Source organism: Gymnodraco acuticeps, unplaced genomic scaffold (assembly GCF_902827175.1).
Source record: "Gymnodraco acuticeps unplaced genomic scaffold, fGymAcu1.1, whole genome shotgun sequence".
NCBI lineage: Eukaryota > Metazoa > Chordata > Actinopteri > Perciformes > Bathydraconidae > Gymnodraco > Gymnodraco acuticeps.
In genome coordinates this window covers 186,019-330,197 of record NW_022991667.1, presented here as the reverse complement: position 1 = coordinate 330,197, position 144,179 = coordinate 186,019, and the positions used below count along the sequence as shown (strand labels likewise).

Sequence of the window (144,179 nt, the reverse complement as noted above, 5' to 3'; positions counted from 1 at the left end):
TAATCAAATACATATCGAAATAAGTAGGTAAATGCATAATTAACTACAGGAATAACAACAAATTACATTATTAAGTAGGGACGTAAACAAATAATACCTGAATTAATAAATAAGATAACGTTGATAATCAAACAGAACATACAGGAATATATCTTTATAACTTATTTATGCAAACATTTTCTTTCAAGCTTAATTTAGTTCTGTGTTGGAGGTCCTAACCTTCTCTGGTATCACTCGGACATTTTTGTCCAAATTGGTAATTTTTCACATCAGATTTGGCTATAATGATTTTGTGTTTTTTCTAGATACTTTTTGGAATTTCAATTTTTCTAATCGGTCTCGAATACACTGTACAAATTACCCTAATTGTCCATTTAAAAAATGTTCCCACACTTCCCAAAAAGTGTGGGGGAAAAATATTTAAATATAATATTTGTATCATATCATTTTATCATTCAAGTTTTTGAAAGTGGACATTTTTATCCTGAGTGGCCAAATAGGGTAGTACATTTGAGTGATACCAGAGGGTTAGTCTAAAACTGTTTTGATCAATTAGGAGAGCCACATAAGTAAATCTGCTTCTATAAAATGTAGTAATTCAGGTTTTAGTTAACACATATGTTGTATGTTTGTGTCTTTGTTCAGGCCTCTGCCTCTGAAGATGCCAAGAGGGACATGGCAAACACAGTCATGGGCATATACACACTTCAAAGAGATGTGGATGGGCAGCCAGAGGACGTGGGAATTGTCATCGAAGGCAATATAGTCATGGACAACTTGGGCAGCGTGATTGTGGGGTTTGTCATGCTATTGGGACTTATTTATGCCCTGGATTTGAGCTTTCCGGACAACCTCAAACACACCTTCGAGTTCATGCAGAAGGTAGTGATGAATCTGGATGGGCACAAGCTGAATGGTAAAATCGAAAGTCTGAAGATCAAGTTGTTCGATTGAAATGTGAAAAAGAAGTGACTCATGAGTTCATTGTTGTCATTTTATTCACGAGTTTCCTAATCAGAGCAGATTGAGCCGTTATATCAATCATTTGTTCTGTGCTTTTCTGTATTTGTTTCAACACACTGTAACACTATTTCCATATGTTGGTGTTTGCAGTGCACTCTTTATGTTATGTGTTATTGTCCTGTTAGAAGAGCAGTGCATACCCCTGTTATATTGTATTCATTGTATTTGGCAAAGGGAGATTTGTAAGTTAATTATAGGAGTTTCCATTTCTCTGCCATTTTAAAATGGTATTATCTTTCAGAAATGTTTTTTCATCTTTCAGTGTGAATTCATTCATTTTAAAAAGACTGTATTGAATGGAGGATTGTTTTGAATAATGTGAATTTAAAAATAAAAAAAAATAAACCATGTTTTCTATCATGTGTAACACATTTTTATTAAATTATATTTAACCTCATTATTTCATTTTCAATTAATTAAATAGGATTTAGGTGGACTAGCATTATTTAAATTCATAAAGGTAATGTTATCATTTTACTTAAACTCTATTTGAAAAATTTGAGTTGGACTAACTCATTTACATTATACTGCATGGATGCCATTAGTTTGAGTTTGTGCCACATATATTTATTGGATGGAAAACCTGCCAACAATAAAATTGAGTTAATCCAATGAGTTATTTCTTTGAGTGTTGTCTGGTGTTATTAAATGTACAAACACACACCTCTGAATATAATCTGGAGCCTCCTATTATCAGGGAGTAAATAGGGTGCATCCGCTACACAAATCAATGGTGAGTTTACTGCATCCTTTGTTATTTTATTGTGTCAAGAGATGCAGGACGTGTACCTATCATCATCCCGGGGAGTTTATATTATAAAAATAGAAAAACAAGCCCTCGAAAATTGGAGAGCAAACAGGTTCATGATCAAAACCAAAAAGGTAGTTAGGAAATAAACAGAGCAGGAGCCACAGAGGAAATACAGTGCAACAAATTAGATAACAGAAGAAGAGCCGGACGAGATATTTCCAGATGATTCTAACCTTCACAGGAGCCAAACACTATGACAGGTGCGGGAGTTTAACCAGCAACCTTCAGATTAGCCCGCTCCGATGACTGATTGAGGAAGTTTAACCGACATGCTCTTCTCGCTTCATTCATCTCTCTTTAGCTGATGGAGCAGAGCTGTGACGCCGCCTGTTCGCCTGTCATACATCCTTCCTCTCCCTTTCACTGCCCTTCTCATATTTCCTGACGGATGTCTTCCCTCCACTATTTCATTGTCATTCCACCTGAGTGTATTTTCCTCCAGCGCCACAGTGTGAAAAACGTCAAAAAGTTAAAAGCGAGCCGGACAGGGGAAAGTGTAGCACTTTGCTCCACTAATATCGTGCTAATGGTGAGAACGCTTAAAACTGCAGTCAGCTGTAATCCATTAGAAACATTTCAGTGTGACGCTCTGGATTTAGATAGACAGGGTTGATCAGGCAATTTCATTCCAGCACACTACACTGTATATGCAGTCATCTTTTTGTTGCTGGAGGTTTCACATTTGTCAGGTGCTGGATAACTCATTTTGGAACGAAACTGATCGCATCAAGCTCTGACAGTTCTGTAGTCCTTCAAATTATTCTCTATGGGGAGCCTGTTTAATGAGGGACTTGATGCCCATCTCCCCCGCTTGCTTTGGCCAATCAGACTGAAAGATGGCCCATGCCTGCCTGTAAAAGGCCCAGTCGAAGGCACGTGTGCTGCAACAGCGTGTGATCCAACAAAACAGCCCGTTGACGGATGATCTCTTGGACATGTCACTGTGCTGACATCGCTCACTTCACTTGTCATTCTGGAGATTTGGATTTGTAACACTTCATCTTGTTCGCCTTCTGCCTCCTTCCTGCTCTCTTTTCTCCGAGAGCCTCAAAAACAAATAGTGTGGAAACAAGGTGTGGGAGCGCAGACAGTCATCGCCGTGAAAAGCAGTGTTTGTAATTCTTTCACACACAGTGACGTCACGAGCTACCCACAATGCAACGCGCGCCATATATATATATATATAAATACGCCATTTTCCTGGAGGTGCTAATATCCTGGAGGTGCTAATATAAACAGCTAGCTAACGTAGCCAGGCAGAGCGCACTAGGTTTTTTTTCTGAATTAACGACCGAAGAAATCGCTGCATGTCTTCGGATTACATCTCTGGACTTGAGGGGTGTGCTCTAGGTCGTTACCAGCGTAAACTAGAGCTGTGTGGGTTGTCCGATTGCCCTTACTGACTGCCTGCAGATGTATGGAAAAACGACTCTCGAAAGTGGCCTTCGGTCGATTTTGGCAGCATCTACGTCTATCTTCTGGAAACACCAGGTGAATACCCCACTTGTCACAATAATATTATCATGCCAATGCATATAGGTGGTATTTTAGAGTTGACTATATTGATTAAGGCAATAGACTATGATATTCTGGTTGCACCTCGTGTGAAATGGCGGATACCGGAAGTACGGTGTCGCCCTCGGCCCAAAACCCGTATGTGTGTGTGAAAGAATAGAGACAGATGGGAAACTAAACGAACAACAGGGAGGAGAGCGGGGGAGGGTGACAAAGGGTGATTCATACCTGCAGTGTAGAGGAGAGAGCAGGGAATGATGTAGTCACAATAACAGGAACATATATTTTCCTCATGCTGGGGAAATTGGCCTAACAGCTATTAAGAGAAGAGCCCACTCGGACCCCATGCTGCACTTCTCATTGGCCGGTTGGACAGGCTCATTTCTCCTCGCTCTCCACTAAGGGCTTCTGCCAAAAAACGTTCCAGATCCAGTCATCGCAAGACACAGGGGGGCAACCAGCACCTCGACTACATCTGCTGTGGAGAGAGTGTGAGTGCACGCTCATTCACACACTCCACAGATGTTAAAACTGACACTCATACACACCATCTCGGCAGACACAGATGCCTCCTGCCAGATCAGGGTCAGTCAGCTGTAACATCCCTGTGAATTAGCTCCAATGGGGGTGTGTGTGTGTGTGTGTGTGGTGTGTGTGTGTGTGTGTGTGTGTGTGTGTGTGTGTGTGTGTGTGTGTGTGTGTGTGTGTGTGCGTGTGTGTGTGTGTGTGTGTACTTGCAGGACCACATTTCAGCACACACACACACACACACACACACACACACACACACACGTTACTGTCAACTGCAAAAGGTAGTTGGTAGACTAAAGAAAAACAACACACTGCACGTTGCATCTGCATTTATGCTTGAAAACTTGTGTGTTATTGTTTGGAATAGTGTACTTTTTCATCATTTTCAGAGTGCTCATTGTTATCCACGAAATACTTACACACATGTGTTCCCCTACCAAGCAGCACTGAAGTCTTTGTGGAAATGCAGGTCATTATATGGCAGCAAATAGGATCAATCTCCATAGACCCCTATGTTAAAATGCCTAACTTTACGAATGAACAACAAATGTTATAGCTCATTTAAATTACCTTAGCAGTTAAAGTGAAGCACTCTCAGGGGTTTAGCCCCTTTGAGTCACAGGAGGGTGCTGTCTTGGGTCGATGTAACGGTGTTACTGCTAAAATGGCCGAGGCTCCACACTTTGAGCTTCACAATGACTTCTCAGAAACCTATAGGTGACGTCAAAGAAACAACTTTCAGATTTTAGAGATTGTTATGTTACCACGTACCCAAAGTATTCGGTAAGTAGTGTTTATTGTTTTATGAGGACTATAATCACATTATTTATTTTACAAAAAACAAGGTTCACTTTTAATGAGTAGCTCAAGACTCAGATAATATGCCAAGGAATACAAAGTGAGAGAAAAGTGGCACAAATTAGCATTTAATCATCATCAACCTCTTAGTATTTCAGAAATAAGCAGTTAAATGCAGTTCTCGTATTCTTAGACCAAATATTTGCCCCTTCATTTTCGTAATAAACAGTTTTTGAGTTATTTCATGATCAAAATAATGTGTACATTCTGTTTCTGTGCCAAGCAAGGATTGTGTGGGTCTCAGCTTCCTGTGTCCTGGTGTGCCTGAGTGCATTAGGGTTTCATGTCTGAGGAGGAGGTGCCGCACCTCCTCATTGAAGTCAGAACATCGCCCCTGTTTCCCATTGACACATGTCACCCTGTCGGCCTGTGTTTGTCAGCGTGGTTTCAGTGAAGCAGGACGAAACAGAGTGCAGCAGGCAGCACAACTGTACTCTCGCTCACATCTTTCCTCCGCTAATAGGCAGGAGTTAAATAGGGAAAGCTGTGACCTGCATCATCTGATTATTCATGTGCAGAGTGTGTGTATATGGGAGGGAGGGGTGGGCAAAGTTTTTCTGAGTATAATTAGTGCTTGATTAGTGTTGAGATAAGCTCAGCCTTTCAAATGACCCAATTACTGCATGCAAAGAGGGTAGAGGTTATTTTTGCATTTTCTCTCTTGGTCGCTCAACAGTGTGTGCATCTGCCTCCGCCCTTAACATTTATTTTTACTGGGCCAGTATGTTGAGTGCTGAACAGATGTCGGAAAGCTGGACTGCAAAAGAGAACAAGACCAGGCGGCAATAATAGACTAAACAGGGCTGGTGCTAATTGTGCGATTCCTAGATACCTTTAAAAAAAAAAAAAAACAGCTTTTTAAACAAGTCCGCTCAGATTTGGGTGCACTGGGACCACTTAGGGTGCTTCGTGATAATGAACATCGACTTTTCTTTCAACTTTTACCACTTTGCTTCACTGCTGCTTAAAAGCTGACACCGCTGTGATGGGGATACTGAGGTTAAAGAGTCTGCAGTGTCCTATTATTATACACAGAAAAAAAGACTATAGGTGCATGTGCACTAATGACAAGATTACATTTAAAAGACTATTAATGAATTGGGATGAATATATTCTTATTGGGGCTTTCGTATTCTGTCTTGATTGCATCTTTACCCCAACTTTAAAGATGTTACCCATACTCGGCCTGGGAGTTTTCTGTCAGCTTGATTTGATTTGTTCTAGTTTTTGGGTCGTAAAAGTAGGGCTTTAAATAAAAGAAACTTACAAGGCTACAAAATAGTAATTCCTTGGCCACAGAGGATCAATGGTGCGGAGCCGGCAATATTGACCTGATTTGTCTGCAATATGAAGATGGATGTAATGGTTATGTACTATATTACATGAGAGGGAAGGATTATATAGTGCACAGATATTTCAGCTGTGTCTTTCAGGCAATGACGCCGTTTAAATCTCTCATTAACTCAGCCAGAGATTTATCACCATTTCAATGAGCAACGCTAAATGATCTTTGGGATTATGCTAAGCTAAATCAACCACCAACAAGAGAGCAGCCGCATCTATATGGGGTGTCTGAGCTAGCCGTCGTCCCTCTCAAACCCCTTCTCTCTTCCTCCTCATTTTTGTAAAATTCCACTTTTGTGTTTTCTCCTGTCTTACTCAGTTTTTCACCAGCTTTTTTGTGGTTTAATCCTTCCACTGCTGTTTAATTTGTTTTGATTATCTGTCTCTGTATGTGGGTGTGTGCGCCTGCGGCCTGCGTGCATGTGTGTGCGCACCTGGGTGCACAAGAGAGTGTTTCAGTGTGACTGTGAGTTTTTCTGCAAGTTGAGTATTCATTTGTGTCAATCAGTTTGCGATTGTTTATCTGACTCGCGTCACAGAAGGTCATAGAATTAGTTAGCGATTCGTTAGAAGTCACAGTTGTGTTCTGTGCAGACAGACATTTCCACAGCAAACTATATAATGGTCTACGCTTCGTAGTAGATCCCTGTCACCCCCATCTTCCTCTTTTAGCTCAGTCTCACTCGCTGCGCTCACTTCCTCCCACAACGCCATGCTGTGCCTCTCTTGCCTAGTCTTGGCTTTCATGTTTTAGGAGCTCCTCATTCCCTTTAAGTAAGATATTGCCCATTCCTCCCCTCTCTGGATCCCATCCTCTCCTTTTCCCTCCCCCTCTCACATTCCCTGCTCTGTTACCTTCTCCCTGTGTTTGCCAGAATGAGTGGCAGGTGTCTCCCCCAGATGCCAAGTTGCAGTTGAGGCAATTCGGTGATGATGGCATGACAAGCAGAATGTGTGTGTGCTTAAGTGGGGTTTATTTTTATTTTCTCCGTGTATGTGTGCGTTTGTGTTCACTTTACGACTGGTGTGGAGTGATAAGAGAAAGACAGAGGAGGGAGATGGCTATTGTAATTGAACCCTGGCTGTGCTTGATGAAGCTTTCGACAAATATCTAACCAAGAGGCTAAGATTATAATTCAGACAAACAACCAGCAGGGAACAAATGCAGAGGCAGAGAGAGAAGGAGAAAATGAGAGGGAGAGTTGTGATTAAAAAGGCATCACTTGCTGAAATGGACAATTACTGGTATAAGGTAGAAGCTGCGTTTGTATACCAGCCCCGGAGGACAAAAGGACATCGACAGCAGAATAATTATGATCCAATCAAGCTGGAATACGACCTGCGAACCACCTTCGTCTGTGTGGCGTAAAAGACAGTATCACTTTCTAAATTAAATATTACGTAACATGCCATGAAGTGGGTTGGATACATTTAGGTGACACCCCTACAGTCTCCATACAGGAAATATTTTTCACGCTTTTGTATAAGGTATTATAAACTAAAAGTATTCTGCTGATGTGTTTTTCATATAGGATAACATTTGGGAGGACCAATATTGCTATTAAATTTGTATTTCGCTCAAAAAGTCAAAGCTTTAACCCAGCTTTCTAACATTAGCACCGATTCCCAGCAGACTTTTCACTTGTAACAGCAAAATGTAACAGCTAACAGGTTTGAATCTTAATATCACATGTAGTGATATTATGTAACTGCAACATGACTGAGTTTACTGTGAATGTCTGGGGTTATTGTTCAGGTATCTCATATAAATATGAGCTTAGACAGTATTTATTTGTGTTTGATCGCTGCCTTTTTCGCTCTTCCCCTGTTTGAGTAATCACATTTGCAAATGATTTAGCACCTTAGACAATTCAGCTGCAGCCCACATACTTCTCTTAATCTTTGTTCTGAGAGCCATGCCTGACAAAATCCTGTAAAATATTTCAATCTTAAGAAGGTATTAGGTATCCAATGAGCTTTGAAATATTACTCCCCTTCACCAGAGATTCACGGCAGGCACAAATCACTTTTATAGCAACTCCTGATTCATTTCCCTATTTACCGGAGTACTCGGGGAAATGCGTTATGAAGAACTACGGGTGATTTTTATGTAACCTACAGGTCTACATTTTGGCTTAACGCCAGCTTAACGCCTCAAGCTAATTGCTGATCTGCAATTAGTTGTCTATTCAAGTATTGCAGACTGCGCCAGTGCAGCAGGGCTGAAATCAGATTTCAGCACAGAATCGGAGATGGTTCCTAACTGTTATAGAGAGAAATACAATATATACACTTCCTTTTTGCTACTTATAATATTCACACCATGAACTTTAAACCTAATTTCTCGTTTTCCGCCTTGCTATCAAAAGCAGACCTCCATGTCAATCCAGATGATTTCCTTTTAACCAGGCAATAGATGAATACAATGTTTGAGTGACTGGATGATGGTGGGAGATTTGCTGCCCCCATGTCATCCATATGGCAGTCAGTACAATTCTGTCATCACTTCCATCTAAACACCCACATCTGTGCATACTCTGAATAGTTGTGCGTGTTTACATTTCAACCCTTTTGATGGAAATGTAAACACGCACAACTATTCAGAGTACCCACTATAATGCACTATGGAAAGCAAAACAAAAAAATTGAGGATATAATTGCAGAAAATCAAATAGGCAATGCGGAGGGAGAAGAAAGTCAGATAAAAAGCAATGATGATGAAAATAATAATAAAGAAAAGAATGAGAGACTGCAGGGGTAAACAAAAGGCAACGGCAAAGCAATTGGAAATGCAAACTAACGCTGGAAGCACTATTAGATGTATGTGTCAGCCAGACTGAAGACAATTTGAATGTACAAAAAGATAATGGGGCCAGTGGGGACACCCCCTTGGTGCGTTTACTAAATGTAAACTTACACTAACAGCTGAGAAAATCTAAATTGTACTTTGTAAAGCAGTTGAGGCTTAAGCAAAGAAAATTGCATAAGTCTAATCTATGAAACCCTAGTGTAAGTCAAGCTTATATTCTATGTACAATATATGCACGAGTGGTGAATGTCACAATTTTGACCATAAAATCTAAAAGCTCAATATAATAAAAATGGAGACAAAAGGTTAATACAAGATACTTTAAGAAATAGACTTCAGTCGAGAGCCAAAAAGTGATTCTCAGTTAGGAACAAACATGTCAACACACTCACATGCAGAGAAGCAAACAGCAGCCTTTTAGCTAATTAACGGATACATTAGGCGGGGCTGAGCAGCACAGGAAGATAGAGATGTGGAGGAAGGAGGCAGAGGAGCATGAAGCAAAAGGGCAACAAAGATGGCTCAGATAAAGCAGAGGAGTAGAGAAGGGGCAGGAAAGAAATGGAGATACAAATTATTTGGATTACCCGAGGCACTGATTACATGTTGTACAGTATGTTACAGCTTATAACCATTAGACCAATCAAAGCTGGGAGAAGAATCAGTGTGAAACAGATAACAGTTAAAGAGGAGGGAGTGAGACACGAGCGCATATACAATAATACACGTAAAAGAGCCCTTCAGCATAAGCATCAATAATAAATGTGAATGTATCGGGGTTTAATGTTTATTATTCAACCTTCCTCCAACCACACAGTAGATAAGAGGTGTTTCTGAATCAGATATCACACAAAAGATTAACAAAAATGATATTATCGCAATAGTAAAAAAGTTAAATTCATCTTTAACTTTGTTTATTGTAGGTTTGTGTATTATTTGATCAATGTATGCAAGTGTAGAAGGTGGACAGAAAGTCTGCAACCATAGCTGTACAAAAGGAACACATACTTTAATAGATATTTAAAAAGGCAAACGGATAAACACAAATCCACCTTACAGTACATCTACCGATTACCAAGTCTAATATAATTAAAGGTTGCAATCAAGATTTCAATAAGTGATAAGAAAATGATGTATTGTTTTAGTCACACGTCATAAAAAAAGTTGTTTCATAAAATGATAAGTGATAATGATTAAATAGTAAAAACATGCTAAAATCCACAAATAATTAAGTACTTGCTGCTAAACCATCCATATTTATAAATGTTAAATATTCATCCATTCATGAAGTATTTACGAAGAGTGCACTATTGATTTGCTGTTGGTACAACAGGACAGAAGATGGTTAATCACGACGGCAGCTGTGTTTTTGATGAAAAGGTCAGCCTTGACAAACAACAGACACTGCTCTCATAATATGTTCCAGATAAATGCCACACACACAAGGAGACAAACACATACGCACCGGTGTGTACGTGGCTGCACAAATGTACAGAGCCATACAGACACAAGTGGACTACACCGGTAATACTGCTCCGTCCTCTGCTGACATTTCAGAACATGTTGTTCTTTACAGAGCGGAGCAGCGGTTTCCTACACAAACTGACATCTGTCCATCACATCTGTCCCTGCCACTTACACAACCACACGAGGCTGTACACAGCACATGATGTTCATATTGAATCGTCACTCTCTCCGTCTGGAAGTTGCTCCCTGGATCAGCATGCCTCCACCCTCTATTGTTTTTTTTACCCCTCTGGCCATATAATACATCAAACACTGGAGTGATCCAACGCGGGGGGAAAACAATCTAATAAAAGATACAAGTGAGACGAGAGGGATCAAAAAACTAAAAGTAATATCCACTTCACAGGCATGCTGCAGATGATTCCCGCCTCATCCTGCACCTCCCTCTCTCACTTCCCCTTATTGTGGGAATGTATTACAGGTGAGATGCGTGTTCACTCGTAAGCAGGAGAAACATCGATTTTCTGTCGCCTTTAGAGGATAACCAAAGGATATAACACTGTGTAGCGGTAGCTAGGATGCTGTCGATGAGGGTGTGTGCGTGTGTGTGTTCATCAAGATTGGTCCAAGGAACTCATGAATACAAATGTGACAATCATACTCCCGCACAGTTGAAACAAAAACAAAGACCCACACACACTCTGCTCCTTTGTTGTTTTGAGTGATTCTACAAATCTGTGTGTGGTGTTGAAGGTATTTGGGATTTCCAAGGTTTTTGTAAAACATCATGGTGGTCTTTATTTGAGTTGAGATGAAGATAAAGCCAAGGATAGGCAAGGTTAAGGTACAGAGTAAACAGTAAGAAAAATTGAGTCATAAAACAATACCTGAATGTGTGTGTGTGTCTGTGTGAGATTTTTGTCATCGTTGTAATTTGTCTTCACTGAACCATGCCTATTGTTGTCCTTGTAAACTGAGAGCAATGAGTGTTTCATTTAAGATGTGTCTGATAACAGGAGCTCTGCTGTATGAATTCAATTAACTCTGCTTGTCCTTCTCTCATGCTCTCTTCCCCTTCATCTCTTTGCTTCTCTCAGGTTATGGCGGGGTGGAGTTACTGTTGGTGCTGTGTGGCCTGGATCTCTCTCTGCCTTGCCCTCGTCACTGCATCTGCTACACCTCACCTAGCACAGTCTCCTGCCAGGCCCACAACTTCTATGCTGTGCCTGAGGGCATCCCGGCCCAGAGCGAGCGAGTCTTCCTGCAAAATAACAAGATCCAGCGGCTGCTTCGCGGCCACTTCTCGCCCACCACCACCATGTTGTGGCTTTACTCCAACAACATCTCCTACATACAACCCTCCACCTTCCACGGCTTCGACCGCCTGGAGGAGGTGGACCTGGGGGACAACCGGCACCTGCAGGCTGTGGCCTCGGACACCTTCCTGGGCCTGGGCCGGCTCCACGCCCTGCACCTGTACCACTGCGGCCTGATCACGCTGCCTCCAGGGATCTTTGCAGGCCTCACTAATCTCCAATATCTCTACCTACAGGTACACGGATAACAGCCTCATTTTATCTCTACTGTACATTGCATCTGCCACCGCAAGCGCATTATGGTTTAATCCGTCCATCAGCCTGGCACTTAATGCCTTTTCTGATTACATTTATTTTAATTGGACACAGAACGCAGCCCTCGTACTAAAGTAACCCCACAGGATAGCTTTTGTGATCAACCACTGTTAGAAAACAATACATAAATTAAAATAGACATTTTGAAATGATTTTCTTTACATGGTGTTGAGGATAAAAGTTTGCATTATACAGATATACTTAAGGATCTCATATCCATATAGCTAATGGTTATATAAATTGACACTGACGCTCAGTGGGGTTAAGGTTAAGGTTACGGCTTAAACGGCATCATCCCTACAGTATATCATCTACTGTATTACCACTTGTCAGATTTACAGAAAACCATAGATAGTGGTGATGGAAACATCAACCATGATTATTGGCAACTGACCCAATTCCTCAGAATCCTTGACAGGAACCCTTCCTGACCCCTCATACACAGTTTTATTTAGCTACAAGCCTACTGTATAAAACACATACAGATCATCAACTATGCGACCGTTCTGCATACAATTAAAATAAAAGGTTTTTAATCCTATGCCTAGTCCAGCTGTTTCCAGCGCACACTGTACAAGGGCATTCTACTGCGGAAATGAGTGAAAGTGATCATAACGTTTTTTAAATAACACATCACAAGACAGCAAATTAATGTAAACATGAAATAATCAAAGTGATGTTCACTGCACTGCGCCCCTTTTAAGCCTTTGTTTTTAACTTGTATTCTTCCCCTACATCCTTGCAGGACAACCAGCTGGAGTTCCTGGAGGACGATCTGTTCATCGACCTCCTGAACCTCAGCCATCTCTTCCTGCATGGCAATAAACTGTGGAGCCTTCGTCAGAACACTTTCCGTGGTCTGGGGGTTTTAGACCGCCTGCTTCTCCACCAGAACCGAATCCAGTGGGTCGACCGCCAGGCTTTCCATGACCTGCGGCACCTCACCACCCTCTACCTGTTCAACAACTCTCTGACCGAGCTCTCCGGATCCAGCCTGACTCTCCTGCCGGAGCTGGAGTACCTTCGACTCAACGACAACCCCTGGGAGTGTGACTGCAAGGCGCTGTCACTCTGGGATTGGCTGCGGAGGTTCAGAGGCTCCACCTCCTCTCTGATGTGCGTTTCACCACCAGAGCTGGTGGACAAGGACCTGAAAACGCTGAAGAAAGAGGAGCTGCCCAGTTGCCCGTCCACCGAGGGTCATGCACAGGGTGGGCCGGGCAGAGATATGGAGAACGGAGACTCTTTGAACCACCTGAATCGCCACAGAAACCATCACAACCCCCACCAGCGGCCGTACCTGCCCCATGGGGATCAGTACAGCTTACCAACCCCCTCTCCACTGCCGCGCCCACCTAAGGGAAGCCGCAGAAACTGTACCCCGCCGGGGCCGCAAGGCAAAAGGGGGGCTCAATGAGGTGCAGGTACTACGGGAGGCGGGTGAGAAAGACTATACTCCAGACGATGGTAAATATGACCTGTCTGGAAATGGAAGGAGGAAGAACAAGTGCATCCCCAGAACTTCCATCGGCCCACCAAGTGGGGTCATGAGAGCCAATAATAAAGCAGGGTCACACTTTGCAGATTACATTTTCTGTTTACCATCAGCTCTGTTGCTGTCACTCATCCCCGTCATCCTACGCTGAGACAGGAAATGGACACTTTAGTGCTGGTGATGCAGAGTTGTGATTCATTCTCCTGAACCACCCTGCCCTGGCTCTTTAACTGAGGCATGTGTGCATTACTGTGTGTGTACATAACATAATCAAATATCTACTGTCGAAGTATCCCTGTGGTATTTAGGCAGTCATCTTTACAAGTCATAATCAAAACATGGAAGTCAGGGAAAGCAATTCAGCCCATTTCTTTGATGATGTCACCAAGAGAAACATCAGGAAAACTTTACATTTGTCTCTGTGGCATTAATGGCTTTACTGAATTCATAAACTTATGAAAACTGTACAGATGCATTAGATAACAAGCCAATGATTAATTCAAGTAACAGCGAGAAGAACGCACAATAAGGATCAGAACAGTTCACGGCTCAGTCTCTGTTTAGCCCTCTTGACACAAAATGCACCCTCCGTCTCTCACTCAGACAAAGACAGTCATTAATAACTGTCACACTGCTCACTCAACAGCACCTTCAGATCCAGAAACGAAATGCTACAGATACAAGTGGCATTGCATTAATAAATACATTCACGAAATATCTCATAAAAAGGGTTTTATTTGCATGTCTCACAGAAAGGTGAACCTGAAACATATTGACGCACAAATGTATCCTTGCCTATTTGTCTGAACTAACACTGGAGCTGTGAACAGTCTATTTAACTGATATTTCTTCAATCTAGTCCTATTTGTTGATCATCCAACCCATGAACTTAAAAGCCATTCAGAACCAACATTTCATTATAAGAGCCAAGCCATCAAAGTCAGTGTAAATGAGTGAATGAGTCTGTGTCACTGTTTGTACGAGTGTGTCTACTAAGAAAAAAGACAATTCTAAAGCCATGCGGGTAGAACGACACTAGATAAGAGTGCCTAATTAGAGCCAGTGGCCAACGTGGACCAACCATGGAGGTAGAGGATGGCTTTGTTCACTCTTCGACCTAACGGCAATGAAACATGATGCTTCAACGAGCCATGGAGGCCAAGGAAAATCTGAAGACAGGGCCTGGCTCACAACAAATGATGTAATTTCCTCTGTAATTCTGTGGAGAGTTATTGGTAAACAATATATATATTTGAAGCAGTGATGATTCAATCCAAATGAACACAGGAGGATTTTGATTGCTAGAGAAAAAGCCATCAGGAAGGAGTTACTGATGATCAACACAATATCTCCTGCAATGGTCTAAACAACTGCTTTTACTGGAAAACAAAAGCAGTTGATAATCTGTGAAGTTCCCACAGTGCAAAGGGACAGACACACCTCTACTGCATTCCCTGGTCTTGTCCTTGTGATGTGTTCAGGGTGCTCCAAAACAGACGGACTTGAGGATCTGTAAACCCTGATTGGAGAGTTGGATATTTATGCTGCTACGTCCGGCAAAGTGGGAACTTTCTGTGTCTTGGGATTCTTCTTCAGGAAATAACAAAATAACAAGGACAGAGAGGACTATGGGACATGGAGCGGTTCAAGCACACAAACAAACCTAACAAAGCCCGGTCACCTTCACGGCCTGCCTGTCACACACATCTAACCCTTATCAGTCCGGGGCTTTCAAATCCCACAGCAGAGCACCACAGGTTTGACTTTAGACCTCTAGAACTACTTCAGAGTCACTCACCCAAAGTCTCAAATGCACAACTCCATTGAGGTCAACCTGTACAGAAACACACGGGCCTCCGGGTATACTTAACTAGCCAGTCATGCTAAAAGTCTCTATTTCCTTTAGCATTGAAATGTTCTATTTTAAGAAGGATGCCTGTATGCAAAGATTGACCTAGCTATAAAAAGCTAAAATCATGACATGCTGACAAAAAGCACAAGAAATGAATAGTGTGGTTTTGTGGGCAACGTTAAAGTGTTTGGATAGGGATCAGAGAGCAGGGGCCACATCATCATGCTTGTGTGTTTCCTGCTGAGCCCTGCCTTTTCATGTCTATCTATCTAGATGTTGGGGACAGACAGAGGCCTGTCAGTGTCACTGGTGTCATTCCCCTGACATGTAGGATTAGAGACCCCCTTCTGGTAAACTTGTTTGTGCTGCTGTGAACCCAGAGGTGATGTAAATTGTGTCTGTTTATTCCTGTGAGGATTTTCTTTGTAAAAAAAAAAGAAAGAAAGTACAACAAAAAAAAGAAAAAAGAAAGAGAGAAATTCTCTGTTTTGTCTCAGTACTTCCCTAAAAAATAAACAGGGAGCCAGGGGGCTGGGACTTTTTTTATTTAATACGATTATTATCATATATGTTTTTCAGTTCTGTTTTATTCTGCTGACTCATTCAAGATAAACGGTAAGCTGCACTGTCCCTTTCCTGCGCCTCCTCTTTCTTTTCTCCTGTTCACCCCTCTCTTTTCTCCCTTGCTCATCCTCTCCTCCTACCTCTCTCCCATATGCTTTTTTCTTCCACCCTCATTGCTCCCTCCTTCCCCCACTCCTCCTTATTCTTCCTCTCCTTTCTTCCTTTGTGCAACCCAAATGTTTTGTATGTGGTTATCAAACAATGCCAGACTCAAAAGCCGTTTATAAATAACATTAAACAGAAAGTGTCCTCAAATGGCTGATGTGGTGTTTTTTGTTCACCTTCTTTTGTAAGTGCATATGCACATCTGTGTGCGCATGCGTGCGTGAATGTGTCTAATAGACACACCTTCAAAACGAGCCCTGAGGCTGAATGATAAGGCAATGAAAAGGAAAGAGAAATAGACATACTTTATTGTCATTTCAACAAGACACAGAGTGTACTATTAAAATGAAATTTCGTTTTACTGGCTTACAGGAACAGGACAATATAAAAACTTGCTAAAATTGCACATATAAATAAATAATAGTGACGTGGTGCTGATAAAATTAAAGATAAAGTGTGAAATGGTTAGAAAGTTAAAAAAAAAAGGTAATGGAATAAGTATGCACATTCATCTACTGCAGGGAGAGAAACACAGCCACATTTAACCATCATGCCCTAGTTTCACTCATACATTCAGCAGCCTCGCATAAAATATGCATCAGAATGACTGTAAGCACAAGCACACACACAACCTCACAAATACACACATCTGTCGAGCAGCATTAGCACAGGGTGAGGATTTGAGGGAGGTGTCTTCTGTCAGGTCAAGGTGAGGTCAAATGGAGCGCTGGCACATCTACCTTTTGCTCACATTTTGGGTTTGCCCGCGGCACTGTATAGTTCTACGTCTGTGTGTGTTTGTGTATTATATGTGCGTGTCCACCGAGGATGCCCACTGTCACGGCAGATCCAACCTGACAGCCGGCCAGGGCATGGGAGGTGTGCCTCTGAGAGACAGTATCACTGCTCCGTTTGTAAAACAAAGCTGACAATTGGGAGAGAGAGGGAGATAAAAGCACAAGGATTTAAAGGCAGAGGGGTGGAGATATCTGCGGAAGAAATCCATGAAGTAGTTATCAGCACCAAACAGACCAGCAGCCAGGGGAGAGGAAACAGGAATAATATGGGTCGCTGCAGCATCAGCGCTGACTTGTGTTCAGTCAATAACTACATATGTCCCAAACTAAGCCTGGATCACACGTGTGTTCACCCATGCAGAAACTCTACATGTGATGAGGAGCAGCGGCTGTAACGGAGTACCGAGTCCATTTCATAGAGTTCAGGGAGAATATGAAATATGGATCCGTTTCTAAAATAGAAGCAACATGGGTAAAGGAACATTAATTATGGAGGAACTACTAAATATATCATGTGTATGTAAGAACAATAAAGAATGGCCGGTGAGGTTTTCAAGTAATGGAAAGAGGGTCGAAACTAATATTGATAAAAAGGAGGATGAAAGAAATAATAAAACGTTTAAATAGAAAGCAACAATAAAGATACAAAAATAAAAGGTAAAGATGGAGGAAAGGAAGAAGAGGGGCAAAGTGATAAAATAACAAATATTGCAGAAAGTATAGTAGAAGAGTGAAAGCTATGAAGAAAGACAAAGAGGATATGATAATAAGTGAGAATGGGTGAAAGTATGAGGGAAGAAACAAGGAAGAAAACAATTATGGAAAGCAAGAAACTCTAGATGGGAAAGAGGTACAGTAGGAAGCTAAATAAAATAAAATCAATAGATATGCTCTTAAGGACGATAAGAGGAATGTGAGAAGTATTTTAGGATATAAAACAAAGTAGTAAGGAAGGAGAGAATGTATCCATAGACACATGTATACAGGCTCCATGATCAAACAGAAGAACAGCTCATCCACTAGTTCAGTCCCTAAGCTGAGGATCTGAAATAGCCGCATGTGAATATTTATATATGCCTATGTTCCCTTCCAAAGGCAAAGAGGCCAAGCAAAATTGATTTCTCTGTGTGAATCCCCGAAGAGTTGAGACTCAGCAATAGAAGAGCAGAAGAGAGCCAGGGAGAGTGAAAAGAAAGAAATAAAACAGTGCTAGAAAGGACAGTGGGAGACTTGAAATGAGAAACACCTTCAATGAATTGCAAATGTATGATGTTTCCACTAAACTGATGCATACAACATTTGTCCTGTACTCACTCGCTCTCAGAAGCCAATGTTCCCTCTACTTGATTTTCGTTACCGACGCCATCCAAGCGCATGGCATCCCATCATGCACCAGCTCACATGCCTTACAGTACCTTTCTGTAAGCACCATTTAACAGCAGCCGTCTTTTCAGTACCATAACTCCGTCTGGCTTCATTACACACATTACAGCCGGATATCTGATTCTAATTAGGAAGAAGGTCAAACTGTGGGGCTGTAATGGAGGAAAGCGGACTCACAGCCATGAACCCACAGGCCTAAATCCTGTTAGATAAGAAACATCTAACAGCCTTTCTGCTCAAATCAAAACTCATCACAATCAATCGCACTTTTACATTTAATTGCGTCTCATTTTACTATTTGTAGCCTGCACCTGCCATTCTGTGAAGTTCCATTATTCAATACATCTTCATCTTCTTAAAACGGGTATCAAAAGTTAATGTGCACTTGAACAGTCAGCCACAGTGAAATACATTTTCAACCTTTCAGCAGCATAATCTGACACAAGGAAGTCATAGAAATTACATTCAAGTACACGGCTTTATCGTCTGTTGTGTCGGCAATGCTGAATCAAAACGTGTCCGTGTGTTTTCATCAGTTTTAGAGTCTTGCTGCAGCTTTATTGAATGTTTCATCATCCTGGATGTGTTAAATAAGAGAAGTGTCTGCATCTTCACCGCAACACGGCCCCCTCGGCTGTGTCAGATACAATATTTGTGTTGCTAACTAAACTTCTGCTCTGTTCCCTTGTCAAAAAAAACAGATCGAACAAATCAATCGAGACACATAAATGACACTCGTTACCATGATGGTTCCCACCAGGATTACATATCATTTATTGTGTTTTTTTTTTATCATACTGTGAACGAAAGTATGCTACTTAGCTTATTGAGAACAATTTTTGGTGACCTGATGGTGGCAATATAGAAAAATTCAGTGGGAGGTCACCAAAGTCATTGAAACTCATCTCCTGGGGACCATGAATGCCTGTAAAAAAATTCATATTAATAAAATGTAGTAGTTTTGGAAAGTGGTGGAACAACCAACAGGCATGAAATCCCTCGAGCCACAGCGTTAGAACTGCTAAAATGTGTCATCGGTGGTCAATGGTTGTAAATTGTGTGAGGAAATGTTTGACTTGAACACCTTTGGCTGCACATGAATATGCCGTTATATCTCACAGCTCTGCCGGTCGTCCCCCGCAGGCTGCCTGCGGGGGACGACCTTCATGCGACTCTGCTGCCTCATCACCAGGGTGTTTTCAGTATTTTTCGTGGGAAACTCTACAGAAAATGCTCAACTGTCCTTCATTAAAAAGCACCAAGATCCTAAATCAGGTCAGACACAAGTCAAGCAGCAATGTCCACTGACCTGTGTAGACCGCTCACTTTGAGACCAAGGTGCAAACAGGAAAGCATCAGCACGCCAAGAATCACCACAGTCTGAGTGCTCTTCAGTCTGACGCCGGTTACTTTAAGCTCCTCCCACTCAAAACTGTCCCTGAGGGATATGAAAATACTTTATTTTTTCCTACTTTTTCTCAGAAAGAGAAAAAACAGTCTGGAACATCACCCAGAGCTTCTGCACTAATGGGATCCTATCTATTATTTCTCAGTGCTGTGCTGTGCTGGATTCCTCGAGGAGACAGCGTCTGACTTTCAGTCCTCTACCTGTCAAAGATGCTGTCATGACTTAATTCCTACACCATAAAACTTTCTATATGATTAATTATTTGCAGCTTTTTTTTTACTGTAGCAGTGAGTAATTTTCCTTTCAATTTTGAGATAGTTACGTTCAGTTTTGTGGGATTGTTAATTTTCCCCTGTTTGCTGAGGGTGATTTTCTTTCTTTCGTCTTGTTATTCAGTTTGATGGTAATTAAAAGGCTTGATTGGCTAAACAGCAAAACTATACAGCAACTCTAAAAAGTAGAAAGTGTAAATATAATATAAGCATTTACTGCATGAATTGAAATGTTTTCAACTTCCTCATTAAGGCTCCAATTGGATTTGCTCTGAAACTGCAACATCAGTCATGTCATGTCAAATAGAAGTTTTGTGTTTGTTTGTTTATTTACTTTGAGGTTAATTTTGTGGCAAGCTAGATAAATCATAATTTCATAATATGCATCAATATACTTGATTGAACTTTCCATTTTAAACTGGTTCTGAACACATAAAAGTATACAGACATAAACACATGGGTTTCGCAAACACAGCACACATATAGTCAGACAATTCACACAGACTTGATTGGTGTGAATATAGAAGATGAAGAGTAGATATTTGACGTCTTTACTGTGATCTCATATTTTCCACAAGCACACATCACGCTCAGCTCAGCAGAGATCACACAGTGATGATAAACTTCCTTGATAACCACATTAGATACAGAGCCAATATATTATTTAGATATATGGATGCCGTGTGGTTATTCCCCTACAGAGTAACTCCAACCAATGCAGGGAAAATACTAATTAGTGCACTGATATGGACTGATCTAAAACCAGAGGTCAACCTGATTTGCAGAAGCAAGTTAAAACACATCACCTGCACACACAGTAATTATTCACTAGCTGACACAAGCACATGAACATCTCAAACATACTTATGGCTCAGACAGTGATAAGCAGCAGGCCATCAACACATGGAAACAAGTGCATTAAACTGAAACCTTACAGTATGAAAGCATCAAAATGCACCAGCCAAAACAATGAAAAGAAATAAGACATAACAAGAAAGAAAATACATACAGATGCAGATAATGAACAGAAATAGACTGCAGCAGACAGTAAACAGACACAAAGATATCAACCACAACAGATCAACACTTTAAACCGCCCGACCAATACGGGATACAGAATTTCAAATATCCAATACCAAAATTCATTTTTAAGATAAATACATTCACAAAAACTCAGTCAAACTTCTTCGCAGCGGATGTATGAGCAAGAGTGTTAAAGTTTAAGGTGTAATTTCATGACAAAGTAGTATAGGCCAATCCCAGCTGTATGAATTAATAAATAATACCATTTCACTTGGAATCAAATCAACTCTAGGACACAAGCACACAAATCAAAGACATCCAATCATAGCATGCATGTTTTCATGGGAAAAGGCCACTTACCTTTGTGAAGTTGATCAGTGATGCTTCTTAGTCTCAGTGGTGCTTTTATCTTGGGGCAAAAAGTTGATATGTCAACCATCAAGGAGAGAGGGGTCCAAGCGCTGGGTCCAGTCATCAAGGACCAACGCTGATTTTACTCCACAAAACCAGCCTGAAGGGACATGCTTAGACTTGGTAGGTCAGTGTCTTTTTTAATTAGTGTTTGTAACAGAGCTAGCAGGCAAAGCAGTTGAAGAGAGAGGCATGGCACAGCTGGTTTGAACTGCAAATAGGTGCATCTGCCAGGCTGCTGTTTCAGCCTTGAGTTTGTCACATGTTGCAGGAAACTAAATACATACTTTAAAAAAAGAACGTGTCCAACCGGAAGTGCCTCAATTAGCCCATTTACGTGATTTCTTGACAAGCTTTTTTTTAAAGCTGAACGTTTTAATTGGCAACTGTAGTGCCGTGAAAAGAGAGTCGGAGGCGGTGTATTAAGAATGGAGTTCCAATCTTTATTATCCATTACTTTCAGAGAGGTTAACACATGCACTGCTCTGCCTGATGAGCTAGCAGGAATGGCAGCTAAAGCTACAGGTGTTCCCCACTAAAGGGTCCGTGTGGCAACACAATAAGCAAGGTGAATTATGTCCAATAACGTGTCACCACACAAGCCCCCCCAGAATTCACACATAAACAAAATCAGCATGGCGGGGAGGAACGACACGCCGACCCCCACGACTCCTGAGCACGGGAGTCGGAAAAGTGACTCCCGCCTGTGCGGCCCCCGGAAGGGGAGGGACCGGAACAACAGGTCTTAAATCCGTGACAGGGGACGAGGCCGGGGGGCGGCCCCGTCGCGGAGGTCGAGCCAGCACCACAGGCTGGTCCAAGTCCAGGTGAGCAGCCTTCACCCGGTCCACCGAGACGTGCTCGGCCTTGCCACCCAGGTCGACCACCAGGTGCTTGTCCCCGTGCTCCAAGACCCAGGAAAGGCCCATCATAAGGGGGCTGCAGGGGGCCTCTGTGCGCATCGTGCCGGATGAACACGTGCTCCGCCGAGCGGAGCTCTGCGGGAACCTGGGACACTTGAGTACCGTGCTGAGTAGTAGGGATCGGAGCAAAGGCCTCAGCGGCGTCACGCAGGAAAGCCCGCTGGGCCGACGCCGACCAGGGAGCCGATGCATTTGGAAGGAAATCCCCCGGAACTCTCAGCGGCTGACCGTAGACCATCTCCGCTGTAGAACACTGCAGATCTTCCTTAGGTGCGGTCCTCAGGCCCAGCATCACCCAGGGCAGCTTGTCGACCCAGTTACCGTCCGTAAGGCCGGCCTTGAGGGCCGCCTTCATGGAGCGATGAAAGCGCACGCAGAGGCCGTTAGCCTGAGGGTGGTAAGCGGTAGTCCTGTGCAGCTTAACCCCCAAACCGCCTGCCACAGCGTTCCAGAGCTCGGACGTGAACTGAGAGCCCCTGTCTGAGAAAATGTCTGACGGGGTGCCAAAACGACACACCCACGTTGCAATGAAGGCCCGGGCAACGTCTGCGGCTGATGTCGAAACGAGCGGAACCGCCTCCGGCCAACGGGTCGTTCTGTCCACCATGGTGAGGAGGTAGGAAAACCCCTGAGAGGAAGGCAACGGACCAACCAGGTCAATGTTGACGTGATCAAACCTCCTCTCAGGCACCAGGAAACGCTCCAACGGGGCCTTCGTGTGGCGGTGCACCTTAGCGCGTTGACAAGCCACGCACTCCCTGGCCCAAGTCCTCACGTCTCTTTTCAGTCCTTGCCAAACGAACTTCGCCGCTACCAAACGCACCGAAGGTTTAACGCCGGGGTGTGACAGGCCGTGCACAGCCTCGAACACAGGACGCCTCCAGCTGGCAGGGACGACAGGCCGCGCCAGGCCCGTAGAGACGTCACACAGGAGAGTAATGCCCGCGTCGCCGAACACCACGTCCTCCAAGCGCAGCCCCGCGCTCTCCACCTTCAGGGCCTGGACACCGGGATCTGTGACCTGGTCTGCCGCCATGCGAGTATAGTCCAGGCCCAACTGGACGGCACCGATGACGACCCTGGAGAGGCAATCAGCAACCAGGTTCGACTTGCCAGCCACGTGCTTAATGTCCGTAGTGAACTCCGATATGTAGGACAGCTGCCGCTGCTGACGTGCCGACCAAGGCTCCGCCACTTTTGACATGGCGAAGGTGAGCGGCTTGTGGTCGACAAACGCCGTAAATTCACGGCCTTCCAGCATGAAACGGAAGTGCCGCACGGCCAAATAAAGTCCGAGGAGCTCCCGGTCAAAGGCGCTGTATTTGCGTTCTCTAGGCGTCAGCTGGCGGCTGAAAAAGGCGAGCGGCTGCCAAGCGCCCTCCACCCACTGCTCGTGCACTGCGCCGACCGCGTAGTCTGACGCGTCCGTGGTGATGGAGATGGGAGCCGTAGATGATGGGTGTGCCAGCAAAGCCGCCTGAGCCAACGCGGTCTTGACCTCAGCAAAAGCGCTGTCCGCCTCTGCTGTCCAGTCGATCTCCTGGACGGGGGTCTTGCCTTTCAACGCTTCATACAGCGGCCGCATGATGTGTGCGGCCCGGGCGATGAAACGGTGGTAGAAAGTCACCATCCCCAGAAACTCACGGAGCGACCGGGCTGTGAGCGGGCGAGGAAACGCCGCAACAGCCTCCACCTTCGCTGGCAGAGGTGTCGCACCGCCCTTGGTGACGAGGTGCCCCAGGAAATCGATGTCCGACACCCCGAACTGGCACTTTGCAGGATTGATGATTAATCCGTGTTCGTTGAGCCGTGTGAAAAGGGCTCGGAGGTGGGACAGGTGCTCCTGCACTGAAGCGCTGGCGACGAGTATGTCGTCGAGGTAAACAAACACAAACGGCAGGTCCCGCAGCACCGAATCCATCAGGCGCTGGAACGTCTGAGCGGCATTCTTGAGTCCAAAAGGCATCCGCAGGAACTCAAAAAGTCCAAAAGGCGTTATCACTGCTGTCTTGGGAATGTCCAGAGGGTGCATGGGCACCTGGTGGTATCCACGCACCAGGTCCACCTTGGAAAACACCCCCGTACCGGCCAGATGCGCCGAAAAGTCCTGAATGTGTGGCACCGGATAGCGGTCAGGCGTAGTGGCGTCGTTGAGTCGGCGGTAATCCCCGCACGGGCGGAACCCGCCGTTCGATTTGGGAACGACGTGCAGGGGGGAAGCCCAAGGACTGTCGGAGCGGCGGACAATGCCCAGGCGCTCCATGGTTGCGAACTCCGCCCTCGCTACAGCCAGCTTAGAAGGGTTCAATCGCCGGGCCCTGGCGTAGACAGGAGGCCCCCCGGTAGTGACGTGGTGTTCCACGCCATATTTAGTGGTAAGCGCAGAGAAGGTGGGTAGCAACAGGTCTGGAAACTCGGCCAACAGTCTGAGAAACGTGTCTGCACCTGACAGCGAGCCTGACAGCCCGTCGTACGCTGCCAAGTGTGCACACGAGGGAAGAAAACGTTAAGGCATCAACCAAACGCCTATTCTTAACGTCCACTAAGAGTCCATGAGCACACAAAAAATCCGCTCCGAGGAGGGGAAAAGAAATGTCCGCTGTCACAAAATCCCAGCTGAAACGCTGTCCTCCGATGCACAAACACATAGGCCTCACGCCGTACGTGCGAATGGGACTGCCGTTAGCCGTCGTCAATCGCGGTCCGTGCCCCCCACGGGCGACGTCTTCACTCGACGCTGGAACTACGCTCCGTTGAGCGCCCGTGTCACACAGAAACAAGCTCCCCGAAACGCTGTCGCTGACAAAGAAGAGCCTGCACGTGCCGCCGACGCTCAGAGCCACTACTGAGCGCCGGCCCCTCCGTTTCCCGGGGGTTTGTAGCTGCACGGAGCGATGCATCTCTTCGCCCTTGTCCCGAAACGTGCGTGGTAAACGCACTCTCCGGCGTCTCTACGCCGGCTAGCCACAGCGTGTCCGGCCTCCGCCACGCTTTCTTGACTGCCGGTGGGCCGCTGAGCGTCGCGGCTAACGTCTCTGCCCCGGGCTGTTGCGTAGCCAGGAAAAAACGATCCGCTTCCTCAGCCAAAGCACGGGGCTCCGTGACAGGCGTGTTGGCCAGCGCCGTCTGTACCCGGGGAGGCAAGTGACGCAGGACAATCTCCGTGAATAAAATCCGGGGATCTTCCCCCCCTAGCAGATTTAGCATTTTCTCCATTAGCTGGGATGGCTTGCTGTCTCCTAGGCCTTGAATTTCAAGTATCTGGCGGGCCCTCTCCTTAGCAGATAAGCTAAATGTCTTAAGGAGAAGGGCCTTAATCGCCTCATATTTGCCATGATGTGGGGGGGCTGCGATGAATCCCACCAACCTGGACGACGTGGAGCTCCCCAGCGCTGCTACCACATGGTAGTATTTTAGGTCCCCGTCACGGACCTGTCGGCAGGCGAAATGTGCCTCCACGTGTGCGAACCATGCCTCCGCGGCGTGCTCCCAGAATTTCGGCAGCTTTATGAAAACATCGCGCTCAGCCATGTTCGTTAATTTTCCGGAAACTTTCTCGGAAAAGTCGGGGTCACCAGTGTAGTGCCGTGAAAAGAGAGTCGGAGGCGGTGTATTAAGAATGGAGTTCCAATCTTTATTATCCATTACTTTCAGAGAGGTTAACACATGCACTGCTCTGCCTGATGAGCTAGCAGGAATGGCAGCTAAAGCTACAGGTGTTCCCCACTAAAGGGTCCGTGTGGCAACACAATAAGCAAGGTGAATTATGTCCAATAACGTGTCACCACACAACTCAATTTCACTCGCAGAAATGATAACTTTGAAATGTGTCCAACTGTAGTGAACATATATTAGCCATACACTTCATGATAGTTCCTACTTCCACGCGTTGGCCAAACTACAACTTTTTGGTCAAAGATAGTTTAATGAAACACGACACTCCACTGTTTAAGTAATAAAGAGTGTCTTTTTACCATAGATTGTATTCAAAAACACGAACGAAGTGGCCACTCTTTCCTTATATAGACGATCTACGTGATAGTGTCAGTTCATTCGGGTTGTTAGAAGAAAATGTCAAATCAAACGATTCAAAAGTAAAAGTGCTCATTGTTCAGATAATTGCTTCTTTAATAGGCTACATTATCATAGTATTGGATGTTCTTTTGTGTCTACATGTAAGCAGCACTTATTGGTGTAGCTGGTCAAATGCAGCTAATTTAAACAATTATAAATACTGTTAAGTGCATTACCATTGTATTATAATTAATGGCCTCATTATAGTTTCCCAACATGCAAAGTAACTAGCGACAACAGCTTGTATGTAGTAAAAAAAAAAAAAATTCCCTCTGAAATTTCAAGCATATTGTAGCAGGGAATAACAGTAGCACCTCAACATTGTTCTTGTAAGGTACAATATTTGAGTAAATGAATGTACTTCTCTACCACTGTTATACAGAAATGATATGTGAATGTCAGACAGAAAACTTGCTTCATGTCCCAGAAGTTTTATCCAGATGACTTAAAGCATTGATCCACCTAAACATCATGCAACTAAATGTTTTTGCATTATTCATAGCTGTTGTATAAATTACTACGTAGATCATCAGGCGTTTGGTTCATTAAAAATAATTGCAATGTATCTCCATGCATGGCAGGTACATTATAATATGTTTCTCTCTGTGTTCAGTCCTGAATGGCAGACTTCTGTTGAAAGTAACTCTCTCTTTGCCGGAGGTCCAGCACATCGAGAACAGTACAGAAATGGGTAGTGATCATCTGGTTGCAGAAGGCAAATTAACCATCTGTTGACATCATCTACTGCTCTGAAATCTATGAAGGATTAAGAATCTGTATTCAGACAGCACAGTGTGATGTTCAGATGCAATCCTCTTAGCACAAGGATCAATACTGTACCAAACCACTGTGAACTCTCTCATGAACTTGGCAGACCTTACCAGTATTGCACGTCTGATGAATTGGCACATTTAACGTAAAATCTATAGATCATACAGAGAAAATTGACTGTATGAGAGAGGAATAAACAGCAAGACAATATAAGTATACATTCCCAGATGGGGAGCAGCAGGGTTGTGAGTCTCTCAAAGTGCAGTGTGCAAATGTACAATAGGGCGCTCAGGCCTCAGAACACACAATAGTGAGACTGTCCTTCTTAAAGTGAAGAATGACTTTCGTCTGTCCGCAGACGCTGGATAATGTTCAACTGTAATCCTCTTAGCCCCGAGTGCAGGTTTCAACTCTTCACCGCTCCATTTCGATCGGCTGTGTCAGAATCTGTCCGTAAGGTTACTTACATGGCTTCTGTTATTGTGTCCTACTTAACTGCTCGGGGTCACATCACACACATGTATTGTTTTTGTAAATGTTTTAATCATTTATCATGTTATTCTAAATGTCTAGTAGTGCATATGTAATATAAAGCGGGTATGAAATGTGTGATGCTGTAGCATTAGGAATGTTGAGAGGGAATAAATGGAGCCGTCCTCATGAGAAGTAGATGATATTCTCAGGAATGCTTTCAATGAATGGCTTCTCTCTTTCTCTTATTAATTAAAGCATTTGGCAAATTAAAACCACATGGAGGGAGAGAGAACAATGGCAGAGTGTAGGTGGCTTGTGCCTTGAGCTTTTTGTGTGTGCGAGTGCACATTTCTAGTGTTCACATAATGACAGACAACACTCAGGAGATGGGAGAAAGCAGAGTGGGAGAAGAAAAAAAAGGAGGAACAAAAGAGTTTCTCGTCGTTCTCGTTCTTATTTTCCTCTCCTCACATCCCCACTCTGTTTATGTGACTTGTGTTGCAGATTACCTGATCCATCATGGTTTAATCTGTTTTTTATGAGCCTGTCTGAGCTGTGTGTGTGTGTGTGTGTGTGTGTGTGTGTGTGTGTGTGTGTGTGTGTGTGTGTGTGTGTGTGTGTGTGTGTGTGTGTGTGTGTGTTGTGGTGTGTGTGTGTGTGTGTGTGTGTGTGTGTGTGTGTGTGTGTGTGTGTGTGTGTGTGTGTGTAGCAGGGGGCTGATTACAACAAAGAATGTGGCATTTATTTATTTAATTAATCAATTCTCAAGTCGCAAAACTGCTCCGTTTGTCCTCAGAGATCAGGGCTGATATGGCATTCATGTAAATTCTCAAGGCGAGAATTCAACATGTTCTACTGGTATTTCATTGAAAAATCCTGTGCAGGGACGGTTGCCACGGTATTTATCATATACAGATAATATTTATCTTCAGGGGACAGCTTACTTGTAGACCAGCAGAAAGTAGTTTAGAGTCTGGTGGACGGATCAAGCATGATACAATATAAGTAATCTGATATATCCTCACTGGCTCCAACACATAAACTCAATATATTACACATATATATTACCACAGTGTAAAACCAACGGCGTGTGCAACATCCGCAGTCATGTATCTAAGGATCAGAACAAAACAAATAACAACAAATGAGATGAATACAATATAATAAACAAGTCATGAGAAAATGCTCAACACTAAATACACCCTATTACAGCATAAAAAATACGTTGTACAGTTCAACTTTTAAAATGAATTTGAATTCTTACATGACCATCCAAATAAACTAGAGTATAAACCGTTGACTGGGGGAGTTTGGCTAAATCAGTTTTTAAAAACTGATTTAAATTCATGGATAGTAATCAGACAATTTCTAGTCGAGGGAGCCACATATTTAACCCCCCAAATTGCTGCCGGTGGGTCATTAGTTGCAAACCCACAGAAGTTTATTTTAAATTCCGGTAAAAATCCAATAGTTTCCAAAATATGTCAGGCTGAAATATTTGGGGAAATTAGCATAGCATGAATCTTTCTTTTGATGGAAATATTCCATCCATAATAACTTGGACGTTGAATATTTCACTAGACAGCAGCTTTAATGAGAAGTTCAGTAACATGCATGATGACTAGGGTTGGGTACCGAGAACCGGTTCCGGTTCGGAACCGGTTCCAACATTTCGATTCCAAAGGCATCATTTAGAAATGTGAATTTCGGTTCCGCTTTTCGATGCCTGAGGAAATGTTTCTCGCCGCTCTCCGTAGCCTACTGTATGACTGCGGCGGGGCGAGAAATTTAGTGTTGTACCTACACTTCCTACAGCGTAACCTGAGACCAGGGCCGGCCCGTCGCACTGGCGTTATAGATGTTCGCCTAGGGAGCCAGATCTGTGGAGGCGCCGCGCTGACAGCTCTGGGAGGGAAAAAAAATATTTTGACCGTTGGTGCTCATCCTAATTTTCGGCCTTGATGTAACAACATTCATAATTAAGTAAATATAACACCCTTTTCATCCCGGTTGCACTTTCCATTTCCCCTGTAAGTGATGAAAATGGGGGATGTTGGCTTATCTGGCACCCGCAGCTCACAGCCAAAGTGCGAGTGAGCGAGGGAGAAAGGGAGGGCGCTGTTGTTATTAGCATCTGGTGCTAGCTGCTCTAACGGAAGAAGAAGATGTTTCTACACTGATGTGGAGGGAGAGTCCTCTCCAGTCAGACTGAGTGGCTGATAACTACAGCTCAGTGAGGTAAAGGACTCTTGAGTGTTTAGATAGTTCACTTTAGTCTAAGTTATCTCAGTGGGTCTCAAACGTTTCGATCACAATTTATGTAAACACATATTTCCAAGGCACTCCTTTATAATTATTGGGATAAAACAGGTTTGAAATAATTCCAATGTATACTATAGGACAGTAAACCAGACATATGGTTTTAAACTGGAGAGATAAAACAATATGCATAAATAAAATAGTAAAATAAGATATGAATGAACAACAAAAATAAAATACGTTACATGTATTTGTTATTGGCTATGGTAGGTTACTGGTTATGTTCACATACTTATTTACAGTGGCGAGCCGTCAGGGCCCTCTAGGCCCTCTGTGAGGGCCTAATATATTCTAAAAAATAATATTTGAAAACATTAAAAAAACAACATTTTTTTTTAAATATTATTTTTAATATTTTGTTGTTGTTACATTTTTCATTAGTTTTACCGAAATAACTTGATTTAATTGTATATAAAATAACATTTCCAAAGAAAAAATCCTTCGAATCTGCCTGTTCAGTTTCTGTTGGAATGTGAAGGGTTAAATGCCGTCTCTGCGAGTTATGTGAAGACCGGAGGGCTTGTTGGTCCCTCTCTACATTCACAGAGGGCCCGCTATAGTAACTCAATGAGAGAGTAATATCAAATGACAGTTCAATTGACCAATCATATCTTCCCTCTAAATGGGCGGGCTTTATTTTCGCGGACTTTATGACAAGTCCCGCCCGCTGTGAGGTCTCTGCAAGTGGTGCAGTGACGCGTCCTAAAACCCGGAAGTAAGCTTCGCTCGGATTCCCTCGACAGAAAGCAACGGGATTTCTACATAGGGTTTTGGAAAATAGCTTGAAATAAGGTCTGTGGAAAACGAACCTGTTAGTTAAATGCACGTTTTGTTCAGCCGGATAATATCCACATGTCTACCCTACTTTTATTATTTTCGAATCATAAATCTAATCGATAGATTTATGATGGATAGATTTATGATTAGCATAAGTTCGTTCATGATTGCTCACTTCAGTGATAGTGATCGTTGCGAAATTATTAACCGAGTCATTTTCAAGATTGAGTTACAATGATAAACTGGAGTGGCAAAGGATCAGCTGAATGACCCGCAAGTGCTTCATCCAAAAGCACAGGAGGATGGACTTTGTGTTTTAAGTGATTTGATCATCAAAGGTAGGCCCAAGTCATTTTCAATGCGGGCCGCCGTGCCGACTGAATTCATTTTTAATTGTTACTTAGCTGTGGGTGCCCTGTCATGATAGGTGTTTATATAAATGGTGTTGTTTTGTGTGGTAGAGGGTCGCTGTCATTGATGCGTTTTGCACCCCGGGCTGCTGTTTTGATATTCCGCTGAAGTATACGCTGTGACGTAATTGTTAAGTGTAAGTATTAATATGTCTGCATGTAACTGCACTATAACTGTTCCACAGTAAGAGGGCGCTATAGGCGTAAGGAGGCGCAGCTATTGTAGCTGACGTCAGGTATCAGGTATAAGGGATTGTTCCCTCCCCTTCTATCTCTCTCTCTCTAGCTCTCATGGAGAGCAGGTCAAGTGGTGCAATGCTACGGTGGCCGGCAGGTGCAAACGCTAAACAACGGCCAAAAACACACACATAAGCAGGAAACACCTGCAAATAATTAAATGAAAAACCAACAAACCCTGAAAACACATACAACAGAAAAACGCTGCATTTACAGAAATGATGCAAGCTAAAACTACAACACACAAACCCCGAAAACAAACGCAACAGAAAAACGCTTCAAATACAAAAACGATATGCAAAGTCAAAGCACATACAACCGAAAAACACATTACAAAAAAAAAAGACATTACAAAAAAAAAACATTCCGGAAGTGCTTCAGGCCTCTAGGGGGCGCGCTACGTGGAACAGATCGATGTATGACCAGACATAGAGAGAACGAACAAGAGGAAAGAAAGTTCATTTAAGTGGAGAAAGATATAAGAAGGTAAGTTTTGTTTTGTTTTTATACATAGAGCGTCATATTTACGTAGATAGCGTTAGCGTGTTTGATCAAAGAGCTTGCAAGAGCCATTGTGCACCTAAATGTAACTCTTGACATAATATAGATATAGTATAGAACCGGGACGCCCTCCCTACACGTACACGCAGATCACACAGACTGGGTGGGGTCTCACGCCTGAGCCGCAAATGCGATGCGGTGATAAAAAGGAAATCAAATGTAAAAAGTTGAATTAAAATATTAAAACAGCAACACAACATTATTCCCACATTAAAAGACAGTCTGAAGAGGTGTGTTTTGAAGGTGGGGGGGTCGGTGCAGTCTCTGATGTTTAATGGGAGTGAGTTCCAGAGGGGGGGGCAGCGATGGAGAAAGCTCTGTCCCCCCAGGTTCGGTGCTTGGTTTGTGTGGGGATAGACAGGAGGTTGGCTTCTGATGAGTTAATTGAAAGACCGTTCTTTAATACTATTATAATATTTAGGTAGCCGAAAAATATCCACTCTTTTTGACTTAACCTTGCTGTCCTACATTTTATTTCTCCACAGATGTACTGTCCATTCTGTGGTTCCAGCGTGACATCTTCGCATGGCTTTTGTGGTGTCTGTGGCAGAGACATCACATTTCTAAAAGATGTGGCTAACAAAGTCCCTGAGGAGATGCCCACCACTAGTGCGCATCTAAGTGCACAGCCTAGCACCAGTGCAGGTAAATAGGTTGTTCGTTTTATTACCAAACAATAAGTATTTATAGAAAACTTGGTTTAAAAGTTCGAATTCTGTTATTATACAAATACATCTCTAAACTATGTGGCTTACCTACTGTTGAATGTGTTATAAGATGTTCCTCAGAAGGGATTGAGGATGAGACTCCTATTGAACATAATGAAGAGTAATGAATGTTTTATTCCTGTTTTTTTGTAGCAGGAAGCTCAGTCCTTTCAGAAATATAGGGAAATAAAAAAGAGGGAGAGACCTTTTTTACAAAGGGACGGCATAACTCCAAAAATAAACAGAAATTGGTGAAGGTATGCAACGTTTTCTATTATGAATACATCTGTCATTCAAATCTGCTCACCACACTCTCATATAATGTCCGAAAAAATGTTTTATTCATTTGCATATTATTGTCTTTTTGCAGATTTCTGTTGGAGTAATGAGGAGGATGGATGGCTGCCTTAAACCTGTGAGAGGGAGGTCACTTCCCCTTAATGTTGAACCTCAATGGGCATGTGAAGAACTGTTGGCTGCTGCCATAAAAAAGCAGAAAGCCTTTAACCAGGACTTGGAAGATGGTGCCCATGTCTTGTTGTACCCTGATGCGAGGGTGATAACAAATATCCCCGGAACGGACACCCCTTTCACAGTACAGATGTACAAAAAGGCCATTGGAAAGCCCTACCAACTAATTACGTTGTACATCTGTACTCTTGAAGCCGTTGAAAACAGTTGTAAGTGCTTCTGACATATATTCCCCCTTGTTTAAAGCACTAAAATGTATAATAGTTCAAATGTAAACATAACAGTTGTTCTGTCTATATTTCTTAACACAATTCATTCCACCCATCATTCCTTTCTCTTCGTGGTTGAACTTATGACGTCAAATGGTCTTTTATGAATAGTGGCAGAAGAAATGAAATTTAAGTATCAACAAAAGCTTCCAAACTTTCCTTCTGTTCAAACTAAATATAAATTCCCTCTTAAGGATTGTAATTCTAAATTAACCTTTTTTCTCACAACAATGTTGGTTTGTTGTGCCCTAAATCCTAATGTGAGAGTGAAAAGGACAGTCAACAATATAATGTACATTTCACAAACATTTTGTGTTTCGATTGAATCCTTTCTGATTGATGTCAATCCAATTATTCAGGATTCAAACCAACATTTGATGATAGGTACAGACGTAGGGGAACAATTATTTGTATAGTATTAATCATGACACTTTTATTTTCTTAGGTTACACTGGAACAACCTCTTCAAGTGACGAGGACAGTGTGGTTGTTGCAAAGTTGCCATCTGGAGACAGTCTTGCTGACACCGTGGTCAGTTTGGATCTATCGTGGCATTTATTCTTAATTAAAGTGAATTTATTTTATTTCAGTCAGTCATTTGTGTGTTGTATGCAGGTGTGGGACTTTCCAAATGAATAGATCACTCCCAGAATGGACAACAGTTTGCCAGGGTAAAATAAAACATTGTCAACATGTTATTTTGTGCCACAAGAAGCAGAATGTTTTAACAGTACAGTAGTTTGAATATATTTTTTGTTTACCTTTATCAGACCTCTCAGGCACCCACAACCAGCGTCTGATCGGGTAAGACTAATTACAAATGTAATTATACCATGTAGGTTTGAATTTGTGAACATGAAATCAATAAATACCTTTGTGTGCTAATGACACTGTCATTAGATCAACTGCATCATTATTATTTATTGGGTAAAAGTAGGATGGAGAACCAACCCCATTCCAGGAAGAGGTCCAGTCTGCCCCGGGTCAGAACACCTTCTATAGGTAAACGATGTTGACAGTTGCATCGTGACACAGTTGTTTGGTGTGTATTTTTATTTTACATTTGGTTGTTTGCATAGCCTCCAATCACAGTGGGTAATATTGCCAGGAAGCAGAACAATTATACTTTCATACATTTCCAAAGGACACCCACAACATCTTAGTGAAGACGATGCAAAAAACACCCACAAATATTTTTCAAAGATCAGATATTGTTTGTTGCATCCATTTCAAATGTTTACAAGGATTGTGCAGGAGTATGACAAAAGTGCTGTTGTCAGTTTAGAACCCAATGTATTAAAAAAAACAGGAAGAGGATCGACATCCTTTTGTAAATATGACTGTCATGCATATATTATGTATTTGAAAGTAATTATTCAACTGTCTTCTCACTGCAGCAACTACACAAATGTGTATGCACTTATCATTATTGACAGCCAGTCTGAGCCAGAAGAGGAAACGGAGCAAACTGCAGAGGAAATTTATTAATTGTTACTTTTATCACTTAATTTTTTTATTCTATACTGTAAATCTTATTACTAGCTTCATCATTTAATATTACAATACATCACTTTGTCTTTCCCAGCACAGAATACCTGACTGCGCCAGACATTGTTGCAGAACTCTCTGCAAAAATTAAAAATACCTCTTGCAGCAGGTTCAATATTAATAGAGCCAATGTATGGGATGGAGCAATCCGCGGCTTCAAAGGGGCCTCATTCGACCCCTCTCATCAGATGCAGGTTAAGTTTACTGATGATGAGGGACAAACTGAGGATGGAGTGGACACTGGTGGTCCCAAGCGTGAGTTCCTGACCCTCCTAATGGAATGTCTGAGAATGAGAAGAATATTTGATGGTCCACAGGACAGGAAATTCCTCACGTTCGACAATGCAGGTAATGATGTTCGCAAATCTGTCTTATGTTCAATACTGTACTGTAAATATAGGAGCTGCTTATGGATTTTGCAGCTGGATTTACGTGACAATTAAATTATCTTATACTGTATATCTTTATGATAACGTGGCAACTGTTGGTTAACGTGATAATAATTTAACAAAAAATATCAACAGCTGCAAAAGATGACGAATACTTTCATGCTGGGAGGATGATTGCAACTTCTATAGTTCAAAAACACAAGGAGAAAAAGAAGAAAACATCATGTCATGGCTCACTGTCTCAAAATCTGATTCTAAATGCATAATGTTCTTTATAAAGATATAACTAATACACAATTATGAATGTATAATATAAGCTGTTTTGTGTATTTAATCATGCGTTGGTCTACAATTTAATGATGGCTTCTACATATTTCACATAAACAGACAATGAAAAAATGTGTCCTTCATGCTGATAACTAGTGTATGCATCTGCCAATTCGTATTCTAAACAGAGTAGTGTGTTGAATCCTTATTTCTTGCATTTGAAACAGATACAATAAAAAAAGTGAACTTACTGTTGTGTTCAACTTCTGCCAAAAACTGTACATGTTTGCCACAGGAGCCACAGAACACTTGAACTGTCCCCAGATGTTGGCCACAGAAAGGACACAACATGGCGGCCTGAAAAGACATACATTGATGTAGTAAATCCATGTAATCAAGTCAATCAAAAACACATAGTCTAAATAGTGGTTAGCTAAATAAATAGAAAGATACATCATGTTCACCGTTGAATCTGTGTTCTCTCTCTCTCCTTGAATGTCTCTCTATTTGTTCTTGAGCATGTCTAATGCACACTACTATCCTGTCATTACTTTGTCCCTCTTCACATTTTGTCACTTTCTCTCTCTCTCTTTCTCTCTCAATTAAATTCAATAGCTTTATTAGCATGACCATAGTTACAGGCAATTGCTAAAGCTCTGTATAGTTGCAACATCTATACACAAATACATACATATAAACAAACTGCTAAGAATTCAAATGTCCTTTTTCCGCGGTACTCACTATGGCCCGTGTTATTTGCATGCACTTTATCTGTCATCTCTTTACAATGTTCTTCCCTCACTTTATCTTCTCTTCACATGAAGCTCTCCTCCCTCAGCTGGTGTAGTAGTTAGGCACGCTAACGCTAGCTATATAAATATGACGCTCTATATATAAAAAAACATCGATCTGTTCCACGTAGCGCGCCCCCTAGAGGCCTGAAGCACTTCCGGAATGGTTTTTTTTTTGTAATGTCTTTTTTTTTTGTAATGTCTTTTTTTTTTGTAATGTGTTTTTCGGTTGTATGTGCTTTTGACTTTGCATATCGTTTTTGTATTTGCAGCGTTTTTCTGTTGCGTTTGTTTTCGGGGTTTGTGTGTTGTAGTTTTAGCTTGCATCATTTCTGTAAATGCAGCGTTTTTCTGTTGTATGTGTTTTCAGGGTTTGTTGGTTTTTCATTTAATTATTTGCAGGTGTTTCCTGCTTATGTGTGTGTTTTTGGCCGTTGTTTAGCGTTTGCACCTGCCGGCCACCGTACAATGCACATATGAAAATAAACCACGCCAGTTAAGGCTAAAGAAGACCTCGTCGTCATAACCAGTTTATTGCTATACATGTGACTCTGTCAACAGTAATATCTCTTCTTTTCTTTCGAGGGAAGGGGGGGGGGGGGTCAGAGGGCCTAGGTATAAAAGTCAAAGTTTACAAATGTAAACCGATCTTTTTCATATGGGTGTTTAGAGTTGTACCCCCTAGATCTAGTCTCTAGTAATTCTGCTTAAAGTGCACCAGATTGAAGCATTTTACTTAAAAAAGTTCAAACATTTCTTCCCGGTATGCCTGACCTGAGAAGGCAGATATGCTTGTTTTTCTCAACAAGAACTGTTTTTAAATGATGGGGGGGGGGGTTTCCTTTAAATGTTAGACTGTTGCACTGTTGTAGCTTCAGTGGTTCTCAGGTTACAGTTACATAGCAGTGAATATAAACAGACTGATTAATGTGAATATTACTGTAAACTAACCTGTGTAAAAGTTTCTCGAATAAATGTAATTTTTTTTTGGTGGAAGAAGCATGTATAATTTTTTTACCCTGCCCCTCAAAGAATCGGAATTGAGAATCGGAATCGGAATCGGAATCAGAATCGTGGAAATTCAAACGATACCCAACCCTAATGATGACACTGTCAGACAGTGTGGAAAAAGGGGATTAAAAAAAAACAGATTTTAAACTGTGTGCGTAGGGTTAGGGTTAGATATGTCAGAACAAAACACAATGCGTCAAATAAATATCTGTGGTGAAAGAATATTTAAACCCTGCATTATCTTGGTGCTGTATTGACCGAAATTGTGAAACATCATGATTTAGAAACAACTCTAGAATATATTAATAACCAAAAAACCGAACCTCACCTTATAATAAGCAGAACCTGCAGAGAACCCTGTGTTTTTGTTCCGAAAACATAAACTACATTATCAGTTTAAATATGATTCAGCTGTAAGAGCTTGCCTTAAATGTCTTTATCGTCTGCAACAGAGTGAAAAGGCCGGGATATATCTGGATATGAATCTATCCATAACGGACTGGCTCATACATTAGTAAAAACTCCCCTGAGAAAAGCGATTTAAAACTCATTGTCAATCAGTGTTTCTCTCTAAAGGTTTTCTCAGCTCCCTGTGTGAGAGCCCATTAATATCTGAAAAAAAGTGATGGAATTGAAATCTTTTTTTCTTTTATTTTTTTTTCTAACTGGGCAGAAAAGCTGTCAGCAGATTATGTGGGAGGACAGCAAGTTGACAAGATTTATCAGTTTCCCTACCTCCCTCCTGCTCTCACACACACACACACACACACACACACGCACACACACACACACACACACACACACACACACACACACACACACACACACACACACACACACACCATGTATACATCACTTCAGGGGACATTACATTGACTTGCATGCATTTCCTGGAGACTTATCCTAACCTTAACCATAACCAACACATGCCTAACCCTAACCCTTACCCTTACCCTAAACCTAACCAAGTCTTCACCCTAAAATTAATGATTCCCCTCATGGGGACCTCCAGTTTGTCCCCATAAGGGAGGCGAGTCCCCACACGTGACTGTGTAAACAGATTTAGGTCCCCACAAGTATAGTAATGCTAGGCCACACACACACACAAACACTCTCAAACACACACATAAGAGCAGGGAAAGCCCATTGCCCTTACAAGTTCTGAACAAAAAAAGGCTGTCTAAAAAGTAGGAAACATGTATAACACTTTATTTGCCTCTTTGTCTCTACTCATAATATTTTACCTGATGCTTTTTGTTCCCTCTCTCTCCATCATTCTGTCTGCTTTTGTCTCGCTCACCTTCTCTCTAACTCTGTCGCCGCTCTTTATTTCTCTCATCTCAGTCTCCCCCTCCCTCTCCTTTCCTGCCAGATGCCTATGATTCACATGTGAAGTGTTTATACCTCCTGCTGCTCCTCTCTTTCCTCCCACTCTCACCTCGTCCTCACGCTTTCTCCCTTTCTCTTCCAGCTCCTCATTTCTTTCCTTTCTCCCACTGTTTTCCCTCCCTCCTCCTGTGCCTCTTAGATAACTGTCTTGGCTGCTGGTGCTTTCATCATTGTAAGACCAATGGCAGAGACGGAGGGTGCGACACCCATCCATGTCACGCTGTCACTTCCTCTTCATCCTTCTCTGAGGATTCCTCCTCTCTTTTCCTCCCCAGCACCTCTCTGAGATCCATCATGTCCTCCATCCTTGTTGGGTAAATCACCTCCTCTCCTCCTTGTCACTCTGTGAGACTTTCCTTATGTATGTGGTGACAAAGTTGCTTCGCACGACGGGCTCAATTGAAGGCTGCTATATATATATATATATATATATATATATATATATATATATATATGGTGCATATATAGTTCAGTGGTATGGAACATCAAACATCACTTTTATAAAGGTTAACTTTTCCAACACAGGGCTTAATAGAGCTAACGAAAATATCTGCGATATGATTCAGTCATGTGTTCAGTTATTTTGTTGCGTTGTCTGATTGGATTTTCAACCTGTTGTTATGTCTTTTAATTGTTACATTGAGGGCAGTGAGTGCTACAAATATAGATAAAGTTAAGGGTTATTTTGATAGAATACTCAAGTTCAAGCCGATGCGGATTTTCAAACAACGAATCAGCCTTTTTCTCAAAATGCAAAGCAAACATACTAATGGAATAACTTCTGTAAATGTGCATGAGTGTGAGCTCAGCATCTCATATTCTAACATCGGATTCTACTATGCATGCATTTGAGAAGGAGCCCTTTCAAATCGTCAAATATTATGATAGATTTGATATTTTCTTTGTCTGTCGTTAAAGCTGCTATAATAAATGCATTTATATCAACAATATTTCAGACAGAGAATTATTACTCTACAGTTCCCCTCAGCTAGCATTTCAGCTCATTGTGTTGTCTTTGCAGCCTCAGGACTTTCTGCCTTGGTTCACTTTCATTCTAAGAGTAGTTTACGGTCACAGTAGGAAGCTGTTTAGCACACAATAAGCTCTAAATCCCAGTGTTCTCCTGACAGTCAAAGTTACCAACTAGCTGGTGAACAGTGGAGCAATTTGGCAGACAAAAAGCCAGATATTTTCCTCAGGAGTTGGAAAAAACAGAGCCAGACAATATTGAAACCAAGAGATGCTTCATATTATGATAGATATTGGGTATGAGATGTAATATCTAAAGACTGAGATAGGAGATTTCAAGAAGTAAAGCTTACCAACTCATCCTCAAAAGTGATTGTATGTCAGCGGTTTTTACATGTTGCATCTAGCTGCCTCAAAGTGGCAAACATATTTAACAATAAGATGAACTTTAATATGTTTTATGTTTAATTTGTCTGATTTAGATGTTCCAAATCCATAATGCAACATGAACAGGAAATGCTGCAGCCTTGAGAGGTAAACAACAGGATGTTAAAGGGCTCTTTTATGAATCATGATACAACGTGTCTTGACTCCTGTGATTTATTGTCTCTGCAGGGACACATGAACAGATGTTGAGAATGCCGCTTGGCTTCATGTTTACTGGATTACACTGGCTAAAACACAGGTGGGAAACAATATTTTTTAATAATGTATTTTTATGATTTTTGTCTTTCTTGTTTTTGTTATTTTCATCCAGATGAAGACCCTGTGAAGTAGAAAACATTCGGTATCTGAACCATTGTTGTGCCACACTCAAAAGACTTCCATCCTTACTCTGCCCAGGATTGTACAGTATGAAGAATGTTTTAAACAAAATAGTTTTTCTCCATTCCAGTTGAAGCCATTCAAGCTGATTTAATATTCTCTCATAGTGCTGGCAACATATTACAGCATCCAGTAACCACATCCAACTTCTCCCATGTCACTTCATGCTTTGTAACTGCTGTGTGGCTGTTGTTCAACATTTAAAGAAGAGCCCAGAGAAATACAGTGCATTTCTTTCTTTTTTTATGCAATGTCCTACAATACACAAGGAGTTTGAGCTTAAGCCACACACGCAAAAACACAATTGGGTGACTCAGACAATGTGCTCTGGTGATACCAGATTGGGAGGGTTTACAGCAGACAAATACAGCTGGCCATGCTCGTGCAATCCACCATTTGTTCTGCAAACACGCAATGTCAATTCTCCAGACACAGAAACAAACATGCACATTCACATTTGCCCACATGCACAGAAAAAGATGTTCACAAAGCACAGAATTCTGTCAAAAAGATCCATTATGATTGCGTATGTAACGTTTCTCATAGAATTTCTACCCTTTTAAAAAATGATAGCCTTTTACTTCGGCTTCTACTACAACTACAGTATCATTTTACAAGCTGATATTTCAATAATGCTGATCTGATAACGCACTGTTCCCATATGTTGACTTCCAAACCATGTGCATGTTCTTCCACAACAGCATTTTCAACACAAATAAAGAATCCCCTTAAAGTAAACAGTTAGATTTCTGACCCAAGTTTTACTTTCACATAGCATCCATTATAAAGTGTGGCAGAGGCATGCTGCGTAAAGTGGCGCTCCACCTGGCTCCGTCACCAGTCCTCATTATTTCTGCCTGCCCAGCGGCCCGCTACTACACAGGCAGCGATTTACCAATGACAACTAAATAACTCCACTGGCCGGGAACTTTAGCTCAGTTTCTCTGAGGACCTTTTGGTGTAACACACACACACACACACACACACACACACACACACACACACACACACACACACACACACACACACACACACACACACACACACACACACACACACACACACACACACACACACACACACACACACACACACACACACACACACACACACACACACACACACACACACACACACACACACACACACACATTGAACCAGTCCTTGCAGGTATTACTCCTGAGGTCATACACACATGCACACACTTTTTCCCAGTAAAGTCCCAGACTAAACGTCCTACTTTCTCATGTGAGACCTTTATAAATCTCCCATATAAGGTAAACCAGGATGTACTGATTATGTGTGTAAGTTACAAAACTGTAAATAAGTATCACGGCTCAAATATTTAACAGGGTTGCACACTGAAAGGGAAACTAAACTGTGCCTCTGTCGGAGTCCACATTAAGACGAATACATGAAGCTTTTAACGACTTAGGAATAGGATTGAATAGTATATGAAGAATTAAAGAAGCTTTGCCTCAGCAGCAGGTTTTAGAAGGTTTCCGTCTCCACAGGTCTCTCTGAAAAGTCAATCAGACATCAGCAGCTGATTCAAAAATCAGAGGGTAGAGTCCTGACTAAAAGAGAGAAAGAGGAGAACATCACTGCAGTAGATTACTGACTCCCTATGTTCATTTTAAAATCAAAGATGTTCTATCTAGATTATTGTCTGACCTGCCACTACCTTTATTAAAAAGTCCAGTCTTTTAGATTGCCCAATTCAAAACTAAACATTAGGCATCATGTGGTTTCATAATCTAAAATAAAATCAATCAAAGATATTTCGGCCACATTTAATAAAATAACTTTTGGGACTTTTTAAATCAGATCTCACAATCTACTGGGGATACATTTGTGCAATTTCAGCATCCAAAACCATGTGAATTTCCTTTTTGATACTAAAGTGGCACAAAGGTTCCTGCAAGAAGTTATTTTTATCTAAAGTAAAACAAAGTAAAGGATGTGAGATCATTGATAAAAGTATTTGTGTAGTTTTGAGCTATTAAAGGTGCCTACGGAGAAGAAGATAATGCAGGGTGGATATCAGCTGAAGCAGGGGGAGAGCTGTGACCTGTGAGTCAGAGAAACTATCTGAACCAATGACCCTACACTCTCAGATAGACCTTTTTCCCAGCAGACATTTTGTCTTGTCACAGCAGGAAAGGCACATGTTTAATTGAGAACATTCAAAACCTCTACAGGCCTTTTAGGTGAGGATGTTGGCATTGTGCAAGTTGGATCACTGTCATGGCTTACTGGAACACATGATAGATGCAATCCATCATCGAAGACATTAGTTTCACCGGTGCAAAGGAAACATCTCTGCAGTGAAAAAGGTATGTTGTTTTCTGGGAGGCTTGACAGTGACTGCTCTCTGGATATAGAGAGATGTAACACATCACTTCTGAAGAACAATCACCATCTTCACATTATACAAAAGTCCAAGACTATAATATACAGCAGTAAGAAAATAAGACTGTCTCACATTTCGTCGATTGATACTTGTTGCCTTTTTCAAATGATACGATTACACAAACAACCATATGAACATATTTGCAAAAAAACTCAAACCATAAGAGCTTTAAGATATGATTCTCGTCCACAGGAATCGTTTTTATAATTATGTAACTTTAATGACTCGACAAAACCCTTAAGTATTCTGGTGTACAACAAATGAGCCAAAATCGGAATGGCAGTTTAAGTTGAATATTTTCCCTAATGTTGCCTAAACAAAAACCATAATTCATCCAATCATATGTTAATCATGAGTTCTATAGACAAAATCTCTTTTGACAACTGTTGGGAAAATACTGAATGTAGCACATGATAACAAAGGCCCTACATAGCTGTGTACGTAACAGGATGTATGATTACCTAGAAGAGCATCAGGACTGTTTTAGGCATATGATAGCTATGTGACAACGATTAACATGATGATTCAGCCTCTATGGAGATAGACATATGACTGTCATGTGTATTGCTTACGCAGGCCTTAGCCAATCTGAACTAAGGCCAGAATACTGCTTTGAACCGGTATTCTCCATCTTGTGACTGTAACACCCTTTCTTGTATATAATTAAGCCCCACGGACCCGAGCTCGGGTCCGAAAATGCTATATATGTAGCAACAGTGCTATATCTGAAGTGTCATTCATGAAACTATTAATATTCCATACCCATCTGACCGGAGGAAACTTGGCGATACGAAAATAAAAATGTTTTTCGAAAAAGAAGTCTCACAAGAAGCCTCTAAATGAGCCCATGGCAAAAACGGGCAATTGCTATTTCTGCTCATAACTCACAAAAACGATCATTTATAATTCATACTTTCTGCACAAACAACACATATTCTGAAAGCTGAGATTCCACAGATTCCATGGGTATACACCCCATCACTACAGGCACAACATTAACCGAGCTAGCAGCCAGAACATAGCAAGTAAACAATATCAGTTTTCAAATCCATGACAATAATTAGGTCTTACCTTGGCTGTTTTGTGATCAAAAGTTGTGTTCAAAGGAATAAAAACGCTGCACAAGGTTAATCCAATGTCTCTTGTCACTTTAAAATGATTACTGATAATGATAATCAATCCTTTCATTCACGGTAGAAGAGTAGGTCCAACGATTAACAGTCCGTGGCTTCAGCTGCGGGAGATGCAGTTTACGCATAGCTCCCCCTCCACAGGCGTAACGTATTTACGTATTTTGAAACTGCCACTCGATTCGATTGGCTCTAACGATTCAAAAAAGGTGTCAATCACCCAAATCGACCAATGGGTTCCAGAGATAGGATCTTGCGTAAGTATAAGTAAAGGCAGTATAGCTGGTTTACGCACATGCCTGCCCACTCTTTTTACGCAGCATAGTATAGCATAGCATGTCCCGCGGCGACAGGAGAGCAGAGAACGGCAGATCGATCAGCAGGATTTGTTTTCTTTGTCTTCATTGTAATAATGGCAGCCAGAAAGAAGACTTTTTTGTCCGTCGAGGAGGCATTGGACATCGTATTTCAGGACTCTCCGTCGGAAGATAGTGATCTCGTCACGCATAAAAGGGACAGTAATGACTCTGATTATGAACCTCCGTCACCGGAAAGGTATGTAATCTCTCTGTTTGTATCTAACTTATTTATTTGGTGTAAGAGTATTCATCTGTTTTTATCTTTTTGTTATTTATTTGGTGTAAGAGTGTATTAATCTATAGTAATTTCACATACGTGACAATAACACGACGGCATCCATCTTGTGATGTTCTTTCACACACTCAACAACAAACAAAGAAGATGGATGCCGTTTCTTGTTCTTGTTGTTGAAATAAACAAGACATGTTGAATTTTTAACACGGTATTACATTACATTTCTTTTAGCTGACGCTTTTATCCAAAGCGACTTACAATTATTACATATATACACACATGCATATATATATACAATATAAATATATGACAGACGGAATATTATTAAATATTGAAAAGATTATATGAACCCTGTCTCACATAATTTACACAGTATACATTTTGAATGATATAATGTTATTTCACACACTCAAAATTGATGTTCTGCTGTTGTTGTAGAGAAATTATTTCTGATTTGAGTTACATTTTTGAAAGTACAAGCCAGAGAATTAATCTATTTGTTTTTTCCACATTTGTTTCACAGTGAGGAAGGCGATGATGATATGGCTTCTGGATGCCCGAGTATTATGGGGAAGATGCCACCAAGGTCAGGAGGTACTGCAGGAGGTGCTCTGATGCTGGCAACAGAAGGGTGAAGACACCTGTGTGCTGCAGGAAGTGTCAGGTCCCTCTGTGCTTCACTACCAAAAATAACTGTTACAGGGTATGGCATGACTTACTGGAGTAATACTGTAGCATTCAGGGTTTGTATAAAGTTTATTTTTTTTACCCAAAAAATGCTTGTTGTATAGTGTCAGGGTTCGTACGGGTGCTTGAAATCCTTGAAAATGCTTGAAATTTGACGTGGTGTTTTCAAAGTTGGGAATGGTGCTTGAAATTGAGATAAAGTGCTTGAAAATGTAAATGCTTTACTTTTACAATAAATTGCTGTCTGACTGAATAGTTCGCTTTTTAGATTAAAAGAAAAGAATGGCTTTGCTTCTACATAAAACAGCTCCGCTGCGGCCTTCCCGCGCTATGCGCGCGACCTGCAAGTGTTTGTGTTACGTGTGACCTGGGCATTCTGATGAGAGTGATAGATGACTGTGTGCCAGGAGGTTGCAGTTTCAACGAGCGTTGGCTAGCAGAAGACCAATACAAGCCATGGCTAAGACGAGGGTCAAGCCCACGAGTAGCCTCCTGCAAAGTTTGCAAAAATAACGATGGGAGAGCCACATGAAAGGTACGCCGTAGTAGAGCATTTTAGATTAGGCTAACGTTGCATGTTATGTTTGTTTAAGCTAACGTTAGCGAGCTGAATAGCGAACTCGATTGAGGGATAATAATAATTGCAGGGGACAATCATTTCAGAGGAGCGTACCTATGTTAATATGTGCGTTACAGTCACCATCCTGTGGTGTTCAGAGGATGAAGCACTCACGGCATTTCGTGTTATAGTCACGAAATATAATCTATTGATTCGACACAGAGCGATTTTGAAAGCAATGTATTTCTACTGGTAGTATGTTTCGTGCCTAAATCAAATGTGACTTGATCTATCGAAATCAGTCACATTGACCCGAAGACACATTTTCGTTTGTATTACTGGTCTGGGGGAAGCTCGCGAGTGTGTGTGTGTGTGTGTATTTTTGCATTGGTGTACCGGGGAAACACTCACAAGAAACACCAGCTGTTGTTATGCTTGCTGTGATGTTACATTAGTCCGTTCTCTGCTTGTAATTATGCCGTTACAAGCTTCAAAGTTGTAGTTATCATCTGAATTTGCCGAAACAAGTTTAATATTCTGAAAGCCAATACTTTGTTTATTTGAAAACAGATGAAAACAAACTGTCTTTTATATAAAATTGAAGTATTATACAAGTAATCCCATGTACATGTAATTGTAGAATGAACACAGTCTTCCTTTGAAGATGTATAAGTCAGGTGTCTTGAGTAGCATTACCTACAAATCATTGTACACATTTGTAAATATTATTTTCCACTTGTTACCATTGTGTGTCTATTTTTATGCAGCTCTGTGTGATTTTGTGGCTATAATTCAGACTAATATGCTACCAGAGGTGGAATAAGTACTCAGATCTTGTACTTTAGTAAAAGTAGAAGTACTCAGATCTTGTACTTGAGTAAAAGGAGAAGTACCAGAGTGTAGGAATACTCTGTTCTGCAAAGTCCTGCATTCAAAATGTTCCTGAAGTAAAAGTAGAAAAGTATTCTCATCAAAATATAGTTAGAGTAGCGACAGTAAAAGTAGTCATTGTGCAGATTGGTCCATTTCAGAATAATATATATGATATGTTTTATAATGATTGATCATGAAAGTGTTCTCAAAGCTGGTAAAGGTGCAGCTAGTTTGAATGACTTTGTATACTGCAGGGTAGCTTGTGAATTTACTCCAGGTGGAACTAAAGTCTGATTTAACACTTGATTATATTTCACATCATTCATCCAGATCTGTAAAGTAACTAAAGGTATTAAATACATGTAGTGGAGTAAAAGTACACCATTTACCTCCGACTTATGTTCACTGCCAACCTAAAAGTACCTCAACAATAGTAATCAATAATGTATTGAAAAGTTATTTGGCTGATTGTTTTATATTGGCTCAGCCAGGTTATATGGGAGGCCCTATCTACGTACAGATCACTCATTTTGAAATATTAAACTTAGTTTTATTTTCTTTAATTTTTCATCCTCGTGTAGAATGCTATCACGAAACACACATTTGGTTGTTTATAGCATAAAGAACATCTGATTTAATGTGAGGTAGGGAAATAATCATTTGAGTATGTGTATATATGTAATTTACAACAGCTGTAAGATGCTTGAAAATGCACCTTGAAAGTGCTTGAATTTGACTTTGGAAAAGGTGTAAGAACCCTTGCTAATTTTTTTTTAATAAATCTGCTCCAGTTGGAGTCAAATGTTTCCTAATTTGTATTGTGCAAGTAACATGCATCTCATGCAAAGAGGGAACTTCCCACACACACACACCACACACACACACACTTGTTTATTTTTTACAATAATCTTTTTATTTTATTTTTATGGAATGAATACCTATAGTGATAATTAAATGTTATACAATGATTTTTACAGTCTGGTACCTGAAAAAGGTTAAATGGCACTGATGGAACCAAATGTGCCCAAAGCTTAGTCCGCCTGGACTTTTTTTGTGCTAAATCTCTCTAAAAAGGTAAATTCTCACTTGTTTTGCCTCAATCTTGATACAGGGCACTTATTATGTTATACTTTGGATTCCTAAAGCTTTGAGGCTACTAACCCATCATTCAAGGGTGGTTTTCACTATAAGCAATGGGTTTTATTTGGGCAGAGACAAGAATTTACACTTTTTGACTATGTTCCATCTGGATTGATTCTGACACTTCTACATCCAACTCACAGATGTGACCTTGCTTTGATAAAATAAATTATTCATATAACCCTTTTAGAAGTTAAGTTATAGTCCTTTGTTTTGGGCATGTCATTTTCGAGCCTGAAACCTGAAAAACAGGCTTGGGGCTTAAGAGGATAAAGCATGTCAAGGACACTGTTCTGGGAACTATTTGTGACATGCAGCCCTGTGTGTGATGACTACTTCCATTCTTGCAAGGATAATAAATACATGTATCCTGATATTGAAGACCAAGCCGGTGACGAGTGATATTTTTCTAACAACAACCCATTGCATGTTTCGACTTTTTACCGCGGCCCTTTACACTTATATTCTACCAGCATACTCAACCCTGAAAGATCAATTGTAAGCCGGTCACTGAATAACTCAGCGGCTCTGAGTATCACCTGATCAGTGCACTCCATAATCACTTGACTTGGAGAGGAGCATGAGCACTGAACTATCCAAAAATGGCAGAATGCTTTACAATTTTCTACAAAATGCATTCATTCATGTTAAAGGTGCCCTGTTATGCTTTTTGAGGGTGTATCCCTTTTTCGCAGTATGTTTTATACGTGTTTGTGCATGTAAATGGTCCGCAAAGGCTAAAATCCCAAAGTTTCCTCCAAAGAGAGTTTCTCTCCCACCAGCCACCCCCCAAATAGAAATTAACTAATTTCAATGTGCACATGGTAATAAATTGGGGGATTAAGAATTGTTCCGAGAAAAGTAGACGGTAACTCAATAGTTGATGATGGAGCAATATGAAATGTGAACCAATTTCATATTGCTGTAACGTATCAATGCAAATGAATTAGCTGCTGGGTGTTTCTCGCCCCTTTTTTTTTCTTTTTCTTTTTTAATAGAATCGGCGGGAAGAAACCCTCTTTAATGGTCGAACATACAGAGCACACACAGTGAAATGTGGCCTCTGCATTTAACCCATCCTATAGTACCAGGAGTCTAGTACTAGGAGCAGTGGGGCAGCTATTGTACAGCGCCCCCTACCTCTGCGTATCTTACAAACACTCAGCAGATGGAGGTGTGTCACCGATCACAACGGCCTACTTACAACATGTTGCCTTCTGAGTCAGTGCATTTGGAACCAGAGCAGGAACATATCAGTCCATAATTTAGCTGCTGCACTGATCATTTACCTTACACTGCAGGATCCTAAATGCAGCATATTACATAACACGTGCTTCCGTGTTTATTGTATGATCCTTGATGAATATACGTTCTGTTAAACTGTGTAAGATTGTAATATCTGAGAAACAATAAATAATCATTTAATTCAAGGTTTTAACATTTATTGTGACACAAATATGGATTTTAATTTGTCTAGGTGGGTCTTCAGAGAGCTGAGTAAGCTCACAAGCCACGAACCTACCCTACAGAACATTTGATGAACATGACACATATTAAAAGAAACATTCAACAATACGTTCAGCTAAATGCTTATACAGGAGGAGGCTGGGGAGGTGGAGGGAGGGACTTTTCTAAAAGCAAGCACGGTTTAACAGGGAGGAGAGCAGGGCTCAGACTGATTCAAAATGACGCTTTTCACACCAAGTACTTTTCCCAGGAATAGTTCCCGGAACATAATTCCCCGGAACTCTTTAGTTCCGGAACTATCTAGTATATCGCGTTCACACCGGAATAAGTCCCTGAGGGAGGATTACGCAAATGAAGCCGCTGACGTCACTTCTTCTTCTTCTGCTTTGGGTTTACTGGCAGGCCGCAAACCACTTCACGGTGGTTTGCCGACTTCGGGTGGTACTGCCACCCGAAGTCCCCCGAAGTCCCGGGTAAATCACCAGAAGCGCTGACACCTCCTCATCACTCCACCGCTCCCACGTTTTATTTTGTGTTGCCATAAGTTGGTCTCTCTCCGTTAGTGCGCTGGGCCAATGCTAATGCCAATAATGCTAATGCGAACAAATAAAATGGCGGCTTCACAAAACATTTTTTTTGTTTTACGGGAAGTGGTTTGCAATTCGCCCAGCCAATCAGAAATTGGAACCTTTTCCTCCCCAGGAAAGTACCACCTCTCTAGCAGGGACTGAAAAGGGGTGAAAAGGTTCCCGGTTAAAAGTTCTAGTTCCAAATCTTTTTGGTGTGAACGCAAAATCCCAGGAACTATCGGAACTATTCCTGGGAAAAGTACTCCGGTGTGAAAGCGCCTAATGAGTGACACATTTCGTGATTTGAGGATGTAAGGAACATGCCACTATATAAGGGATGATTCTTTTTAAAGCTCACAATTACAAAGTGTGTTTTCAAATGTAACTGAGAAGCTCTGGATGATCAGTCCTACAGGTTTTTTTTCTATCTACACGTGTTTCATGTTCATCGTAACCTCCGCCAAAGAGGTAATTTGTTCTGTTTGGTTTGTCTGTCTATTTGTATCTCAGCAGGATTACAGAGAAACTACTGGCCCGGATTTTAATGAAACTTGGCGGAGGGGTGTAGCATGGGTGAAGGTAGAAGACATTAAATGTTTGAGCAGATCCGAAGGACAGGGCAGATGCACAAATTGCTAATTATTTTTCACTTTTATCAGCATTGCAAGATAGGATGTTTGGCCTTGGCGGAAGTCTGCACGGTTCACACCTCGTAGTTTATGTGCTATAAATTGAACTACAAATACAGGAAAGGCTCACACAAGCGGTGATGTACTGTACATGATGTGAGCTGAAAAATACTTTTATGGGGATACAGCCTTTAAAATACTAGCCAACATGAGTGATTTAAATGGTCAATCATCAGAAATTGTAATCCATTATCAGCAACAACCAATTATATGTGTTAATGTTGAAAAGCACAAAGATAATCTTAGTGTGTCTTAGTGTTGTTGGTGTCATTTTGAAACAGAGTTTATATTTTAGTGCTCACTGCCTTCTAATCAGTTAGAAAGTCTGAAAGCCTGGAGCAAAAATATCCGGTAAAACAAACCTTTAAGTCTTTCTGATCGGTAATGTTAATTTTGCCACTAAGATCTAAACACCCCTAAAAACTAGATTTTTTAAAATAATATAAGTATCCTTAATGTCTTGAATATATTTCCAAAGAAATGTTTCAAAGGATTACATTTTGATATAATCCGCTTGCTGCTAAGGCTTTGTCAAAATGCATGTTTAGGGCATTGAGGTCACCAATTCTCAATTAGCATCACCTAATTTGCATTCTGCAGAACGATCAGTCATGCAGCAACGTGAGGACATCCTGTAGGTGTTTCCATATGCCGGTGAACTGCACACTGCTAAAGCAGCCTCCCTCTCCTCTGTCATCATCCTTCTGGACCTGTCTGCTGCATTCGACACGGTGAATCATCAGATCCTCCTTCGCACTCTCCAAGAACTTGGAGTTTCAGGCTCTGCACTTTCCCTCCTCACCTCATACCTCAAAGACCGTACCTACAGGGTAACTTGGAGAGGGTCCGAGTCCGACCCTTGTCAATTAACTACAGGGGTCCCTCAGGGCTCTGTTCTTGGTCCCCTCCTCTTCTCCCTGTACACAAACTTGCTCGGATCTGTCATTAGCCCGCATGGTGTTTCTTACCACTGCTACGCTGACGACACCCAATTAATTCTGTCCTTTCCCCGCTCAGAGACCCAGGTCGTCGCACGCATCTCTGCTTGTCTAGCTGACATCTCTCAGTGGATGTCTGCTCACCACCTCAAGCTCAACCTTGACAAGACTGAACTGCTTTCCCTTCCGGGAAAAGATTGTCCCACTCTTGACCTGACAATCAACATCGGCACCTCTGTTGTTTCCCCGACTCAGACTGTAAGAGATCTGGGTGTGACCCTAGATAACAAACTGTCCTTCACTGCAAACATCGCTGCTACAACCCGCTGCTGCAGATACACTCTTTACAACATCAGGAGGATACGTCCCCACCTGACCCAGAAAGCGACGCAGGTTCTGGCCTCGTCATCTCACGCCTAGACTACTGCAACTCCCTCCTGGCTGGTCTACCTGCATGTGCCATCCGACCTCTGCAGCTCATCCAGAATACAACGGCTCGTCTGGTCTTCAACCTTCCTAAATGTTCCCACACCACGCCGCTCCTCCGCTCCCTTCACTGGCTTCCGGTAACTGCTAGAATCCACTTCATGACAATGGTACTTGCGTACCATGCTGTGAATGGATCTGGCCTTTCCTACATCCAGGACATGGTTAAACTGTACACCCCAGCACGTGTACCGCAGCAAGCTCCCATCAGCAAAAACACGTCGGTTTGCTATCCTGGCTCCAAAATGGTGGAATGAGCTCCCCATTGAAATCAGGACAGCAGATAGCTTGCACATCTTCCGGCGCAGACTGAAAACTCATCTCTTTCGACTCCACTTCGAGCGATAGAATTACTAACAAAGCACTTATATACAGGGCTGCACATAACTGGTGCGCATGCGCACCTCCGCCAAAAAAAGAGCACCGGATCATTTGAAAAAAGGCGCATTTGCGTACCAACATTGAGAGAGAGAGAGAGAGAGAGGAGAGAGAGAAAGATATTTGCGAGTTGCATATGAACTCAGGGCCGGCCTGTAGCACTGGCGTTATAGATGTTCGCCTCGGGCGCCAGATCTGGGGAGGCGCTGCGCTGGCAGCTCTGGGAGGGAAAACAATTTTTTTGACCGTTGGGGCTCATCCTAATTTTCGGCCTTGATGTAACAATATTCATAATTAAGTAAATGTAACACCCTTTTCACCCCGGTTACACGTTTCATTTTCCCTGTACAATGGGCGCTGTAAGTGATGAAAATGGGGGATGTTGGCTTATCTGGCACCCGCAGCTCATAGCCAAAGTGCGAGTGAGCGTGGGAGCGAAGGAGGGTGCACCGGTTCCGGCGCTGTTGTTATTAGAATCTGGTGCTAGCTGCTCTATATATATCGGATATAAGAAGAAGATGTTTCTACACTGATGTGGAGGGAGAGTCCTCTCCAGTCAGACTGAGAGGCGGATGACTACAGCTCAGTGAGGTAAAGGACTCTGAGTGTTTAGATAGTTCACTTTAGTCTAAGTTATCTCAGTGGGTCTCAAACGTTTTGATCACAATTTTCAAGGCACTCCTTTATAATTATTGGGATAAACAGGTTTGAAATCATTCCAATGTATACTATAGGACAGTAAACTAAAAATATCCTTTAAAACTGGAAAGATAAAAAAAAAAAAGCATAAATAAATGTTAAGGTAAAATAAGATATGAACAACAAAAATAAAATAAGTTACATTCATTTGTTATTGGCTATAGGTTATTGGTTATGTTCACATACTTATTTGATTACATCCACTTGTCTAAGATGACAACAGAGACTTTCGACCCAAAACCAGCTGTTGACTTGTGGATGCAAGCAGCTAATCGCAGACTCAACCAGAGAGAAAGTAGTAGGCCTACATCATCAGCTACCATGTCTGACAGAGAGGAAGACAGTGAGGAGAACAGTCAGGAGGGTAGTGATGACAGCTTGTAGGATTACTGGTCGTGCTAATGTTGTCTTGTGTTCACCTCTGCATGTGTGTTCTGTGTTCACATCTGCATGTGTGTTCAGCGCGTGTGTCTGGCAAATAAAGTCAAGACCCCCTCAAAGGTTACGGTTTATTTCATTTTAAGGATGAGCACCAAGCAACATCTCCAGGTGCTCCTTTGAGAACCAGGGCAAAAAAGTGATGTGCACCCCTGCTTATATACTAATAAAGGACTGGCTTATCTAAAGCCAGTTGAGTAGCACTTGAAATGTTTTAGCTCTATGAAACCTGATGTACTGTTTTCGTCAAGTTTGTATCTTGTTGGTCGAACGCACTTATTGTAAGTCGCTTTGGATAAAAGCGTCAGCTAAATGCAATGTAATGTAATGTAATGTAATGTGACAACATGTGCGCACATAGAGTGCCTTAACACCGAGCCATGTGTGGCTATCAAAGTGTGCCAACAGCTTTTCTAACAAACACCAGGACAGTCTTCAGCAGTGGTGGCCGGCCCATAGGGACGCTAGGGGCGCCGCCCCCCCTTTTTCCCACATGTTTGATTGTCATTAAAAATTAAATTAAAAATATATGTAAATGTTTTTTTTATTTTTAATGAACAAGGTAAATATTATATAGTTCAGGGGTGCCCAACCAGTCGAAACATAATTTCAGTCAATCAGCGTCGTCAGATCTGATGCTCAAAGGGCGGCAATTTCAGCGCCCGATGCAGTCTGTGAGTTGGTTATGCAAACAGGTAACGCTGTCTTTTGTTTCCCATGCTTGCTCTTCCAACAGCCGGGGACAGATACTATGTGCCTGTGATAAATAAACACACACACACACACATATTATTGTATATAGTTGAGTTTTGACAGCATCCATCAAACTAGATTGTTTGCCTTAATGGTCTGTTTTCTAATGTTTCTGAACCACGTCTGTGTCTGTGTCTAATGTTCGTTTTTAAATGGGAATTAAATCATTTTAGTGTTCCCAAAGAACCGGTGTTCTGCAGTTTATGTGGGCCTACTGTACTTTTGCACAGTTTACTGTAGAAACTATGTCCAGGACAAGGTATTTGGAAGTTTTGGAAGATTCATAGCTTTCTGTTTTGAAAATGTAAGAAGTAGAAAGTACAGGTATTTGTGTTCAAAATGTAAGAAGTAAAAGTAAAAAGTCGTCAGAAAAATAAGTAGTGGAGTAAAGTACTGATACCAAAACATTTTACTTAAGTACAGTAACAAAGTATTTGTACTCCACTACTTCCCACCTCTTGGTAGAGAACAAAAAATAAATATTTTTACTGTGACAGGACACACCCCATCTGTCCTCTCTCTAATGTGCGACAAGTGCAATACCCTGGTGGAAACAGTTTTTTTATTATATATTAAGTTAAGTCTGTAAGTGCTAGACTCTAATTGTAAGGAAGCTTTGACGAAATGTTTTCCTAAAGGGACAATTGAACTGCTCTCCTCTCTTGATAAAGCACTTAAACATGTGCCAGTGCAGTTCAGCGCCCCGAAACACAAAGGACAGATGTTACAATTTCATGTGTAATGGCGATAGGTTTTTGATTGGGGCTATTACTGTTAGTCCAGTTTCCATTTATTTTATTTTTTTATCTAATTCTTTGTTCAACAGGCTAAAATGAGACTCGAGGATGATAAAATGATTGCAGCATTTTGAGAGTGTGAATCATTGGTATATAGAGCGTTGTGTGTGTGTATGAGATCTAACATGTGAGCTCAAATGCTGCATAACACCACAGCAGCTTGGAGCAGGTGGATATAATAACACAAGGAAGAAAAGATCATTTTTTACACATTAACTCCACCCTGACAGCCTCTACTCTCCAATCCCCCATTTAATATAAACCCTCTCTCCCTTCTTTCTTTTAAATCTAATTTAATAGAAGGTTGCAACATTCCAGCTATCACCTCCCGAGATTGTGGGTTTAGGAATGTGCTCTGTCGCTTTGTTGCTCGATACCTCGTGCAGAACAATATGTCTGAATAACATCTTCAGACATGTGCGTCTCAGATTAGCCACGTTTCTTCAGGAGAGACATTTATGAGCTTCATGCTGCATTGTTTAACTCTGAGTCATATACCTTGCATTGAAAGCTTAATAGCGAAACAATTATGTTCACCTTTTTTTAAACTATTTTTTTCTATTAATCCTTGAGTGATAACAATCAAAGGGTGTTTGAATGCTTAATTAAATATGAATCTACCCTGTGAGCTTCAAGAAGATCCCCGAATAACACTGATGTACCTGTGATCAATCCAAACAGATTAAAACCCACAAGAGCCTCTGCACCCCCCCCCCCCCTCCTCTCCTTCAGTACGTACTGCACACTCCACACGTTACTCTCCATAGGGGTGTAATTACGTTTGTGGTGTACACTGGGTAATTAGCCTTGTTTATGCTTAGCTCTCTGCTGGAAAAGTGGAGAGGAAGCAAGCAGAGCAACAACAGAAACATCACCACATCTGCTGCGGATAATTCCATAGCAGGATAATGCAATTCCTAAACAAATCATTGCAAAACAAATGTTAGCATAATGACAATTATCCATATGCTACAAAGACAATGACCGTTTTTGCATTTTATGTTCACCCCTCCCCTCCGGAAGCGAGAAAAACAGAAACACTGCAAAGATTTATACACACAGTGGGTGTGAAGAAAGGGAAATGTTGTTCTAAATTATCCTATATTAGATTATGTTAAGACAATAAGTCAATATTATTTAACATCTGAAAATACCATAACAATGACGCAAATTCCCTCGGCTGATGAAGAGTTCAGAAAGTGAGAGGCATTTAAAAAGCTCTGGAAAAGAAAAGCAAGCAGAACTTTAAAATATATTTGCAATAATGACCTTTCACCTTCAAAACATTTACTTTACTGATTGATAATGTATTTTTTTTTAAAACCCTACATACTAAAAACATGACATTATGTTGCATACTTTGAATGTAAACTACTGGTTTTAGGCACCTTTGAGTCGTACTTATTCATGAGGGTATGTATGGCTAGATCACAGCGATCGGTGCAGATCTCATTACTAAAGCTGTCACCTCTCCACCTCTCTCTACCTGTTAATGGAAAAGTAAAACCCAGCAGCTGTATCTAATCCTGCAGATAAGCAAAACAAACAAGGGGGAGTTATGACTGTCATCTCTCTGGGATCAGATTAGAGGTTGTGCAGATAGAGGTTTACGACCCTTATCTACTGGCTGATCCTGGAGACAGAGAGGGCTGAAATATGCTGAGTCACTGAGTTACTTATTACCATCAGAACACTGTAGCTGCGTTACATTTAGAAATATTTAACATATTGTACAGTTGTCATGCACCCACCCAAGTCTAAAACCATGGTAAAGACTGAGGTAAAATCGAAAAGAGAACCTGAAATACATGCTGAAACAGGATGTTGTTGGCAGGCGGCCGAAAAACAGACATGGCAGAGCTGAAAAAGTTAGCAGGCGTAATGTCAGCTAAAACAAAACGTAAACACGCACACACACACAGGGCCGTCCCTGGCCAACATGAGGCCCCACGCAAAGTTATATGATGATATATCTATTTCGCGAGCGTCGTCGGCGGGGGGGGGGGTGTGCTAGTGGAGCCTCGCAGCGGCGAAACCGTGCCGCATCACACTAATTGCGCTGCATTTTCGGCTAAGTTGAGGCACCCTCCGCAAGATGAGGCCCCACGCAGTCTGCATGATCGGCCTGTAGGGAGGGGTGGCCCTACACACGATGATATTAGCTGATGAGACAGGCAGCAGGTGGGAAAGAACGAGGGAGCCCGGTGGACAGGTGAGGAATGACGATTGCAAATATCGTTTTTTTTTCTCCACTTATGGCGCATTTCCACTGCAACGGGGTAGCCCCGTTTAAGCGTCCCTAAGCGGCCGTCCGAGGCCGTGGCGCATTTCCATTACAGTTTAGGACCTGGGGTAGCAACGCAGCGTAGGCGGGGCGATCGGCTTCACATTTCGAGTTGTTCTGTCGAGCTCCTGCTGGATTTTATCATCCCCAATGAGATGAAGGAACGTCGTCACCTCCTCGGTCGACCACGGTGTGCTTTTCTTATTAGACGTAGCCATTTTTGTAGCTCCTCCGTTTACAAAATGCTGTTTATAAAAATGCTGCAAGCTTGCTTCTAAATATATATGCGACGCTAGGGATGAACTCGCGCACGATCTTGTGACGATTCTCTCTGACCAATCAGCAGTCGAGAGTGTTGACATCACTAGTTCAGCCCTGGCCCTGGTCTGATAGAACCACGATTTTATGGGGCTGGAAAAAGAGGGAAAAAGTACCCGCTAGCCGGTACTTGGCAATATGGAAAGGCCACCAAAAACTGGCCTGGCCGCTTGAGGACGGTTAAGGACGCTTAAACGGGACTACCCGCTGCAGTGGAAATGCGCCATTAAAGGTAGGGTAGATAATTAACTTCAGAAACACTTTTTGTTATATTCCATGGAATGCTCTTAACATTCTGATAGCAATGAATACATTAAATGCTTTGACAATAAATATATACAAATATTGCATCTGTGGAAGCCGTGGCACTGTAAAAAGCACGACCAATTATCTGCCTGGGTCAGATAAATGGATGGCCTACCTGCCTGTCAGCCTTCCATCTCGTGCACACACTTTTCTCGTGCCCTCATTGGTCATGTGCGCGTTCGTGTGTGTTGGAGGAGGGGCTCTGTAAGGAAGTCTGAATGAAGGGGCAGATTTTTTTTCGGTTGTGTACACAGTAAAAAATTGCTGTGAAATCCACAGTTATTTACAGTGTTTGTGCACAGTAAATTACTGTATACCATTTTAGAGTATAATACAGTGTTTCCAACCAAAAATTACAGCAACTCTGGAGTTAGTGTAGAAATAGCAGTAGTAACGTCCCAACTGTATAAAATCACAGTAACCAACAATGTACTGTAGAAGATCACAGTAACCAACAATGTACTGTAGATAATCAGATAACCAACAATGTACTGTAGATATTCACAGTAACCAACAATGTACTGTAGATATTCACAGTAACCAACAATGTACTGTAAAAGATCACAGTAACAAACAATGTACTGTAGATTTTCACAGTAACCAACAATGTACTGTAAATATTCACAGTAGCCTACAATGTACTGTAGATATTTACAGTAACCAACAATGTACTGTAGATAATCACAGTAACCAACAATGTTCTGTAGAAGATCACAGTAACCAAAAAAGGAAGAACCAACCGAAAAACGCCATTTCTAGAATATCTAGAAATATCTCATATCTCTGAAGAACCAGCACCTTACCGTGGTAGAGAGGTTTGTGTGCCCTGATGAACCTGGGAGCTGTGTTGTCTGTAACCTTGTATTCCTGGTAGGGTCTCCCATGGCAAATTGGTCTCAGGCAAGGGGCCAGACTAAGATTGGTTCAAAAGACCTCATGACAGACGACACAGGAAGTGACGATACCCGGCCCGGAGGAAGCCCGGGGTCCCCTTCTGGAGCCAGGCCCAGAAGGAGGACTCGTCGGCGAGCGTCTGGTGGCCGGGCTTGCCACGGAGCCCGGCCGGGCACAGCCCGAAAAGGCAACGTGGGCAACACCTCCGCTTCTCCGTCCCGCGGGCCCACCACCTACGGGAAACAGCGATGGGGTTGGGTGCGCTGCCAGAAGGGTGGCAGTGAAAGCAGAGGGTCTCAACGGACCAGACCCGGGCAACAGAAGCTGGCTTTGGGGACGTGGAACGTCACCTCTCTGGGGGGGAAAGAGCCGGAGCTTGTGCGGGAGGTGGAGCGTTACCAGTTGGATCTGGTTGGGCTCACCTCTACGCACAGCGTCGGCTCTGGAACCTTACTTCTGGATAGGGGTATGACTCTATTCTTCTCCGGAGTTGCTCAAGGTGTGAGGCGCCGGGCGGGTGTGGGGATACTCACAAGTCCCCGGTTGGGTGCTTCGTTGTTGGAGTTTACCCCAGTGGACGAGAGGGTCGCCTCCCTATGCCTGCGGGTTATGGGGGGGGGGGGAAACTGACTGTTGTGTGTGCTTATGCACCAAACAGCAGTTCAGAGTATACGGCCTTCTTGGAGACCCTGGAAAGAGTCCTGTATGGGGCTCCTGAAGGGGACTCTTTAATCTTGCTGGGAGACTTCAACGCACATGTGAGCAATGATGGAGACACTTGGAGGGGCGTGATTGGGAGGAACGGCCCCCCTGATCTGAACCGGAGTGGTGGTTTGTTACTGGACTTCTGTGATAGTCATGGATTGGCCATAACAAACACCATGTTCGAACATAAGGATGCTCATAAGTGTATGTGGTACCAGAGCACCCTAGGCAGAAGGTCCATGATCGATTTCGTTATCGTATCATCGGACCTGAGGCCGTATGTTTTGGACACTCGGGTAAAGAGAGGGGCGGAGTTGTCAAATGATCACCATCTGGTGGTGAGTTGGGTCAAGTGGCGGGGGAAGCCTCTGGACAGACCTGGTAAGCCCAGACGTGTAGTTCGGGTGAACTGGGAACGTCTGGAGGAGGCCCAAGTTCAGGAGGCCTTCAACTCACACCTCCGGCGGAGCTTTTCGGGCATTCCTGTGGAGGTTGGGGACATTGAACCAGAGTGGGCGGTGTTCAAAGCCTCTATTGCCGAAGCGGGGAGCTGTGGTCTCAAGGTCTTAGGTGCCTCAAGGGGCGGTAACCCTCAAACCTCCTGGTGGACACCGGTGGTCAGGGAAGCCGTCCGACTGAAGAAGGAGGCCTTCAGGGATTTGTTATCCCGGGGGACTACCGAGGCAGTTGCAAGGTACCGACAGGCCCGAAGGGCAGCAGCCTCAGCCATGGCCGAGGCAAAGCAGCGGGTGTGGGAGAAGTTCGGAGAAGACATGGAAAAGGACTTTCGGACGGCACCAAAGTTGTTCTGGAAAACTGTCCGACACCTCAGGAGGGGGAAGCAGGGAACCATCCGAGCTGTGTACAGTAAGGATGGGACGTTGTTGACCTCAACTGATGGAGTGTTAGGGTGTTGGAAGGAACACTTTGAGGAGCTCCTGAACCCGACAACTCCGCCCTCTATGTTAGAGGCAGAGCTGGAGTATGACGGGGTTTCGTTTTCTCTGGAAGTTTTTCCTTGTACAATGTGTCTAAGGATATACGGTGTCGTTTTTTGCTGTAAAGTGTCTCTACTGTAGGCTATTTTTATTATATGTACAGCACTTTGGCTCGACCAAAAATCGTTTATAAATGTGCTATATAAATAAAACTTGATTTGATTTGATCAACACCAATCTCCCGGGGGGAGGTCACTGAGGTCGTCAAACAACTCCACAGTGGCAAAGCCCCGGGGGTGGATGAGATCCGCCCAGAAATGCTGAAGGCTCTGGGTGTTGAGGGACTGTCATGGTTGACACGTCTCATCAACGTTGCGTGGAAGTCAGAAACAGTACTGAAGGAGTGGCAGACCGGGGTGGTGGTTTCCCTTTTCAAAAAGGGGGATCAGAGGGTGTGTGCCAATTACAGAGGCATCACACTACTCAACCTCCCCGGGAAAGTTTACTCTAAGGTACTCGAAAGGAGGGTCAGGCCGATTGTCGAACCTCAGATTGAGGAGGAACAATGCGGATTCCGTCCTGGTCGTGGAACGACGGATCAGCTTTGTACTCACGCAAGGATCCTGGAGGGGGCCTGGGAGTATGCTTATCCGGTCTACATGTGTTTTGTAGACTTGGAGAATGCGTATGACCGAGTTCCCAGGGAGTTACTGTGGGAGGTGCTGCGGGAGTATGGGGTGAGGGGGTCTCTACTCAGGGCCATCCAATCTCTGTACTCCCAAAGCGAGAGCTGTGTCCGGGTCCTCTGCAGTAAGTCGGACCCATTTCCGGTGAGGGCTGGCCTCCGCCAGGGCTGCGCATTGTCATGAATCCTGTTTGTAATATACATGGATCGAATTTTGAGGCGTAGTCGTGGGGGAGGGGGTCTGCAGTTCGGTGGACTAAGGATTGCACCACTGCTTTCTGCTCATCCACCTACATTGGCTGCCGGTCAAGTCCCGGATTCAATACAAAACACTCATCCTCACGTACAAGTCCCTCCATACCCTCGCCCCCCAGTACTTATCGGACCTCCTCCATCCCTACACCCCTTCTCGGAGTCTGCGGTCCTCAGACACGGGCCTGCTCTCCATCCCCCGCTCTCGCCTCCGTACTGTTGGTGACAGGGCATTCAGTGTTGCGGCCCCCACCCTCTGGAATGCACTTCCTGCCGAGATCCGTAATGCTGCCTCCCTGGACATCTTCAAATTATCACTAAAAACACACCTGTTCACCCTGGCCTTCGGGCCCTAGCTCTTTTCTGGTCCCCTGGCTTCCTTTATTTATTTATTTGGTTTGCCCGTTGATTGTCTGTTTGTTTTGTTTGTCCACCATGTACAGCGACCTTGGGTCCCTTGAAAGGCGCTATATAAATATCATTTATTATTATTATTATTATTATTATTATTATTCTAATGGCTTCATCGGTCTGCGACCTTCAGCACTCACTGTATCGGTTCGCAACCAAGTATGAAGCGGCTGGGATGAGGATCAGCACCTCCAAATCAGCAGGAAACCGATGTACTGTCCACTCCAAGTATGAATCCTTACCCCAAGTGAAGGAGTTCAAGTATCTCGGGGTCTTGTTCTCGAGTGAGGGAATAATGGACCATGAGATGGGCCGGAGAATCGTGGGAGCGGTACTGCAGTCGCTTTACCGCACCGTTGTCACGAAAAGAGAGCTGAGCCAGAAGGCAAAGCTCTCTGTCTACAGGGCCATTTTCGTTCCTACCCTCACCTATGGTCATGAAGGATGGGTCATGACCGAAAGAACGAGATCGCGGATACAAGCGGCCGAGATGGGTTTTCTCCGCAGGGTGGCTGGTGTCTCCCTTAGGTATAAGGTGAGAAGTTCAGTCATCCGGGAGGGACTCGGAGTTGAACCGCTCCTCCTTCGCGTCGAAAGGAGCCAGTTGAGGTGGTTCGGGCACCTAGTAAGGATGCCACCTGGGCGCCTCCATAGGGATGTGTTCCAGGCACGTCCAGCTGGGAAGAGACCAAGGGGTAGACCTAGGACCAGGCGGAGGGATTATATCTCTTCGCTGGCCTGGGAGCGCCTTGGGATCCCCCAGTCAGAGCTGGTTGATGTGGCCAGGGAAAATAAAGTTTGGGGCTCTCTGCTGGAACTGCTACCCCCGCGACCCGACCACGGATAAGCGGGAGAAGATGGATGGATGGATCTCAAATATCTTAAATAAACCAACATCGTTTTCTTAATATACATAATCTTGATGCAGTGTAATTACTGGTTTGTCTATACTAGATATGTTATATACTTAGTAGATATATTTTTTTTTAAGACCCTATGTCTTCGCAAACCGGAATATAATATTCTAATTTATTGAGATGCACCTGTATATAGTGGCTTGGCCAAACCAAGTTGAAACCAAGGGATAATTAATAGTAACAGAATACACAAAGGACACTGACAAAAACCCAAAAACCCCCTTCAACATGGAAGCAGGTGGTTTGTCCCAATCTGTCCTAATTGGCTCCTTGCAGTATTTATGAGTCCTCACCCTTTGCTGAACCAGGAAGTAACCTCCCCCAATGGACATGGTAACTCAAGAGACAAAGAAAGTAATTAATACAAACAATTTTATCAGTTAATTTATGTAATCAAAATGTCTTACACATGTAAGGTTTGTATGTTCAGTACAGGGTCCATTCCTGCATGCATTTGGTTGTTTGTATTCAAAGTGTTTTAAAATATTATGTATTATCTAAGAATAGTGATAATGTATTTGCCAAACAGTGCCTTTTATTGTGTCTCGTTAAATGTGTTAGTTATGTTCATGTATTATGTCTGTCATTTCATGTTTAGTCAGGTTTTCATGTTTATTCACGTCAGGTCTGTCTATTTATGTCATTCATCTCTAGTTAAGTCCCCGTGTTTCATGTCGTGTCTCGTTTTCCATTTCCTGTTTCATTTTTGTACTTACCTCTTGTCTCTCATTTCAGGCCCTGTTACTTCCTCCCTTTGTGTGTTTTCCCGCCATTGTCAGCGTCTGCCCCTCCCCTGACTGTTTCCACCTGTTCCCACTCACCTCATGTTTAAATAGTCCTGTCTACTCCCTGTCCTGTGTCAGTTCGTGTTTTTTTTTCCGACGTGTGGTCGTGCCAGGCCTCGGCAAAGAGAGGATCGTTTTCACTCATGTCAGGTTTTGTTCTTTTGTTAGTTTAAGTTTATGTTAAGTTCTCTTTTTGTTATGCTTAGTTTTTTCCTCCTTGTGAGCGTTTTTTTTGTTATTCCAGTACTTACTTTGTTAAGAGGGATTTTCTGTTCAATGACATTAAAAAGAAAATTGTTGTTACATTCAAGACTGTTTCTCTGGGTCGTGCATTTGGGTTCTCCAGTTTGTGTCGAGGTTGTGACCTTTTCAACTACAGCGCGTCTCTAAAATGGCTTGGCAGAAGAAATGGCTTCATATTTTTTGTGTTGATTTGTTATCGCCACTGTTTTAAAAATGCAATCTCCATGTTTTTGGATATTAATATCGATTGTTTTATGGATGAAAATATTTATCATTTAGCACAAGAAAATACATGGTCTTGATACCGTTCAACAATTAATACATTGTTAAAATGTATTGTTTGCTGTCTCCCTGCAGTTATTGGTGAGCTTTAAAATTGTGGTAATCTGTAAATTACCAGCATGACATGAAGTATACTATAATAAATTGTTTTACAGTTACAATACTGATACTGTAACTTAAAATGATAGCATTAAAGTTTCTATTTTACAGTTTAAACACTATTACCGTGAACAAAAATACAGTACTTTTTAAATGGCAGTGTTTTATTTTACAGTTAAAATACTATTACCTTAAACAAAAATACAATGCTTGGAAATTATTGTGTTTTATTTTACAGCTATAACACTACTACTGTAACAAAAAATAAAGTAATTAAATATTACTGTGTTTCATTTTACAGCTATACTACTATTACCGTAAACACAAATACAGTACATGGAAGTTACTGTGTTTAATTTTACAGCTATAATACTACTACTGTAATACCAAATAAAGTAAATGATATTTACTGTGTTTCATTTTACAGTTAAAACACTATTACCGTAAACACAAATACAGTACTTGGAAGTTACTGTGTTTCATTTTACACTGTTACTGTAAATACAAACTTGTAAATACTGTGATTACCTTTACAGTATTTAACTGGCAGCAATTGACAAGTTACTTACTGTAATTCATTTTACAGTAAGTAACTTGTCAATTGCTGCCAGTTAAATACTGTGAATTTCACGGTACGTTTCTTACAGTGTACTTTCAAATTCTAGCGCACTCGAGCTGGTTTCTCCATTATTACCTACCCTACCTTTAAAGCTTATCGAAACTATGAAACAGAAACATATTCTTATGAATCCATATAGACTGTAAACCATTAGTTTGCTTTGAAAATGTGATATATCTATCTGTCCTTTGCTGTCATTATAAATGTTTAAGCAGTGTATTACTGAGCTGTACATCCATGCAAAGTATCTTCATTTAGATAAGCTTTAGCCTCAGTTTGTTTAACAACCATCGTTTTTCAGATACGTAAACTCTTCAAAAATCACCAGCGGGGTCACTGCTGATGTATTTAATGTCGTTGAACAAAACGTGATCCGTCTCTTCAATTTGTGTCAAACAAAGACCTTATTTGGAGCTATTTTCCAAAATCCTATGGAGAAATTGCATTGCTTTTTGTCGAAGGAACCAGACGTGGTAAAAATGCTAACTTACTTCCGGGTTTTAGGACACTGCGGTTCTCTATTTCACAGATTATTTATTTAAGGAGCTTAGTAAGATGATCCTGGCAAAAGCTTTATTTTTTCCTGTTCTTCAAGTCATTTATTTAGTAGATCATCTACTGAATAAATAGATGAATCATCTAAGATTAGATGATTAAAATGGATCACCAGATTATTTTCCCTCCTTTGCCTCTCAGTGCTTCCGTATTAAACAGTCTATGGTATTAACCTTGGTACTAAAATGATTTCTCTTTTGTCTTTAACAGCCGTGATTGTTGTTTTCTCCATTCCTCTGTTGTACAAAAAGAACAAGGTAAGTTCCTTTTTTTTAAAAATTCTAATCAATATCATTCACTAAACTGCAGTAGGCCTACTCCAGCAAAACATAATAATGGTGATAAACTAGTAACACAATTTATACATGTAAATTGTGTAGAGTTTTCCTGAATACCTTTATTGACCTCATGTGATGGACATCTGCAAACTAAATATATACCCAGCCAGCAATAGGCTGAATATTCGGGTCCAGGGTGAAAAAGACTCCTCTGATACCACATAAACAAAAGTTAAAGAAAAGTTTTAAACTCTTACCTGTGTATCATTTGGCTGACAGATGCGTTTAAGGAGGATGGTTAGAGCGGTCAAAGCTTTTGTAAAGAAAATGAAAGACCTGTAAGTTACCTTCTATTTGCAAAATGTTCTCATGGTAACAAATTATGACCATCTTTATGTTGATGCTGCTGTTTTGTTACAGTTTCCTCAGTCTGTATCACAAGGTGAGACCCTCTTCTGCTCCTGAACCTGCCACAAAACCTGCACCTGCCCCTGCAGCTGCACCGGCTCCAAAGCAGAAAGCCAAGGCAAAGTAACTGGTTGGTCAAGTGTTTGAAAGAATTTGGGATTCGGAAAATGTTGGAATGGTTATATCATCTGTGGGGCCACTTTGAGAGCCGGCTCATTTCCATTTCTCCACCATGATGTTCATTAATAGGAGCAAGATATAATTGATCCCGACAGCTTAAACAAAGCTGCCCTTCACTCACAAAGAAAGAGTGGAAGTGTATGAGGAGGAGAATTTAATTGACTGAGATGCTGTTTGTAGGCAATGTTTAATATAACCAGTTCACTCTCACATACTCTAAGCAGGGGCAGAATACCACCGTGTGTTTCCTCCTGTTAATATCTTTGGACGTCCTGCACTAAACTTTTTTATTGTAGAGATCACTACAGTATCTTCTTGATATTTTATATTCTATATCTCTACTTTCCCCCAATTTTGTATGTAGGCTACTCTTAATATTTCAATCAGGAGAGACTTAGTTGAAGTTGATAACATTTGTATTGCCGTGTGCGCAATATTGTTTTTGGAGATTAGACCCCATCATACTGTGATGAATTTAGGGGGGAGGGGAAGCCGACTAAAAAGAGAAACCCCCCCGGGGTCTAGACACTGGTGTAGGGCTGAACGATTATCGATTTTAAATCGAAATCGCAATTTGAAATGATGCGATTATCAAATCGCAAAGCCTGCGATTTTTTAAAACTTTTTTTCTTTTACAATTTTTTTTTTTTTTCTTCTTGTGTGTCACTCATCCACACCAATCAGAAGTGCTGTGCTCCACATGTATCAGCCATTGTTAATCAATCAGAAGTGGCCCATGATAGAAGGTGATACAGATTGATCCAATCACCTGCCAAGTGCTTTTGAAAGTGCCTGCCCTTTCCAAATGGCTTCCAATGGAGCTTTCCTAGATAGTTTGGTGAAACAAACCATCTGAGTCAGGTTAGTAATGCTCCATCACATGTTTCTATTACAGGGTGAATCTTAAACTGAAGCTTGACTTTAAAGCAACCCAACGGAAGTTTCATGTAAGTTTAGTTTTTTTCACTCGTAGCTCGGGCTGCGAGGGTTGCTAGAGACGGGAAGTACGTTTGATACGACCTTCCTAGCCGGAGTTATGGCCGCAATTTTACAATAAACTTAGGTTGGGTTCGCTTAAAAATAAATATCGCAAATCGCAATATTTGTCAGAAAAATAGCAATTCGATTTTTCCCCAAAATCGTGCAGCCCCTACACTGGTGGTGGTGAATACTAAGGGAAAATAAAATCCGGAGTGATGAGGGTTCTTCTGGGCTGACCTGCCTTGGATCTGAACAGCTGGAGGTGAAGGAGGGTTGCATCAATTCTCCTGAACGATGCTGACGGGAGAGAGAAGAGCGGATTTAAACGTTTTGCCTGGTGTGCTGATTGGCTGTGGGAAATGAGACGCAGCCGATTGGTTAGCTGGGGTGAGTTGTGCCTTTTGCTAATTGAGAAAGGGGGTGAGTGAGTGAGGGACAATTGTGAATGAGAGCGTGGGAACCAGTCTTCCTGAAAGAATTTACGCTGAGCTTCATTTAAATGTTTTCATCAAATAAAACGTATTCAACAACAAAATTCAATAACGTGCTTTAACCACTAGGCAGTGCGGGTTAAAAACCAGTGGTGTAGTTAATAAAACATAATGATATCAAACATAATATGACTCTTAACTTTATTGTGAAATTAAAACAGAAAATACAGTTTCAGTCTCTCGATTTGAAGCTTATGCATTGTACCGTGAACCTGTATAGACCTGTAACAGTCCTAGGTATCTGGCTTGATGATTGTCTTACTTTTAAACTTCATGTCAATAACCTGCTTAAAAAGCTGAGGGTTAGACTAGGTTTCTTTTTCAGAAACAAGTCCTGTTTCTCTTTTGAAGCCAGGAAAAGGCTAGTCACTGTGACCTTTTTACCTGTGCTGGACTATGGTGATTTGATCTATATGAATGCACCTGCCCATTGCCTGGAAAAGTTAGATGCCGCCTATCACAGTGCCCTGAGATTTGTTACTAACTGTAAAGCACTTACTCATCACTGTACCCTGTATGCCAAGGCAGGTCTGCCTTCACTAACTGTACGGAGGCTCAGTCATTGGTACATGTTCATTTACAAAGCCATGTTGGGTAAACTACCTTTTTATATCTGCTCTCTGATCTCTCGACGAATTGAAAGTACATATTGTCTGAGATCTCATGATGTTGTTTTATTAAATGTGCCAAGTGCTAGGACTGTCTTAGGGAAGAAAGCTTTTAGTTGTGCAGCTCCACTAAATTGGAACAGTCTGCAAACATGTTTAAAACTGAGCACTTTGGTTCCCCTGCATCATTTTAAAACTCAGCTGGGTGACATGCTGTTTGATACTCATGGTACCTGTCTCTGTAAATAGAGTTTGTAAACTGTACCCTGTACATTATGTTGTATGTCATCCTTATTGTTGTTCTGTTGTTTTTATGTTACATGTGTAACTAATGTCCTGCCAGGTCACCCTTGAAAAAGAGATCTTTTGATCTCAAGGGGCTTTCACCTGGTTAAATAAAGGCTGCATGAGGAGTTGGAAAGGTAATAAATAATATCTTTAAAAACTACAAAAAAATCCCTTTCTATCAGCTCTGCACCGTTATGGTGTAAATATAGCCTATCTACCAATTGAATCAAATATAAAAGTCAGCCGAATTAGTGTTGATACTGCAAGGAGACGTATTGTGTGAAAATAAATGGAAGATGTTGTTTAATTGCTAATATATTTATGATCCACGTCACGTATTCAGTTTTGGCGGCATTTCTTACAGTTTGTCAAAAGGTCTATAAATAAATATCTACGGCAGATTATGATATGTAATATTTAATGCAGCCGAACCGTGTATTACAATGCCGTTATATGATGACTTCCAAAGAGAAAAGCAAGAACTCTCGGAATAAAGTATTATTTTATTTAAAAAAAAAGTGTTTCCGATTTCATTTCATATAAACACCATATCCCGAAATGCATTGCGGCTAAAACAATCGATGTTTTAGCCTATCAAAACCTCTGAAAAAGGAAAGGTGTCTCTCTCAGAATCGAAAGAGAAAAACCTATGGGAAAAACACAAAAGCATTGTACACAATTTAAACCAATACATGTTGTATAATTAACAAGGATAAACTGATGTTTTTTAGTTGATGAGTACTGCAGATATCACTGTTAAATCATTTGATCATTGGTTTTATTATGAAAACGTCGAGACCGGAAATACTGTTTTCAACCCGTAACTTTACATGGAGGCTGCCGCATACCTCAAATCATCTTCGTAATATCTATCAAACTATAGATCCTACATATTGACTGGACGTGGCTTCTAAAAGTACAATATACAGTTCTCGCTAGAAATCTAATCAAAAAGCGTTTTAATGGCCAAACTATCCTACAATTTAGGATTTTACAGAGAGGGTTATTTGTGAATAAACGACCATCTGTAATGTTAGCATTCAACGGGAGCACTAGAGGGCGAACACTTTAAAACGTAATTATAGGACGTATTAAGCGCTTGAACAAACGACATATTAGGTCGTAATAAGGGCCTGAACAATCGGCCCATTTGGTCGTATGAGTTGGAGGACTTGTTGACATGAACATATGGTGGTTTTAAGAAAAACAACATACTGTGCATGTGTGCAGCCAGAAGGACAACTTTAAAGGTCCTTAGCATATTCTTTATTTTTTATTTGGATCACCACTTTCTTCCACAAAATGGTCAATAGTCTTCCTGGGGTCTAAAATATAAAAATAAATCAAACATTTAAAAGGAAAAGAAAAGAAGAAACAAGCCGCAGGCAAGTAGGCTACCCATTAAAAATTTAAAAAGCTCTGCATGTGAAACTGAAAACCATATTGGCCTACAATAGAAACAAAAACTGAAACGTCATTGGACATTTATTCTAGTAGCTTCATCTGTCAAAGTGCAACTTTAAACGTGGACTGTGATAACAATCATCCTGGCTGGTTTCTGTCCTCATCAGAAATAAAACATAACTTTTTGTTGCCATTAGTTTAGTTTGCCTATAAACCATCACACTGTGTCTTGCGTTGCGTAACGATGTCCCACAACATGCATTAATGTATTATCTAGGCTAATTTAATTAAAGGTGCCACACATTCACTTGCGGAAATTCTGCACCTCCCACACAAATACACAAGTTTTCTCTTGAGAGAAGCCACTTCCAACTGCTCTCCATCACAGCCTGAGCTCCATGAAGCAGAGAGAAGGAAAGTAAAAGAAACTCTAATTTGATTGATTGATGACTGGCGTGAGCCGCTGCCACGTTCTGGTAATATATTTCTCATAATCACACCGTTCCCAACTTCAATTGTGCCACATGCCTCCAGCAATGAAATATCCAAAAGTCAGCTGCCACAGCGTGAGCACTCTGCACCGTCGACTTTTCAGAGCCCAGACACCAATTTGTCCATCGAGACAGACACAACAGAACAAAAATGAACTGTAATAGAGTTTTATTCGACAACATTTATCTCATTCTGTTTCTTTTTATTGAATGACTCTCTTGGTCTCTTCACTGACATCCTCAGTGCAACAAGCTCCTATCACTGAGTGTTGCTGGGAGGCATTGTTAGGAGATCATTAACTTAAAAGGAAGTCTAATCTGTGTCCCAATACAATTAATTTACCAAAAAGTTGAATGTGTATTCAATTATTGCATTTTACCATGTGCTGAGTGATCCACCGTAATGGACTGCATGGGTGAAAAGTAAAACATGTCTTTCAAATAAAATAAGAAAACTATATTTTACTTGGAGATTAGGTTATTAATTGAAGCTGCATTTTTATTTTTTAAATGCAAAGGAAAACAGGACATTCACTGCTGCTCATTTCCTTCATGAAACACTTATTTAAAATGACATTACATTACATTGCATTTAGCTGACGCTTTTATCCAAAGCGACTTACAATAAGTACATTTGACCAGGAAGACACAACCTTGAAGAAAACAGAATCATATAAGTACATCAGGTTTCATAGAGCCAAACATTTCAAGTGCTACTCAACTGGCTTTAGGTAAGCCAGTCCTTTATTAGTATAAAAGTGCTTCGTTAATAGTTATAACGCTCGAAGTGGAGTCGAAAGAGATGAGTTTTCAGTTTGCGCCGGAAGATGTGCAAGCTATCTGCCGTCCTGATGTCAATGGGGAGCTCATTCCACCATCTTGGAGCCAGGACAGCAAACCCACGTGTTTTCGCCGATGGGAACTTGGGTCCCCCTCGCAGCGAGTCGTTTGGCTGATGCAGAGCGTAGTGCACGCGCTGGGGTGTACGGTTTAACCATGTCCTGGATGTAGGAAGGGCCAGATCCATTCGCAGCATGGTAAGCAAGTACCAGTGTCTTGAAGTGGATTCTAGCAGTTACCGGAAGCCAGTGAAGGGAGCGGAGGAGCGGAGTGGTGTGGGAGAAAATGTAACTTATATGCCTTAGTTACGCCAGTTCCATAATTCTGTTTAGCTTAATAATGAACTTTTCCTAAACCCAACCAAGTAGTTTTGTTACATAAACAGGTTCTGCATTGCACAGGCGCACAAAGCATTGTGTTGTTGGACATCACGTCTATTGAATGCACAAGTTATTCAGAATATACTGGGATAGACCAAGAATGTAAGTGCAGCCTTTACATGTTCATAATTTAACTGTAATGTGTATTTTCTAAGTGTACTAATTATTATTGTTGTAATGTTTCATGCGTGCAATATTTCGTCTTTTATTTCGAAGTCCAAGCTCACGTCTCGTTATGCTGTTCTCGCGTGAGTTAGAGAGCGAGATGAGAAGCACCCTCAGAGTAAGATGCACGGATACTTAAAGCTCCGTTAGTTTTGTATTCTTATACATATAAGTTGTGAAGAGAACTGAAGAATACTTCCCTCTGTTTACAGAGCATGCAGCCCAACGAGGTATGGTGTTGTGTTTGTATTACTTTTATGTTTATTATCTCACATGCTGTGCATGTTATTGTGTGTCTAACACGAAACTATGTTTGTCATTTATACTGTTTGTTTGTGTAGTTTTCATGGTGGATTCGGAGGAATAAACCCGTTATGAGAAAGCCACTTGTGTCTGCCTGTGCTTCGAGGGAATTACAAAGAATGTGAACATTATGTCATTACTTCACCATTAAAGATATGCTCCATCGTGTAGCTCCACTCGTGTTACAGCTTTATAAACTGGCAGTTGGAAATCTTTCCATCTGTGTGGTGTTATCATGCACAAGTACAGGCACATGGCGTGCACAGTGCATGCTGGCCTTGGTGTCGGCTTTGCCTCTGGCTCTCCAAGTGGAGCAGAAAAAAAAACATACACAAACGCCCTCAAGCCAATGTGCTTGTGGTGCAGAGAGAGCGCAATAGGGGAGGTTTATTTAACTGGTGGTGGGTAGCAGAGGAACTAAAGACGAGGAGAGGAGTAGGAAATCGATGAGCTGCGAGAAATGAGGATGATGCTGGTGGACACAGTGCGTGAAAAAAACAATAGATACTGTAGGTGGACAGGGAAAGACAGATGAAGAGAATAATGGAAGCAGGAGGGCGTTTAAGGGGGATTGAGTAATTTATGTAAAGAGTGGAAGGAGGTAAGAAGGGAGGGCTGCACAAAAGAACCGCTTCCTACAAGAGAGGAAAGTTTAGAGCGAGAAATCTGAACCTCCGGCCTCCTGCCATGCATGAAAGCTCCTGCAGAACACCTGCGCTGGCTCCAGAGCGCTTTCTAACTGCCATAATTTATATTTAACTTAGAAAAAAGAGCTTATAAATACCCTTAAGAGAGTGAAGTGTGTGTCCTTGATAACACTGTCAACTGTCTATCAAAAATATTCTGTAAGACCAGCAGAGAGGATGTTTGCACGCCTTCACAGAGCTTTGGGGAACACGCAGTGACTTTTTCTGACAGGGAATTCATTCTTATTTTAAGTAATGCAAATCAAAGCATAACATGTAGATAGTTTATGAGGTGCTGTGTACACTTATTTATTTTTCAAGAAATGAAACCCGACCCCTGAAGCCATTTTATGTTCACATATTTGTTTGAATATCCAAATAAAATATGAACGTTTATGTCGTTGCCATATATTGACAATAACTAAACGAAGGCGTCCAGAGTGATGCATGCAGTACATCAAAGGCTCCAATACTGGTGGTCCATGCAAAATCTCTCTCTCACACACACACACACACACACACACACACACACACACACACACACACACACACACACACACACACACACACACACACACACACACACACACACACACACACACACACACACACACACACACACACACACACACACACACCAAGGGCGCCGGAAGCGGGGGGCCATTGACCCCCCCACTTTACGGCCCTGCCCCACATTTTCGCAGCAGCGGATGCCGCGGAACCCTGTACACATCCCGTTTCAATAATTCCCCTCTACTTTAAAGTCGCATCTAAAAAGAACGCCATCTGATATAGCTGTGTATATTTTGTTATTGTTGATTGTTATATTCACTCTCATTAGCTACAGGCATTTTTGAAGCTTGTAAAGGGAAGAACACAGCTCGCCTCTCACTCGCCACTCTGCTCTTCTACAGTGCCGCTTCCCCTCCCTCCGCTGACATTATGAATGTAAGGCATAGTAATCATAGATAACACCACAGGGTCCGTTACAGTTTGTTTTCATCTGATTTCAAATAAACAAAGTCTTGGCTTTCAGAATATTAAACTTGTTTCGGCAAATTCAGATGATAAATACAGCTTTGAAGCTTTTAACGGCATAATTACAAGCGGAGAACGGAGTAATTTGACGTCACAGCACGCATAACAACAGCCGGTGTTTCTCCTGAAAGTTTTCCCCGGGAAACAAACGCAAAAATACACAAACACACACACACGTGGTATACACGCACACACTCGCGAGCTCCCCCCAGACCAGTAATCCAAACGAAAATATCTTCCCTCCGTACTACTTTGATCATTTGCTCCGCTAATAATCAATCAGATCGATCCAGAGAAGAGGAAACTTTAAGGCCTTTTTCTCAAAATGATGACTCGGTGACAGTCATTATATAATGTGACATATTTTGCTTAATATAGTACAAAAACAATCCTGATATCATTAGAAAGCTAGGAATCTCCTCTTTCCAACAGTGTATACAACTCAAAATGTGTCTTCGGATCAATGCGACTGATTTCGATGGAGCAGGTCACTTTGCATTAGGTAAAATACAGCAGGCAGACATAACAGGGAGAATATGTACATTTTAATCCAATCAAATAGGACATTGTCACACCATTCAAATGTATCCATGTACATTACAACCAATAACAAAGCTTAGATGTGTTTATTTGTTACGTTGTTTACGTTATGTGTTACGTTGTTCAGTGTGTGTCAGCCATTAACCTAGATAGATAAACTTGCAAACATGTCAGAAGAACCGGCGCATAAGAAAACAAAATACAGTCAAACTAAGCTGAAATTCAACAACTTGAATGTCACATCCCTGACATCCACAACTCCGGAGCCTGGACCTTCAACCATAGAACCAGCGCAGCCAGATGAACCCCAGCAGCAGCTCTGCGGCCGCAGAGGCTGTCAAAACCGCCGCCGCCGGCATCGTTGAACCGAAACAGGCTGGTTCCGACTGCATGGAGGTTTGTTGTCGGGACATTGTGACGGGCCAATAAAAGCTTATTTGGGCAAAGAGAAGGTACTTCAATGCAGAATGGTACAAAAACAGAGAGTGGTTAATTATTTGCAAAACCACTAAACGAGCCTTCTGTGAAATATGCAGATGTGATGCTGTCAAACGGCTTGTAACTTTCTCCAAATGTGGAGATGACAGCTTTGTAAATACCGAGTTAATAACTGGAACTTTTCACAGAGCTTACTTCAGTCAAACACCAGTCAACATTCAGCTTGTCAAACAAGAGCGTATAGCAGGAAAAAAGAAGAGATGGAATGAGCAACTGCGCTGTCATATGTGGGCTGGTCTGTATAGTTTAATGTACAGGAAAGGAGTGAGCAGAGGGTTGAGTTGTCCATTCTTGTTCTGTTTTCTCTGACTATCTTCCTCCTGAAGACCCTCTCAGACTTTCATTTGCTCGCGCTACTAAAGAGACACGTTACCATGGAAACCAAACAATGGTGTAGCTGTATTGAAGTCCGAGTGGAAACAGTAACATTTGGGTGCGTTATGTTAGAATGAAACAAATTAGATTTAGTCAGAAATCGGGAGAAATGCGGGATAAATATGACCACGGGAGGAAAACGGGAGTCTCCCGCGAAAATCGTGAGGGTTGGCAAGTAGGCTATGTCACATACACACGCACTTTTTGCCCCCCCCCCCCACTTCTGAAATGAATCCGGCGCCGCTGACACACACACACCCCACACACACACACACACACACACACACACACACACACCACACACCACACACACACACACACACACACACACAACACACAGCACACACACACACACACACACACACACACACACACACACACACACACACGGTAGTTTGGGGCTATACTGAACTACAGCATTTTAAGATAAGACTGCAGCCTTACAGACTGTGATCAGGGCTACGACCTCCGTGAGAACCGCAGCTCATTTCTATTCAGCGTCCTTGGAGCCGTCATTATGCAGATAGAGACACACTGCATATTCACCACTGAAGGCCCCACGTCCCCAGACAGGAGATATGACAACCTCACCCACAATTCAGTTCCCTTCTGCTCAGCACGTCAGTCAGATAAAGTTATCTGAGGGCAATGCAAAGTATTTTTCTTAATCTCTCCACTGTGTCCTCCTCCGTCCCACAATGCCTTGGGGCTGCAAGCTGATGTCAGTCCATCTTAAGTCTCAATCACCAGCGAGGCTTTAAGTTGGAAATGACTTTCTGATCTTACATTTCCCTTTTGATATTTGCTGAGCAGAACACCTGCTTATGCCAGAACATGTAAAAGAGAAGTCCGGCCGGGTTTCAGAGTAAAGCAAACCTCAAATGTCATCTGAAATGCTACCCTTTCAAATTGATTGACACCATCTCCATTTGTTTATCAGTGACCCATTAATCATTCCCTAAATTCAATATATATTTTTACCTAGGGTTTAAAATGCAGTTTGTTTATCACTCAGATAACCACACACTTTCAGATCAGCCTTTAAACAAATATCTCGGATTCTGAATTTGTCTGCAGATAAGAAACCAAAACATTTCTATTTAACTCCCCGCCCCCCCCCCCCCCCCCCCCTTTTAAAACCCTGGGCCTTGTTTAGGAATCACTTTGTGAGGCCACTGTGTTGGATTCTTTAGAACTGGTTGGGCTTTCCTTAAAAAAAATCATGATTAGAAGAAAAAGTTTAGGTAAAGGTCAAGCTGGGTAGGAAGGATCATTGTGTGTGTGTCAGAGTTCCCGTTAGCCGGTAATTACCGGAATACGACCGGTAAAATATGCTGAAGACCGGCAAATCTAAATCTCTCCGGTCAAAGTGTCCGTTCAAAAATAATCTTCGTTTAGCGCAATACCACATCAGTTGCGCAACTTGCGCCATTTATGTGACAGACAAGAATAGTCAATTCTAATGTCTAACCTGTGTCTAACACGTAATGTGGAGAAATAGATGTCCTGTATGGGTTGATTGTGCGTTGATCTGTTGGTAATGCCTCGGGGTTCCGGTGGGCATGTAAACAAATGCATAATGCTGCGCTATACTTTGTGGCCTCACCCAGTTGCATAGCGACACTTATTGTGTAGGTGTCTTTTGATAAGCAGGTAGTCATATCATTAGCTAGAACTAGCTAGATCTGATCGATATGGACATAAACGCGAGTGAAGTCTAATCTGACGGGAGAGAGAGATCAGCTGCTGCTGACGAGTCGACATGCAGCTTTGCATGATCACATGCAGCGGTGAGCGGAACAAAACACACACTTCAGGTTAGAATATCACACGTAGCTATTTTAATGACCTCTCAAACTACCGTAACTAGTTATAGATATGTTTAGTTTTACTGTCGGGTCACTCATTACTGATCCGCGAGCTGCATGATACTGACGGGCTGTCAGGAGAGGGGGAGAGCGCTCCGTTTATTATTCCCGTGTTATTGTAAATTACTGTACACTTTTGAATAATGTAGTTAATCTACTATAATTAGTTTGTTTAATATCGAATCATATCAATTTGTTTTAAAGCACAATAAATAACAAAGAAGACCTTTGACCGGCACTTTTCTCATTTTGTCCGGAAGATTTAAACTTTAACGGACATGTTGACCGGCGAAAAAATATTCTAACGGGAACTCTGGTGTGTGTGTGTGTTTAATCTCCCAAAGCCCCCCCCCCTACAGTGGGGTAGGAGATGGTTCTCATGGTGCATACACCAGTGCCCTTCAGCCACACCTGAGGAGAGGAAGCACCAAAAAGCACCAAACATTATTTTGATATTCGATATATTGTTATATTTAATTTTACAAACTGAGTATAGTTCAGTGTGAAACAGATATGTTTGCTGCATCCGATGGCAGTCACATCACATTCCTGATTGATGAGTGAAATGTAAAGACATTAAGACCTACAATTATTTATCATATCACATTTTCTAGTACTTCCTAGCAATATATAACATAAATCATAATGATACAATTAATTAAATCAATTAAAAAAATGGTAAAGCGGCAGGAAATTGAAGGAATATTAATTAAAAAATTAATTAATGTTGATTTCGCCAAAAATCTATCCTTAGGAAATTAGCGTTCGAGCTAATGTTGTACAGCTTGCTGCAGCTCTGTTCTGTAGTAATGTCTGGTTGAAAACAGCCTTATTTTTTTTTTTTTACACAGAAATTCAAAAGATAAAACATGTGGGTAAGGGAGATTTAAGGAAATCAAAACCTTTTAATAACAAGTGATGAGAGATTATTTTTGACATAATTTATCACTTTTTCTTTGACATATCTTGGATGTGCAGAACCATTCAAAACTCTTTTCTTAAACTTCTAAGGATAATTTTAACAATAATTACACGCTGTAAGTTGAAACAAATGCCAACACCCACACACTTTTGCCATGCCTTAAAATAAAATCTCACTCAACGAACACTGAGCCACAGATTGGAAACCAAAGAGATGAATCATTTGTATAAAAAAGAGAAAACTCTTCAAACTTACCATGTATGATACACATGAAACATGATACAAATGTAAGCAGGTCTAGAACACAGTTATGCATAATCAGAAAGTCAAAGCTCTTTGTTAAAATGTCATTAAATAAAGAAAAGGTAAAAGTCATTCCCATGCCATTTGCAGTGTTTCACAAATGGCTCGCTGAGGGAAGTGAGCAACTAAATATCAGTCTTTTGTTTGGCTGCCATTTAACGCGATGAATCACCGGCCCTCTGCTGTCTCAGATAGGCTGTTATCTGGCTGGAGGGAAGCGGCGGACACCAGTCAGAGACCAGTGGAAGAAGAGTTTAATCACCGGGGCAGCTTTCAGATGACTGGGACCGGGTTCAGCTGGACAATCTGCGGATGTTGCTGAGGAGTCTCCGGCTGAACTCCCTGTGGTCCACCGGCTGCACCTCCATCACCGTCACCTTCACTCTGCTCTCATCCTGAGGAGGGGAGGAAACATTTCAGACATCTAGAGACTCTGAGATCAGAAACATTCAAGAAATAAACATCATAGTGGACATTTTTGAACGACAGCTAAAGACACATCTTTTTAGATTAGCTTTTTATTAGCAAGCCCCCACTTTAAATGTTCTTTTAGTCTTTATTATTTACCTGCCTTTATAATGTTTTATTTATTTTATAGGTCTTAATCTTTTTATTTATGTTGTACCTATATGTTCACTTTGTTTTATGGGGTTTTATATGTTATATTGTTGTATCGACTCAGTTATCTTATCTGTCAGAGAGAAACCATTATTTATTTTATTTTGTTTTATTATCATACATTTTACCTCTTTGTATCTATTAACCTGATAACATTTTATATGTTGCCACATGTACCTTTTAAAGTTATTAACAACAAATCTGAGGGGAATTTCTTGTTTGATTTCAACTTGTGATGTGTCATTTTGTAAAGCACTTGGAGCTGCATGTGTTAAAGCTTAATTATTATTATTGTTAGGGAATAATTTGCCTAGGTATTCAACCTTTGACACAGTTCATCATTTTCTCCTCTCACTGTCTCCTTTCCCATGGCATATGTCTACGGCCTTGGGTATTGCTGCTATCTCTCTTAAGGAGGGGCAGCTTGGGTGCATTGTTATTGCCAGTCTATGACAGAGCACAAGCCGCCATGAGGTAATTTACTGTTCAGGGACGAAGGTTCCCTGGCGCGCATTCTTTTCTATGGACGAGAGCTCTAGTTAGATTCAGGGTCCATATTTGTTTAGTCTCACTGATGAAGAATGTTGATTATTACACTCCGGACTAGATAAAACCTCGAGCTAAGAAAGAGTTCTTCAGAATTGGTTTGGCAACCGCTGTGTCAACTCGTGACACACCACCTGTCTTGTCAACTCTCCGGCCGTAACTCCAAATAAACCATCAGTGTTTGACATCAAAGCTCCTGCTCATCCCGTGTCTCCTTCATGAGTCGGTGACTCCCACTGCATTGCTACACAGAAGTTTCCTCCACAATTATAGCATAATGTATTTCATGAAAACAACAGATCTCTTTAAGTAAGTGAGTTTAAATTATAAACAAATCCAAGCCTACATCTGTGTTTAAAGAGTGCTTCACATCCAAAAGTCCAGCTCTAGTATCTATTGATCATACCGTGGATAGTCTCTGTTTATACGACAGCACTTTTTTAAATAGTCATGGTTATAGGAAAATGCATGTGTGTGTGGGAAGTAGTGAGAATATAACTGGATAGATTAGACTACGTTGTGTCTCATTATCCAGTTGTGAATGGATGGCCCACATTTACTTAATTTCTATTATTTTATTCACAAATGAAAGGTGAATTGATGGAAATAATTGATATACAAGTAATAACTTGGGGGTTACGTTTACCTTTAAGTCATTAGCAACAAGGCTATAGCAGCTTCTGGTAGCGTACCGAATGGTTTATATGCTGCTGGCTGGTCATTGGTGCAAACTGAAATAACCATCCCAACTTATTAACACTATCCAACCTTTATAGGTATTTCATTATTTAACTAGAGTGAAACATGTTGGTCTGACTCCACTGGCAGGCAATAATTGCCTTTTTTGTATATAGAAAGCATGTACTGTACAGATGTATGAGCATTGCTTGAGTTTCTTTTTTACAGTGACACATTTTTCGATTGACGTTGTAATGGTCACAATTTCTTGACTGCACACATGGAAAACTCACAAGCGTGTTAGTGTTAATAAAACCATCGGCAAGCATTTGTCATGAAGTTAGCTCAGGGATAAATGCATATTTAACAATGTTTATACATTTATATGGATTGCTTTGTTCTTCTTGTTTATATGTTTGAGAATATGATGAGATTAAATGGAAGTGTTGTCTTACTTGCTTTCAAGCTTTGAAACTTTTTAGACTTGCAGAATAAACAAAAATGACATGACAAAATCTGTGTGATAGAGGGTTCATTTTCAACCTCTAAAAGTTAGCAAAAGCAGGATATTAAGTATTTGTATCTATAATTAAAAGAGAAAATTGTTAAATGTATGTTCTTATTAAATTATTACAGATAATTTTTAACTCAGCGTCAGTCAGTCTCAACAATGTGTAGCAACATCGACTATCAGCAGATATATTCCTTATCAAATAATGAAGTGGTTTGTCAGGACCTAATGTCCATATTAAAACAACTATACAAATGATTACACCTGACTGACAGTTCATTCTCCCATTAGCAATTCAGGCAGCATAACCAGCACCAATGTTTTCATATTATACCATTATCTCATACGTGGTTCAACACCTCTATGAGTTTTCAATTTACATCTATCTGAGTACGGCAGGAAAATTAAACTATACGGCGGCCGTCGAGACAAAAGGTACTACTTGACAAAAGGTGACAACTTATTTAAAAATAATGGTCTTCCTAAGACGCGGAACTGTGAAAAATAAGGCTCGTTAATTAAATGTGCGTGAAGCTATTCCAATCACATCTGGAGAAAACAATTACTCAGTGGCCACACATTCAACCCCTATTCTCGACTCTATTTCAGCAGGGGGGTGGGTGGTGTCTTTCTTTGAGAATTAAAAAGGCAGACATGAAGACCCACACCTTCACACACATGCATCTAATAACAGCCAATACACACCTCTTTATTCCCCTTGATGAGAATGAATAAGATACTTTACTGAACAGTCACATGCTAAAATAAGCTAAGCTGCTGAACATGGTAAACATGTTACATGTTCATCATCAGACATTTTTATTGTCTCTGAGAGTATGTGGTCATTGCTGATGTTGACTTAAATGTCTAGCCCCGCTGGATTTCAGCCTTAAAGGTTACCTATTGTGCAAAATCCACTTTTTCATGTCTTTTAAACATAAACATGTGCCCCCTCTGTTTAAAGAGATTCTGAAAGTCTCAGTAACAAAGACCCCTCTCTTTTTGTCCTGATCCATTTATATAAAAACTTGTCTGAAAACGAGCTGATCAGATTTTGGCCACTTTATGATGTCATAACGATTTTTTGGCTTGTGTAACCATTAGCCAATCACCAACCAAGGTAACCCCCCCCCCCCCCCCCCCCCCCCCTATGAAACAGAGGGGATTATGGGATACTGCAATGATCTGTTTGGTGTTTGGAGCCAAACACTTCAGAGACATATATCTGAGACCTATAATATATTGATGAAAAACAGTATAATAGGGGACCTTTAAATCGTAGCTATTAGCAGATGTTGAACCTGTATAGTGAATCTAATAATCCAATAAAAAGAAACCCTGTTATTCTCAAAGCAACCTAACTGCAAACAACGTCTCGGCACTCTTTTACTTTATGCATGCATTTTAAATTAGGCTATATGCAGACATTTGGCGCAGAGTATCTATCCAAAAGAAAGCAATTGCAAAAACATTATAATTAAGAAAGCAGCAAAAATAGACAAACAGTAAAAATACAAGTGTCTTCGGAGAGCAGGAGGAAGAGTAAGACCGCTCGAACGACTTTTTTTTGGGAAGCAGTGACAGGTTGCATTGTCAGCTGTTAAATGGAAAATAAGTGAATAAAGCAACCCTATTGAACATTTTTGAAAATGCATGCGAAAAAGAACAATGAGAACAATGTCATTACTGTAAATAAACAAAAATATTTCTGCTCTCCATCCTTTCAGAAATCCTGGGCTTAGCTTTTTTCCTCTTTTAAGTGGCATCATGAGCCCCCCCCCATAAGACCTCTGGCTCCAAATGACTCATACAAGCTTAATTGCTATTACGCTTAGACATTCCATGGGATGCAACAAAACTGTATGGTCGTGTACCCAATATATATCAATTAGGGGTGTAACGGTATCCGTATTCGTCCCGTACCGTCACGGTTCGGTGCATGCAGTCACACGACGAATACGCCTTTTTTTTTTACGAGTGGGAAAAAAGTCTGTCATTCAGGGCAGTATCCATTACACTATTTATAATCCAGGGGGCGGTATTGCGCCTAAAAGCTGGGCCAGCCGCCCTTAAGCAACAAATGAAGAACAAGAAGAAACACAACAACAAAACGAACAAAATACAAGAAGAAGAAAAGTTAGTATGGCGATTTCAGGTAACACACAGGAGCTAGAACCCACCGGAACATTTCGGGTTCCCAGTGGACTACAATAACGATGAATTGTGCGAGTGGTGGATCGGACGAGGACGGTGTGTCGGCGTTGTTCGAAAGCGTTGCGGTATGCTAATGAAAACACACGCCAAACTGGCATCAGCCAGATTTGCCAATCACCGGAGCCCGGCAAAAGACAACAGGGTTGCGTTCCGATAATCCAAAAATCAGCTCCTAAATTCTAACCCTATCTCCTATTCCTTGACCTCTGAGTGAAACGTCACGGGGTTAAGGGATAGTGGATAGGAGAATTCAAAAGGACTTAGGAGAAGAGACTGCGGTACTTTAGAGAATCCGAATGCACTTTCACTATCCGACGTGTTTATGATGCGCCAGCGGACGTCATGAATGTGTGTCTGCTGCTGTGGGGAAACTATGGAAACTACAGTTTTCTATACAGCGGACTACAACATGGATGTTCAATAAGAAAGAGGGACTACTGTAAACTCATCTAGAGACTCTGCACCGTGCTCTGATGCTGTTGTTTTATGCTTTATGAACGTGGACAACAGAGAAACATATTCTTCATGACCAAAGTTGGAATTGAAATAAAAAAGGAAAGTGAAACTTATGCTCGTCACCCTCTCCCTCCGGTCCACATTAATACAAATGATCCCAATACGTATGATTGTATGAAAATATCTTAAAATCAATACAGATGTATTTATTATAAACGTTAGTCCTTAACATCTATCACTGTGTATATCACCATTCAAACATCTTTTAAAAGTTGAACAAACCCCACACAGCTCAGTAAAGATTGTGAGATGTTGACTTTATTTGATCATTTCAGTAAAAACTAACGTTCATATTTCTCTTTTTGATTATAATACTGATGAACGTTCAGAAAAAAGCACTTTGGCAACTTACCACATATGTTTTAAAAAGTTTAATAAGCACCGTAACTTTCATGATATAATTTCTCGGTCATAATCGGTTGTTTCCGTGAACGGCCGACTGTTGTGATGGCAAATGCTGCGGCTGCAATGCATTGTGGGGCAGCATTTTCTCCTCTCCTTTCGGTTAGGGAGGTTAAAGGAGGTTATAAAGGAAGTTTGAAACCTCGGGCCCATTCCAATAGTCCATTTAGCTTAGGAACCTTCCTAACCAAGTGAAATGACCCGGAAGTACGTCACTGGCAGCCATGATAAGTGCCGTTCCAATTCTCCAAATGAAAGGAAAGGAGGTTTCAAACTTCCTTTATAACCTCCTTTAGCGTAGGAACCACTGGACCTCCCTAACCGAAAGGAGAGGAGAAAATGCTGCCCCACAATGCATTGCAGCCGCAGCATTTGCCGTCACTCAACAGTCGGCCGTTCACTGACACAAACGATAATGGGAGAAATGATATCATGAAAGTTACGGTGCTTATTACGCATTTTAAAACGTATGTGGTAAGTTGCCAAAGTGCTTTGTTTTGAACGTTCATCAGTATTATAATCAAAAAGAGAAACATGAACGTTAGTTTTTTACTGAAATGATCAAATAAAGTCAACATTTCACTGAGCTGTGTGGGGTTTGTTCAACTTTTAAAAGATGTTTGAATGGTGATGTACACAGTGATAGATGTTAAGGACTAACGTTTATAATAAATACATTTGTATTTATTTTAAGATCTTTTCATAGTTCATACAATCATACGTATTGGGATCATTTGTATTAATGTGGACCGGAGGGAGAGGGTGACGAGCATAAGTTTCACTTTCCTTTTTTATTTCAATTCCAACTTTGGTCATGAAGAATATGTTTCTCTGTTGTCCACGTTCATAAAGCATAAAGCATAAAGCAACAGCATCAGAGCACGGTGCAGAGTCTCTAGATGAGTTTACAGTAGTCCCTCGTTCTTATTGAACATCCATGTTGTAGTCCGCTGTATAGAAAACTGTAGTTTCCATAGTTTCCCCACAGCAGCAGACGCACATTCATGACGTCCACTGGCGCATCATAAACACGTCGGATAGTGAAAGTGCATTCAGATTCTCTAAACACTGCAGTCTCTTCTCCTAAATCCTTTTGAATTCTCCTATCCACTATCCCTTAACCCCGTGACGTTTCACTCAGAGGTCAAAGAATAGGAGATAGGGTTAGACGTTAGGAGCTGATTTTTGGATTATCGGAACGCAACCCTCCTTTCCTTTCATTTGGAGAATTGGAACGGCACTTATCATGGCTGCGAGTGACGTACTTCCGGGTCATTTCACTCCGTTAGGAAGGTTCCTAAGCTAAATGGACTATTGGAATGCAACCCAGCAGTTCAACAGCTGATCCCAGCTGTTTTTAAGAAGCCAATAGACATGAAAGCCATGAGACCAAAATAAATAACGGAAGCTTTTGACATATGTTTTTCAACGACTATGCGCTCTTAACACTTTCTTATTATTTATGATGTAATATTTTCAAGACATTCTTTTTAGTTACAGCTTGATGAAACCTTTTTGTTTGACATCAGCCATTATAGATAATATGGCCATCTGAGTGTGTGTGGTACTGTTTGTGGTTTGTTTTTAACTGTTTAATACAGTTCATTATTCAAAATGTCAGAGTTCCTTATTTTTAAACTGAAACTTGCACTACTGTTCAAAATAAATAACAACAAACCTGGAATTATGCATTTGGGACTTTTTTTTGCTTTTTCTTGTTGTACCGAACCGTGACCCCCAAACCGAGGTACGAACCGAACCGTGACTTCTGTGAACCGTTACACCCCTAATAACAATACATTCTGTGAATCGCACCTTAAGACATGGCAGCAAACCAATTATTTGTAGACTAGTCCCTTATAACCTATTTTAAGGCTTCATCATTTCCTGTTATCTTATGAAACTCAGAATGTGTTCACCTTCAGCCATTAAAGAATCTTCTGTACAAGGACAGGGAAAATATTTGAAAGTGATGTTGAAAGGATGCCAAGAGCATATTTTGTGGAGGATGTAAAGTGTGTGAAGAGTGTGTGTGGCTCTCAGTGGTCTGTCTGTTAACAGGAAATAACAGGTCCCCTCTGACACTAATTTATTCATATAGACTAAATCAATTCATTCACATCAGACAGACGGATGCACTCCTGCACAATCCGACATATGCACACACACGTCTGCTTACCTCTTGTCTCTACATACATTAATAATAAAGTATAGAATCACAGATTTGAGATGAACAACCATCCAGCCTCGGAAAGACTTGAACGCTCACCGAGACTCAATATATTGCACCAAGTAATTTGTTTGTAATCAGATACACTTTCCCAAATTCTAAGCGCATCAAATGCAAATTTGATGTGGAAAATGCACTCATCTGTGCTAAGTAAATTCAATCCTAGGGGCCAAATCTAATTTTCACCATCATCTGAAGTCCATTAATGCCACTATAAGATGAGATGGGTTCCTACTGCACTGAAATCTGAAGCACAAGGGGCCGATCGACTGCTCTCTCCTACCTCTCAGGGGCTCCGCTCTAATGAAACCTGTCAGACAGTTTAGTCTAATATTCGGTTAAGATTAGTACATTTGATCACTTTAAGGTTCAAACAGATGTTGCCTCCACAGGAGAAACTTCAGCAGCTGTCCTCTGCTGAAACGTAAACCAACAAACGTGGTAAATGTGACATTTTCTTCCGCTGGCAAACTTATTTGTAATCATTGCTCAATGCTGTAGAGAGCGGACTGTGTGGTCTCCCCTCCCATCACAGCTGTCTGACACCCTGGGGTGGCTCCTTGCTATAATTTCTGGTACTTTCTAAACCAGCAATATGACAATCATAATCGCTTCCTGCAGAGTTGTACAGGTGTGCAAAGATGAGAAAAAGATGTAAGGAAAATACAGCAGTCGGCTGAACTATACACAGTTTTGCCTTTCTATTACAGAAAGACAGATAGAATATTACATTACATGTCATTTGTTAGATGCTTTTATCCAAAGCGACTTACATATACTCAATACTGTGGACAATCCCCACAGGAGCAATTTGGGGTGAAGTGTCTTGCCCAGGGACACAACGACATGCTGACTGTAGCAGGGTTTGAACTTGCTACCCCCTGATTTGAAGTCCAGCACTCTACCCACTGAGCCACAGCCGCCCCGGAATATATTTTCAATATTGTTTATTACATTTATGACACTGTTGTGCATTTCAAATATTTTAAAATATATCTTCAGACATATTTGGACAGTGCATAAATCATGTATAAACAATTTATATACCTGTTACGGCTGCTGCCTTCCTGGTCCTCTTAACTCTGTTGTGTGTGTGTGTGTGTGTGTGTGTGTGTGTGTGTGTGTGTGTGTGTGTGTGTGTGTATGTATGTATGCAAATGAGCTGTACGGTTGCCCCGATGGCATTGGCTGTCCCGCCCTCGTACCATCCGAAGAGGCTAGAGGCGTCTGTCTCACAACACAAAGCCTCCAGCAATACAGTCTAGATTACGATTTAGTGAAGGTTGCCATCCTCAGAGTGTATAAGTTAGTTCCTGAAGCTTATCGACAGAAGTTTAGACACCATAGGAAGAGTCCTGATCAAACGCACGTAGAGTTCGCTAGGAAAAAGGGAATGTGTTTTGCTAAGTGGATTGCCTCAAGTAATGCTACAGATTATTCTTCTCTGAAGGAATTGATTATGTTGGAGGAGTTTAAGAAGTGTTTGCCCGATTGCATTGTTATGTACATGAATGAACAGAAGGTAAACTCTCTGCTGCTGCTGTGTTAGCCGATGAATATGTGTTGACGCATAAATCTGTGTTTTCCCCTGTCTCTACTGAGAGGTCACGCCGTGTGTCTGCCGCACCATCGCCTGAGCCGTTAAATGTGTATAATGTAACCAGAGAGGAGAGAGAGTGCTTTTACTGTCACCAACCTGGACATGTCATCGCCAACTGTGCAGCGCTGAAGCGTAAAGAACAGCGGCAGAATATGTCCCCGCCAAACGGTATTGGCCTGATCACCCATACGTGCACAGGCGAGTAAAAGTGTTTCTGATGTTCCATTGTCTGATCCTGTGATTGTGCCGGTGCTTCCAGATAAAGATGTGTCTGAGGAGAAGCCAGAAATTGTGGCTCCCCCTCGTGAGGATGTCGTGAGACCAGCGCAACACGCCGGCTCAGACAAGCCTCTCGACTTTGGCTCTCCCGGTAACCCGAGAGCGTCAGCTCGTTTATCGGATCCTAGTGTTGGTGTTAGCTCTGCAACACTTTAAGATTTATATTGGACCCAGCCTGTGGCCAATTGTGGTGTTTACATGTTACGATCCCTTCATATTCTGCCCCAGCGTCTCATGCAATGGGCTCTGATTGTGCGGGACTACAACGTTAGACACCCGTCATTAAAGGGCTCAGAGAATGTGTTGGCCGATGCTTTGTCCAGGTTGAGTTAGTGTAGGATGTGTGTGATATTAGGGAGCTTTGTTAGTGTGTTTAGTTTCACAAAACCTATGGGTTTGTGTCTTTAGGGGGGGGGGGGGGGGGGGGGGGAGTGTTACGGCTGCTGTCTTCCTGGTCCTCTTAACTCTGGTGTGTGTGTGTGTGTGTGTGTGTGCAAATGAGCGTGTGTGTGTGTGTGTGTGTGTGTGCAAATGAGCTGTACGGTTGCCCCGATGGCATTGGCTGTCCCGCCCTCGTACCATCCGAAGAGGTGATTGGACCGACGTCATCCAATCCCTGCCTGCTTCCGGCACATCTTCCGGGGGAGGAGTACAAAGGCCGGGGACGGAGATCATTCTGGAGGCTCTGTGTTGTGAGACAGACGCCTCTAGCCTCTTGATGTGCTTACTCGTTGTGCTCGTTAAATACTGTGAATCCTCTGCGTTTAGTTATACTGCTTAGCAGTGTGTTAAAGTAGTGTTCTGTCAGGGGCGGATCTACCGGGGTGGCATGGGGTGGCAACTGCCACCCTAAACAATAACCTTGCCACCCCAGCTGCCACCCCAGTTGGCATCTTTGTTTTGAAAGAAAAGTTGTGGCTCATCGGACATTTATGAGAGAAAGTCTCTAATGTCCGAGTGCAAGTGAATGCAGCACAAGATGCACGTCATGTAACCCCTCCCCCGGTCCTGGCGCGAGAGTGGAAATATGATTGGTGGCGAATTCACTTGAACGGGGGGACGGCGCAAAACGAGAAGCCTTTCGGACCCAAGCACTGAAGGAATGAGGTAGTTGCGGTCTACAATGACAGAGAAGAGAATGTCAAGTTTGGCTGTACTCAGCATTGAATCAAAACGCACTACAGCTGTTGATCTTAATAAGTTTGTGAGGCGTTTTGCTGAACAAAATAGTAATCGCCGCATTCAGCTGTAATAGACATGCCAACTTGATGCTCTGCTCACGGATGACTCGATGAGAATAACAAACTGTTAAGATGATGACCTTGTATGCGTGTATATATATATTTCTTTGAGGGGGTCTGCCCCCCAAAAAACAGTTTTAAGTCCTGAGAAAGTAAAATAAGACGGTATGTAAAACTACACTGCCCAGCCAACAGAAAGTAACCACTTTGATTGAACTAGGCCAGTAGGTAAGGACCTTCCACTGGATAATAACTGCAGCGATGTTTTAGCTGAATACACGTTTTTTAACCCTAACTGATGCAGTTAGTCACTTCTTTAATGTTTGTTCTTTCTGATGTAAAGTCAAGGTTGTAACTGTATATCAATAATGATATAATTACTTGTTTTTCAAATTTGAAGGAGGGTGAGCAAGCATCTTGATGAACATTCATCATTAACTCCTCCAAAAAATATAGTTTATTCAATAATAAATGAATATGTGAATCATAACAGTTCTTCACTATATCTGTAAAGCGTCTTTGAGCACCTGTAAAAACGCTAACAAATTAAATCTATTATTATTATTATTATTTATTAACAGTGATTGACAGCTTATAGGAATAATATGATTGTTAATAGTATCATATTCATTCAGACAAACATCGATGAGACAGTTAATTAATGTACTTATTGCAGCAGTCTGCATAGATTTGGAACCCCTGCTGGTCTAAGAGTGAGACAAACTCATTCAGTTATTGTTCAGTTAAAATTCATTAAATTACGTCTGCCACCTTATATGTAAGGCTTTACTGATGTGCCACAATAATATCACCTATGTGATTGAGTTAAAATATTAATATTGTGGCTTTCCAAGTTAACATTGATTGTAGGGGTGTAACGGTTCACAAACATTTCGGTTCGGTACGTACCTCGTTTTTAGGTCACGGTTCGGTTCGGTACGTTTTCGGTACATCAGAAAAAATTATCACAAAACATTAAAAAAAAAAATTAAATTATTATTAAACTGTGACTAATGTATTCAAATAAATACAAAATATAGTAAAATAAACATTATGGTGCAGCATTTCGATGAACTGAAATAATCTGTATTTGAACTGTACTAGTACCTAAGCAGCCAGCTTGACATGAGGACTCGCTTGTCATTGTATTTTCATGTTGTTTTAAAGAAAGATGAACTTGTCCACATTGCTTGCCGAAAGGGCAGATCTGCTGGCACTAACAATGTCTCCTGCTGTGGAGAACACCCTCTCTAGGGACAGAGGTAGCAGATACAGCCAGGTAGCGCTTTGCTAACATGGCAACATAAGGATATTTGGCGTTTGTAATAGCTTTGGCTCGGTCTGATCTTTCTGCGAGTGGTGGAGGCTTACATGCTAGCGGGAGTTGGGTTTGCACTTCAGTCTTTTTTCTTTTGGTACCGGTGATATTCACGTTCGGGTGATGCCTTTTCAAATGAGTGTGCAAGTTTGATATATTGCCAGCCGCGTAACCAATTTTAGTTGAACAATGCCGACAAACAGCTTTGGTTCGGTCCACCTGTCTTTGTCCGTCATCCTTGTACGTAACTGCGAAATCAAAATGTTCCCAAACCGGAGACTTCAATGATGCTGGAGGATTTTCAGCTCAACTTTATCTACGTTCGCCATTTCGACAGTTCCTCAAATTACTGACTACATTTGAACGCATCCCTGTGACCAGCTCTCATAGTATGCCTCTCGTCCAATGAAATGACTTGGTCGCTCTATTATATATACCTGAGATTACTTCCAGAAAGTTGTTCTCAATTTATTACGTTTAACGCTATATTCGTTCGGTACACACGTGTACCGAACCGAAGGGACCGTACCGAATAATTTCAGTACGGGTACGTGTACCGTTACACCCCTAATTGATTGATATGATTGCGATTTCAATCAGCATATACTTCTGTCAGGGGATGCCACCCCTCAAAATCTCCTGCCACCCTCTTGCCACCCCATGAATATTTGTCTAGATCCGCCCCTGTGTTCTGTGTTCAGTGTTGTGTGTGTAAAGAAGACCCAGGTTAGCTTAGCAGTTAGCGCCTGTCAATTAGCAGCAGCTGTGTTTTTGTGCAGCCTTTTCATTTACTTGTACCACGTTTAACGTGAGGTTTTGTTTCCCCTTTTGGGTAATACTTATTACGCTGTATAAGCTGTAAAACTCCCTTTTGGAGTTCTCTTTCCTTTGGTTGTTGCCCACCAGTGTTTTGCCCTTTGTTTGTGCCAGGCTGTATGCCTTATTATTTTGGTCCACCATTATATATATATATATATATATAATAAAACTACTTATAACTTTGACCAATTCCATTCTGGTTTGTGTTGCTTCCCTTTGGTTCCCCTAGCCCAGTAGGGAACGTAATACATGGGGGTTCATCCGGGATGACTTTTTGTTTCATACTTGTTACGTCCTGGCTCGTGGAAAGTAACATATAACCAGTTGGAAATTGGTAAATCTCTAAACTTTTAGTGGTCAATAAAGGCTTATATCTTGAATCATGAAAATAGCAAAGGAGAAAAAAAACATTTATACAAAAAGTTGAGTAATTTAACTTTAATAAATCTGTTGGAAAGTGGAGCAGTCTTACACCTCCAAATGAAGCATGAAAACCAAGAGAAAAACAAAAGACTGGACACACAGGATCTGTTACATTCAGCTAAAGGCCTGTGCTGTTGTATACTCGATGGCAGAGAAAACTACAAGATTTTAGTGAATTGTGCTTGTTAAATAAAACAATAGGTACTTTATCATCCTTGCTCTGCCCTTAAATAATTTGAAACGTAGTTTATATGCAAAAAAAGAACATTAAAAATATGATCTTGAGCACACTTATTTTTCTCCGTCTGTGTCCTGGTTATGATTACAAAGTTTTATAACCTTATTAATCTTGTTAGGCTCTGACATTTCACAACATTGTTCTATTTTTAAGAAAACAAAGTGGTAGCCTCAAAGGTATATGGTAAGGGTTAGGAACTATAGCAGAGGTAAAAAGAAGAAAAAATGAATCTCATTTGAATTCTGTCCCCATCTTTTTGAAAAGCTATGAAACAAGGCCCGAAGAAAAGAGCTCTGAATATATCTTAATAAGCCGTATGGAGAAAACATCCTGCTCACACCTCATTATCTGTACTTGCTGTTATAATCAGCTATACTGTTCCTGTTAGACGTCAGATCTGTTTTTGCCACATCACAAAAGTATGACAATAACTAAAAAGGTGATGAAAACTAATAGATGTAACAGGATGCGTTGATCCTGGTCTTGACATCAATTACTCAAAATTGTCTGACACTGCTCTGATGTTTCTTTTAAATATCTCCTACAGCTGTAGATTTGGTTTATAACTGGCTAAAGCATTTTTCTTGATAATTTCACCTGAAAATACAGACATGGATCTAATGCTAGACTTTTATTTGTTGATTTTTCCTCTGCTTTTAACACAATTCAACCTCATGTTTTAATTGGCAGACTTTTAGAACAATTTGAAATAAGCAATAATCTTATGGGCTGGATTCTTGATTTTTTAACCAATAGGACACAAAGAGTGAGGGTGAATGGGACCTTATCTGATCTATTTTAAAGTATGCAGATGACTCTGTAATTGTTAGTAGGCTCCAGGACAATGAAACCAGCCACGGCCCTGTCATTGACGACTTTGTCAGGTGGTGTGAGGAGTCCTATCTACAACTGAACATAAGCAAAACCAAGGACATGATCATTGATTTTAGAAGACATCCCCACATACATGAAGTCTTAACAATCCAGAATCAGAAAGTAGAATTTGTGCAATCATACAAATATCCAAACTGTGAAGCTGTGTGCAAAAGGGGGCACCAGCGTTTGTACTGTCTTAGGAAACTGTCCTATTTTAACATGATGATCATGTTTTATCGTGCTTTTATCGAGTCAATTCTGTCTTTTTCACTAATGTCATGGTTTGGTAACCTGACTTTAAAGAGCAGAAACTCTCTGAGTCAGATCGTAAAGTGGTCCAGCAGACCGATTGGTGAGCCACAGCTAAACCTGGAGATCAGCGGTTATCCAGCTCCATATTAGACGATCACTCCCACCCTCTGCACTCAGAATTCAAGCTTTTTCCTTCGGGCCGGGGGTTAGTGTTCCCAAAGAGTAGAACGAAGCGGTATAAAAACAGTTTTATCCCAGCAGCTATTGCACAAATTAACACATCATAGGAGTGTCACACAGATGCCTATTTTTATTTATTTATTTAATTGTGAATTTTGAATGGCCATGTTTGTACTAGTGTTTTAAAATGTTTTTGAAATATTTTGAGATTTGGTTGAGCAGGGTATACTTGTACTTTTTACTAGTCCTTTTATTAGAGATGTGTCTGTTGTTTGTGTTTGTTTTTAGTGTCAGGATGGATCCCTTGTCTTTTTCTCTGCAAACTAAATCTAATTATTTGTATTAATTGCTGCTCTATTGCACGTTTTATTGTTTATTTCATTGATTTATTGCGTGCGTTTTTGTAGGTTTGGTTGCTCACCTTGCATGATGTAAGGTCATTTAGACTGCCAGAAAAAGGTGAAATCAAATAAAATGTGACAGAGGCTCAATCACATGTTGGCTTATTTGAATCTCCCGCAATAACGACTTTTTTCTATTCACTTTTTGTTGCTCTGTCCGTCCGTCATGCACTTTAGGCTCAGATTGCCCTGGAATCTGCCGTAGATATCAATGGTTCTCAGTGGATGATTGGTGCTTGTACCTCATGACTCTTCCTGTTATGCAGCTCCACTACTTGCAAAACTATGATAACATAACAAATAATCAGTATGTTGTTTGTTGTAAACAATACTTCTGCATTGTGGGATGCAATAATTAGCAGCCTTCAGCATCTGCTCGTGGGGTTTAAGGCTTTTCCTTGTAAAATTGTATGGAGCAGTGCTAGGTAACATTTACTGTAAACAGACAAGAAAACTTAGAAGATTACTATCCCAAGAATTTGTATAACCCCCCAGCTAGCGGGGAACGTTCTCACAACGTTGGCTTTAATCTGATGTTCAAAGAACCTTTTTAGGACGTTTATTATTTCAAATAATATTCCTATAAGGTTTAAGGTTAACTAAGACATAACGTTTTAACTGCAACATTCAGAGGATGTTTTGAGGATGTTATTAAGGCCTGAGATGACAGAAAGTGTTTTTATAAAACGTTCCTTTAATGTGATATGTTAACAAAGGTGGAACGTTTTGCCAGCAACATTATAAGGATGTGTTTTGGACGTTGTTGGGGTAACACATTAAATATGTTCTTTATAAAACGTTCCCTCAATGTTACATGATAACAAATGAAGAACATTCTCCAAGAAACATTCTGAAAATGTTTTCAGGATGTTATTCTTTTTTTATAAAACGTTCCTGTGATGGCAAATATTAACATGGTCATGATCAACGTCAGATTTATTTCTAGAGCGCTTTAAAAAACAAACTTGTTGTATTTGTTTGAAAAGGATGTTTAAAAAAATCTGATGTCACCATATTTTCCTTTTGAAAAAAACAAACAAGCACGTAATTCATGATAAGCTGTAAGCAGATATGCATGTTTGCGGTGGCATGTGTGAGTCACTTCCCAGCTAGACATTTTTGGTTCTCAAAAAATTCTGAGAATGTTACCATTCATTTTTCTAGGAATGTTTTCAGTGGGACGTTTTATTTTGGTTCCCAGAATGTTCTTCTGAAAGGTAGGATAACGTTCTCTAAAAACATTCTTAAAATGTTTGGTGATAACTTTCTTAAGATGTATGAGCGCATTGAGACAATGAATAGGACGTATAAAAACGAATTTGCATGCCAATATTCACTCACATGCACTGGTAATCACACCAGTGTTGTAGTCAAGTCACCAATTCACGAGTCCAAGTCACTCTCGAGTCACCACTCTTCGAGTCCGAGTCCAAGTCCGAGTCACCCAAGGAGTGTCCGAGTCGAGTCCGAGTCATCATTACCTGTGTTTGAGTCCAAGTCCGAGTCACCCAAGGAGTGTCCGAGTCGAGTCCGAGTCATCATTACCTGTGTTCGAGTCCGAGTCCAAGTCCGAGTCACCTAAGAAGAGTCCAAGTCAAGTCCGAGTCAGAGTCATCATTACCTGTGTTCGAGTCCGAGTCCAAGTCACCCAAAGAGTGTCCGAGTCGAGTCCGAGTCATCATTACCTGTGTTCGAGTCCAAGTCCGAGTCACCTAAGAAGAGTCCAAGTCAAGTCCGAGTCACAAGTCTTCATGTATTAATCTTCGTGGATATATGAGTTGAAATGTAGCTCCTCCTCTACATTGCTGTTATCCTGTCATGTTATACTAATCTGTCTATTGAACTGCTGTGAAGCGAGTTTGGCTACAATTCTTGTAATAGGTGCTATACAAATATAAAGCTTATTACTAATATTAATATTATTATTAATATATATAAATAAACTATATTTAAAATGAGTTACCTTCTAGAGAAGTGATTATATTTGTATGCCAATATTTTCCTATGGTAAAGTTTTCGTTTTGAACTTTTATTTTGATAGTAATAAGATCGGGACTCGTATTTTGAAGGAACTTTTACCAGTTAAATCGGTTTACTGATAAAGATTGAGCCCCAGAAAGCACATGGCTACTTAGCATGCAAAATGAGTCATTCTGCATGTAGCCATGTGCTTTCGTGTTATCTGCTGAATCTTTATTTATTGATTAGATCACGTTACTCCAGTGGCGAACCGTCAGGGCCTTCAAGGTATTCAGAGAATACCCTGGAACACTCAGATAAAACAAACAAAAAATCGATTTAATTATATAAATAAAATGTATATAAAATGAATAAATGAGAATTGTATCTGTGTCTTTGATCTGTAATATTACAGTGTTACGTTGATTTGTTTGTCCTTCTCGGACCATGCACTACGCATTTCAGTGGTTTTGTGTTAGAAAAGAAAGCAACCAATCAGATCTTGTCCTTCAACCAAGGTATTCTACATCCTTGATCGAATGCCCTGGCCGTTGCACTGAATGAGAGCGTACGTTTGGACTGACAGTTTGATCAACCAATCATATATTGATTTGTAGCCAATGGGCGTATTCTTTCAGAGTTTCCCTCAGTTCCAGGGTGCTCTAGAAGGCCCGCTAGTTAACTGGCTCGAGACAGAGGATAGATGAATGCGACGAAGCAATTCATGCCGTTTTATTGTTTTTAACGTTGAAATGACAAGTGCAACAGGTGAAGATGAAGTTGTTGCGGAATTGTTGTGAGTACCCTTTTCAAGACGACAATTCAGTGAAAAGACGGACATTATAATGCCGCGGAGGGGGGGGGGGGGGGGGGGGGGGGGGGCGGCGGCGGGGGGTGTGTGTGTCTACAGAAGGTCCAGTTGTGATAGACACAGTTCGCCACTGCGTTACTCTGATGATAGTGTTCAAGACAGCCTATTTGTCTGAACTCGATCCTTAGAGTAATGTGTTACGGAGCCTTCTCTTCAATATTGTTTCCACATAACGAGCATTTTGCACTGCTCTTTTCCAATGTGGAAGCAGAATGTGTGAAAGCATACAGCAGGATGTGGGGTGTGTCTCTAGACATCTTTAGACTGGAATAAGCGGGGCCCAGTACGTGAACTCGCCTCGCAGGTGCACACGCCAGGATAGAGGACATCAGACTCCAGAGAAAATTAGCTCGAGTCCAAGTCGGAGCGTCAATGTGCAAGTCGAGTCCGAGTCATCGTAGGGGGGGAAATTCACGAGTCCAAGTCAGCGTACACGATAATTCACGAGTCCGAGTCCAAGTAATCGTGCGCGAGAATTCACGAGTCCAAGTCCGAGTCGCGTCAATCAGTGCAATAGTCGAGTCACGAGTCCCGAAAATCGGCACTCAAGTCCGACTCGAGTCCGAGTCCAGGACTCGAGTACTCCATCTCTGAATCACACTAAGGTATGTAGGCCCACAGTATTCATAATATCATGTGTAAAATATCAGAAAATAATCACACTTTTTTCTGACTATAAAGGTTGTGTCTCGTATGTAGGTTCTAACTGTTAGATAAGCTATCTGGCCGTGTGTGGTTTGTGAGGGCTGCGTATCAACAGTGTCTGCTGTTTATGCATATTGGATAAAAATCGTTATTGCACCCTTTAGATTTGAGACCGACAGACATATAGAAGAACGGACCGACTGTCACTGCCCGTCCCTGAAACCCCTGTTAGTGTTTGTATGGCTGCGGTCGGATAATCCAAAAATCAGCTCCTAACGTCTAACCCTATCGTCTATTCCTTGACCTCTGATACCTCATTCACACCAATGGTGTTTCAGGGCCGGTTCGGAGCTGGAGCTTGAAAAGCACCGGGTTTTCCTCTTCACACCGCAGCGGAGCAGCCTCTTAGCTCCGGAATCCGGTTCGTTTCAAGCACCAAAAAATTGTCCGGCCAGAGCAAAAGCACCACATACGTAACGCTTACGTCGAGGCGGGGGCAGGGGCAGAGACAGATCAACTCGAACAACAACAAAAAGCCCGCGTTTTATCCAGTTTGTACACAACGATGGAGAAACTTAACAAGAGTTTCAGAGTTTCTGCTCATGGTGAAGCAACGTGTCTGCGTGTTAAGGTGGAACCTGAGCATTCACGTTGATCACCTCTCATTATAACTCATTATAAATCTATAAAACTATAAATATTAAACTTTACTTCACGTGTTCATTTGAGAACAGCTGTTACATACCTCGGTGAAGGTTACAGTTCATTTAAATGAAAGATACAACGTTACTCCACACTCATGGTTCAGTCCACCTTAAGAAATAAGACCGACCTCGGAAGCAGTTGTGTTTAAAAAAAAAACTTTATTGACACGAGTACACTTTTTTATAAGAATATAACTAAACCACAGAAATGACTCCGGAAAAGCTGCAGATAGAGCCATAAGAAATGAATGCAACTGATTTCATCCGCGCGGTTTGGCTTTATGAAGCAGGCACGCAAACGGTTACGTCATGACGCAAACGATGACGCAACGACCAGTGGCGACTGGTCATTAGGGGCAGGTACAGCCCCACCTAGTGTCAGCAGAAAGTATTAAAATAATGATTACAACAAAATGCAAAAAATGTATTAAAAAATATATAAAATATATTTTAAGATCATGTTTAATCATCTGATTCGTCTGTACATTGCTGTTTTAGTCTGTGTTCTTCTAATTAGTGTCTACAGTGTGTGCCTATTGAGCTGTTTAGAGCCATGTGGGACAAAACCCGATCCTGCCCCTCCCTCTCACTGTCTAAGTGAACGGTGACTGTAAAAACTGCACTGCGCATGCTCAGAGTATTTTCCTATTTAATGTGTGTGGCAAAAAATAATGACCATAGGGGCATAGAGCTGCCATCCCCACCATACGTCATCTCACATCATTCAGAGCTGATTGGCTGTAAGTACGTGTGCCGCGAAAAGTGTGGTGTGTGAAGAGGAGGAGAGAGACGCGTCCTAAAACCAGGAAGTAAGCTGCGCATGGCTTCCCTCCACAAAAAAGCAATGAGATTTCTCCATAGAATTTTAGAAAATAGCTCAAAATAAGATCTGTGGGAAACGTACCTGTTAGATAAATGCACGTTTTGTTCAGCCGGATAATATCCACATGTCTACCCTACTTTTATCATTTTCGAATCATAAATCCATCATTTAGATTTATGATCGACTTTTGAAACTACAACAAGATAAGGAGGACTTTTACAAAAAAGTAATAGAGATTTTTGTCCAGAAGGATAGGCAAATGGACTTCATCTTCAAGTCAAGGTAAGACCACAATTTTATTGAAAATGGGATCTTACTAAGAGAGAACAATTCAATATTTAAATGATAAAATTACATGTTTTGGGTATCCTTCTGTTGAACTGTCTGTTTAAAATGTATTGAAGCATCAGACTAAAAAAGCTTTTGAAAATAATATTATATTTTGATTTAGGTCAAAATATAATATTTGTAAACCTGAAGAGTCAGTGCCAGTGCCTCACCAGCCATGAACCTCACTGCAGAAGCTTATATATAGACATCTGAGTTTTTTGTGCCCCACCACTTTTGTACATATAGAAACGCCACTGGCAACGACGCATTACCAGTCGGACTCTGGGCGGTGTGAAAAGAGCCAGAGCTAAACCGAAGAACTGGTTCTGAACCTGAAAAGCTCTAGCACGGAGCTTGAACCGGAGTTGCGTTGGTGTGAATGAGGTATGAGTGAAACGTCATGGGGTTAAGGCAGTGGTTCTCAAACTTTTTCTGTCAGGCCCCCACTTTGGAGAAAAAAAAGTCGGGCCCCCCCAACACAAATGGTCAGGCTCAGTGGCGGCGCCAGAGATTTCTTTTGGGGGTGCTGTGGGGTAGCTTGACGTTTCATAGAGGGTGCTCAAACATTTAGGGTTTCCCATTAATGTACCGGTCGCTACAGTGGAATTTTCTACTGCAACACTCCCCACACGCACATACACAGTGTGACAGTTACAATGAAGGCTCGATAATCAGCTCACGGCATATAGGTGTAAGCAGGGGTCAAGTGCTATTTTTATAGGTGGTGTGTGGACCTAACATAGGGGGGTCCGGGGGCAAGCTCCCCCGGGAAGACTTATTTCTAAATATTGAAGTTAAAAGCATCAATCTGGTGCACTTTGAGAGCAACATTAAGAGATCTATGGATACCTCTCTCAACACCCATTTGAAACAGACCTGTAAACAGATTTACTTTTTCTTTATGGATATTTTACCAATCACCCTTTTAAACTTTATTCTTTTTTTACTGTCATATAGTATTTCATACCTGTTTTTCATTTATTCTCTTATTTTTTTATAACTATAATGATCATATAAACGTGTGCCTCGGAAATAATTGTTTACATCAAAACGTTTGAGACCCACTGATATAACTTAGACTAAAGTTAACTATCTAAACACTCAGAGAGTCCTTTACTTCACTGAGCCTCTCAGTCTGACAGGAGAGGACTCTCTCCACTTTGTTGTTGAAAAAACTCCTTATATCCGTTAGCGTAGCTCGCTAGCACCAGAAGCAACAACAACGATCTCCGGTACCGGTGCACTCTCTCTCGCGCGCGCACGCACACAAAATGGCTCGTTCCACACACACAGAGCCGAGCTTTAATGAAACACAGAGACCCAGATGTAATAGTACTGTACTGTATCATATTATTTTCGAATCAATAATTTTTCAAATTATGATTTTTTATTGAATTTTTTTTTTGTATTGACCATTTTTCCTCCTGGTCTCTCGCGCCCCTCCGGTCTCTTGCCCCCCACTTTGAGAACCACTGGGTTAAGGGATAGTGGATAGGAAAATTCAAAAGGACTTAGGAGAAGAGACTGCGGTGCTTTAGAGCAGTGGTTCCCAAACTTTTTGTGCCAAAGGCACACCAAAGGACAAGTAAAAATCTCAAGGCACACCTATTGTGCAAAATAGCCCTTATAACACGTGTTATCACTCATATCATGTAAAATATCTGTAAATGTGCATAATTATTATTAAATAAAATGTGACAAAGACAACTATATTACTCATGAAATATTTATTAACGAAGTATTTCAGAAATTAATTTGAAACTTTATCAAATTAGGCTTCATCAAAGCAGCAACACACTCATTTAAACCAGACAGGTCACAAAATTTTAAATGAGGCAAAGGAAACTCAGCAGAAATTCAGCACAGAGAACTGACAATGCAAGGAAGCTGCATTATCCATGGTCCTGAACTACAAATGATAAATGTAACATTTCAGCAATCAGCATTGAAACATGTGCTATTGTAAATATTTTTGCAGACTTACAAATTAGTGAGATACATGTGCCTGCCGACGCGCGCAGAATTTTTTAATCCTTGGTGGCACTGAGGAGAGGGCCACTCGCAAGTCCTGTTCAACAGAGAGCCGTGACCTCCTGTTGTTCTTCATGTAAATCAGAGTAGAGAACGCCAACTCCAGAGATGGGGTCGTACTCGTTACTAACATTTTTTAATATATTACATATTACTTTAAAAAAAGTAATATATTACACTACTTCGTTACTATCTACATAAAGTAACTCGTTACTTTACTCGCCGAGCACGTACGAACTGCGCATGCGTGAGTGGCAATAACTTTCCTTACCAGCAGGCGGCGGTAGTGTGTATTCGTCATTCAAAACAGGCAACAACCGGAAGACAGAGAAGAAGAACAGACTACGTGATATAAACAAACAACAAATAGCGTGTGCGGTAGTTTCACCTTAGCATGTGTTCTTTGCAGGTGTTTGTTGAGGTTTGACCACGTGGTGTTTACAGCAGTGGATAACAGCTTCTGGCCTGGACACAGTTTGCACCTCACCGTCACATTCCTGTCTATTCTTCGGACGAACTCAAAATAATGGGCATACCTCCACCCCTCGAAAGTTATCGCTGACTCAGCCATGTTTATGCAGCACTGCACGTGGAGATGTGGACGCACAAGTCGCGCAGATTACGTACATATAAACCTACAAACCTATTTATATAGTAAATAAAAAAATAATTATTTTTGTGTAGTTGTATATTGTAATAATAACGTATGGTTGTCACAAAATCCCACGGCACACCCGGACTTGCCTCACGGCACACCAGTGAATCACTGCTTTAGAGCAGTGATTCTCAAATGGGGGTACGCGGACAAAAACAAAAAAAATAAATACCATGCATGATTACAAAAATAATCTTGGTACAATAAGTTAAATAGAAAACACAATTTTATATAAAATATTCCTAGAACCTCATATAAACATGTCAAATTGGTGTATTGTATTTTATAGTTTTGCATAATATATAATTTTGTTCATTGGTTTGTTAAACAGATATTACTTCAGTTGAAAAACTTTAAATTGTTTTTCTTTTTTCATGCATAAAATGAAAATATCCTTAGTTTGTTGTAATGCATGCATGAAGGAGTTAATAAATCACACACTGAGGGAACATCACTATATTGGAATTATTTGTATAGGCTTTTTCGATCAAACATTTTCGGGGTCGGTCAGGGGGTACTTGGCATGAGAAAATGTTTCAAAGGGGGTACATGACTGAAAAAAGTTTGAGAAGCACTGCTTTAGAGAATCCGACTGCACTTTCACTATTCAACGTGTTTATGATGCGCCAGCGGACGTCATAAATGTGCGTCTGCTGCTGTGGGGAAACTATGGAAACTACAGTTTTCTATACAGCGGACTACAACATGGATGTTCAATAAGAACGAGGGACTACTGTAAACTCATCTAGAGACTCTGCACCGTGCTCTGATGCTGTTGTTTTATGCTTTATGACAGTGATTCTCAAATGGGGGTACGCGGACCCCTAGGGGTACTGCAGGGGGTACGTGAGGTAAACAAAATAAAAAGGTTAATTAAAAAAATACCATGCATGATTACAAAAATAATCTTAGTACAATAAGTTAAATAGAAAACACAATTTTAGATAAAATATTCCTAGAACCACTAAGGGGGTCCTCATATAAACATGTTACATTTGTGTATTGTATTTATAGTTTTTAAATAATATATCATTTTGTTCATTGGTTTGTTAAACATATAATAATTCAATTGAAAAACTCCTTGGAAAAATCTTTTTTTTCATGCATAAAGATGAAAATATCCTTAGTTTGTTGTAATGCATGCATTAAGGAGTTAATAAATCACACACTGATGGAACATCACTATATTGGAATTATTTATATAGGCTTTTTCTGTCAAAAATGTCCGGGGTCGGTCAATGTTTCAAAGGGGGTACATTACTGAAAAAAGTTTGAGAAGCACTGCTTTATGAACGTGGACAACAGAGAGACATATCAACCACACCTGCAACCTGTCAGTCACTATGAAAGCCTGCAGCCTGCACTCATTCCCTGCCGGATTGTTGCCGTGAACGGTTTGTTGCGTTATCAAAAACATCTTAAGAAGGTTATCACCAAACATTTTAAGAATGTTTTTAGAGAACGTTATCCTACCTTTCAGAACAACATTCTGGGAACCAAAATAAAACGTCAAGCTGAAAACATTTTAAGAATAGTAGGGCATAATGTTCGAACAATGTTATCAAAAACATCTTAAGAATGTTATCACCAAACATTTTAAGAATGTTTTTAGAGAACGTTATCCTACCGCTCAGAAGAACATTCTGGGAACCAAAAGAAAACTTCCCGCTGAAAACATTCCTAGAACAGTGAATGGTAACATTCTCAGAATGTTTTTAGAACAAAACATTTCAAGCTGGGCCTGACGCTCTGCTCATGAACTTTGCATAGCATTCCTCGTAGGATTTCTTGAGGTCAGGACGGTTCAGAGCTCATCCAACATCTCAATCATTCCACTCAGACTCTTGGTATGCGCCCCTGGTAGCAAATTAGCTTCTGAATAATTGAGCTGATTAGGCTTAGACAGACAATAGCTAAATGCTAATTAGTGCCTAATTAAGAGAAATGACTCCACAGCTGTATTTGTTTTATGTTATCCATAGTGCACTTGCAACATAACAACTCCCTTGTCAGTGTGATAATAATTGAAATGATTCTAGATTCATGTTGTGTGACTGACAGCACGTTGTGATTATATTGCATATTGCGCATCTTGTTTTGTGGCTTTGCATGCTTGGTACCGCGGTAAGCCGAAGATAATAACCAAAGACAATCTGGTTAAAACAAGTTCACGGATGGCATGCAACCCATTAATTAAAAAACAACACACCTCGATGTATCATACTTTAGCACCGGGGGAAGCTTCACATCAATCAGTGAAGTCTCACTTTGGAATATTTATGGGGATATATTATCAAGCGAGCTCCTTCTCCTCCTACACCTATGATATTCACTACCAGCTACAACTCTTTCCACCACTGCCTGTAACGAGATCATCTTAAAAGGTTGCTGCAGATCAGTTTAATCGTTCTGCCAATCAAAATACTAAATCTGTAAACGCTGCAAGCTCTGCCTTTTCATGTTTTTACCAACATTCACTCACCAAAAAACATGTTTCCTGCCAAAACAGAATCTTGTGGGATTGAAAAATATTAAATGCTGCCATTTGTAATAAAAGGTACTTACATTTTCATAACTTAACTGTTGTCATATGAAAGAAACTGCTTTAACAAACAGACTCACACAGCTTAGGTTTATATGCTGTAGCTGTTCCAACTTCCTGGTTTGATTGTGAAATGAAATCGACGCTAAATGAGAACATTTACTGTTTTTACAACAATGCCACTTGTTTGCAATCCTGGTTATTTTAAAAGCCTATTTTTCCAGATCCATTATTAGTGTACCGCTGGTGCATTTGTTCAGAACAGATGTAACAGATTGTTCAGATGTGACATTTTTCTCACAGCTTGCAGGACAATGAGTGGAACCGTTGTATGTCATTACATTCTGCTTTCTTATTCCTGGGAAACTAAATTGCCTCACATTGTATCATATTCTTTTGTGCTCTTGTTTATAGCTACTTACGTTGTACGTCTCCAGCTTGACTCGGTTTCTGAAGATGTGGGTTGTAAAGTTGGCTTTCTGAAAGACTTCATCGAATGCATTCTCGTCCTCAGGAGCACGCAGACAAAAGAAAGACAAGGTAAATACAAAAGCATTGGCAATGGAAGCAGTCTGTTATAGTTAGACCTCCTGAAAAAAAATGTGTTAAAGTAATTTTCTTGTCAGATGGGAACAAACTAGTTAGAGGAGTGTGTTGTAGCATAGCGTGTGTGTGCGTGTGTGTGTGTGTGTGTGTGTGTGTGTGTGTGTGTGTGTGTGTGTGTGTGTGTGTGTGTGTGTGTGTGTGTGTCTCTCTCACTGTGTCTCTGAGCTGTCCCAGTATTTCTGCACTGTGACCCAACAGGGCCTCAGCTGTCTCCTGGAAGCATGTCACCCACTGGTTATCCCCGAAGTCTGCTAAGTTGGCCTGAGTGTCAGACAGAGAGGATGAAGGGGCGAGAGATTATTCATGTGTGTGTGTATGTGTGTTATTGGAGAAGTTCCTCAAAGTCAACGGCACTGCATGTGTGATAAACAAGTGTTAATGATGTACACTTTGAGCTTACATTAAGTATGAGTCGGTATTTGAAGTTGGGGAACTCTCGGCTACACTTCTCGCAGCGGTACAGTCCGTTCTGTTGGTCGATCACCTTCTTGTTGCAGTCTTCAGTGGGACAGGCCTGGTACAGACAGTTCTCCTTACGAGTGTACAGGACCGTCGCCAGGCAGCTGAAGTAGTCAGCCTGGGATGAGAGAACAAAAGCGGGAGAAGAGGAAATCTTATTATGGGGACAGAGCTTTGAGATGAATGAAAACGACCAAAATCTAACTCCTGCAATCTGAACGTCTAAAAGGCTGTTATTCATTTGCAGGTGCTACCCCCTACACAATGTGCAACGACAAATCTAACCTGCAATTCAAATGCCATACGGAAAAATCTAAGCAGATGAACACTCATTTAATTATAGAAATGTGTGTGCTGCATTTGTTCATCTTATTTTACACATGGTAAAACCCTGTTGCTCCTGCATGGAGAATATGAATGTGGATCTCTGGTCAAATGTCATGACACCTTTACACAATGTTTGAGGTGAACTGCATTAAATGTTTAATTTCGGCAACCAAGCCAGATCCCAGCGCAGTCAACATGTCGATGTATCCTTAGGCAAGATACTTAACCCTGAGTTCCTGTTGTGTGAATGTTAGTTCTTATAGCAAGGTGCAGTGATCTGTATGAATGGGTGTGAATGGGTGAATGACTTGAAGTATGTAAAGTGAAGGGTCGTAAAGACTGGATTTAGCGTTATATAAATACAACCATTTACATAAAACAGTGGTCGGGTACGATGAGCTATTTTAGAGCATGCAACACTTCTAACACCTTTCTGTTCTGGCTCAACAGGAAGCCGTCCTGTTTATAATAAACAAAAACACATTTCTAAAGGGCGAAGAAACATCTGTAATAAAGGTTGTGTTAGGGCTGCTCAATTAATCGTATTTTAATCGCAATTACCATTTTGGCTTGCAACGATTATGAAAACAACATAATCAAAATAAAACGATTATTATTTTTTATTTAAAAAAATGTGGTTGATTGGTTTTTCAGTTGAATTATACTTAAAGTTCAGGGTAATCAACTGTTAAAAACATACTGTTCACATTTCTTTTTCAATAAATGGATGTTTTCAAAGTAAATGGATAATCATTAATAATAATAATAATAATCGTGATATCAATTATTGACCCAAATAATCAAGATTATGATTTTTGCCATAATCGAGCAGCCCTACGTTGTGTTGTCAATCATAGTAAGGCAACGGAGTAACAACTGGCCATGTGGCTTTAATGACAATCAAGTAGTGTTGGGTGAGGTACTCTGAATAAGATAATTCTACCATCAGTACAGAAAGAGTGCAGGAAATGAATTGCCCACATGTGCACCATGTCTGCGTTCAAATATTGATCTTATCATGGCTGCCATTACATTTGGTATTCTTAAATCATAACTTTGCAACGTACATGTTAAAACAAAGCCCATCAAGGTCTATGAAATAAACAAAAGGAGTAAAAAAGCTAATTCTAGAGCAGACAGGAAATCCTTCAAGGGTTTTAATTAATTTTAATGTGAATAAATAAGCTGCTTAGGGTGTAAAGAGAAACGTTAAATAAAATGAGTAAACTTCGATCAAACTAGGCTTCATCAGTAAAACTGTTGCCAGCGAGTCAGTCCAGCTGGTTGAAGCGCGCTGTTTACACATCTCTATTTGACTTCCAAACAATCTTGGAACGGTTTGAAAAGAAAGCAGAGAGGGTTTGAGAGGTTTTTGCATAATGGATGCAAGATGAGACGATTCTCTCTCTCCCTGTCTGATACATAAATTGAGCTAAAGTATACACACACGTACACGTACACACACACACACACCACACACACACACACACACACACACACACACACACACACACACACACACACACACACACACACACACAACACCACACACACACACACACACACACACACCACACACACAACACACACACACACACACACCACACACACACACACACACACACACACACACAGGGCTATATGCAAACACCCTAAACTTCTTTCAGTTAAGAATTTCAATTGAAGTGCACACAGTCAAACATAATCAAATTTCAATCCAGCGAGTCGCAGTAATTTAAACAGATATTAGCACCTAAAGTGGCAGAACTCACACTGTGTAAATCAACAGCAAAATGCTAATTCTGGGGGAGAAGATGCTGTTCTCTCATCCTGTAGAGAGGCACAGCATTTGATTTCCATAAATATAAATATAAAAAAATGCGTACAGCAGCTGAACCGTGTCTCATTGGGAAGAAGCACACTCGTGTACACGCCTGCATTCAAACAGTAATGGTATCTTCTACCAGGAGAGCGGGCCTTGAACAAGATGTTGGAATTACAGCCAGGATTTAAAATGCATTCTCAACAACAACTACAAGCAAGAACTGGGCCAGACTCATTACTAATGTTGGCCTAAATGAGTCCATCAAAGACTCTCTCTAGGACGCTGGCCAACTTTACACACTGACTGAGCAATGCTGCTTTCTTTAAACAACCCACAAATTCTGTACAATGTTCACAGGGAGCATTTGATATGAAAAGTCCAGTGTTCTCTGCATCCCCTGTGAGATGTTTGATGTTGTCCCCTCGACCTCTGCAGATACTTCTGTCAGACTCTGAGCTATCTGACACTTTGTTCCCGCTAGCCATCATTGACTCACATCCTCATAATCTGTCCATCTACCAGAACCCATGCCACACAGCAAGGACCCCTCAGAAACACTTACTAAGAAGGTTTTTTTAATTAGGAGAATGTCTCCCTTAAGCAACCGCCCTCTCCCCATCATCACTGCTCTCCCATGCTTCCGCCCGCATGCCTGCCTCATCAAATTTTGCAGACATGGGCAGATTGAAGCGCTAGAAGGCTGAAGAGGTGGCGAGGCGGTGGGGGGGGGGAAGGTGGCAGGAGGGTGGACGCGGCACGCGGCAGGAAGAACACAACGCCTTGTTCGGGGGCTTGTTGAAGGCTCGGGATGCTGCTAAAGAAAATACGAGGATAACAGGTTAGAAGTATCTGGACCATAGTGCTTCCATCATAGTGACTACACCCCTCCGAATAAATCCCTCTGCAATTGTCATCCTCTCTGCTGTTCTTCTTCAGTTCTTTTTTTGTCACCTTCTGTATTCTTGCGTGTATATTGAAGCCTTGGGGCAAAATATTAACCTTTAGAACACCGAGAAGAACCTAGAGGAGCAGCACGACCAACGCTGCACACAAAAAACTATCAGAGAGACAAAAATATCTGTGCAGACTTACCTGAAGATTCACACACACTCACCTCTAACATTCTGTAAATAGTTGTCATTCTTATCACACCAAATCCCTATGTCACCTTCTGGCACTTAAATGCAATTAAAATGTGTATGTGGAAGTGAAAATCTACTTCACATAATTGACGTGGCTGCACATGCCAACTTTAAAGCTTGTCCCAAAACCCCAACTGCTACATTCATTAGAAGTGGCTTTTGCACGCACACACACACACACACACACACACACACACACACACACACACACACACACACACACACACACAACCACACACACACACACACACACACACACACACACACACACACACACAGCACACAACACACACACACACACACACACACACACACACACACACACACACACACACACACACAACACACACACACACACACACACACACACACACACACACACACACACACACCACAGCACACACACACACACACACACACACACACACACACACACACACACACACACACAAACACCACACACACCCACACACACACACACTACACACCACTACACACACACACACACACCCACACACACACACACCACCACACACACACACACACCACAGGTGAATGTCAAATTAGATTCCTTCAAAGTATAAGCTAATCCATTGTTATTAACGATGCTGCAGCCTCAGAGTTTGATTGACAACCTCCTTGAAGCCATTCAATTACAGAAACGGTTGAGGGTACAGAGGGCAGAGAGAGAAAAATAAGAGAAGACTAAATGAAGGTAAAACTAAATGAAGGTAAAACCCAAAGAAAAAGATAGGAGCGAAATCAGAGTTTGAATTATTAACACATTCTCACCTCTCAACCATTTCCCACACAACTTAGCTAACTGTTCCTATCCTTTTCTAAATACCCCTTGGCACTTCTCTCTTTTAGTCACCACACTTTTCACACTGTTTTAACTTTTTGGTTTTGTTCTCCATGGCCTTGTTTCCTTACATCCTGCTACACAGGTTTGTAAGTTACATGAATGTTAAGTGTCTAGATTTCCTTCCCGGCTCTCACTCTCCCACGTTCTCCGTCCGCACTACTTCCCTTCTGGTAATGTTATGCCCTATAGGCTTCCTCAAACTCCAACACATAATTAGACATTTTCATTAGAAACGACATTGATCTTGAAGCTACCCCTAAGTGGCTTCTAATTAAACGTGAGGGATGAGGGAGACTAGTCGGAGATAAACCTAATTTATTAGATAGAAAGTTTATGAGTGGCACGTACCATTACATTGCCTTTACTTTTAGTGGCAGCCTCGCAAAATTCTGTACAATGACATTTCTTAAAATGGCACAAGGTTTAATTTCTCACATGCTCCTCCGGCATATGGCAGTTCAACCCTGTACTGCTAATATGTGAGCATCACTATCTCCCTCCCACTGCTAAACCAGGAGAACCATGACTCTAATCTGTCAAGTCGCGGCCTCCAACTGCTCTATTTACAATGAAAGAAGACTGGCTGTGGATTTGAGTTTGGCTAAATGCTTACATTTAAAAGGAGGCTGACTAAAATCCTGACTATTCAGAGAAAATATTCTTTTTAAAAAAGAGGCCATCAGTGTAATCTCCATATGGCTAAACAATCACTATTCAGCTGTTATATCCTTTGACACGGCGATATTTACCATGTGATCTTTCCTAAAAGCCTCAAGTTGAACTCAGCCGTAGGTCACACTGTATATGTAGCTTAAGAAAGCACAAGCCACAGTTACAGCAAGTGAGTGAAATGTGTCAACAAAATGCAAGACTCAAACTCTTGATGTTTTTAATCCCTCAACATTTGGTTTTGATCCCGTCAGTAAAGCTGTAACTCTTTGATTTTCAAGGACTGACACCAAAACCCTGTGTTTACTGAGCTCGTCTTACATCAAACTCTGCTCTACTGTAGCTGCGCTGATCCAACGTCAGTTCTAAGGGTTTCTTTCATTTGTCTTTAAACAGTAGCCAGCAGCCCAGCCCTATTTTTTTTAATAAACATATTAGTTGCTTCCAGCTAAACCCAGAGATCCAACTAAAACTGCAGCGCAAATACCAATATTTATTTTTTGCTGTGACTTTTCTAAATAATTAGGTAATATTCATATTCTGAGAATAAAACTTGAGAAAGTAAACTAATCTAAAACCCAAATAAAAACAAGGTAAACTGTTGGAGTCACGGTTGTTTAGAGTTTTCATTATGAGTCTTCCTTTCTGATCTTATAATGTGGACTGCACTGAATCATGCAGGTCCTAAATAAATCTTCAACCTAAGCCAAAGAAACATAAATACTGTAAATGCCAAAACATTTTGTAAAATGAAGACAAAAAACATTCATTTACAATATCAGTAGATCAACAATCTTCAGATCCATATCAAATATAACTAATTAGCGACAGCCCCATTTAATTTTGATAGTAGTTATCAATCAGAATATAGCATAATAACAAAAGGGATGGAAAATAAAAAATGTAACCCAAATCGGTTTTATAGTTTCTTTCAAGGTTCAATTTATCCAAATGACCAAACAAATGTGTAATATAGTATTTAATTGTAAGTATTCATTTGATATGCCAGGGTTTTATATTTTTCTGTCTCTGGTGTAATGTGGGTGAACTTATCCCTTGAAGTAACTTTTTCTTTCTCTTTTGAAGGTCAGCAGGTTTAATACGTCTTTAGATGGGTGGCATGCTACAGTATGTTGTTGTGTAAGGCTATAAGTATGCACTGCACCTTCTCTCCATGTCCCAGGTGTTCATTCTTAACTTCGCTCAGCGTTTTCCAGTTGGTCTTTGCTCCGCTGCCCGCTGACCTGGTCTCTGTGAGGGATTGGCCGTCCAGCGCATAGCCTCCCTGGTCATACCTATTGTGTGGACATGAAAACACACATGTGCAAATAAATGTATGCTCAAAAAACAAAAACAAACATGCATGCATTATTTAGAGCGTAAGGATGATTTCTTGAGTGAAATGAAACAAAAACAGAGCGTGTGCTGAGTAACTCAAGTAACACCTTCAATATTAGTCATCTGTAAACATGTAGAAGTGTATCATATGGCAAAGAAGAGAATGTGAAAGCAAATGTGTGTGTTACACATACATGGAGGTGTGCTATATAAACAGACTTTCCTGTGAAGGAGATACTGCACTGTATCTTCTATTATCTAAAGAAACTGCCTACAGTCATGCCCGTCAAGTAATCCCGTAACTGATTTACAGCGTCAGCATCCTGCAATCTATGTCATCTGACATATGGCTGTCTATCATGGACAAAGGCATTATTCTGCATTTAGCTTTGATATTTACATACAGTGGGGCAAACAAGTATTTAGTCAGCCACCAATTGTGCAAGTTCTCCCACTTAAAAAGATGAGAGAGGCCTGTAATTTTCATCCTAGGTACACTTCAACTATGAGAGACAGAATGGGGGAAAGAATCCAGGAAATCACATTGTAGGATTTTTAATGAATTAATTGGTAAATTCCTCGGTAAAATAAGTATTTGGTCACCTACAAACAAACAAGATTTCTGGCTCTCACAGACCTGTAACTTCTTCTTTAAGAGCCTTCTCTGTCCTCCACTTGTTAACTGTATTAATGGCACCTGTTTGAACTCGTTATCAGTATAAAAGACACCTGTCCACAACCTCAAACAGTCACACTCCAAACTCCACTATGGCCAAGACCAAAGAGCTGTCAAAGGACACCAGAAACAAAATTGTAGACCTGCACCAGGCTGGGAAGACTGAATCTGCAATAGGTAAGCAGCTTGGTGTGAAGAATACAACTGTGGGAGCAATTATTAGAAAATGGAAGACATACAAGACCACTGATAATCTCTCTCGATCTGGGGCTCCACGCAAGATCTCACCCCGTGGGGTCAAAATGATCACAAGAACGGTGAGCAAAAATCCCAGAACCACACGGGGGGGACCTAGTCAATGACCTGCAGAGAGCTGGGACCAAAGTAACAAAGGCTACCATCAGTAACACACTACGCCGCCAGGGACTCAAATCCTGCAGTGCCAGACGTGTCCCCCTGCTTAAGCCAGTACATGTCCAGGCCCGTCTGAAGTTTGCTAGAGAGCATTTAGATGATCCAGAAGAGGATTGGGAGAATGTCATATGGTCAGATGAAACCAAAATAGAACTTTTTGGTAAAAACTCAACTAGACGTGTTTGGAGGAGAAAGAATGCTGAGTTGCATCCAAAGAACACCATACCTACTGTGAAACATGGGGGTGGAAACATCATGCTTTGGGGCTGTTTTTCTGCAAAGGGACTAGGACGACTGATCCGTGTTAAGGAAAGAATGAATGGGGCCATGTATCGTGAGATTTTGAGTGACAACCTCCTTCCATCAGCAAGGGCATTGAAGATGAAACGTGGCTGGGTCTTTCAGCATGACAATGATCCCAAACACACCGCCCGGGCAACGAAGGAGTGGCTTCGTAAGAAGCATTTCAAGGTCCTGGAGTGGCCTTGCCAGTCTCCAGATCTCAACCCCATAGAAAATCTTTGGAGGGAGTTGAAAGTCCGTGTTGCCCAGCGACAGCCCCAAAACATCACTGCTCTAGAGGAGATCTGCATGGAGGAATGGGCCAAAATACCAGCAACAGTGTGTGAAAACCTTGTGAAGACTTACAGAAAACGTTTGACCTCTGTCATTGCCAACAAAGGGTATATAACAAAGTATTGAGATGAACTTTTGTTATTGACCAAATACTTATTTTCCACCATAATTTGCAAATAAATTCTTTAAAGATCAGACAATGAGATTTTCTGGATTTTTTTTCTCATTCTGTCTCTCATAGTTGAGGTATACCTAGGAGGAAAATTACAGGCCTCTCTCATCTTTTTAAGTGGGAGAACTTGCACAATTGGTGGCTGACTAAATACTTTTTTGCCCCACTGTACATTTGAGTCCCTAAACCCTGTTTCTTTAATGAGGCAGAAAGAAAAATAATGCTCGTCTCTCTTTCTTTCTACTCCATCTATAAATGTATCTACCTTTTTAATATTCCCTTTAAAATCATATTACATCAGTGTGATTCCTGCTCTGTATTCTAGTGGAGAAGGAACAATCTAATCAAGGCATCATCCAAATTCATCAGTTTCCTTCAATTATGCAAGTAAGCCTGGTCAAAACAGTCTCTCAAAGCAACACGCCGCCACAGGAACAGGAGTCAGACAGATACTCTTTGTCTTCGCAAAGCGCAGACCTACATGATATAAAAAGGAGTGAAAACACTCCTTGTTCCTTGAAAAACATTCAATGTCATTCCTAAACCGATGTCAGCATGTAAACTGGAGAGAGGAGCAAACAGCAGCGGAGAGGGGGGGTTCAGAGAAGAACAGAAGGAGAAATAAAAGAAAGGACAGGCAGGGTGTTTTTTTAGCCCTTTGAATATAAAGATGTATTGACAAAAGACTAACAGAACTCAGATTGAAGCTCCAGCAACGGAACATGCCCTCTCTCTCCAACACACACACTGAATTACTGCTATAAATAATGCACCACACACTTACACACAAATGGCTTTTGTTCAAGCAGTTAGCTTACTTTTCAAACCAGTCATTAACAACTGAAAGAATGAACATAATAGTGCCCACAGGAACCAGCCAACCTAAACTTTTATTTATAACATGCAGACGCTGTGAGTGCACTGTTTGACGCAGTTCCATCCAAGAATAGCTTTCAGTGTAACACACAAGCCGGCACATGCACACTAGGCATTGAAATGTACATACACACAACAGGAAAAGAAAAAAGGAGAATAAATGCATTTATATTTCAGCGGTGGCCAGGCTTGGGAACAGCCTTAATGAGTGAATGAGTCATAATTTAAAATCCCTGCACAGGAACTGCTAATAAGAATCCAGTTTGATGCGGCTCACTGAGTGCCCATATTTCTGTGCACGTACAGTAGTAGTTCAGAGTGGAAATCCAGAAATATCCGTGTTCTGCTTTTCTGTTATTCCCTCAATCCTGTCTAGAGGCTTGCTGGGACTGGGGAGGCACTTGCCACCAGTCCCCTGACACGTGCTCATCTGGGTGATGTGCATGTGTGAACCTGTGTTAGGTAGGACTGCACATGTTGGGAAAAACTGACATTGGAATATATATTTCAGGGCTCTGTTCTTGGTCCCCTCCTCTTCTCCCTGTACACAAACTCGCTCGGATCTGTCATTAGCCCGCATGGTTTTTCATACCACTGCTACGCTGACGACACCCAATTAATTCTGTCCTTTCCCCGCTCAGAGACCCAGGTCGTCGCACGCATCTCTGCTTGTCTAGCTGACATCTCTCAGTGGATGTCTGCTCACCACCTCAAGCTCAACCTTAACAAGACTGAACTGCTCTTCCTTCCGGGAAACTACTGCAACTCCCTCCTGGCTGGTCTACCTGCATGTGCCATCCGACCTCTGCAGCTCATCCAGAATGCAGCGGCTCGTCTGGTCTTCAACCTTCCTAAATTCTCCCACACCACGCCGCTCCTCCGCTCCCTTCACTGGCTTCCGGTAACTGCTAGAATCCACTTCAAGACAATGGTACTTGCTTACCATGCTGCGAATGGATCTGGCCCTTCCTACATCCAGGACATGGTTAAACCGTACACCCCAGCACGTGCACTCCGCTCTGCATCAGCCAAACGGCTCGCTGCACCCTCGCTGCGAAGGGGACCCAAGTTCCCATCAGCAAAAACACGTGGGTTTGCTATCCTGGCTCCAAGATGGTGGAATGAGCTCCCCATTGACATCAGGACAGCAGATAGCTTACATATCTTCCGGCGCAGACTGAAAACTCATCTCTTTCGACTCCACTTCGAGCGAAAGAATTACTAACAAAGCACTTATTTACTAAAGCCAGTTGAGTAGCACTTGAAATGTTTTAGCTCTATGAAACCTGATATACTTATATTATTCTGTTTTCTTCAAGTTTGTATCTTATTGGTCGAACGCACTTATTGTAAATCGCTTTGGATAAAAGCGTCAGCTCAATGCAATGTAATGTAATATTTATTTTGGGATATAAAGAGGAATTTCAACCAGATGAAGACAAAGTTATATATTTAAAAACATCCTCCTCTCTGTAGCAATAACACATCCATACAACCAATGTTTCTGTATGCAAATGTCTTCCTTTTTGCAATCAAATCTCACTTTTCTCCCTTTTGTTTCCTGTTCCTCTCTCAATTTCATGTTGTGGTCTCAGTGGCCTACTTTGGTTGTTTGATAAACTGATCAAGAATTATCGTGATTAGTTGCTGGTTGTGAAAGCGGAGACTGCATGTCACTAACTGGCAACTTAGTCGGAGAAAACTATATTCTATTTGACTTAGGGCTCAGAAGAGGACTTTCCTGCGATATGGTTATGCACATGCAAACATCCCAGAGTCACTGCTGTAAGTAACTCTATATTGTGCAGCCCTAGTGTTTACTTTTTAATATATCTCACATACAGTACGTAAACATGAGAAAACAATCAATATTTGGTGTCCTTTGTCTACATGTAACCTGTCTTGTGTGGTGCTTGTGGTTGGATGTCCGTGGACAATTGTGTGTTTATGATTATGTTGGTGAGTGAGTGTCGGTGAATGAGTGAACAGCAGTGTGACTCACCAGGCCCGCAGACTAAAAGCCTCGGGTAAGTCTGGGTTGACCATGACTGTTGAACTGAACAAAGTTGAGACAGATCTGCCCCCAAAATCAGACAGCCGAGCGCCTTTGACGGCCACCACAGGGTTTACAGAGCAGGCAAACTTCTCCGCCTGCAGAAAGAACAAAGTGTGTCAGACAGTAATTGAGGGGAGAAAGATTTAGAACAAGAGACGACTAAATAAGTTGTGTTTTTATTTCTTGTATGTGCAGTCTGTTCCTGCAGCTTGCAGAGGGCACAAAGTAATATGTGGTATAGTTTGCTTTTATGATTGGACAACCTACAAGTCATTTGAAAGTCATTTTTGGATTTTGGCAAAGAGGAGGGATTAGCTCTTGCAGATTGAATGAGCTTAGAGAAGAATAGTGCCATTTCATGCACATTCGAGAGTTATTTAGCCTTCAGCTCAAATCAGGGCCTCTGGTTCAAAACACTCCTGAAGGTCAGGAGAATGATTTGACCGATCCAAATTTTACAGCCCAGAAAGCCCACCCGCCTCGGTTCGCCAGAGCACACACAGATAATGTGCATCAATGGATGGGCACCTTCATAAAACACACGATTAATTACAGACTGCTAAACAAGTTTTTATGATAAACCGCAAATCCATCCCTGAATGCAGACAGAGAGCAAGGAAAGAGATTATAGTTATTACCTCCTCTCCCCACAGTGTGAGTGTCACCACTTTGCCAGTCGTGTCTATTAGCTGGAGGGCCCTCTTGGAGACTTCTTTGCTGGTCTTTGTGGTGATACGGGATACATCGTCGGCACTCTTGCACACTCCAATTACATCTACAGGCAGAGGGAGTCATTGTATATCTCCATCTATAGATACCTCCAGGTAGACAACAATCCAAAGAGGTAAGAAAGCAATTGTCTGTTATGTGAAAAGAGCCTTTTGAAATGCCTCCACATGGTGTAAAGTGTGAAAATACCCCCTGGATACACTACATTATATCAAGTGGTATCACATCATGAGCACTAAAGACCCAACACAGCAGAGAGTAGACACCCCTCTGATGTTGCCAGTTGTAGCAGACTGACATAAATGTCATAACATGCTGGCTAACACCCAGAACCACACTCAGAACCACAACAAACATGCTCATTCATGTTTCCTGTCATGCTCAGGGACACAACTTCATTCAGGATTACTGCTGAGCGCTGAGAAGGTGAAGAGCAGAGCCTAAAACGGACTGAAATTAAGAATTAAACCCGAAGTCAAATTAATTCAAGACGCTCTTGTAGAACAAACGGAGTGTTGAAAGGTTACTGAAAACAAAGCAAATAAAAAGACTGAATCAATTTCGGAAAAGTATTATGAATTGTTATGAATGAACACATTTTAATCATATAACCAAAGGTTAAATAGACTGTGTGTACAAACTGACATCCTATGATTGAATCTTTAGTCTAGAATTGACACGAAAAAAACGTCTTCGATATTTTCAATCGTATGAAAAGAAAAGCAGCCAAAACAACGAAGCTATTAGCGACAAAGGTTTGTCATTTTACATGCTGTAAAACCTAATGGTTAAAAAGGTGCAGTTTTTCTTGTAAACAAACAAAGTTACCCTCTAAAATGCTCTGTGTATGTCATTGACCTGACAATATGTTGAATGCCTTTCCTCATTTTAAACCAACATTTGAACAATTTAAAAAAGCTTCTTTTTTATTGCATTGTTTACTTACTTACTACTGCAGTCTTCTTCATTGCCGTTGTTACAGCATTGCAATTTCATTTCCGCCATCTATTGAGTTATGTGTTGTGTTGTGTGTACACATAACAGGGACCCACATGTAAAAGCATTGCCAAAAGCACTACTAGAGGTGAAATGCTCCACAGGGCCCCTTTAAATGGCAATGATTGAATTAGTGTTAGTTAATTTTCTGTCCGTCATCCCATGATGTCACAACCAGAGCCCATGCATTAACTAAAATGACTGGGCCTAATTACAATATAGATTTTGTAAACCAGTCATTCTCTAAACGTCATCCTCCAGACTGCTACTTCTGCTAACCTTTCTCTAAACTCTCCCTCTCCCCCCTCCTCTCTTGCTCCGTGTCTGTGCCTTTTTAGCCCTCGTTATTTCCATTATGATTGAGACGATGTCATCCACCTCTGAACTCCATTATCACCACAGGAACAGGCTGACAGTTCTCATTACCATGTTATAATCCCCTATTTAACAAAGGAGCAAGGAGAGCGGTAGTGGGGAGAGAGTGAATGGAGAGACAACAGATGACACACACAGGAGTCAGGACGTGTAGCGCTGCCCCTCTGCGAACACACTCCAGCAGGTAAACCCTCTCAGTGCATCTAAACAGTGATGCTCCGCTGGCTTACATTGCTCATAGTTTACGCTCTTTTAGTGATGCAATATTACTGCTCTGAATGTAAACCTACATGAATCATCCACTCGGTAAGTTACAGTATGTGGTTGGCATTTCATAGCCACCATTAATTTAATCTCTAATATGGCATGTCGAATAGTTAATTACAGCCCTACAGTATACAATGCAAAGTGAAGTGCAATTTCCCATCTGGGTGTGTGTGATAAAATGAAGAAACTGATGGATGTGGTGAGAAATGCGTCAGAGATTGCTCTTTAAATTCTGCTTCACTATAATACTCACTGGCCATTTAACTTTGATAACTTCTCAAGGCTTCTGTACTTTTCTGCTCAGACTGGAATATGATTAAGTCATTATGTGTCTATTTGAATCAAAATGTGTGCCTATTTCATTTTGTTTAAGCAGCAATTCAAAATGTTTCTTAAAGTTATCATTATAAAGTTGTTTGGAAGATGTAATGGCCGTATAATGACACCATCAGCTTTAAATGGGTCCTGATAAACCTGTACTGAAATGAAAATTATACACATTTAAATAATGCCCTACTCAAAAAAATAAGCGATGTACTTGCATATAGATCAATAGCAGTTTTAAAAAAAGACACTCTTTGCCACAACTACAGAAACATCACTGTCACACCGGGGACAGTGCGCTGATCCTCAGGTCAGTTGAGCAGGGGAACACTAGTTTAATCCCGCCATGACCCCTACTGCAGTCAACATGCCGTTGTGTCCTTGGGCAAGACACTTCACCCCAAATTGCTCCTGTGGGTATTGTCCACAGTATTGATGTACAGTATTGCTATCTAATATATGTAATATGTAATGTAAAGCGCTAAAATAAACGCAATTAATTATTAATATTAGTATAATACCTGTACATCATCTCACTAATAACATAGAGCCAATCACACTGTTTTTCAATACCAATCTACACATCGGTCGTCTCAATTTACCTGTCACCGAGATAAGACATTTCTCTCAGGCACAGAGGGCAGGCATTGCAACTAACCTTTATAAAAACAGTGAATGGAACATTATCCTCGTTATATCTCTACTCTTTCCAATATGTCTGAATTAACCTTCCTTCTGACCCCATCATAATGGTACAACTGGCATGAGCCTGTCTATTAGCAAAACATGTAATCTATCATTTGTAATTGTGTGAATTGATAGAGTAGATAAAGAGATGACCCAGCCGATACCCCAAATGTTCTAATACTGGCAGCCTGACCAGCCGTCCTCTGGGTTATAAATTGGGCCGCATGCTTTCTATTTTTCCCTTGTAAAAGTATTTTAGGTTTCTTGGGTTGCACAGTTGGTGAATCACCCTTCACACTTGTTTCCACTGTTCACAAGGTTTGAAGAGGGAGGAGTCATCTTCTGAGCCCGAACCACAGACGGCTGATTGGTTGTGACACATATCTATCTTAATCAGTTGATTTAACTGTTTTCAAGACAGGATTGAAAACCATGCGCTAGAGAGAGAGATGTCAAAACAAAAACCTTGATCGGCCACACTTCATTTGCATTTACCGTTCCCTCTAACAGACCTGCTATTTCATTCTTACGTTTTTATCTTTGAGTGGATGAATACTAGAAATGTATTAATCAATTCTCATTGATGAAATTCGTCTCTTACCAACAATGGTGTCTGTATCTCTGTTCTCCAGCTCTGCAATGGGCACAAAGTCACAGTTCACTGCGGGAATGCCCTGACTGTCATCACATGGCACGACGGATGAGTGAGCGTGGAGGGTCATCTCGTAGTTGTTCTTCAGTGTGTTGAACTGTTTGTTAGCTACCTTCAGTGTAGCCTTAGTGATGTAGTACACCTACAGAGAAAGGATGAGCAAAGTCATCAAATCAAAGCTAATCAGACTGATTATTTCCTGTGAAGTTAAAGCAGTGTGAACCAATCGATTGGGTAACCACTTTATTGATCCCGCAAAGGAAATGATTATTTTACAAAAGAGCCTCTTGTTCCACCCAAAAATCTTAATAAGAAAGGAAAAACCTTCAGGTCCTACTAAAATGTGGTGTCATATCAGGCCCATCACTTCTGTAATTCACCAGAAAATAAGCGGCAGCTGAGAGCAAGTCTGCTAAACAGCAACATGTAAAACTCAATATGCGAGGCACACTTCTTCGTTTACTCCCCCAACCCTCCAATATTAGGTATATAGCCTCTATCTCTCTGCCTCTGATTTTCGCTCTATGACTTGTTTGCTTTCCTTCCCCTCTCTCTCTGATTTACCCCACACAGAGATGAAGCTAATGTGATAAGCATTCTGGCCACTCAGAGCCAGTCACACCCACTCACTGTTCTGTCAATACTCCAATCACGAAGGGAAGACGGATTCATTCCTTTATTTATCTTTGGAGGGCAGAGGGCACAAATTGGATGTGGGGCTGTTGGGAGTCCCTGTCAGCGGCTGATACCTGAGACCGTGTGACGAGCAAAACGATGGTTGGGGTTAATTGAGTTATTAAGCTCTGTGGACACACGGAGTTGAGCAAGAGCTTTAACATGTGTTCTACCTGTTGTTCATTTCCAAATGGCATGTTCAGGGTGAGCACCACCCATTTGAACACAAGGCCATTGTTTCTTGCATGAACAATAGCCTGAGACCATTGCCAACGCCTTATTGAGGAAAAAAGGTGATATCTGTCCTTGTTTGCCCTCCTACATCTGGATACCTCTTCTGACATTTTACTCTTTATCACTTTTTTATTAATGCCACCCTTGTGTTTTTTGTACGCAATATTCTGGTATACTATGAACATGACTTCAAACTTCGAAGACCTGAAGGCACAAGTTTCATTTAAGGGCAGCACTTATACGTTTTATTGTTAAAAGGAATTTCTTAAATTTGAATTATTTCTTAAAATGCGTTAGTATTTTAGGCATCCTACTATACAACATAACATTATTGTGTAGAGTTGTTTTTGCAGGCCTCCAGCATCAGTGTCAGTTACATAACCTTAGCTGAAGCTGGACAGTAAAGCAGATCCTCGCTGACACAGGGTCTTGAATCAGGACCCTCAGGATGAAAGATGATCCTATTATCAAATGCTATCTCCAAGTTTTTTCTGAGAAATGACTGTGCGACAAGATTAAAATAATGATAATGTTTCATTGATTTTGATCTTAGTTATAGTCGATATGATAAATACTAGAATCCCAAAGGATTTTTTATTATTTTATAAAGCCATAGCTTATCTGAAGATCTTGTGTTGTTAGGCTTTCAATAAATACAAATATATATTACAAGAGTCATTTGAAATCAAATAAAAAAGTGGGTATTCAAATATGTGGGCCTTTGAATAAAAAAGAAGCCTGAGCAAATGTTTCGAAGATTTTTGTTGCTACTGTAGCTGTAATTCCTCTTCTCTTTACTTGCTGTAAAGAGAAGTACCGTGACTGCAGTCTAAGAGAAAATCAAGCGTCATTCTTCTTGTGTGTTTCGTTGTTTGTGTTGTAGGTTTTTCTAATGGATTGCAAGTCTGACAATGAAGTAGAGGGAGATGATGTGCCGAAATGCGTTGTGATCATCCTGGAAGAAAAAGTGCCAGGACACAACATTAGCAATAAATCACCATGACTACCAGGATTAAGACACAAATATGAAAAAATGAAAACTGTGCATTTCTTCGCCCCATTGTTTCCGGTGTTTAAAGTGATTGCTTCGCTTCTATTATGTAGAGAAGGAGTGAGCATATTGACGCAAAATAATAATTATCTCTGTATCGATTACTAATGCTGGAATAGAAACTTTATAAAACACGTCCTCCATGGAGAACACAGCCTGCTGGACTGGTAGCCATTTCAATACATTGGTAATAGATGTAATATCAGCAAACAAACAAACAAAACAATATCAACACATCAGAAGTTTGTTCCCACTGCTCTCAGCATACTCCTGGCCTCATATGTCTTCCCAAATGCTGTAAATGTCTCAAATATATAGCATATATTTCAGAAAAATACGACATAATAAATCCCTTCCACAAAATCCTCTAATACTTGCCTCCGGCTCATTCATTGGTCAGAAGTCCTGAAGGCATTAAAGGATTTTGCAGAAGGGTTTGTTAGGCACTCTTTTACCTATGATATATTAGTTTGAGGCGTTATGCGCATAAAATATGGATAACTGAGCTTAGAAGCTTACTCTGCAAGTTGTTTGTGGATTTTTACAGCCTTTAGATATTGTCTTAATGTTGTCAACTTCATCAAAGAAATGAAATGGCTGCAATGCTTCAAAGCTCCTTCTGAAACAATGCAAATACAAAAATGTCTTTCCAGCGTTCGAAGCTGGAATAATAATGTGTAACAAAATAACTCAAGTTTATTTTTAAGGGAAGAAACTCTTATCACTTCCAGTAAGGATGGGTGTGGGTGAAGGGGGGGGGGGTCTGCTCACCTTGCCTTGCTCCACTAGTGAGAAAAACTGGTCCACTTCTTTGTTGAACGCTGTGACCTTGATTTCTCCCTGTTGAGCAGCACATTTCCATCAAACAACATTTCGTTACACGGATAAAACCAAAAACAGCCATGTGTGACATGTGTTTGACATGCATGCACAAAACTGATATTCAGGCCTCTCCACTCGTCTACTCGTGAGGATATTGGTGATGTTGTTAATGATGTCAGGACTTATGCCTTGAATGTTGTTGTATTATTGTTGTATTATTGTTGTATTGTTTCAAGTGGAAGTGTTCCCCAGGAAGAGTAGCTTTTGTCAATAGCAAAAGCTAATGGGGATCCTTAATAAACATAAACATACTCACACTCTCGTCCAGTACTTCAAAGGAGAAAAGCCTTCCGTCTCCTCGAGAGTTACTCCAGGTGCGGATGCTGGACTTGTTGGTGACTCGGACTCTGATAGTCCATCTAAGAATACACAGAGAGCGTATCATAATGAATCAGAGCATATGTCAACAAAATAAGGTAAATCACGCGATGTGCAATAAGTGATGTTGACTTAGCCCAAATGGCCCCGGTGAAAACATTAAAGAAGACATTTGTTGCATACGTTTTTTTTCAAATATTTTACCTGCCGGATGAACGAGAATGCCTTTAATCAGATTTATTTTATGGGTATACACGTAACTATAACAACAATGAAGTTGTCTTAGGCCAACACAGTTATGTTCTTCAACTTAATTAAAAGTGTAGAAGTTTTCAGGTCAAACCAAACAGTAAAGAACGCTGCAGAGACAAATTATTAAAAGCTTCTTTTTTTGTTAATGAGCATCACAACTCTTACATAAGGAAACTGGATGAGTGTCTCCTTTTTAAAAAAAAAAGTTTTAAAAAAGAAAAGAAGAAAAAAAACACGCAGCAACTTTCTCTTCAAAGAGTGAACTAGGTGTTCATCTGCCAACTCCGGGATGCATTTCAAATATGCCTCTTGTTCTGTTTTTAACAACAGCCAGCCTAGCTCGGCAGTTTATGCAGCAGTGAGCTTTTTGACTGCGTTGATAATTGTGCAGTTGAGGATATTAATACCATAACTTTGCCTGCAATTAAATCCCCTATCATGAGAGCAGCTGCTGGCCCAGAGTGAACCTCATTCCCTGCTCAGTATGGATAAGACTGCTACACCAAGGTTTATGGCAGCTAAAAGCCAATTATACTCTGCTCTAGATGCTATTACTTAACAGCGGCAGAATGGGATGAGAAAGCTGTGCAAATGGCCCTATAAGACCATGTACACATGTACACAAACACAGCATCCCACACACCCGCGCCTTTCTTTTCACGCTAACATACGTAGCAGAACACAGCTGCTGAAGTAATCTGTTTTGCTCACTGTAGGTACTCCCCAACTTCAAAGTTAGAACAGTCATCAGTTTGTTACAACACCTAGAGGCACAGTTAACTTTACAGCTTGCAATTTCAAACTGGGCTACAATATCAGAGTTCATACATGAGAGAGAGCTGACAGGTTACCTTTAGTTCAATCTGGGTAAATACATCTCGCTATACGGTTCCCTTGTCTTTTGTGGCCAATTTGAAGGCGAGAGACTTAAGCTAAATGAAAAGATAAGAAGCAAGAGGGGGGGGGCAACAGTCAAATTAAACCCCGGAGGAAGTAAAGAAATTGTGAGAATAGAAGGAAGGGGGGAACAAAACGAGGTTGGCCAAATCCCCACCAGGGAAAATAGCAGAATCAAAACCTCAGCAGCAGACAATAAAGACCCAGCAGTACCTGCCGTTAAAGTCTACCTTTCTGAGGAAAGATTGGTCATTTCATTTCCTTGCAGATGGGCTGAGTGCCCACGCAAAATCCATACACACACACAAGCATATAGGCATTGGTAAAGAACAACTGAATGCTCACGCAGGAATAAAGATACACATTTTAAAACATGCCCCAAAGAGATTCTCTGAAATAGCAGCAAACAGGAAAGTAGAGTCACAGCATGAGAGGAAATTGTTATAACGAGTATAAGGAAAAAAACATTGTTTTCCTAGAATCTTGGAGGAAATGCATACAAGTCAGCTTCCTTGCAAAGTTACGTTTTGTTTAAAGGTCACCTATTATGCAAAATCCACTTTTTCATGTTGTTTATACATCAACATGTGTCCCCTCTGTGCAAAGAGACTCTGAAAGTTTCAGGAAAAAAGATTTGCTCACTTTTTGTCTTCTTGATCCATTTCTATAAAAACCTGTCTGAAAATGAGCTGATCAGATTTTGGCCACTTTATGATGTCATAACGATTTGTTGGCTTGTGTAACCATTAGCCAATAACCAACTAAGGTAACCCCCCCTCCCCCCCACCTGAATCTCCTCCTAGAGCACCATTGTGTTCTTTTTAACCAAGTATCTCTCAGAGGGGAGTGGCTCCTTATTTTCATCTAAAGTCACAGACAGAGAATCAGAACTTTTGAAACAGGGCTGAAACAGAGGGGTGTTACAATGCATGATCTGTTTGGTATTTGGAGCCAAACACTTCAGAGACATGTTTTGTATATATCTGAGACCTATAATATATTGATGAAAAACAGTATAATAGGGGACCTTTAAATAATTTTAAAACTACTGTACATGTATGTGAAAACAGGCACATTTAGAAATGGACACACACTTAAACTTACTTGCTTTGGTAAGGGTTGAGGCCTTCTATTGGAATCACTTTTGTTGAAGAACCTGGAGAAGTGCTGCCACCCTTTGTGGGTGTAAACTTGTGAGGGGAAGTTTTCATTGGTGAAGCTTTCATTGGTGAAAACTTGGAGGTTGAAGCCTTCATGGGTGATGCCCCCATGGGTGATGCCTTCATGGGTGATGCCCCCATGGGTGATGCCCCCATGGGTGATGCCTTCATGGGTGATGCCCCCATGGGTGATGCCTTCATGGGTGATGCCCCCAAGGGTGATGCCTTCATGGGTGATGCCCACATGGGTGATGCCTTCCTGGGTGATGCCCCCATGGGTGATACCTTCATGGGGGACTTTCCCACAAAACCACTTCCCTGTCCTCGTGGAGGAGAACGGTCTGCAGGGAAACAAAGTTAGATCGTTCCTGAATATGTGTACTCCAAATGTACAAGATGAAAATTAAATAGTGATTAAAGATGAATACATTTATTGAGCAATTACACTTTTCAAAGCTTAAAAAAAAAAAATTCTAAATGTGTAGCCTACGTGGCCCACAATGCAGACATGCTCAATCTGAAGCTGCTTTCCCAAAATATCATCACTTTCTTCAGCTTTTGGTACGTTCTGCAGCTGCCCTAACAAAGTGTGTAATGTTGTATCATTGGGAAATACTACTTTATCCAAATAAGGCACCTTTGACGTTGACTCTCTTGCTCACATATCTACTGTAATGCAAATTGTGACCAGATGCACTTGTACATCCAGGTATTTCAACACATTGCATAGAACATACTGTGTTCTTACTAAATCTCTTTTTTTGGGAGTTCTTGAGTTGCTAAATAACCTCCAAACACATGCAAAAGTTTTCATGCACAGTAGATGAGGTTAACCACTTAATTTGATGATAAGGGTACGTAACTGGTAGAACACTTACTGGATTTTCCAAGAGGCAATGTGGAATTAATGAAACACTATAAAAACATATTTTAGCGATTATAAAACATTAGTGGTTGTACTGGTATCTGATCATTTGAGCGGCAGCCAAATGATAAACTGCCTGAGAAAATTAAACTCTCCGCACAGATCTCCCTGTAGAGTTACTAATTTGTAAAGTTTGTGCCAATGAATGAAACCGTTTTAGTGTAATACTGCCCATTGATTATTAAATGTTTTAATTACTTTACCTACGGTATGCCTTTTGGTCATTGGAAAAATAAGAATGAAATATCCGAATATCAGTACTGACATCAAATATACATTCCTAACCACATTCACGAGTCTGTGTCAGAGTAAAACAAAACCTTTAGAGGGTATTATACCTTATATAAAGGTCAAATGAATGTTTTAAATAGGCAGTAATGTGTTTAGCAGTATGAATACATGAGGAAGCCTTCACTTGTATACATAAAATACAAGTAATATCTAATCAATAAAACTCAAAGTGTTACAATGAATTACTAGTTTATAATGTTTTTCAAGATTAGGTAGGTGTGCACTAAATCCACCTTACTTTGACCCAATATAAAATAAATCACAGACAGACCAACACAAATACAAAAGCAAAGATAAGAAAAAGTTCCCATTGTTTTCTAAATAGCTCATCTTTTATATTTATTTTAAAAATGACAATGCCAGCAAACTTGAACAGTTCCGACCGGCCTACAGAATTGCAAGGTGTTATTCTCACCTCCCACAATAACGTTGAATCAGCCCCATCCGCAGTGACTCAGGCTAGATAGTTGGCTGTTGTCAAAATATATTTTGCTCAATTTCTCATGTTGGCTTGAATGGCGTATCATATTGAGGAACAGCATTTGAGGGGAAGAATTGTCAGGGATAAAAAGGTGCAATTCCACAGAGACCACTCCGCTGATATAAGCTCCTGTTCTGGAGCATAACAGCAACTCACCTTGATGATACCCTCCCCTGCTGGTGTGCAGTATCTTGTGTGTTTGTGTGTGTGTGTGTGTGTGTGTGTGTGTGTGTGTGTGTGTGTGTGTGTGTGTGTGTGTGTGTGTGTGTGTATGTGTATGTGTGTGTGTGTTTCATGTATCCTTGGGGGAATCACAGATTGAACAGCTATTTTCAGGCGAGAGGTAATTAACATCAATATTCATACACACGCCATTCGGATGGAGTGTTTAAAGGAAAGAGGCATGTAGTGAAAGAAGAGACGAGCTGAAGATGGGCGAGGACGAGAGAAGAACAGAGCAAAGAGCGGGGCACAGAGATTGATCAAGAATCCTCATTTTTGGTGATTAAGATGAGTACAGAGTCCTAATATGTCGGCCACTAACGTATTCAACGCCGCCCGTTTGAGGAGAGTGCTTGATGGTGAGGATACAACAGGAGCAGAGAAAATTAAAAGTATATAGACAAGGAAAAGGCCATAAATAGAGAAAGTGAATAAGAAAGCGAGAGCGTGTTCAGAGAATAAGTGGCAAAGTGTAAAGAGTTGTGAGGACAAAAGAAACCTGCAGAGAATAGTTAGTAATGAATAATGAATCATTTTTTTAACTCTCTTTTTAGAATTTAAATATCATCTGCGAAGCAGTTTTAAGGTGGTCTATTTCAGGGGTTGCTGCTGATGAATATTTAAATGGGAACACAGAGACGTCAGTGACGACTGTGTCATGACCTTTGGCTCCACACCAAGTGCTTACAGACTAGTTTGTTTTAAAACAATACAGAATATTAATATTGGTAATATTTTTGTATTTAAGGGCGAACAATGTCACTTATGACTGACAGAAATTACAAGTCATCCATACATGTACATTAATAATAAATGCTGAAAATATTTGAAAGGATTCCATCAAAGTCTGCTGACATCAGGGGGAAATCCTCCCAGTCCTCGCTGCCAGAGGTCAGGCTTCTCTGCAGATCAGAGCCCCCGTGGCTGATAGGGCGGGCTTTACATTCAGCTAATTACGCTTTCTCCCGTCCTCGCTTCCTAATGGTGTTGTTGTGCCTTTAAAAATACTTCCACCTACAGTAGGATACACCTTTGGTTCCTTCCTTCTTGTCTTTTCTGAGACATATCATCCTTAATGATGAAGTTGATCAATATCCAGATCACGGTCCAGAGGAAGTCAGAACCTGTTCGTGCTTGATCGGCTGATCTGATTGGACAGTACAAGAGCAGCTGTTGTAGAAACAGCTATATTGTAAGACTTAGTAATATTATTGAATAATTGTAACACTGTAGTGTAAACATTGAGCATTTTTCATGTTTATGCAGAAAACATAAATGATTATCCGTGTTTATTCTGAATCACATTAAATCATAAACTGCTCCAACTGGCTCATTCAGGCACAATGTTTATCCTAAAGAGATTTACAGATTATTTGTATTAGTCTTTTAAATCTAGCTTGAGCCTGCTTAGGATAGGCACACCGTCACGGAAGAATGTTTTACATGATTGGGCTCTATGGCTTGTTATATTATTTTAGTAATTACCACATGTATTTGTGTATTGATGTTCATTTTACAATGCTCTAATGCAGCAATAGATCTGTAATTGCTGTTGAGGCATCAGGCAGATGATGTGCGTCATGAGGGGTAACCATCTCTTAAAATCCACATTGTCCAGTTAGAACCATTCCTCCATCTTTGCAACTCTGCCTCCTTCTCTCTCACATTCCCTGTTGGGAGGAGCTGAAGGACTGTGAAGAGGCTTGAACCCCGACTCTCTGATAAAACAGGACCCTACCCAGTCTTAACACTCACAGCTCATTGGAAACAAATCATTTGTGGCACTTGCATAATATTTCAACGGCACACAAATGTATCGCATTGCTATTAACAAAAACAAAGTAATTAAACACATTCAGTAGGAGATACAACTTACTAGTGAGACATTATGCATAAGGCTTGTTTTTGGCTGTAGAAAAGAATGCAGGAGTGTTTCATCAACCGAACAATTAAATAGAGCAGCCAGTTTGCTGTATTTGGCGCGATCTCTGAGGTAACACGATTCAAAGGATCTAACGAGGAAGTTTGATGAACTACTTAATGCAAAGCCTCATCTTTGCTCAGTCAAATTAGTTGACTTTCTCTCTCTGCCTGTGCATCGCTATGAGGGGAATTCAGTCCACAAAACAATATTCATGAAGCCATGAACTGGAGGAGCCATCGGCCCACACATCTCCCTCAGCCACAACACACACATATACACACACACATGTGCAGACAAACATCTACAAAGGAACAATATACACCAAGCACTCATTATCCACCCACATGCCTACATCCTCCACTGAGGAGGACTATTGGGTATGTTTCTGCCACACAACAAAATCAATGTGGATGCTGAGAGCAGCTGGTGGTAGAAAGCAAGTGAGTAAAACAAAGACTCAGCTAACAAAAGAGCACCCAATAAAACACAGGCTACGTTCGGCATGATACATGACACCAGCCGTTTTGGCAGAACGCCAACCATCATTTTCCCATTCTGTTATAAAAAGCTGACTGGTGGTAAAACAGTCAAAGGTGTGAGTTATTGTGTCCACCAGCTGCAGAGGCCAGTGGAGAAGATAGTTTCCTGCTCTGATAGGTGAGCAATAAATAAGATAAAAGTGCAAAGTGTGATGTGAAAATAGAGCAAAGGAGCTGCAGTCTTCCATTACCTCCACCTGGTTGAATACCATGCTGTGCTTTGTGATCCGGTTTCATCTTGTTCTTAACTGACGCTCAGTCTACCGAATTTGAACACTGAAGTTCTATGAGAATCAAAAGAATGATGCCAGGATGATATTTTTAGTCTATATTCCCGGTTAAAGTTTGGTATGGTAAATGCGATTGAAAAACAAAGACTTTGTAAAAGTGTTGAGGAAAACCAAAACAGAACTGCAAATCTATCATCAGCACTATTCTTTCCAAGGGTACATGGCTCCCTCTGTTGGTCACATGAGAGGTTGAGTATAGACATTTTCTATAAAATAACAGCCAAACGAGCAACAATCTCATCAATCCTAAGATATCCTGTTATTGTGCAACTATCATTCAATAACTCCATATTCACAGTGCAACGAAGATTAATAATGACTGTCTTAAATAAGAAAAATCAACAAAATATGTTGAGATCTGAGAAATGTAATAATTGATTGTCTAAAAAGAAGAACATTTTATTCCTAAACGATGGTGAATAAGTTATATATTGAAAACTACACATTCAAAGTAAATATCAATCAAGAATTCCTTCTGCATGATTTCAGAACAAATAATTAATTCTGTGACTTCTTGTGAACAAAACTGTATTCACCTCAATCCCAGCCCTTATGCTCAGTGCTTCTAACTCAGCTAAATGAAGAAATTAGAACTTGTTTACATCAGTGGGGCATTTAATGACTGTAATCTCTGTAGCAAATGAGTAGTATCAATCTAAATGACATGTAATATCACAAGCAGAGGGCCTCTGGAGGCATTGTTTTGTTGTGTTTAACAAAGATGTATTCTAAAGTCTCTGCCTTGCAAGCAGTGGCTCGGAAAAGCAACCCATATATTTTTGGTACTGTCAATACTTTACTGGCTTCAAAACACTAAACTACACGATAGCTTTAAATAGTACACTCACTGCTTTTGTTCCACTTAGAGGGACCAGGTTCTGCTGCAGATGGAAGGGAGGCCGGGACAGAGGTGCTGGAGACAGACTCCTGTGAAGATGACGTCTTAACTGCAAGTTCAAAAACACCATAAGGAACATGAAAGCCATTTTTAATGGATCCTGACTTCATGAATATGCATTTAAAAAAAGTCATACCAACTGTTTCATATGGAGTGGGATCTCCAATCTTCCCTCCAGTTTCTTCGGCAGACTGCAACATCTCCATGTCCAACAAAATCACCACAGACCTGGAAGTTCAAATATGTCTAAATTAAGGGCAAGAACCAAATACATATAGAAAAGGAATCATGGAGGAAATGCAAATGAAAACACATACCTTCCATCTGTCAATGTATTGTTGATGGACTTCTTCACCAGAAACACACTGTTAGGTACCAGGTTGTCTTCTGTCAGATCGTTTAACTGTGTAGCCAGTAGGAAGGCTACATTCAAAACACATACAAACATATTCATGTTCATTCCAAAAAAAGATGACTCAACTGATTTATCCATAACTGGTTCTAGATTATCTCCTTAGGCATGATTTTCTTAAAAAAGAGACCGTATATAATTCAAAACTAATTATTGCTTAATAATTAATGACATTACAACTTGCTACCAACATTTCAAACCCACAGTCACAGACTTGGCAACTACAAGATACTCACAAGACCAAGTGTGCTGGCCATCACTCATCCTTAGCCGGTACCTGGGTGGAGAGCCAGTAGACACCTGACGGATGTTCTGACAAACACAAATGGAAAGCAGGATTTTATAAGTACAAAAAACAAGGCTCAACATTATCACACTCATTTGACAGTAACATTAGAAATCCAACTGCCCTGTGTACATAGTACAGTAAACAAAATATAAACATTAATAATAATCTTCATATAAGCATGGCTGTATTTACTGTATAGAGACAGCATAGACATTAGAGGCAATGCAGAGAGTGAGAGTTTACTTACAAGTATCTGCAGCACGGCATTGTTCACATCTGAGCCTTTTACCAGGGCCTAGACAACAACACACATGGTTAGTATCTTGTCTGCTGCCTGGCCCCATCCTGTCCCATGTCACATTACCATGCTACCAAAGTTACAGTAAAACATGCATAAGAGATTAATGAAGTGGCAAATACATGTACCGCCACTGGAAGGTAAGCGTCAACAACATAGACACCAAATGTTTAGGAAGAATTGGTCAAATAGTGAGATTTGAGTCACAACACATAAATAAAGCGTTGTTTTTGCGTCAATATTTGAATACATGAGGCAAGCTTGTATTTATTTAACACCATTAACACAGGAAACTGGCTTTAAATAACATAAAACGTTTCACAATTTGGTAGGTTAATGTTAATGTTGCTTTATTCAGCTGTCAAAACAAAATCTCATTAGCTGACAGTGCTAACAGCTGCAGAAAAACGACGGCTCGAAGCTAGTATTACTATTTCAAGTCAATACAATAAACAGTGTATTATATTAACATGTACGCTTACTTCAACTGCCCCATTTGTGAGTGTTACACTCATTTCCCCAGGTAATGTGCTTCTCAAAGCCAGCAGACTTTAGGTGTTGATGTGCGTAGCCAAGTAAAAAATATGGAAATGTATCGCGAGAGAAGAGAGACAGACGATATTTGCAACACGGATTATTGTCAGATATTGAACATTAAAGCCTTCAAAATAAAGTACAGTCTGTCAGGAATTGTGAAACGCAAATATAATTGTTTAGAACACGTACGGTTAATTAACATAAACGAAACTATAACTGGATATTTTACACTCAGTATTCAATTATGATATTCATGCATTGCAATTAATCAACATTGTTCCCTTTGTCATATGTTAGGGTATTATTTTGAAGGTTGAGATCGGAAGTTGTTTTTTCATCTGCGCTACCTTGACAGTTGTGCTCTGTGTGCCGTGAGCACGCGTGAAACGAAACTCAAAACAAACCCAGAAGTATCATCCGGTGCGCATGTGGTTTATTTGTAGTTCATGATGGATCTTCCATGCATCCAGTGGCAAGATTATGTTGCACAAAAATGGACCGTACTTGACCCCGAGCTAAAGGAAAAGTTTACTACCCTACTTGAAATAGATGATGTTTTCAAATGTAGCCTAACTCTGACAACGTGAGTAGCTAGCTTACTGCTGCAGTTAGCTGCTTGTGGGTTTAAAGTGTATATCTGAGGACAACGTCACTAACTAAATAAAGGTCCATTAACTATTTAAAAGTTATTTGTATTAAGTATTTGTGAACATAGCCTTGTTTTTCAATTGGGCCGTTTAACTAAACTTGGCAAATGTACATTTAGGTTTTCTTTAACTCTGTAAACAATTACCAATAGAAAATGTTGAACCTAGATACATTAACTCAAGTAATAACTTAGTAAACTACTTGATTAGTACTTAGTTTATCTCCATTTGTGTTTTAAAGTCAGGAGGATCTGGACTTCGTGCAGTCAATCTCTGCAGCATACTCCGTACAGAAGGAGGCACAGCAGGGAGCCAAATGCAGGGAGAGGGGGAACTCCAGCTTCAAGATCAGAGACTTCACTGCAGCTGCTCTGCACTATTCACAGGTGAAGTACACATATGACTCTATTGATCACTATGTGCCAGAAAATAAAAACAAAATACATTTATGTGGTACTTCTGGGTTATCTGTTGCCACTTTTTAATAGCGGGTACCCGGCTCCTCCACATGAACTTTTTCATTTCTCAAAATAACAAACATTAATCATAGGGGTTAGGGTTATTTAGAGAGTCTGAAAAAAACAAAAAAGTACCCAGGCCATTATATTTGTGTCCAACATTCCAATTTCAGTTGAATTTCAGAAAAGTTATGGCTGAAGCGATGATATAATGAAAATGTAAATTGATTATATTTTGAGATGCCCATTATTTAAATTAATTTGTGATTATATAGCATGACATGTCTAACTGTCGAAATAAATACATATTGACATCCAGTGATCTCCTTCTCCTTATGAAAGGGCATATGTGTTAATCCTCTAAACTCGGAGCAGCTGTCTCTCTGCTATGCAAACCGCTCTGCTGCTCTCTACCATCTGCAGCACTACCAGGTAAGAAATAATAAGAAAGTGTGGCACTTGCTGTATCATTAAAGCCTGTTTAAACCAGTTCGGCTATATAGTATGGAATGCCATTTAAGCCAAAGTTAAATAAATAAATAATTAAATAAATGCATATATATATATATATATATATATATATAAATATGCCTATGAAATAAATTCTGAAATAAATAAATGAGGCAATAAATATGTATACATGTACATTTAAATACACATTTATTTATTTCATGGGACTTTTATTTCATAATGACACATTTATTTATTTCAAGAGACTTATTTCATAATGACACATTTATTTATTTCAAGAGACTTATTTCATAATGACACATTTATTTATTTCAGGGGACTTGTATTTCATAATGACACATTTCCATTACTTATATGCAAATGAACGGGGCATGGTTAGCTCACAGATCCAGACCAAAGCAACAGCACCACAACACTGACTCAATAGCTCTTGTTTCACACTCCAGTACTCTTAAGTGGTTTGAAAACTGCCAATAAACCAAACCGGTTCCGGTTCAAGAGCCGTTCTTGTGCTTTTCTGGTTCTGAGTCCAGAGCCAGTTCCGGGCTAAAGCCTGATTTAGCTCTGGTTCTTCCTGTTTCAGCCGCAGCGGAGCCGCCGGCTCTAAACACCGAAAACCGGTTCTTAGCTGACCCCACTTGGCTGCCCGGCAAGAACCAAGAACCACGCTCACGTCGGAAGGGGGCGAGATTAACCTGAGCCATAATAACAGTTTATGGCGAGTATGGAAAATGAAAGTTGTAACAAGCAGTAGCGCTGAGCAAAGTGACTAGAACCCAACCACACACTTATAAAAAAATAACACACTTTATAAAGTCAGGCAACACTAACCAGGCTTCGTGTGATTCTGTTTATTTGTACCTTACTTTGACCATCCGTTCACTGTCATTGATCATTGTGGAGAGCAGGCAGAAGTGTTGTTTTGTATTATAGCAGCTATCAGATGGAATCAATACATGGGCTGCACAGGTTGTGCTGTCGGACTATCACAAGTAGAATCATAATGAAAAGGTCAAATGTGCCTGTAGAAAACGGCTTATGCCACAATAGGATAGCAACAAGTAGTCAAGATAGTCAGATTAGCTTCGGTTGCTGTTGCATAACTGCGGTCAACTCAGCCGTCTCTCGCGTTCGCTTGTCAAATCAGCAGCTATTCATTTTTGAGTGCGCGATTAATAGCGCCTTTATGGTAATCGCTGTACAAGAGTCAAATAATGCATGTTTTTTTCTGCTTTATTTGCAATACAAGTCATTTGTACCATAAGTTCTTAATACAATTGGTACTGTTGGACTCAGTACTTGTTAGACTACTACCACAAATACAATGAAGTACTTTTACTGTGTACTTGTTGTGTAATCCTTTGTCAAACTCCCTTCCAGAGTACAATAATGCATGTTTTTAGCTATCTTTGATGAGAGATAAAATGATATTTTGCCATAAGTTCTTATTACAATTGGGACTGTTGGACTCAGTACTACTTGGACTACTCCCACAAGTACAATACAGTATTTTGACTGTGTACTTCTTGAGTAATCCTTTGTCAAACTCCCCTCCTGAGTACAATAATTCATGTATTCTGCTATATTTGATGAGGGATACAATGATTTTTTGCAACAAGTTCTACATGAAATTGATACTGTTGGAGTCAGTACTACTTGGACTACTCCCACAAGTACAATCAAGTGTTTGAGTAATCCCCTGTCAAACTCCCCTTCTGAGTAGAATAATGCATGTTTTCTGCTATATTTAATAAGCGTTAAAAGCATTCACAATACTGGGAGGCTGTGGCTCAGTGTTTTGCAATATGTATTGGTGGTGGGGCAGCATGCAGCAGCGACGTAGCTGCAGCAATAGCAGCAGCAAGCTATGCATGGAGAGAGATCTGGCAGGTTAAATAGAGCGGCATATTAAGGAGACTCTGTTTGGTTGGTTGTAGAGTGGCAAGGGAGCGTTATGTATGAATGCAGCATAAGTGCTCGAGTTGACTGCCTGAACTAGCTCGCAGGCTTCGCCCCATTTCATTGTATTTGGGGTAGTAGTCTAACAAGTACTGAGTCCAACAGTACCAATTTTATTAAGAACTTATTGCTAACAATAATTGTACCTCTCATCAAATATAGCAGAAGTGGCATGATTTTCTTCTCAGGAGGGAACTTTGAGAGAGTATTACACAAAAAGTACACAGTAAAAACTTTATTTTATTGTAGCAGTCAAACTAGGACTGAGTCAAACAGTGTCAGTTTTATTAAGAACTTATGGTACAAATGACTTGTATTGCAAATAAAGCAGAAAAAAACATGCATTATTTGACTCTTGTACAGCGATTACCATAAAGGCGCTATTAATTGCGCACTCAAAAATGAATAACTGCTGATTTGACAAGCGAACGCGAGAGACGGCTGAGTTGACCGCAGTTATGCAACAGCAACCGAAGCTAATCTGACTATCTTGACTACTTGTTGCTATCCTATTGTGGCATAAGCCGTTTTCTACAGGCACATTTGACCTTTTCATTATGATTCTACTTGTGATAGTCCGACAGCACAACCTGTGCAGCCCATGTATTGATTCCATCTGATAGCTGCTATAATACAAAACAACACTTCTGCCTGCTCTCCACAATGATCAATGACAGTGAACGGATGGTCAAAGTAAGGTACAAATAAACAGAATCACACGAAGCCTGGTTAGTGTTGAACCGGAACCGGTTTGGTTTATTGGCAGTTTTCAAACCACTTAAGAGTACTGGAGTGTGAAACAAGAGCTATTGAGTCAGTGTTGTGGTGCTGTTGCTTTGGTCTGGATCTGTGAGCTAACCACGCCCCGTTCATTTGCATATAAGAAATGGAAATGTATCATTATGAAATACAAGTCCCCTGAAATAAATAAATGTGTATTTAAATGTACATGTATACATATGTATTGCCTCGGTTATTTATTTCAGAATTTATTTCATAGGCATATTTATATATATATTTATTTATCCATCCATCCATCCATCTTCTCCCGCTTATCCGTGGTCGGGTCGCAGGGGTAGCAGTTCCAGCAGAGAGCCCCAAACTTTCTTTTCCCTGGCGACATCAACCAGCTCTGACTGGGGGATCCCAAGGCGCTCCCAGGCCAGCGAAGAGATATAATCCCTCCACCTGGTCCTAGGTCTACCCCTTGGTCTCTTCCCAGCTGGACGTGCCTGGAACACCTCCCTAGGGAGGCGCCCAGGTGGCATCCTAACTAGGTGCCCGAACCACCTCAACTGGCTCCTTTCGACGCGAAGGAGGAGCGGCTCAACTCCGAGTCCCTCCCTGATGACCGAACTTCTCACCTTATCCCTAAGGGAGACACCAGCCACCCTGCGGAGAAAACCCATCTCGGCCGCTTGTATCCGCGATCTCGTTCTTTCGGTCATGACCCATCCTTCATGACCATAGGTGAGGGTAGGAACGAAAATGGCCCGGTAGACAGAGAGCTTTGCCTTCTGGCTCAGCTCCCTTTTCGTCACAACGGTGCGGTAAAGCGACTGCAGTACCGCTCCCGCTGCTCCGATTCTCCGGCCCATCTCACGCTCCATTGTTCCCTCACTCGAGAACAAGACCCCGAGATACTTGAACTCCTTCACTTGGGGTAAGAACTCATTCCCTACTTGAAGTGGACAATCCATCGGTTTCCTGCTGAGAACCATGGCCTCAGATTTGGAGGTGCTGATCCTCATCCCAGCCGCTTCACACTAATTATGTATTAATTAATTTATGGCTTAAATGACATTCCATAATATAGTGGCTGTGTGAAAATGGGCCTGGGGAAATCTAACAGATTGTGTGATCAAACGGTGACTAGGGCTGATCGATTATGGCAAAAATCATAATCTCGATTATTTGGGTCAAAAATTGATATCACGATTATTAAAAATGATTATCCATTTACTTTGAAGACATCAATTTATTGGAGAAAAAAAATGTGAACAGTATGTTTTGAACAGTTGATTACCCTGAACTTTAAGTATAATTCAACTGAAAAACCAATTTTTAAAAAAAAAATCGTTTTATTTCAATTGCGTTGTTTTCGTAATCGTTGCAAGCCATAATCGTAATTGCGATTAAAAAAACTAACAGTGACACAATCAAACAGTTTCTGCACATGATTAACATGCTGTTCATACTAAAGTCCATTCATATAGCAGATGCTTTGCAAGAGCATATACGTATGTGATTTGAGATTAAAGTGCATTACTTACAAGGCCACCCATGCAATATATAGTTGGAGGACAGGCAAGCCATTACATACAGACCGTGTGTTCAGGGCATATGTATTCTATGCAATCTTTATGTTTGTTTATGTTTATCTCTTTTATTGAGTGTGTTTTATATTTCATATTTTTAGGCCTGGTTTAGTTTTAGATCTGTACTCAGTCCTAGGCTTGTTTTTACTTATAAATTAGTTATTAAAATGTCCATCATCTTTATATTTTGCTCACAGTTCAATGATTCTTATTATCCCTCAGGATTCCCTTGAAGACATTGACAGAGCTCTAAAGCACGGCTATCCCTCTCATCTTTCACACAAACTAGAGGACCGTCGCGCACAATGCCTCAGGCACCTCTCTGTAGATCAAAAGGGAAAAGACAATCCTGCCTCAAAGAATCCTACAGACGGAGGAAAAGGGACATCTGTTGGACCTCTTTCATTTGGGATTTGTCCTCAAGCTGTTGTTGGCTTCAGCCCGGAGAAAGGGCGACACCTTGTGGCTGCGGAGAGCATAGCAGCTGGGGAGGTGCTTCTGCATGACAGGCCATACAGCTGTGTCCTCATACCAGGGATGGAGGAGGTACAAGGTAAAGGAGGAAGGCAGGATGCAGAGGGAGGAGTGGAGCACCGGCGCTGTCACAGGTGTTTGACTGAAACTCTGAGTCCTGTGCCGTGTGAGGGCTGCAGCTACACCCGATACTGCTCAACTTCCTGTCAGCGAGACGCCTGGGAGGAACATCACCAGTGGGAGTGTTCATTGGGAGCAGATCTGATGGTGATGGGCGTGATGTCACAGCTCGCTCTGAGGGTCACACTAAAGGCGGGGTTGAAAAACATCCAAATGGCCAAGGAGCCAATCAGAAACGAGCACACAGAGCCAGAGTCCAGGGATTCAAAGCCTCCCGATCCTTGTGCTTCACACTACGGTGACACTTATCGCAGCGTGTTTCACTTACAACACCACCTGAATCGCCACAGCCCTTGTGTGCGTTTCCTGAGTGCGATTACCATAGCAACACTGTACCTAAAGCTCAGCAAGGCAGGACCTCCACCTGCATCTTGGGACCTTAGTAGACCCTTACAGGCAAACAGCCATCCCCCAGACGAGGAGGGAGGTATTGGAGCAGCTTGGAACTCAGAGCTGTGGCTGATGGGAAGTGTAGTTCTCAGGCACATGCTGCAGCTGAGGTGTAACGCTCAGGCAATCATCACACTTCAAGACACAGGTGAATTGAGTTTTGTCCAAGTGAAAAATCAAGACTTAAAGTCAGACACATTAAAGCAGTTTGTTCACATCTTTAGGTATTCAGATTCTTATTATAGAAGAAAACAAACATTGACTTTTGTGAAGTTAGAACCAGTGAATTGGCCATATGAACTGATTATCTCAACTTTTGTCTATTCTTTTCTGGTGGTAGACTCATTTGGCTTTACTTTAATTGTTTCAATGGTACAATCCACAATAGAAGAATATATACTATCTTCAGCTTTGAATGTTGTCTAATCGTAAATTGACATTTTCTTTCTCGTTCTTGCATCTCACAGGAGCGGAAAACTCACCGGTGCAGTCTAGCAGGGAAATTCGCATTGCGACGGCGATGTTCCCAACTCTCAGTCTTCTGAATCACTCCTGCTGTCCCAACACCAGTCTGGCGTTCAGCACAGGAACACATCTGTCTGCAGACTTCAGTGAGAGTGTAGCTGAGATGAGAAGCAAAGCAAGCGGAGTCACTGTCGCTGTCAGAGCAGCCAAATATATCTCTCCTGGACAAGAAATCCTGCACTGCTATGGTAGGAAAATGTCTTATTCTGCTCCAAAATAATTGTTAGGGTGCTGACCAATTTCATAACATACAAATCTGCATAGAAAAGCATTACCTTACATATAGTGTGGATAAAACAATGCTTTTTGATTGTTTTGTTGTAGATTAAACACTGACATTATACAGCTGAAATAACTGTGCTTTCAGTTGGCAGTGTTATTCTTTAACTGTTCTTGTTGTGTTATAACTGGTGCTGTAATAAAGCCCTATCCTCCCTCCCTCAGGTCCCCACAGCAGGAGGATGGCGACCCAAGAACGCCAGCGTCTCCTGCGGGAACAATACTACTTCCTGTGTCAGTGTGAGGCCTGCACGCTGCAGCAGCAGTCAGAGGAAGAGGACGGTTCAGAGGGCAGACAGCAGTGCTCAAGTGTTGGAGGCAATCCACAGTCTGGACTTTTGTGTGGAAAGTGCAAAGGATCTCTCAATGTAGGTATTCTTAAGGGTTTTTGTAGATTTTCTTTCATGCAATTAAACATGATTAATTGTCTGAGTTTCTCTATCTTTCTAGGGTTCCATCCTTAATCATTTGAATCACTTTATGATTTTCAGAGAAGCAGCGAGGAGAGAGGAAAAGGATTCATATGTTCCCAGGCATCCTGCGGTCACTGTGTGGCGTTATCTGAAGTGAACCAGAGGCTGCAGGAAATAAAGCAGGACCTGAAGAAGGCTGTGGACCTCATGGAAAGAGAGAGGCCAGGTGATTCTGAAAAACCGAAATGTAAATGTAGATACAGTAATGCATCACTGCCATTCTTCCCTATGTTCTTTTTTACACCTTCATGTTATTCTTCTGCTCCTCCCTCCGTCAGATGAGGCTTTGAGACTGTTGAGGAGGACCCAGAGTCCGTCTGCTCTGAGCCTCGCAGAGACACATCCGTTACAGGGGGAGTTGGAAGATGCTACGGCCAGAGCGTATGCTACCATGGGTGAGAATAATAATGTGTGTGACCTCTGTGGTGAATACGCACCTGCTGTTGAACTTTTACAATAACAGAACTCTCTACCGATTGGTTGAGCATCTAAACCTTCTGAAAGTTTGCCACCTGAAAAGTTCTCTCTCTACGTGCACTCTGGGGATTTGTTATATAATTCTGGGCTGGATCTATCAATAAAACATCACATTTTTCAACAGCAAGTCATAATTCAATAACAATACCAAACAGTAGGGAAACGTACTGAAGATTTAAAGAATAATTCATTTACTTTAATTATAATGTACCATTATTATTGGTGCTTTTTCAGGCAGATGCTGTTTCACACATATACAAACTGTATCAAGCATTATCATTAATGTAATTTGACCTCCAGCAGTTTATGTGAAATGATTGGCCCTAGCAACTATTTAGCTGTGGAAGGCTCAATTTTTGAGTCAAAGATAACCACTCTGAAAAGGAAATTGTATTTGGTTTCCTGGCATACTTTACTAGAAATGTAGTACTGGCAGCCACTGGACAAGCACACTGATATGTTGATGTTTGAATCAGCTGAATTTCTTAACAGTGTAATGCTTATATTAAATATGAAGGAAAAGCCGAAAAACAATAACGGAATTACACCCTGAGGTGTCAAATGTGAATATGTTTTAACTTTTGCAACCCTCTTACTGGGTGGTTTATTTTTCCTGTAGGCGATTGGAGTAATGCTGCCTCACACCTTGAGAGAAGTGCCGTAGCTATTGGGAACCAGTACGGAAAGGAGAGCATTGAACTGGGTCAACAACTCTTCAAATTAGCCCAGCTTCACTTCAATGGGTGAGTGAGTTGTGCAGACATAAAGTAAACATTTTCAAGGTGTGTCGTTTGTTTCAATGTCTAAACAATGTGCAACTGTTCTGCTGTGTTTTTATTTTGACAAACATCATTGGTAGAAAATAATAGTTCTGTCTTGCTCTCCTGTCCTTCTCCCAGTGGTGCCAGAGGCCCCGCCCTCTCTGTCATCCCCATGGTCAGAAAACTGCTCTGCCTTCACTGTGGCCCTCAATGTGAAGAACTACAGGAGCTGCAAGCGATGGAGGACTGTCTAACAGCATAGTCTTACATAATAACAAGAGCGGAAATCTTTGCAGTATATTTTTTGTTTTTAACGAAGTCTAAGTAAATACAAATCTGTGAACGTTTCTAATTGTGGGCCTTGTGTGCTTTTTAATGTATTAAGAAATTGAGATATATCACTGTTTACAAACACTTGAGGGTATGTACAGGTACCTTTATACTGACATACTGTTTTGGAAGTGACGTGCATGTTTTCACAGCGTCTCCATGGCCACAGGTATAGATTCAGTTAATCGTGGTTCCATATGCTTCCATCATCAATTTCAATGTCATGCTTCAATGGAAGTATTGAAGTGTGAGGCAACCTACACACCGGTAACAAAAAGGTTTACACCAAGTTAATCAATTTATAACATCTGTAAATGCCCTCGGCCACATACACAGGTAGCCCTCTGACCTTTAGGTGGCAGCATTTATCCACCAACAAATTAAATGTAATGCTTCAATGGCCGTAAAGCAATATATAGCTTTGACTGTTGAACCAACAGAAGCAACCCCATGTCCCCCAATACCTTCAACTTAAAGTCTTTATGAGCCAGTGTTATAAAACATCATCATCATGTGCTACATGAACAGCAAGAGACGAGGGTTCTGGTCACAGCTCTGCTGAAGAGGTGAATTGGTTTTCAGAGATGATATAAAGCTCCTGTTGTGCAAAGACACTAACATATCGATCACAGCTGGAACTCCTGAGGCATCTGCCAGTTCGACCTCAACAGTTTCTGGGTGGCAGCCAGTTCGACTGACGTGGGTACGTACTCACAGAAAGGTTAAGACAATAAATTCGGGGGAGGCAGCTGCTGAAATCAGAGGAGAAGTCGTGTGTGAAGGCTACACGGGGGCGGGGGCATGCTTAGTATTAGGCTCAAGACCAAAAGAAAAGTCAATCTTGAGCAGGGGGGAAATAATAAAAGCATATCATAAGCAGGGATCATTTCACGGTGACTTTGCTCTTTTCATTCTTTGTTGAAGACAATGAGAGAATAAAACCCATTATGTCTTTTTTGTGCAACCAACCATTCAAAACTCCCAGACATTCAATTTGCTATAATGCAAGACACATTTGAGAACCTGAGACAATCAAATGTTTGAAATGATTCAAACAATGAATTGTTATTAGAAGGTTTACACTACTTTCTTAAAAAAATGTATCAGATACTGAAGAGCAATGTTTCTTATTATACTTTTGTTTTACTACAGAGTCTATAAAACAAGAGGTGAAGAGCTAAGAAGATAACAATGGATTTTTTATGTGGCTGCGATCAGCCAAGCGACTTCAGAGCCACAAATCAAGGCCTGACAAGCTGAGGAGGAGTTTCACACAGGCTATGAAGGCCTTGAACAACGCACAATAAACTATGAAGGGCGATGTAGCTAAGAACATGCAGCTAAATTAAATGTTATGGACAATACTGAATTGTATACTGTGATGACACATCTCTTTCCCCTTTATTATATCTTGCAGTTGTTTTTAATTCTTTGTATA

The 144,179-nt window shown here is 41.2% G+C and overlaps 4 protein-coding genes and 1 long non-coding RNA gene across 15 annotated transcripts in view; 3 read left to right on the top strand and 2 right to left on the bottom strand.

The window, feature by feature from the left end:
* LOC117534418 (reticulon-4 receptor-like 1) overlaps positions 1-16,215 on the top strand; it is an 80,194-nt gene extending 63,979 nt beyond the window's left edge. Inside the window, 3 exon segments of the mRNA XM_034198612.1 lie at positions 11,456-11,910; positions 12,735-13,369; positions 13,371-16,215. Of these exon segments, the coding sequence (XP_034054503.1) occupies positions 11,456-11,910; positions 12,735-13,369; positions 13,371-13,635 (1,355 nt within the window). The 3' untranslated portion in view covers positions 13,636-16,215.
* A 14,760-nt stretch (positions 16,216-30,975) lies between these two features.
* LOC117534420 (G2/M phase-specific E3 ubiquitin-protein ligase-like) lies at positions 30,976-36,414 on the top strand. Of its 4 annotated transcripts, XM_034198613.1 has the most exons (8): positions 31,816-31,830; positions 32,983-33,292; positions 33,798-33,883; positions 33,968-34,023; positions 34,123-34,156; positions 34,290-34,354; positions 34,938-35,248; positions 35,425-36,414. In XM_034198613.1, the coding sequence occupies exons 4-8, from the start codon at positions 34,004-34,006 to the stop codon at positions 35,553-35,555; spliced, it is 561 nt and encodes a 186-aa protein (XP_034054504.1). In that variant the 5' UTR covers positions 31,816-31,830; positions 32,983-33,292; positions 33,798-33,883; positions 33,968-34,003; the 3' UTR covers positions 35,556-36,414. The 4 variants fall into 4 exon arrangements, 1 of the variants encoding a protein (XP_034054504.1); XR_004567196.1 differs by lacking the exon at positions 31,816-31,830 and adding exons at positions 30,976-31,035; positions 32,391-32,550 and having other exon boundaries at positions 33,798-34,023; positions 34,123-34,354; XR_004567194.1 differs by adding an exon at positions 32,391-32,550 and having other exon boundaries at positions 31,775-31,830; positions 33,798-34,023; positions 34,123-34,354.
* On the bottom strand, positions 34,532-44,174 carry LOC117534422. Of its 2 annotated transcripts, none has more exons than XR_004567199.1 (3): positions 44,026-44,174; positions 35,808-35,913; positions 34,532-35,184 (listed from the first exon to the last, which is right to left on the bottom strand). It is a non-coding gene; the product is annotated as an uncharacterized LOC117534422 (long non-coding RNA). The 2 variants fall into 2 exon arrangements; XR_004567198.1 differs by lacking the exon at positions 44,026-44,174 and adding an exon at positions 36,298-36,432.
* Positions 44,175-78,151: 33,977 nt separating this feature from the next.
* Positions 78,152-133,071, bottom strand: LOC117534433 (replication protein A 70 kDa DNA-binding subunit-like). Of its 2 annotated transcripts, XM_034198628.1 has the most exons (17): positions 132,945-133,071; positions 132,412-132,459; positions 132,112-132,187; positions 131,781-131,886; positions 131,600-131,691; positions 131,414-131,512; positions 125,838-126,234; positions 123,523-123,625; positions 123,156-123,224; positions 120,374-120,566; positions 117,033-117,169; positions 116,341-116,489; positions 111,452-111,581; positions 105,400-105,576; positions 105,153-105,260; positions 104,816-104,902; positions 78,152-78,886 (listed from the first exon to the last, which is right to left on the bottom strand). In XM_034198628.1, exons 1-17 carry the CDS (start codon positions 132,975-132,977, stop codon positions 78,785-78,787), a joined length of 2,106 nt encoding a protein of 701 aa, XP_034054519.1. In that variant the 5' UTR covers positions 132,978-133,071; the 3' UTR covers positions 78,152-78,784. The 2 variants fall into 2 exon arrangements, with proteins under 2 accessions (XP_034054519.1, XP_034054518.1); XM_034198627.1 differs by having other exon boundaries at positions 131,414-131,691.
* A 285-nt stretch (positions 133,072-133,356) lies between these two features.
* Positions 133,357-142,763, top strand: smyd4 (SET and MYND domain containing 4). Of its 6 annotated transcripts, none has more exons than XM_034198609.1 (11): positions 133,357-133,582; positions 133,888-134,032; positions 134,480-134,536; positions 135,159-135,259; positions 139,075-140,044; positions 140,364-140,609; positions 140,866-141,068; positions 141,192-141,360; positions 141,452-141,568; positions 142,270-142,393; positions 142,550-142,763. In XM_034198609.1, the coding sequence occupies exons 2-11, from the start codon at positions 133,963-133,965 to the stop codon at positions 142,671-142,673; spliced, it is 2,181 nt and encodes a 726-aa protein (XP_034054500.1). In that variant the 5' UTR covers positions 133,357-133,582; positions 133,888-133,962; the 3' UTR covers positions 142,674-142,763. The 6 variants fall into 6 exon arrangements, with proteins under 6 accessions (XP_034054500.1, XP_034054498.1, XP_034054497.1 ...); XM_034198610.1 differs by having other exon boundaries at positions 133,543-133,665; XM_034198607.1 differs by lacking the exon at positions 135,159-135,259.
* The last annotated feature ends 1,416 nt before the right edge of the window (positions 142,764-144,179 follow it).

Coding starts and splice junctions, on each gene's coding strand:
- LOC117534420 (XM_034198613.1), top strand. CDS start 34,004: ATGGACAACAGTTTGCCAGG. Junction 34,024..34,122: donor ATGGACAACAGTTTGCCAGG/GTAAAATAAAAC, acceptor TACCTTTATCAG/ACCTCTCAGGCACCCACAAC. Junction 35,249..35,424: donor CCTCACGTTCGACAATGCAG/GTAATGATGTTC, acceptor AAATATCAACAG/CTGCAAAAGATGACGAATAC.
- smyd4 (XM_034198605.1), top strand. CDS start 133,446: ATGATGGATCTTCCATGCATCCAGTGGCAAGATTATGTTGCACAAAAA. Junction 133,583..133,887: donor TGTAGCCTAACTCTGACAAC/GTGAGTAGCTAG, acceptor TGTGTTTTAAAG/TCAGGAGGATCTGGACTTCG. Junction 141,569..142,269: donor CAGAGCGTATGCTACCATGG/GTGAGAATAATA, acceptor TTTTTCCTGTAG/GCGATTGGAGTAATGCTGCC.
- LOC117534433 (XM_034198627.1), bottom strand. CDS start 132,977: ATGAGTGTAACACTCACAAATGGGGCAGTTGAA. Junction 132,460..132,944: donor TCACAAATGGGGCAGTTGAA/GTAAGCGTACAT, acceptor GTTGTTGTCTAG/GCCCTGGTAAAAGGCTCAGA. Junction 120,567..123,155: donor CACTAGTGGAGCAAGGCAAG/GTGAGCAGACCC, acceptor CTTTCTCTGTAG/GTGTACTACATCACTAAGGC.